The 144,179-nt window shown below is 44.1% G+C and overlaps 1 protein-coding gene across 2 annotated transcripts; it reads right to left on the bottom strand.

Annotated features, from left to right (window-relative positions):
• Window positions 1-33,854: 33,854 nt before the first annotated feature.
• Window positions 33,855-105,633, bottom strand: C2H15orf39 (chromosome 2 C15orf39 homolog). 2 transcript variants are annotated; one of them, XM_066592452.1, is made up of 4 exons: window positions 105,463-105,633; window positions 65,499-69,372; window positions 57,168-57,201; window positions 35,256-35,386 (listed from the first exon to the last, which is right to left on the bottom strand). In XM_066592452.1, the coding sequence occupies exons 2-4, from the start codon at window positions 69,313-69,315 to the stop codon at window positions 35,383-35,385; spliced, it is 3,855 nt and encodes a 1,284-aa protein (XP_066448549.1). In that variant the 5' UTR covers window positions 69,316-69,372; window positions 105,463-105,633; the 3' UTR covers window positions 35,256-35,382. The 2 variants fall into 2 exon arrangements, with proteins under 2 accessions (XP_066448548.1, XP_066448549.1); XM_066592451.1 differs by lacking the exon at window positions 57,168-57,201 and having other exon boundaries at window positions 33,855-35,386.
• Between the last annotated feature and the right edge of the window lie 38,546 nt (window positions 105,634-144,179).

The raw sequence follows: 144,179 nt of genomic DNA, 5'->3' as shown, positions 1-144,179 counted from the left end.
TGCCTGATGACAAAAAAGAGTTCATGGAGTGGTATGAACTGCAAAAGGGATGTACTCTTGATTTTAAGACAGAATTGAAGTCATATTGTAAGCAGGATGTTGAAGTATTGCGGAAAGCCTGTGAGCGTTACAGAGACCGGGTGATGGAAATGGTTAAAAAAACGGTTACACTGTATTGTACAGAAAAAGAGAAAAACCTTAGTGTGACTTATTGTGTTGACTTGTTTCAACACATCACTCTCGCATCTGTATGCATGGCTATATGCAGGTTTAAATTCTTACCTGAAGACACTATAGCTATTTTACCCTCTGATAATTACCGCAAGGCCAAAAAAAGGTACTCAATGGGCCCCTTCCGCATTCCAGGCCTATGACGTATCAGGGCCCCTTCCCTATTCCAGACCTGTGACGTATTATGAGACACACTGTGCCATGTACAGCGCTTTAATTACTCCCAGCTTTTTTATAAAGTATCTATCACATTTTGATTCTGCTTTAAACATATGACAGAACATATTCAGCTTAATGGCATTTACAAGCTCTCTCCGTGTGGCTAATTCGCGGTGACAGTGAGACCTTCTGATCTCTTGATTCAGCTACCCTGATACGTTTGTAATAAATAAAATCTAGATGCTGGTGTCACAGATCTGATTAATTGGAGGCGAAAAATTCTACCACCACACATAGGAACGATGAATGCCTGTTATGAGTTAATTACAACAAAGTTAAGTCACTAGCCAGGTGGCTAATTTACCATGACAGTAGCTGAAGTTCGGGACCTTCTGACCTGCGGCTACTCTACTGTAATTGAAATTTTTCCCACGGCTTTTATAGACTTTTTAAAAAGAAATTGTGAGAGGTACACATATCAGGATAATCAAATTCAGGATACTGAGGCCTTAGTCAGACGGGCGTTTTTTGCTGCGATTTGCGCATGCGCATGCGTCCGGCGATTTTATAAAACCATTGCTTTGCAATGGTATCGGACACATGAGCGCTTTTTATGCGCTCGTCCGATAAATTATAGAACAGAAATCGCAGATCGCACCTATCTGCGATCTGCGATTCCTGTTCTCTTCTCTATATGCGCTCAATGGGGACGGCGGCAGCAGCGCCGACCCCATTGAGAACATATAGAAGACAAATCATTCTTCTCTGCCACAGCTGTAACAGCTGTGGCAGAGAAGAACGATGTTTGCCCATTGAATTCAATGGAGCCGGCAATACAGCCGCCTCCATTGAAAGCAATGGGCTGCCGGCGAGCGCAGGATGAATTGTCAGGAAGGGCTTAAATATATAAGCCCTTCCCTGCAATTCATCCAGAAAAGTGTTAAAATAAAACATATATACATACTCACCTGCTCCCGGCAGCCGGAGTTCCATGCGGCCGTACTGCAGTGGGTGTGAAGGGGGTGTGAGTCAGACCTGTCCCCTGATTGGCTCAGCGCTGACACTCGCCCGCCGCGCAGTGCTTTTAATGGAGCAGGCTGTATTGCCGCTCCATTGAATGCAATGCGCTGGACAGCTCCGGCCCGTTTCTAATGAAACGCGGCTAGGAGCAGATTTTCGGGCGATTTTTGGGCACCGGTCACGTGATTTGCGGATGCGCATCCGTCATGCAATCCGCAAATCGCGCGAAGAAACGCCCGTCTGACTAAGGCCTGACAGTGTATTTTGTGTACATTACTGTGTGCTTGTATTATATTACATAGCTCATGGATTATTTTATCATCGCATTTTACGTTTCTTTACATCAGATTTAAAAAAAAAAAAAAAGATTTTGTTCAATGTTTTATAAAAGAGAAGTTTTGTGATACCCAATACCGCTGTCAAATCCCCAGTGTTTTTAATATGATCTGTGCGTCTTTATTTAATAGATAGATACATGAAGTATGATAGATAGATAGATAGATAGATAGATACATGAAGTATGATAGATAGATAGATAGATAGATAGATAGATAGATAGATAGATAGATAGATAGATACACGTGTTAGCTGTTAACAGTGCCCTTAATGATTCTAGCTGTGTAATAATAGACATCTTCATTCATCACTATACTGACATCCAGGCAGAGCTGGAACTAATTAGCTAATGGTTGCAGATGTGTAACTAATACAAGACATGCCCCATTCATCATTACACAGCCCACCTACTAGGGCCTTAACATTACTGGTTGGCGGGACTAAATACAATCAGCTCATCACACTATAGCCCAGTTTTGAACTATAAGGACAGAGTTCACAGTTATATCGAAGTGATAAGACTTTAATATGGAGTCAGACTATGCAATTCCGTCCATACACGCAGCTGAACGAGTGTGTTATGATGCTGAAATAGCGGATGTCATACAACGCTGGGACCTGCCGCAGCCGTGCAAGAAGAACACAGAGCGATTGCAGACTGCGCTACTCAATCACCCGAATATTATCCCATGGAACGATAAGCATGAGCTGTTATATAAAAATGTCGTAATTCATGGAACCAATTTCCCTGCGCTGGTCAGGCATACGATGCAGAGTCACACGTTCGTGAGAAGAACTACCCCGATGGGCTGGAACATTTTTATGCACGCAATAGCAGAGGCTAATGTACTGAGTGATATCGCTGCAGACGCGTGTACTCGTAAATTGGTGGAATGTTTGAAGATGGATTTTTTAATAAAAGGCCATGATGGATCTTAAATAGAGATGAGCGAGCACCAAAATGCTCGGGTCCTCGTTACTCGAGACGAAATTTTCACGATGCTCGAGGGTTCGTTTCGAGTAATGAACCCCATTGAAGTCAATGGGCGACTCGAGCATTTTTGTATATCACTGATGCTCGTTAAGGTTTCCATTTGTGAAAATCTGGGCAATTCAAGAAAGTGATGGGAACGACACAGCAACGGATAGGGCAGGCGAGGGGCTACATGTTGGGCTGCATCTCAAGTTCCCAGGTCCCACTATTAAGCCACAATAGCGGCAAGAGTGCCCCCCCTCCCAACAATTTTTACTTCTGAAAAAACCTCATTAGCAATGCATACCTTAACTAAGCACCACACTACCTCCAACAAAGCACAATCACTGCCTGCAGGACACTCCGCTGCCACTTCTCCTGGCTTACATGCTGCCCCCCCCCCCCCGCACGACCCAGTGTCCACAGTGCACACCAAAGTGTCCCTGCGCAGCCTTCAGCTGCCCTCATGCCAGACCACCCTCATGTCTATTTATAAGCACGTCTGCCATGAGGAGGAACCGCAGGCACACACTGCAGAGGGTTGGCACGGCCAGACAGCGAGCCTCTTTAAAAGGGGCGGGGCGATAGCCCATAATGCTGGTAACGTCAAGTTTAATGCAGGTGGTCTTCGGCCCACACTGCATGCCCCAGTCAGACTGGGGTTCTTTAGAAGTGGACACATGCAGTTACAACTCCGTGTGGACCGACAGCATGGGTGGGTCCCAGGAAGCCACCGGCGGTACATAAATATATCCCATTGCATTGCCCAACACAGCTGAGGTAACGTCCAATTAAATGCAGGTGGTCTTCGGCCCACACTGCATTCCCCAGTCAGACTGGGGTTCTTTAGAAGTGGACACATGCAGTTACAACTCCGTGTGGACCGACAGCATGGGTGGGTCGCAGGAAGCCACCGGCGGTACATAAATATATCCCATTGCATTGCCCATCACAGCTAAGGTAACGTCAGGTTTAATGCAGGTGGTCTTCGGCCCACACTGCATGCCCCAGTCAGACTGGGGTTCTTTAGAAATGGACACATGCAGTTACAACTCCGTGTGGACCAACAGCATGGGTGGCTCCCTGGAACCCACCGGCGGTACATAAGTATATCCCATTGCAGTGCCCAGCACAGCTGAGGTAACATCAGCTTTAATGCAGGTGGGCTAAAAATTACTAGGATTACAATGTAGGCGACGGCCCAAAAAAATTGGTGTAACAACAGTACAAATGTACTTCAGAAAAATTGCCCATGCCCAACCAAGAGGGCAGGTGAAACCCATTAATCGCTTTGGTTAATGTGGCTTAATTTGTAACTAGGCCTGTAGGCGGCCCAGTTAAAATAAAAATTGGTTCAGGTGCAAGTTTCAACGCTTTATTGAATTGAGAATTGAAACGTATAAACATTGTTTACAAAAAATTGCCCGTTCGGAGTGATTACGTGAGGTTTCAGGAGGAGGAGCAGGAGGAGGAGGATGAATATAATACACAGATTGATGAAGCTAAAAGGTCCCCGTTTTTAATGGTGATAGAGAGTGATGCTTCCATCCGAGGGTGCAGCCTACGTATTGTTTAGGTACCGCTGCTGTCCGCTGGTGGAGAAGAGAAGTCTGGGGAAATCCAGGCTTTGTTCATCTTTATGATTGTAAGCCTGTCGGCACTGTCGGTTGACAGGCGGGTACGCTTATCTGTGATGATTCCCCCAGCCGCACTAAACACCCTCTCTGACAAGACGCTAGCCGCAGGACAAGCAAGCATCTCCAGGGCATACAGCGCAAGTTCAGGCCGCGTGTCCAGCTTCGACACCCAGTAGTTGTAGGGGGCAGAGGCGTCACAGAGGACGGTCGTGCGATTGGCTACGTACTCCCTCACCATCCTTTTACAGTGCTCCCGCCGACTCAGCCTTGACTGGGGAGCGGTGACACAGTCTTGCTGGGGAGCCATAAAGCTGTCAAAGGCCTTGGACAGTGTACCCCTGCCTGTGCTGTACATGCTGCCTGATCTCCGCGCCTCCCCTGCTACCTGGCCCTCGGAACTGCGTCTTCTGCCACTAGCGCTGTCGGATGGGAATTTTACCATCAGTTTGTCCGCCAGGGTCCTGTGGTATAGCATCACTCTCGAACCCCTTTCCTCTTCGGGTATGAGAGTGGAAAGGTTCTCCTTATACCATGGGTCGAGCAGTGTGTACACCCAGTAATCCGTAGTGGTCAGAATGCGTGTAACGCGAGGGTCACGAGAAAGGCATCCTAACATGAAGTCAGCCATGTGTGCCAGGGTACCTGTACGCAACACATGGCTGTCCTCACTAGGAAGATCACTTTCAGGATCCTCCTCCTCCTCCTCCTCAGGCCATACACGCTGAAAGGATGACAGGCAAGCAGCATGGGTACCCTCAGCAGTGGCCCAAGCTGTCTCTTCCCCCTCCTCCTCATGCTCCTCCACCTCCTCCTCCTCCTCCTCCTCAACGTGCTGAGATATAGACAGGAGGGTGTTCTGACTATCCAGCGACATACTGTCTTCCCCCACCTCCGTTTCTGAGCGCAAAGCGTCTGCCTTTATGCTTTGCAGGGAACTTCTCAAGAGGCATAGCAGAGGAATGGTGACGCTAATGATTGCAGCATCGCCGCTCACCATCTGGGTAGACTCCTCAAAGTTTCCAAAGACCTGGCAGATGTCTGTCAACCAGGCCCACTCTTCTGTAAAGAATTGAGGAGGCTGACTCCCACTACGCCGCCCATGTTGGAGTTGGTATTCCACTATAGCTCTACGCTGCTCATAGAGCCTGGCCAACATGTAGAGTGTAGAGTTCCACCGTGTGGGCACGTCGCACAGCAGTCGGTGCACTGGCGGATTAAACCGATGTTGCAGGGTGCGCAGGGTGGCAGCGTCTGTGTTGGACTTGTGGAAATGTGTGCTGAGCCGGCGCACCTTTCCGAGCAGGTCTGACAAGCGTGGGTAGCTATTCAGAAAGCGCTGAACCACCAAATTAAAGACGTGGGCCAGGCACGGCACGTGCATGAGGCTGCCGAGCTGCCACCAGGTTACGGCCGTTGTCACACACGACCATGCCCGGTTGGAGGCTCAGCGGCGAAAGCCAGCGGTCGGTCTGCTCTGTCAGACCCTGCAGCAGTTCGTGGGCCGTGTGCCTCTTCTCTCCTAAGCTGAGTAGTTTCAGCATGGCCTGCTGACACTTGGCCACCGCTGTGCTGCCACGCCGCGCGACACTGACTGCTGGCGACGTGCTGCTGCTGACACATCTTGATTGCGAGACAGAGGTTGCGTAGGAGGAGGGCGGTTTAGTGGAGGAAGCATACACCGCCGCAGATACCAGCACCGAGTTGGGGCCTGCAATTCTGGGGGTGGGTAGGACGTGAGCGGTCCCAGGCTCTGACTCGGTCCCAGCCTCCACTAAATTCACCCAATGTGCCGTCAGGGAGATAAAGTGGCCCTGCCCGCCTGTGCTTGTCCACGTGTCCGTTGTTAAGTGGACCTTGGCAGTAACCGCGTTGGTGAGGGCGCGTACAATGTTGCGGGAGACGTGGTCGTGCAGGGCTGGGACGGCACATCGGGAAAAGTAGTGGCGACTGGGAATCAAATAGCGCGGGGCTGCCGCCGCCATCATGTTTTTGAAAGCCTCCGTTTCCACAAGCCTATACGGCAGCATCTCTAGGCTGATCAATTTGGCTATGTGCACGTTTAACGCTTGAGCGTGCGGGTGCATGGTGGCGTACATGCGCTTGCGCTCCAACACTTGCGCTAGCGACGGCTGGACGGTGCGCTGAGAGACATTGGTGGATGGGGCCGAGGACAGCGGAGGTGAGGGTGTGGGTGCAGGCCGGGAGACGGTCGTGTCTGTGTCCTGAGAGGGGGGTTGGATCTCAGTGGCAGGTTGGGGCACAGGGGGAGAGGCAGTGGTGCAAACCGGAGGCGGTGAACGGCCTTCATCCCACCTTGTGGGGTGCTTGGCCATCATATGCCTGCACATGCTGGTGGTGGTGGCTCCCCGGCTGATCTTGGCGCGACAAAGGTTGCACACCACTGTTCGTCAGTCGTCTGCACTCTCAGTGAAGAAAAGCCAGACCTTTGAGCACCTCGGCCTCTGCAGGGTGGCATGGCGCGAGGGGGCGCTTTGGGAAACAGTTGGTGGATTATTCGGTCTGGCCCTGCCTCTACCCCTGGCCACCGCGCTGCCTCTTCCAACCTACCCTGCTGCTTCACTTGCCTCCCCCTCTGAAGACCTGTCCTCAGTAGGCTTAGCAAACCAGGTGGGGTCAGTCACCTCATTGTCCTGCTGCTCTTCCTCCAAATCCTCTGTGCGCTCCTCCCTCGGACTTACTGCAATTACTACTACCTGAGTGATAGACAACTGTGTATCATCGTCGTCGTCCTCCTCCTCACCCACTGAAAGCTCTTGAGACAGTTGCCGGAAGTCCCCAGCCTCATCCCCGGACCCCGGGAACTTTCCAAAGGTTGGGCATCGGTCACGACAAACTCCTCCGGTGGGATAGGAACCATTGCTGCCCATTCTGGGCAGGGGCCCGAGAACAGTTCCTGGGAGTCTGCCTGCTCCTCAGAATGTGTCATTGTAATGGAGTGAGGAGGCTGGGAGGAAGGAGGAGCAGCAGCCAGAGGATTCAGAGTTGCAGCAGTGGACGGCGCAGAACTCTGGGTGGTCGATAGATTTCTGGATGCACTTTCTGCCATCCACGACAGGACCTGCTCACACTGCTCATTTTCTAATAAAGGTCTACCACGTGGACCCATTAATTGTGAGATTAATCTTGGGACGCCAGAAACGTGCCTCTCTCCTAATTCCGCAGCAGTCGGCTGCGATACACCTGGATCAGGAGCTCGGCCTGTGCCCACACCCTGACTTGGGCCTCCGCGTCCTCGCCCGCGTCCACGTCCTCTAGGCCTACCCCTACCCCTCAGCATGGTGTATTACCAGTAGTGCAGAAACAGAACGCTGTAATTAAATGTGCCGCTTATTGGCCTGTGGTTGGAGACTGACTTCGCTTACGGAACGCACAGCAGAGCCAGGAAAGAATTTTGCGCAAGCCTGTAGTGAGACGTAGGTGCGTATGACTGAGCTAGTGGAATTCACAGCGCAGAAGCAGTCAAGTGTCCAAAGGCCACTAGTAGGCCTTAAGTGTTTTGCTTCTATTTTTTTAAAGGCTGAGCTGAGACAGCAGACAGATACTGTAGGCAGCGTATATATGTATACTGTTTCCCTCTGGACGGGATGACGGCGGTGATGTAACAGGCAACGCAGAGCCAGGAAAGAATTTTGCGCAAGCCTGCTGTAACACTTAGCTGCGTATTAATTAGGACTACTACCCCAGCAGAGACGCAGTACACTCAAGACGGTCACAGGCAGCCCAAAGATAGTATTTTTCCAAAATTTGTTTGAAAAAGCCCACTGCCTATATAGACAGTATACGTCTTTCACCTTTCCCACTGTCCCTGCCTCACCACTACTGGCCCTATACTATGTAAAATTACTGCAGACTGTTTCCCTCTGGACGGGATGACGGCGGTGATGTAACGGGCAACACAGAGCCAGGAAAGAATTTTGCGCAAGCCTGCTGTAACACTTAGCTGCGTATTAATTAGGACTACTACCCCCAGCAGACACGCAGTACACTGAGGACGGTCACAGGCAGCCCAAATATTTTTTTTTTCCCAAATTTGTTTGAAAAAGCCCACTGCCTATATAGACAGTATATCTCTTTCACCTTTCCCACTGTCCCTGCCTCACCAGTACTGGCCCTATACTATGTACAATGACTGCAGACTGAGGACGCAATGCTCTGCACGGCAAATATATGAAAAAAAAAAGTGCAACACTGCTAAAAGCAGCCTCAACAGTACTGCACATGGTCAGATGTGGCCCTAAGAAGGACCGTTGGGGTTCTTGAAGCCTAAAATAACTCCTAACACTCTCCCTATAGCAGCTCCAGCATCAGCAGCACTTTCCCTGATCTATGTCAGAATGCATCTGTGGCGAGCCGCGGGAGGGGCCGATTTAAATACTCAGGTGACAGCTGATCTCGCCAGCCACTCACTGCAGGGGGGTGGTATAGGGCTTGAACGTTGCAGGGGGAAGTTGTAAAGCCTTCCCTGTCTTTCTATTGGCCAGAAAAGCGCACTAACGTCTCAACATAAGTAACTCGAACATCGCGTGGTGCTCGCCTCGAGTAACGAGCATCTCGAACACGCTAATACTCGAACGAGTATCAAGCTCGGACAAGTACGTTCGCTCATCTCTAATCTTAAACTTTAAGTCAAAGAGAGTTTTGCTCTGTTACCGCTCAGACATAATGGCCTTGATCTGTTATGCTACACCACCTGAAGTAAACTTGGGGAGCTTGCTGCCTAAAAAGCGATCAACACCCCTGTTGTATATATGTATATATCTGTAAACATTATACAGCGTTATACACATCTATGTAATAATTCTTATGCATTAATTTATGTAATAGCTCTATAATCTCTATTTTTTTAATCACACATCAATTATATATTCAGTGCGCTCAATAAAGCTTTATAAAACTTTGCATTTTGTCTACTGTGTGTTGTCTATAATACTGTCACTGTCAGGCTATACATAAAAGCTTATTAGGGGGGTGAAAATGCTTAAAAGCTTATTACAGGGGTGGAAATGCATTCTATACATTAACCCTTAGGCCTCCTCAACACAGGCGACAAAGTCATACGATTTTGTAGCGTTGCTACGATGCTACAAATCGCATGTATGAGAAAGCCCATGCTTCCCTATGGGTTCCTTCACACATGCGATGTTTTGTAGCATGCTACAAAACGACACAAAAACCTAATTGGTCCAGCGATATGCTTGCGACTTGTGAGGTTTTGTAGCCCATGTTTCCCTATGGAGCCTTTCTCTTTGCTGCATCGCATGAAAATGCGTTTTTTTTTTGCGATGCACTGCAATTTTGACAGTAGTAAATGCTACCGTCAAAGCTATAATCTAAGTCCTAACTGCAGGATAAAAAATACACATACATCACCTTAGATGCGCTGTCAGCCCAGCTACAGCTTCTCCCCAGGTCGTGGCACTGATCGTCTTTCTTCTCTTCGTAGTAAATAAACCAATCACAGCCATTCTTCAAGCACTGGCTGTGATTGGCTAAGCGGCAGCCAATCACATCCAGCGCTTCCAGCAGCCGTGAATTTTTCAATCCCAGAAGCTGAAGAAGATCAGTGCCGGGACCTGGGAAGAAGCTGTGGCGGCACCTCAGCACGGGAGAGGTGATGTATACTTTTTTTCCCTTTAGTTACAGCTTATTTTCATGGTAGGGCTTATATGTCAAGCCCCCCCCCCCCCCCCCCCCCCATAACCCGAAAATCCTCACATGTGATGCTACAAAATCGCGGTATTGCAGCGAGAAGATGCAGAGATATCGCACGGTGCAGCGATGCGATATCGCTGCTATTTTCTCGTGTTGATGCCGTGTCGTCCGTGTGAAGGAGACCTTATACTCCTTAGGCAACTTGAATGATATATATCATCAAGTCAGACTATAAATATAATAAAGCCTTGATTATCATGAGACACACTTTATTTACAAAGTGTCTCATGATATGTCACAGGCCTGGAATATGGATGGAGGCACTGATACGTCACAGCCCCTGGAATGTGGAAGGGGCACCCAGATGGCGCATCAAAGGGGGGGAAGGTCAAAGGTCATAGGAAGGGGGCGCGGCACCTGTCCCTTTCCAAAATGGGGCAGCTTGACAGGATATATGTACATATTACTACTGACACTTTATCTCTGCGGCTGAATAATGGATTTTATGTTCACCTTAAAATCATCATTTCGACAAAAAGTGCACAAGGCTCACGTTTACATGTAACGATTATCGCTCATTTTCTGTCGTTTGAACAAATTCTGAGCAATAATTGTTACGTGTAAATAGGCGTTAACAGAGAGATGTAATCTCTTAGATGGGTTTTTCTCACGAAAATATTGTTTAAATCCATTAAACATTTTTGTACTTAAAATTTAAAAAATGTTTAGATCCCCAATATATTCCAGGAATTTTAGAATAGCAATACCTGCTGTTTCTATTTTGTGTATACCTCAGTAATTGTTCCAAGGTGGCCTCAGCTACTCAGCATACAACAGCCAGCTTGGTTGTTTCTATAATCCTGGCCACAACATACAGATGGGTGTTCCCATCTGACCATGATTAATTGAGATGAAAACACCTCTTTGGCCTCTGCAGGGGTCAGTGATTAGAGGACAAAGGAAACTTTGTCAATTTCTTTACAAGTCCTTATGTGTAAATAAAGCAATACTCCCACAATCCAGCCACATATAAATGCAGAGTGCAGACATTGCAGAATATGACGAGCACACATGTGTACATACTTCTGCCTGGAGGTGAACACACATTTTTAACGTAGTTCCATATAAACAGATTCCACAAAAAGTGAGGTGTGCAAGCTTGCAAATGCACAAGTAGTCATAATGATGTAATAGAGAATGAGGGATTCAATTTGTACTTTCCAGACATTGGGGTAGATTTATGATGAAACTAACTTAAAGGAAAAATGTCTTAGTTGCCCCTAGCAACCAATCACAGCACATTTTAAGCAGAAAACAAAGTTAAAGCTGTGCTGTGATTGGTTGCTACAAGCAACTAGCACAGTTTTTCTTTTACATTTTGCAGGAAAACTGCATGCTGGGTGCTTCTCACATCACATTTGGCCGTAGATTTAGCAGTGTAATTCAGGTTATATAATAGATAGACAAATAATGTAAATATTCTGAAGAGATTGGCTCAGGATTGCCTTTGCTAGGGTCAAAAGGACATGTCTTTTTCACCAAACATTGAGTCAGCAACCAGACGTCGGTACAGCTGATACTTGGCCAGCTTTAATGCCATGGCTGAAGTTAAAAATACAACAAAACACAGCAGGAACTAAAGAAATACCTTGCTTCTCTGGCACTAGTACACAGATGAACCTTGGCTAAAGGCCCATTTACACCAGACGATGATCGCTTTAAAAAAAAACGCTCATCGGCGATCATTTTAGCAATAATCTGTGCGTGTAAATGTGCGCCCATTGTGCGCTTTTCGGGCACTGCTAGCTGATTGTTAAATTCAGTCCAACCTAAAAATCGCTGTTCAGCCTTATCAGCAGTTCTCCACGGGGAGTGCTGAGAGCATTGTTTCCTGCTGGAGAACAAAGGATCTGAGTGCAGATAATATCCCTCGTGCTATTAACTGCATTCAGTGAAGGCTTCATTTGCACACTTAGTTGCTCTTAAGTAGCTGAGTAGCTACTTAATAATTTATGCAAAATGATCGCTCAAAGCTGTCACTCAAACTGTCATTTGAGCGATGTTTGAGCAATCATCGGCCCGTATAAACCAGCCTTAACAGCTGGAGAGCTTCTCCCTGCCACCTTGCAAAACAATGGTGAGCAACTGGACTCACAGATCACATTTTACACTCATGCAAACCAGTTTTCTTTGTTCCCCAGGTAGAGCCACTACTGAACCATTAGTTGCTGCTTAAATGTCCACCCACTGTTTTATCCAATTAATCAGCCAGCAAGTCTATTCTCCCTGTTACTCCACACAGGATGTATGTTTCTTGCAGTTTTGTCTTCCTTTCTACTACCCCACCTACCTTCTTGACACAATATAATATCATATATTATATGCACACACACACACAGGGGCGTAACTATAGGGGATGCGGTTTCACCCGGGCCCAGGAGGCTTAGGGGGCCCAAAAGGCCTCTCTTCTCTATATAGGGAGCCCAGTACTATGAATAAAGCATTATAGTTGGGGGCTTTGTTACAGGTTTTGCATTGGGGCCCAGAAGCTTCAAGTTACGCCTCTGCGCATACATACACACACTGTTATACACATTCAGTATAGGGAAATTTATCATGTGCAGTGTCGGGGGTTAGTCTGCTCAAACAGACTGGTCAGTGATGTTGTCCGTTTCCAAATTGACCTAGGTAGGAGCGCTCTGGAGACAAAGCATTGACCCATACACACCATATAGGTTGAAGCAATGAACTCTGTTTATTTTCTGTATGTCTTGGTTTTTATAGACAGTCGCCCTCGCAGGATACGACTTGTGGTTAAACAGGGAAAAACTTGTGATTTCCACATATGACTTAGACTTGTGATTTCACATATGACTTAGACAAGCACATTCTTTTTAGGGACTGATAACTCTCCGTGGTTAAGCCATTTCTTGACAGACTAAGGAACATCTGCTCTGGTGACCTTCCTGATTCCACTCAGGTCAGGCGTAGAACTCAAGACAGGAAACCACAGGCTTGTTCCTCAAAATAGTCATCAGTTCTATACACATAAAATATTGCAGTAGTTCATCCTTATTTTTTCAAATGGATTGCTAAGCAACATATATTAACCCTTTTAGCCCCTATCATTCCCCCATTTTGGACATCAGGAAGACACACGCAGGGTCCAGTTCTATCGCCCGATGGCGCTGACGGCCTAGTCAGGTCCCTGGACAGTATGTCTAACCTTCATCCAGCAAGGGTCGGCCTACACAGGGGCTGAAAAGGCTTTTGCCGTACATTTGCCCACACAAGAGATTATGACTTTGATTACTATATATATACACAACAGCATGACAATTATCTGTACTATACTTTGTAGGATTCCCATGAACCATCCTCCCAGACCAGAAAACCAATTTGCAGGGTTAAGAAAACTAAACCATCCCTGGTCTTTATCCTGTTTTACGCTAGTAGCTATTTTTCCCATGGTATTGATCCTTTGGTGAATGGATTCTGAGTGATCAGAGAGGTTGAAACAACACATCCCCTCAAATTCCTCACATCCGTGGTTTACTGCGAGCAACAGGTAATCTATGGCGGCTCTATTTTGTAAAGCTGCTTTCCTGACTCCTTGTATGTCTAGTAGGAGAAGGTCCAAGGCCTGTGATGTAGCATTCAGGCCCTTTACCATATCGCATGCTAATCCATTGATTACTCTTGCGTTATATTGTGCCAACCCGGGAACACCCACAATACTGACCGCCAGTGCCGTATGTTCTGTGTAGCTAAGTAGAGTGGGTGGTCCTTCACATTTGCTATCCAGTCCTTCTACCTCCCTCTTTTGTCTTTTGGTGAGCTGTGGGCTGTTAGGTTTTTGGTACATTAGTATACTTAATCTGGCCAGTGCACACGGCCCACCAGAGATATTACCAGGGATGTATGTGTAAGTCAGGTTACCGCAGGACAGGACCCAGCCTAATGGTAATTTGACGTGCCTAAAATGGCTGGGGCTTCGGACTGTGTGGTTACAGAGCATAGGAGTCTGTACCTTTCTACATTGCTCGACTGTGCGATTACAGAGTCTCTGGGAATCACTAGTCACCCTGGTTCTCTGCGCACAACCTCCCATATGTTCTTTATTACACGTGAAGTTATAGCATACCTCAGCCGGAGCGACATTCCTGACCCGGAAACGAGTCATATTTGACCAAAGTGTATGTTCGACCGCATCACAATAGGGACAATATTCATATACATTAAGAAAGGTATTTTCCTGGACAACATTGCTCTCCTCCACATCACTATTGTTATGCACTATTGAATATATATCGCGAAGTGTCTTTATTGGGGTGGGGATAGACAGTAAGCAAGTCCGTAAAATATCTTCCCCATTCCGAAGGTTGGGCATGCACATGTGGGAGATATTCAGTACGTCTTTTGCAAGGTATTCCCACATGTTGGGGTGTCCTTCTGCCCAACCAGTCCATCTTCTTCTTCCATTGACAGTTGGTGAGGAGTTGTCCTGAAAAGAGAGTAGTCCAAGAAGACAAAGGGTAAATAATACACCTATCCAGACTATCAGTGCTGGTGTCCAGGTTGCCATCCCCCCCCACCACCCTGGGTTGGGCTTATTCTCCACCCCCCTCGTGGTGCTGAGGCGTTGGAACTTTCTTGCAGTGTGAGGCATGAATCCAAGTGGGTTTGCCTTCTAACTTGACCGAGGTGGGAGTGGTTAACAGTACCTGGTATGGTCCGTCAAAGCGAGGTTCCAGTGATTTCCTGACGTGTCTTTTTACCACCACCCAATCTCCAGGTTGCAGAGAGTGGGATCCTTCCAAACTGTCAGGGTCTGGAATAGAAGAGAAAACTCGGTCGTGTGTTATTTTTAGTTTTTGGCATAAGTCCTGCACAAAGGAAGTGACTTTATCATGACCCAGGGATAGAGCTTGTGGGTGATACAGCCCTAACCTAGGTATGGAGCCAAAGAGAATCTCATAAGGAGACAGTCCTGTTTTCCTGTTAGGTGTCGTCCGTACTGAGTAGAGGGCCAAAGGTAGGCACTCGGGCCAGGGTTTTCCTGTTTCAACCATGGCTTTTTGAATTTTTAGTTTTAGTGTACCGTTCATGCGTTCCACCTTTCCTGAACTTTGTGGATGATAGGGGGTGTGGAACGCCTGCTCTACTCCTAAGGCGGACATGACTTCCTTCATTACCTCTCCAGTGAAGTGAGTACCACAGTCGCTCTCTATGGTTTCTGGTACCCCAAATCTGCACACCAACTCTGACACAAGTTTCTTGGCAGTGGCCTGTGCCGTTGCTCTGGGAACCGGGTATGCCTCAGCCCACCCAGAATACAGATCAACGCACACTAGGACATACTCATACCTTCCTGACCTGGGCAGCTGGATGTAATCTATCTGTAGTCTCTGGAAGGGGTACAAAGGTCGCGGAGTGCACTTCCGAGGGGTCTTTACTACTTGACCGGGGTTGTGTAGTGCACAGATTTCACAAGCCTTGACATATGCCTTTGCCATCCTGTCAAATCCCGGAGCGTACCACATTTTCTCCACCAGGGCTACCATAGCATTGCGAGAGGCGTGCACCTTTCCATGAGCCAAAAGGGCCATACTAGGATAGGCAGCCGCAGGTAAACACATACGCGCACCCATCATCCAACCTTCATTTCCTTTTACTGCCCCTGCACTTGCCCAGCGCTCCTGCTCTTGCCCTGAGGGGAGTAGGTCCACCTCCTTCTGTGGTGGGACAGAGAGAGTCTGGTCCTTGGCAGGGGGCTCAGGATCCTCCTCCACTGGGCAGGACCTGGTCTGAACTCTGCACACGGGTGTCCTCCAGTCCAGCAGGGCTGCAGCCTTAGCTGCTCCGTCTGCCTTCTCATTGCCTCTGCTTTCCAAGGAGTCCCCTTGGGTGTGTGCTTTTACCTTTATTATGGCTACCTGCTTTGGGAGCATGATAGCTGACATTAAACTACTTACTGCCTCACCATTCTTTATCGGTCTGCCTTGAGCTGTTAAGAAGCTCCGCGCGCGCCAAATCGGCCCATAGTCATGCGCAACGCCAAACGCGTACCTGGAGTCCGTGTAGATATTAGCAGTGACTCCCCGGGCGAGCTTACAGGCCTCGGTCAGAGCGCACAGCTCCGCTTCCTGTGCTGACATATGTGGGGGCAAGGCGCGGCCTATCAGTACTTCATTCATTGATACTACAGCAAACCCAGTCACAAATCTGCCCATCTCATTCTGGTATCGTGATCCATCCACAAACATTTCAAGGTGGGGGTTTAGGAGAGGTTTATCAGTGACATGTGCGAACCCAGCTGTCTCCTGCTCCATGAGTGCTGCACAGTCGTGCTGGTGTTCTGCGTCAAAGGCCTCCTCCTCATCAGTCAGGGAATTCGCGAAAAGCTGGTCCCCTGTACTTACTCCCCCATTTGAATCAGTTTCACCTAATGGCAGTAAGGTGGCCGGATTCAAAGTTGTGCAACGTTGAAATGAGACATTGGATGAAGAGTGTACTGCAAGTTCCATTTTGATCTGTCTAGCAAGAGACAGGTGTCTACGGCTCACCTGTGTCAGAATTCCATGTACGTCATGGGGCATGAGGACCACAAGTGGGTAGTCTAGGACCACCTCAGAAGCTTTCTCAAGCAGTGCTTGTACGGCCAGAACTGCTCGTACACAGGAGGGTGAACCCCTGGCTACTGCATCAAGATGTGCACTGTAGTATGCTACAGGGCGCTTTTTGTCACCATGCTCTTGTGTGAGGACGGCAGTAGCATGTCCCGCCATCTCAGTCACGAACATCTGGAAGGGTTTATCATAGTCTGGCAGACCCAGTGCCGGAGCACTGGTAATCTGTATTTTCAGCTGATGGAAAGCTGATTCGGCTACCGGGGTCAAAGCAAATGGCTTAGAACTCAGGCAGTCGTACAGAGGCTGCATGGTCATGGAGGCAGAGCGAATCCACGGCCGACAATATGAAACTAACCCCAGAAATGTCCGCAACTGAGCATGGGAGGCGGGGAGTGGCATGTCCTCCACCACCTTGGTACGTTCTGGCGTGAGGTGTTTTGTACCAGGACCTAGGCAGTGACCAAGAAACACAACATGAGATTTGCAAAACTGTAATTTGTCTTTACTGGCTTTACACCCGCTGTCTGCAAGAAAACAAAGGAGGCTGAGTGAGGCCGCAACGCAGGCAGGTCTGTCCGGTGCACAGAGTAGGAGATCATCAACATACTGAAGCAGGGCCACACCCGGTGGGACCGTCCATGCATCAAGTACAAGCATCATACATCGGGTGAATTGATTTGGGCTGTTTTGTGCCCCTTGTGGTAGGACAGTCCAGCAGTACTGTTTTCCTCGGAACGTGAAGGCAAACAGGTACTGGCAATCGGGGTGTAGGGGGACTGACATGAATGCATTGGCAAGATCGACCAGAGTGTACCAACAGGTTCCGGAGGGTATGGTGGACAACAGAGTGTATGGATTGGGAACCAGAGGTGTCTCTAGGATGGTCACCTTATTAATTTCTCTTAGATCGTAAACCATCCGGTAGGTATCAGGTTCGCCTTTCTTGCCTTTCTTTTTAACCGGGAAGAGTGGCGTGTTAGCGGGTGAGACGCAAGGTTTTAAAGCATTCAAGGCACATAACTCTGTAATAGTGGAGGCTATTGCATCTTCCTGTGCCATGGCTAGGGGATACTGGTGAATCATGGGGGCTCTTTCCCCATCTTTGAGATACACCATGACTGGGGGTACGTGGAGACGCCCCAAGTCTGTCTTCCCTTTTGCCCATAGGGTCTCTGGTACTGCTGAGAGAACCTGTGTATCTTCTGGGGTCAACACATATACAGTATAGAAAGGAGGCGGAGTGACCAAGTCTGCTGCCATGAGACAGAATACCTGGTGGTCGGCCGCGGAGGTACTGACATGAGCCTCACCGGAAGGATGGAGCTGAATACAGCACCCCAGGGGTCCCATCACATCGGTTCCCATGATGCAATCCCCAGCGGGTGACACCAGGAAGCGAGTGAGGACTCGTGACCCTTGAAAGGAGACTTCTATGGGTTCGGTCTCACGCATGGGTGTTGGTTCACCGGACACTCCAACGGCTATGGCTATGGAGTCTGAGAGGGGAATACTAAGGTCATTGACTTGTGAGGTACTGACACATGATTTAGTGGCCCCTGTGTCAATTAAAAAGGGCACCTCCTTCCCCTGGATTTTTAGAGGCTGAAAAATTTGTGGCCCACGTGTGTCAGTAACTATAAGGGACACGGGGGAAGGAGTGCCAGACCTTCATTGGTAATTGGTATACCCGTTGTTTCCCTGTGGGCGGGATGATGTGGTATTGGCCGTACTTCCCTGTTGCCCCCTTTCGTCTGACAAGTTCTGTCTGGGGCGTTTAGGGGCCCGACAATTACGGGCCAAGTGTCCAGTCTTCCCGCAGTTATAACACGTATGGGTCTCCCGCCTGGGGTCTTTAAGTCGGACTGTGTCCCCCTCTATGGTGTAATGTTTAACCATAACACCCTTTGCGTGGTCTTCTGTGTCCATGAAAAATCCTACAGCTTTCGTATATAGATCACGCGGTTTGGCCTGTCGCCAATCGGGGGTACATGCTTTAACGCGGTCGGACAGGCGCTTATCTATTCCTTGCATAAAGGCTTCACAAAAAGCAGCATTACGTATGGCCTTTGGACAATCATACAAACCCAGATCTCTGCCTACTTCCTCTAAACGGCCAAAGTAACATTCAATAGACTCGCCCTTGTTCTGTCTACACTGGGTTAGGGCTGTACGTCTCTCTTGGGCTTTATCCTTAAACCAGGCCTTAACCTTGTCCACATATTGAGTACCACTAAGTAATGTCTGGGGGTCATCTGGGCGTTCTTCAAAATTGAGTAATACTATTGTAAAGGCCCAGAGGACATTTTACATTCATAAGACATTCCATGTCTGTCCAAGTGGCAGAGTAGTTTTTCTGTATGACTTCCAACTTTCTATGGAAAGCTGCTGGCTCTGTCTGGGGATCGGGCAGTTGCTGACACAGTGCCATCTGGTCTGTGGCGCTCCAGGGTCGCCATGTAGTGACTGTAGACCCGGGAGTTGGTCTATTTGTGTCTGTGGGTCTGTCATTAGAAGACGATGGTCCGCCGGTGTCCTCTTGTCTGACCGTGCCCAATGGTGGACTCGGTCTGTTTGTTTCTCTATAATGGGTAGTGGAGGTTGTAACGGGGAACAAGGGAACCGGTTGTCTACACTGGTCCCTGGGACGTGGAGTCCCACATACCGTACAGAGTTCTCTAAGACAGGCATTCTGTTGACCACAACGTGGACAATCCCAAGCCGGACCCCTATTTACTTCAGGGCCCGGGGGTCCTGATTGAGGGCTGTAGGGAGGTGTATCCATCTGGGTAGTAGGCTGTGGATACGTAGGGGCAGGGGCGGCAAATTGGGATACAGAGAATTAAAGGGATTATTTGGAGACATTGGTGGAGCGGCCGGGACGACAGGAGGGGCCAATGGAACCGTAGGGGTTTCCATGGGAACGTCTATTGGTGGCCGGGCCATAGGACAATAAACTAAAATGCCCTCGCCTCGGGACTCGGAGTCCCAGTGTTCGCCTTCTGCTGTTTTAGAGCAGTCCAGGATGGCCTTCATGCCCTTTTCCAAACCCTTATTTCTTATTTCCTTTCTATGCTTATCCTCATATTGTGACCAAAATTCATAATTAAATGTTCCCGCCTTCTTGAGGCCTATACGTTTGTAAACTTTATAGGCTTGTCTGCAAATGTCCCCCCCCTTCTCTATCTTTAATTATTTCAATAGGAGTCTGATATGTCTTAGATTGTTCAGACCCCATGTTTGACCAGTTTCAACTATTCTTCACTAAGTATGCAGGACGTATATTTCACACAGTAAGCTAAGATAATCACTGAGATTATCTGGGAACACACAGTTCCCTGTCCCGGAATAGATTTACAGAACTAAAACGTGGTCAACTTCAAACACTAGGATTCAGGGGAGACCAGACTTCGCCTCTTAGGGAACTTTTAGTAATATTATAACAGATCCAGAGTAACAATATGACTGCCAGAAATGAGACTATAATAATAACAATTATTTCAATCTCCAATACAGACAACATGACTCTCTAAGTCCCAATGAGTGAGTTCTTCCGTCTAGGACAGTTAAATGAACCTTATTCACTCTAAAATATGGGCAGGGCAGAAAATATATTGAAACAGGCAACAACTAACCTCTAGTCCGTTAGAGACACAGATCTAAAGAATCCAGACTGTATAATAGTAAGACAATCTCTTACCTTTACACCGGTGTTTTCAGTCTGGGGTCTCAGGATCCAGTGTCCACGTCAACGGGCCAGGAGTTTGTTTCAGTCTACTGGTTGCGATGTCCCGTAAAGATAAGCCCCGCCCCACGTTTGGGCGCCAAGAACTGTCGGGGGTTAGTCTGCTCAAACAGACTGGTCAGTGATGTTGTCCGTTTCCAAATTGACCTAGGTAGGAGCGCTCTGGAGACAAAGCATTGACCCATACACACCGTATAGGTTGAAGCAATGAACTCTGTTTATTTTCTGTATGTCTTGGTTTTTATAGACAGTCGCCCTCGCAGGATACGACTTGTGGTTAAACAGGGAAAAACTTGTGATTTCCACATATGACTTAGACTTGTGATTTCACATATGACTTAGACAAGCACATTCTTTTTAGGGACTGATAACTCTCTGTGGTTAAGCCATTTCTTGACAGACTAAGGAACATCTGCTCTGGTGACCTTCCTGATTCCACTCAGGTCAGGCGTAGAACTCAAGACAGGAAACCACAGGCTTGTTCCTCAAAATAGTCATCAGTTCTATACACATAAAATATTGCAGTAGTTCATCCTTATTTTTTCAAATGGATTGCAAAGCAACATATATTAACCCTTTTAGCCCCTATCATGCAGTCTTTTCAAGTTTTTTTTTTTTTTAGAGACCATATTGCTGTTATTTGCAACAAATGTATCACAGTATCTTACACTGATCATACATTACATATCTCCAGACATATTTTAAAGATATGCTTAGTCAATTTATATACAAATTCTTTCCTGGAGTGAGTTTGAACCAAATTTTGTGACTTTTAAAAATTGGCAGTTTTTAAATCTGTCTAAAACCTTCACACAATGCAAATCACGCCTCCTTTTTTTACCACTCTGAGGCCGGCTTCACACTGGCCTATCCTATCTTGCATTGCGAGAGTGAGTGAAAGCGTATTAAAATGAAACCAATCATTTTCAATGGTTTCATTGTCATTTGTGATGCCTTCACTACACACCCGCAGCACTAAGAAAAATCTGTGCTATCGCCCATTGTTTTTAATAGCGCTGATTCCATTGAAAGCATAGGGAGTACATTGCGCTCCCCTGCCACAGCTGTGGCAGACGTCCGCAATGCTATCCCATTGCTTTCAATGCGGCCAGCATTGCTGCCACTCCATTGAAAGCAATGAGTTGCAGGCATTCCCCGCAGTGATGATTTTCGGGGAAGGGCTTGAAATATAAGCCCTTCTGTGGAAATCATCCCTAGCTGTAAAAGAAAAGTTAAAAAAAAAAAAGTAACTCACCTAGATGAGCTGTCTGGCTCTTCTGTCTGTCCCCGAAAGTCATCCCCGGTCTTCTGCAGACGGGGGATTGAAAAATCATTCATTGCATGATAGCTGCCTGTAATTGTCACAGCACTCATCCAGTCACAGTCAGTGCTCAGCCATTCATTGATGAATTGAATATTTTTATGCATATTTTATTTTAGCAAAAGTAGTAACAAAAGGGAACATGCAAAACAATACATACACTTTGAGATACAAGAGCAAAAACTATTTAAGAAAATAAAGTTAAGAAGAAAAAGAAAATGGTTAAAAAAAAAAACACAACCTTTTTATATCAACAATATTTATTGTTGATATATGCCAATGAATAAGCATTCCTCATCTAAATCTGCCAATGTTCCACTCTCTATTATATATTTTATGATCCAGAGTCAGGGAAAGTTTATAAAACATATGCGTATTAATAACTAGTATGCCTTATGGCAATTTTAGAGCAGATTCCAATCTACCCATTTTGGCAATACAAACAGGAGTCGCTAAACAGAAAGTATTAAAGGGGTTGTCCCGCGCCGAAACGTTTTTTTTTTTTTTTTAACCCCCCCCCCCCCCCCCCGTTCGGCGCGAGACAACCCCGATGCAGGGGTTAAAATAACAAACCGCTCAGCGCTTACCTGAATCCCAGCGGTCCGGCGTCTTCATACTTACCTGCTGAAGATGGCCGCCGGGGTCTGCTCCCTCCGTGGACCGCAGCTCTTCTGTGCGGTCCATTGCCGATTCCAGCCTCCTGATTGGCTGGAATCGGCACGTGACGGGGCGGAGCTACACGGAGTCGGCATTCTGCACGAGCGGCTCCATTGAAGAGAGCAGAAGACCCGGACTGCGCAAGCGCGGCTAATTTGGCCATCGGAGGGCGAAAATTAGTCGGCTCCATGGGAACGAGGACACTAGCAACGGAGCAGGTAAGTATAAAACTTTTTATAACTTCTGTATGGCTCATAATTAATGCACAATGTACATTACAAAGTGCATTAATATGGCCATACAGAAGTGTATAGACCCACTTGCTGCCGCGGGACAACCCCTTAATTTAAAAAATATATATTTTTGCATACATATTTAACAATGCAAATTCTGGCAGTCGTGGAAATACTGCGTCTTCTGACTTGAATGATCAACTTAAAAAAATTGAGTTTCATAATGACTTTCATATGTATATCAGAGTGCCTTCCTTGACATACTTCCTTCAACACAGAATTGAAGTTTGGGAAGGCATAATTAATTCTAAACAGGAAATAAACATCAACATAAAAGCAGTTTTTGCGCTGGTTCCACCAAATTTTACTCTTGGCATTATGTATTCCAGCAGGTAGCTTTCTCCAGGCATTCAGCAAACCCAGATCCATTCTTCAAACTGCCAGAATAGTGAAAATTTAGAGAACAAGCTTCCATTGCTCCAGAGTCCATTGTCGACATGCTTTACATCACTCCAGCCATCACTTGGCATTGTGCACAATGAACTTATTCCCTTAGTAACGAGCCTATTTTTTGGTTTAACGACCAAGCATCGTTACATTGCAAGAGCCATAACTTGTTGACACAGCTATAGGAGGGCTTGCCTTTTTTGGGACAAGTTGTATTTTTTATTGGCATCACTATGGGGTATATATATTATATTGTATAACTTCTATTAATCCTCCAGTGTTTACGGGCTTTGTACTTACGATGTTCACCATTCAGCAGAAAAAACCTAATAACTTTCATATCTGGATCCGCACGATTACTGCAATAAGTTTGTTTAGATTTATTTGTTTTTTGCAACTTTTGCACAGTAAAGGCACATTTTTAAAGAAAAACAATTGAATCTGTATTGCCTCATTCTAAGATCGACAGCATTGTTATTTTACCGGTGACATCTGACGACATTGCATGCCTTTGCTGACTATTGAAGGCCAACTTGGACCATAGGCGTAGAGCCCTGTCATCCAATGGGCTCCACCCCAGGTCAGTCCATCTGTATACTTTTTATACTTATGTTGCATATTACTTCTTTCCTCTTTGGAGCTCTTCAAGATCTTGCTTTTTTTCGGGAAGAGTTGTATTTTTCTGTTGGTATAATTTTGAGGATTGATTTTTATTGTTTTATTTGGGAGGCAAACAAAAGAAAAATAGCAATTCTGACATTAGTTTTTTTATTTTTATGACGGTCACAATGTGCAATAAGTAAAATATTTTTATTGTCTGGGTCGGTACGAATGCAGTACTACCTATTAGGTGCTGCTTTCTTAAAATTTTCTTTACATTTTTTATACATTGAAAAGGGGTTTTCATGGAGAAAAATACATATTTTCTTAATCTTAAATCGGACTTTTTTGACTATTTTTTTTAGTTCTCGAGGAGACTTGAAGTTGCAATAGTTTGATCGCTAGGATACTACATTACTTTAGCCTCATGTCTACAACACACGCGGAATTCACCCGTGCCCGCAGCCATGGCCATTTTCTTTCCTGTCCGGATGTGGTGCGGGTTTTCTTCGTCCTGGCTAGATCTTCTTTCTTCTGAATGGCGGATGTGTGGTGGCCGGTGCACATTTTTAAAAAATCTCCTGCTTTCCCGCGGATCTGCGGCATGTCTGCAGTGTCAGCTGCAGGTGTGCCACGGATCAGACGGCTTCCATTGACTCTAATAGAAACCGCCCGTGCGGGAATCTGCAGAGAATGGAGCATGATACAATTTTTTTACCGTGCGTGCAATCCATAAATTGGGGAAAATGACATCCACAGGTATTTAATTACCTGCGGATGCCCAATGATTGTCTATGGGTCGATTGAACTGCAGATCTCATGTGTGGGTGACACACGCGGATTCCGGAATTCAATTATGCCCGTGGACATGAGACCTTACATATTGCATTCTAAGTCTAATAAGCAGTCCATTAGACTCTGCCAGAGTCGGGGCGAATAGGCAGAATTACATGGCAGACATGGAGGCTTTTATTAAGCAACAGCTGTCATGGGAACCAATTGTACGTTACAATCACACTGTGGGATGCCGCTAGGTGACAGAAGGAACCCCCTATCCCTTTCATTTGCTTAAATACTGTAGTTGCTATTGATTGTGGCATGTAAGGATCTGAGGTTTTTCAGCATCTGGCAGTTAGAGCCGGAGCCTGGCTGTCAGTAGTCAGCCAAGCCTCGCCTTAATAAGTTATATGTGCAGATTAAAAGTCCACAAGTGACATCAGTAAAAAGGTGTATTGGCTGTCACTATGGAGTTAGGCCTGTGTGCTGCTGCTTGACCATGGAAACACATTTCATGAAGCTCCAGATCAAGTTCTTCTACTGATGTCACTTTGAACTTTAAAAACACTATAGTGAGCAATGAAGTAGCAGACGAACCATTATACACTGTGTTTGTTAAAGCACACTATAACCCCCTTTTCTGAAAGTTTTTTTCAGTCTACTGCTTTATGGATGAACTGTTACTCCTAGGTGCTATGGTTTCACTCATTGCAGTCAGAAGTGTAATAGAAAGCATTGCTCCCATTGATCTCAATGGAAGGAATGCTGTCTATTACAATTCTTCCCCTGCCGAACAATGTGGACATCCAGCCCCACAGCACTGACAGCAGGCCAGAGGATCATCTGATCAGCAATGATCCCAAGCGAAACACCCCGGAGGATTAGCTATCGATGACCTATCCCGAGGATAGGTCATCAATAGTAAATGCCTGAAACATCCCCTTAAGATGTATTAAATTTAGATAGGAGGGCATGCGGTTTTTGTTGGCCTCTAACTATACTAGTTTTGTGTAGTATTTTTGAGGATTTCTCTGGGGATGGCAGGCTTCCTTACAAGATTTTACAAGGAAAGTGTTCTTTGAGCAGGAGTTAAAGGCAAATCATACCTCTACCCTGAAAAATACATTCAAAGGCGTCTATTTTGGTAATAAACATTTAAAATCATGTGCAAGATTTAATCTATAAAAAATTATTTTCGAGAAAGAATTATGTGATTGAGGGTAACTGGAACACCTATATTAACATCTCAATTTCCTGAATTGCTAGAGGGAAGGAAATACGGAAGAAGGAATTAACTGATAGTTGAGGAAGGCTGATGCAATCGCTGTTGGAAGAGGAGAGAAAAAAATAAACATTGGCCAGACCTCTAGAGAATAGAATTGTTTTACCGACCAGGCACTTAGGTTTAAGAAACAAATCTTACAGGCATCTGTTGATAAGTTTTATACCTCTTTTGAAGAAATCTCCAACTCGGGTAGATTAAGTTGTAGCGTATGGGGTCGGCAACACCTTTTCTTAAAAGAAATCTGAAGACAGCAAGTTCTGGTTTCAATAAGGGAATGATCATAATGATCCTCCTTCCATATATATGTATACTCAAAACCTTTTTAGATATAGCACACGTCACAAAGTAATAAACCAAAAGCTTGACAAAACCTCTGCATAAATGTGAAATTCGCATGTATACTTTTTTTTTTTATAGACTCACGAACTTGGCATATTCCAACACCATCTGCTTAATGCTATCTGTTAATTTTGACCAAGGACACACACTCCTTTGCTTACTTCCCCCATGCTTAGGAGATGATAACCCATGAGCATAAAATTCCTCAAACCTCAATTAATTAAGTATAGCTTCAAACCTCAGGTCACGTTACACTTAACCACTAATCTAGAGGAAGTGGGGGGTGAGAATGTACTTGTTATTTGTATAGCGCCAATTATTCTGCAGTGCTTTGTAGGCAATTTATTACCCCCCAGCAAGCTGGGTACTCATTTTACTGACCTCGTTAGGATGGAAGGCTGAGTCAACCTTGAGCCGGCTACTTTAACCATACGGGGATTGAACACACAACCTTCAGGTCGTGAGTGAGCTTAAAAGTGCATTCTGCTGCCTTAAAACTCTGCACTCAAAAGGTCACCATGAACTGAAGTCACAAGGTCTTAAAAACATCAGTATTCTTAAAGGCTACCAAATTTTTCTATCACCTCCATAGAGGAGCGTAAGCATAAACAATTTGTGTGACTTAGCTGACTTTAAGGAGAGAAGAGCATATCAGTTTCTTAAGGCGACCTTCCAGGCTTGGACAAAAAGTTGGCCGCACCACTTCTTGGACTACCTGGTACACACTGTGCATTAATGTGCATGGGAGTCTAAAGGCCCATTTAAATGCAAAGACAATCTTTCAAACGATTGAAAGAGTGACAGTTTTAGCAATCATTGTGTGTAAACTGCTAATGGGCATTAAGGTTTATTAGCAGTTTATTACCTTTATTTGCATCTAAAGGAGCCTCCAGCAGCTGTTTTCAAATCCCAGCATGTAAGTCTGGACTTAGCACTCAGCTGCATTGTCTCTGCACAGGCTGCCACGGGCTGTCAGCTGAATACAATATAATCTACTGCTCCTGTGGAGAACACAGTGTGCGGTCCCTGCTATCTCTCTCCGGCTGAACGATGGATTTTAAGCTTACCTAAAAATCATCATTCAGCCGAAGAGTGAAAGATCGAAGCGGTTACACGCAATGATTATCGCTCAAAAGCCATTGTTTGAACGATATTTGAGCAATAATTGTTGAGTGTAAAAGGGCCTTAAGTCACCACATGCTGGCCAGCACTGCTCATATGTACAGCACTGGTTAATCAAAACAGGTGTAGAGTCGTAAAATAATGATGAATATTAATACATAGTTTGCATCAGGTAATCCTGGAGGGTCACTTTAAGGAGACGCCAAAAGGTATATGTAGACACACACATATTATATATATATATATATATATGGATGATACCTATTTTTTCAATACAAACACCAGTAATAAATTTTATGGAAAATCCAGGGCAAGTAAATATAGAGGGAGAGGTAGAGATATTAGTTGGTGGCCCTCAATAAGAGCATTCGTGAAAAGAGAGCAGATGCCCAGCAGGGACAGCAATCAGTACCATTGTCTTCTTCCTTTGCCCCTCTGGCTGCATCAGCTTCAACCTCCTCCAGTTTTATTTTTTGGAGAGGATGGTGGAATTCCCCATCAGCAGAGGGTGGGAGGAAACCACCAGGAGAACTGCAGGCAATACAGGAGGAATTGCATTATAAATTTGTTATCAAGAGTGCTAACAGAAAGCGAGGTGGTGCTGCTATCTAAATGCCTCTCTTTTCTGAGAGGCAGAGAAACTTCACTAATTTACAACTGAAGAGTTAGGAGAATGAATGCTTTCCCCTTAAGATGGTCCCACAGGTGATTGACATCTTCACTGAGATGGTTACTGATCAACTGGAGAAACTTGCAAAAAGTTTCTAATAACCTGAATAAAGAATAGAGAATGTCTGTGTTCTTCGATCATAATACCCTCAGACAAGGGTGGGAATCTGGTTACCTTGGACCATGAGAAAATAAGTAAGGATGTGTTAATCTTGTAGTAATCCTGATCTTTCAACAAGTTATGAGGACATCCCACTGAGGACTATCATACTTTAAGCAGTAATAATCATTTTAAAAGACAGATAAGTCCATTTTTTTCAAGTGATCAGGTACTTCCCCCCCCCCCCCCTTTACTACTTGGTGTGCTTATTACTGTCACGGGTATGGTGCATACCATTGCTCTATTGGTTTAGCACCATGCAGCTATTGCCCAAAGTTTAGTAGTATCATCTTTACCTCGATCTGGTTCACAATAGGTTCCTGATGAGCTGTTAAAATGTCTGAAATGCGTTGAACCACGAACCATTCAACCTATGCCTACATTTTCGGGCCATATATAGGGGCACAAGAACCACGGACAACATATTAATCAAGTGGTTCCTGCCTTTGTACGTTTGTGTTTTCTGGGCTTTTACCCGTTGAGTAACTGCAATAAAATCCACTCGTTGTTCGGTGTTGGGTCTTAATGCTATTGACCAATACACAATAAGTATTTGGTCTTAACGCTATTGACCAAACACACAATAAGCCGTCTATTAGTGGCTTTTTTTCCACTCTAATCTCAGACACTGTGACTCATGCTGTCATTCTAGTATTTCAGTGTCCCTGAAGTGAGATAGGATTACAGCAGCTGCTCCATTTTTATGTTAGTTTGTCTTGTTAGCCTTCTTTATTATACTTTTTATATGTACCATTAAAAGTTATATTTTAGAATCTTACCTGTGAAGGCATATTATACGTATAAACTTTAATTCTGCTGCCGCTGTAAATCATGTCTAATACAGACATTTCATCAGGAACTCTTAAAGCAATCACACCAATCCGATTGTTGAAATACACAATGGGTTCAGAATAGAGATGAGCGAACGTACTCGTTTCTAGTAATTACTCGATCGAGTACCGCCATTTTCGAGTACTTCAGTACTCGAGTGAAAAGTACTCGGGGTGGCCGGGGGGCGCCGTGGGTGAGTGGGGGGTAGCAGCGGGGAACAGGGGGGAGCCCTCTCTCTCTCCCTCTCCCCCCCACTCCCCGCTGCAACCCCCCACTCACCCACGGCGCCACCCAAATTTTTTCGCCCGAGTACGGAAGTACTCGGAAATCGCGGTACTCGGGCGAAAAAGGGGCGTGGCCGAGCACGTTCGCTCATCTCTAGTTCAGAACATTGACAGTTGAATTATAGGGGAGAGCTGTCATCAGTTAATGCGCAGCAGGGATATCTATGCAGTACAGTCTTGGGTAACTTGCCTGACCAGCGAGTTTGTACAATGTATCAGGGTGTTAAGGACCAAGTGCTACAACCGTGGCTGCACAAAGCAGCTTGCAGCCGTTAATTCACTTAGGTCACAGAATGGCCTGTGCTACACTAGCTTGGATGAGTAGCTAGTTGAGGGTCTAAGACCTGGAGGCTAACAACCTATCCCAGCAGCTGTGACTAAGTACAGAGTACGCTGACGTTAATTTGCTCAGGTCACAGTGCCTTCAGAGGGTTGCTGTCTAATGCTACCTAAAGGCTAAATCTCCTGATGAAAGATGTATAAGTAACTGCAGCTAGAACCATATGGCCTAAATACCCCACAATCAATTCTCAATTCCCCTTAGATATTCAGAGAAAATTAAAAATTAAAAAAAGTGAGTGAGAGATAGAGCCTCCGGCCTAGGTGGTAGACTGGAGGTTGTGGGATGAGATGAGACAAGCCGAATAGCAAGAGACACGGGTCATGGTTAGCTTAGCAGTACATAAATCAGCATGATTCTTCTCGACCAAATAAGTGATGCCTTTTTTCTCGCTCTATGGGGGCAATAGGGGTGTAACAGTAAAGAGTTATATGTGGGGACGACCTCCTCAGGATGATCACCGCACTGTGAGGCAGGGGATAATAGGGTGAACTAATGTGTCTCAGTATGTGGGCCTGCTGACCTTGGATGGTAAAAATGCAAATGAAAATCCCCGGTAACTGTAATACACCCAAAATCTTGTATCTTATTAGACTGATGTTCAGCATTTATCTGTATAGTGAGCATTTTCAGTAGCAGGAGTTTTGTGTGGCAGAACTCAAACCACTGAACACCTCTGAGATGAATCTGAATGCAGTCTGGCAGCTAGACCAGCTCACGCCTGACCTTACAAATGCTCTTTCGGGTGATCACATACAACTAATCAGACATATACTGAACCGGACAGATAAGCTACTATGGGATGAAGATACGCCAAAGGTCTGTCTTTTTGGAATGTCTGGGATGACCACTATTCTGTATACTTTTTCACTAAGAACACTGTCTTAACAGCTCCCCTACTAGCTCAAGGAATAGTATGAAAGAGAGTAGGCCACTACTCCACTTTTCAAAGAAACAGGAAACAAAGCAAAAAAGGTAGGTAAATGGGATCCATCTGCCAAAACCAGCTTCAGGGGAAGAAACAAAACAAAAAAAACACAGCACAAAATCACCATTTAACCCTTACCTGCCACCGCCAGCTTTGGCAACGACATTTTAGTTCTTCAACCTTTCTTTCCAACAGCCATAACTCTTAATTTTCTGTCCATCTAGCCATATGAGAACTTTTTTGCTGGACAAAGTTGTATTATTATTATTCTAATAGCACCATTTAAGGTACCACATAATATATTGAAGAACCTTTATAATCTTTTGTAGCAAAGAATGAAAAATAAAACTGCAGTTGTGTCCTCCTTGGGTCTCATTTTTATGGTATTTACTGGTAAAAATAACATGCAGTTCGATAGTGTTTAGGCAATAAATAAATATATATAAAATTTGATGCTCCTGCTGCTGGGTTGATGCCCTCCCATGGCCCTGTTCAACTCTTCTCATGTAACATACCTTGTTCTGGTATATGCTTCTGAAACTGCTAGGTGACACTGATGGATGAGCCATTATGGAAAAGCAGGAGTAGGTGTGCAACCTGATTGGGCTGCAGCTATGGTCTTAGTAGTGGCAAGAACACCAGCAAAATTAGAGAAGAATCAGGAAGGATAAGGAGAGAGGAATTGTCTGTGGTCATCACCTGCAAAACCATTACTTATTGGGGTTGCCTTGCTGTTGTCTCTCCAGTACACTTGTTGTCACTTTCATTTGCACCAAGGCAGGTGAAGTTCCTTAAATTTTTGAGCAGCATGTATTTGAGAACTAAAGAGGTGCACATTTCCTCTGGTAAGTGTGAGGAGGTCCTTGCAATTCTTTTCTTTAGCTTGTGTAAAGGTATTGTGGCTTTATATAGTTTTTCTTGTACTTTTAAGATTAATTTACGCATAAGAATAGTTCATTTTTGCAATCAAAAGAACATGCTAGAGTTTAACCCTTTCAAGCCTCTTGATTTAATTGTACTTCTTGGCCTCTGTTAGTTCTTGCGCCCCAACATACTATTCTCTCAAAAGCAATTGTACAGGCACTACCACTGTGCCGATGTGATCACTGGCAAACAGATGTAATACACGGCTGTACCCACACCACAACTGCGAGGAGCAGAGAAAGTTGGGAAGCCTGCAGTTCAGCCTCAGTACCATAATCATGTCCGGGTGCCCTAATTGCAGATGCTGGCATTACTATGTGGGCAGCCTGGAATCAGATAAGAGTGATCATATGCAAAGAAAAATACAACACATACTTAACATGTGCATATTTTAATGTTTGGAATTGTTTTAAGTTACTGATTGTTCCCTGCACTAATGTAGCAAACATTAACTTGATATGTAATGTGTTAAATGCCATACTACAGCAAGCTTTAACTTGACATTTTCAATGCAGTGTGAGGTAAAATGTCAATTTAAAATTTGCTGCATCTTATGCAAGATGTTAAATGTCAAATTTACATTTACTATATGCACAGATTGCATGTAAACCACAGAAATCACTGCTTACAAGAGTTACACATTTCAGAGGCATGGCTGGCAAAAACTATAATTTCATATATGCGTGCAGACAAGGCTAGGTCCAATTTAATCCTTTTTTTTAGTCGATGTGCACAAGTATTTGACTATACATACCAAAGGACGGCTGTGTAAAAAAAAAAAAAAAAAAAAATCATGAAAACCATAAATTATACATATCAAAAAAATATTTTTGTTACTAAAATGTGAGAACAATTCTACAAGAACAAAAACGTATCCGTGTCACTTGTTCTTTGGTTAGGATATATGGTATTGTAAAATCAAATACAATAACACTTCAATATTAGGAATATCCAGATGCAGGGTAACCTGTGGTGAGTGAATTTAGATACGCACAATGTGAAGCAGTGCTTATGGATGAAAACTGGTGCAAATTAAAGCGGTTGTTCTTCGCAATTAGATTACAGATGCCATCTTTCTAATGCAAGTCAGAGAATGAAAGCTGTGAACTGACTGACTGCCATTGACAACTCCTTTAGTGTTACTTCCTGCTCATAAAGCATTAACCATTATTGGGGCAGCCTCTTTCCTGTAGGGTTACAATGACCGCTTGGAGATGATCAATATCATACATTAATGCTAGGAAAAATAATCCTTAATATTAGAAAGAATAAACTATCCCAATGATTGTGACATGGAGTTGAAAACTTTATAAAAGTGCCTACAATGCAAAAACTTTCATTTGTCCTAACTTGTGAATTCTATCTTAAATTTCGGCTGTTAACAGAAAAGCAGTGACCCAACATTCAGTGACTTCACCACGTTACCACAATATGCAGGGATTATCCCGTAATTCATGTGAAATCAATTCCCAGTAAATGCCTCATGGCTCTGTTTCAATAAAAACGTAACACGGGCAGCAGAGATGATGTAAAGAATTCAAAAGGATACTAGAAAGTTGTTTTTTTTAATTTTTCTACTGTCAGTACCTTGCCACACTTTTAAACTACAAACTCCGTTTAGGTCAAGTGTGAAATCATTTTAAAACATACATCCTCTTTTTTCACAGTTTAAGGCCTCCTTCACACGGGCGACAAAGTTGCGCGATTTTGTAGCATTGCTACAACTCACATGTATGTGAAGCCCATGGTTTCTTATGGGTTCCTTTACACAAGAGGTTTTGTAGCATTCTACAAAACGACACACAAACCTCGCAGGTGCGGCGATATGCCCGCGACACGCAAGGTTTTGTAGCCCATGTTTCTCTATGGAGCCTTCCTCTCTGTTGCATTGCATGAAAACGCGGTTTGCATGCGATGCAACTTTGACAGTAGCAAATGCTACAGTCAAAGCTATAATCTTAGCCCTAACTGGCAGAAAAAAAATAAATAAAATACATTACACATGCATCACCTTAGACGAGCTGTCAGCCCGGCCAAGGCTTCTCCCCAGGTCCTGGCACTGATCATCTTCTCTTTTGAACCAATCACAGCCATTCTTCGAGCACTGGCTGTGATTGGCTAAGTGTCAGCCAATCACAGCCAGCGCTTCCAGCAGCTGGGGATTTTTCAATCCCCGGCCAGAAGATGAAGATCATCAGTGCCGGGACCCGGGGAGAAGCTGCGGCGGCGCCCCAGACAGCGCGGAATAGGTGATGTATACTTTTTTTTGTCCTTTAGTTACAGCTTATTTTTGGGATAGGGCTTATATTTCAAGCCCCCCCCCCCCCCCCCCCCGAAAATCCTCGCAGGGGATGTTATAAAATCATGGTATTGCTGTGAGAAAATCGCAGCGATATCGCTGCAATTTTCTCGCAGCGATGTGGTGTTGCCCGTGTGAAGGAAACCTAAAAGTAGACTACAGGAAAAGATGATGTATTACATTATGCGTAGTGCAATGGGAGGTACATAACTTTCACAGCTCCTCAGAACCGGCATTAGTCACAGCACAGTTTATCAAGTCTTTCCTGGAGTGGGTTACATGTACAGAGAAAGTTTAGTAACATTACAAATACTTAAGTGTCACAAAATATTTTCTCTTGAGTGCATGTACAAAGCCAAACTACAGTCTACTTGCATCTTACCACAGTGCAATACATTATGGGAGCTCCAAATGGAAAGTATTAGGCCTCATGTCCATAGGCGGGTCGGATTCAGTGCAGGTAACCCTGCAGCAGAATCCTGCCCTGCCCGCGGCCAAGGACATTACTTTAGTTTTTTTTTTTTTTCCAAACTCCTGCTTTCCCGCGGGATCCGCAGCACTTCTGCAGTGTCAGCTGTGGGTGTGCCGTGGATCGGATGGCTTCCATTGACTTCAGGCATAAAACTAATCATTGGCTCGTTCAGTTTAAACAGCAGTCGTTCAGTCTATCACTTATACAGCAAATGTAAAAGACCAAACGATTTCTCATTCGAACGAGCCAACGATGTATCTGCCTGTATCAACAGAGCGCACAAGTGAACGGTGATGTCATTCGCTCATTCAAATGATAAAGTACAAAATAAAGCCAAGGATGTAGGGAGTTACTAAACATTTCATATACGTTTAAACATCATATAATGTTGTTCCAAAATGGGTATTTTTAATACAACTGGATAAACTAGAGCTATGCAAATTTTGCTACATTATCCTCTTATAGCAAAACCAGTGACATACTATAATAGACATGGAAATACTAAACACTAAAAAAGAGCATTAAGGCACATTTGTATTTTAAAAGAGAAACTTGTTCTCAATACAATATTTACTATCCCAATACACTGGAACCCAGGATACCTGTTTAAAAGACACATAAAAAGTAAACCCCTGAAACAGGCAAGGAGGTTACAGAAAATGTAAAGGAGGCACAATTTTTTTTTCAGTAGTCACATTTTCCTCACAAAATGAGAAGAAATTACAAAAAGTTTCAAATTGAAATGTTCCGCTAAATCACTATGCTCCAGGCCTGCCTGGGCTACTGTGTGACCACCAATTTATATGGACCAATTCAACCATCCAGTTGCAGCCAGCCTTTCTCATAGTCCTGCAGAAGTTCTAAGAAATAGCGAGTGCCGGGCTCACCATCGTACAACACCTCAAACTGTGTATCACGGAGCTTACGTGAGCTGCGGTGCACCCGCAGCACTCTACCGGGGAACCAGGCTTCTTGCTCACCATCATCAAACAAGTGGAGGATACGTCTTCCTACTAGATTTGGAAAACGTTTACGCCGCTTCTTTTTCTTGTAGGTAAACAATGGTCGTGCGCTGCGTGGCTTCTTACGACAAACTGGACGTTTCTGGATTTTATCCTTCTGAGGAGTCTTTGGACTTTGAGTCTTATATATATGGATGCCGGAGTGTTTACGAACTCGGCGCAGCTTTAGAATTAAGGAGCTCTTAGCTTTCCTTGGTGAGGCACTCTGCGGTTCCTTCTTTGAGCAGTCAGGTAATTTAAGCTCTTCTTTTCCTAGACTCTCTGTATTTTTATCTGTGAAATTATGTAAAGTTGGATTAATGTCTTGAAATGAAAAGAAACAAACAAAACAAAAAAAAGGTAAAAGGGTTGTCCAGCAATTTAATATACATGGAAAATGTATTATTGCATGCTGTAATAAAGGGCAATTGTGCATCTGAAGTAGGGATGACGTTTTCAGTACAATGTAAGGACCTTTCACACCTGCGTTAGCGCTTTCTCTGTTCCGTTTTTGGAGTAGGGAAACGGAATTAAAAAATGGAAACAGATCAGTTTTTTTAGCCATTAATTTCAATGGGTTTTCAAAAAATGGAAGGCTTTCTCCAGTTTGCATCCAGTATTGTTTTTTTGTTTTGTAGTTAACTGAAGAGAGCTGCAGACTACGTTCTATTAAACGCAGGTGAGAAAGGACTCCAAGAATGTTTAACATGGTTGACACTGCTACAGACTCTCCTGCCGCCACAAAAAATGCATAGACATTTCCCATACATAATATTTATAATCCTGTGCGTAGTCACAGATGACAGAAACCATGACTGTTCAGAACAGTTGTTTCTCTTACTGTATCTAGATCTACTACGGAGGTTATTCCAAGTTATAGCTCAGTCCTCTTGCGCCTGTTTAACCAGGCTACAGTCCCGCCCAGGTTGACAGCATTTCACAGGCACTGCAGCCAATAACACCTCAGCGATTGAGCAATCAGCTCCTATTGGATGCACCACCTATGATGGCCTGCAAATAGGCTGGAGCAGATGGTAACATGACGTCAGAGGGGAAACCCAGAACAGCACCGCAGAACACAGCAGGAGACGGAGAGAGGGAAGCATGTCACCAGTTATTATTTCAGTGCATGCAGAAGGCATTTTAAAAGAGGTAAAACTATAATTCAGACATCCCCTTTAAATATACTTTGTCACGATCTTTTCCCAGCCTTCACTGAGAGCACCATAAGGTAGTGCTTGTTACACCGATTACACTGATATGCCTGCTGTATGTACATGGGCAGTAGTTCAGGAGGAGTTACGGATGATGATTACACAGGTCCTGTCATACAGTTATAATAGAGGCGATCACAGCTCATCCTCCTGACTGTATACTTTTAGGCTATAGCTTATTTAAATAATTAAACTATCCCTCCTGCAGGTAAAATAGTATAACCCTAACAAATGCGGTGTTGATTGTATCATGGGATAGATGTGAAGCTCAAAGTAAAAAAATCTAACTCTGAAGATGGTGACTGACAAGGCACTGATCTGCAGGGAAGTGGCTGGAATATACACAGAGGAGATCTCCAGAGTGTGACAAGCAAACAGGTGAGGGGGGCAAGCATGGAGAAATGCGTTTTTGCTGAAGTGGCCCTTTAAGTAATCCTCTATGCATGTGCTGCTCCTGCAAGTTTCTCAACAACTCCTGCACAGATCCACACAGCAGTAAACAGAGTGATTGCCACTACCCTTTGCTGCCCTTAGAGAGGGACGCAAAAGGATAAGAGTCTCTAAGCTTCGGCACTAGAAACTAGGCAACCCCTTTAAGAACAAAAGACTAAACGTTAGAGATAAAATACAAAGCAAGACATTTCTACATTAAAAAGGAGAAGACAAAACTGGAAGTAGGTCCAAAAACACAAGAGGTGCAAATCTTTTCACTACACTTTTTCTAAATTCCATTCCATTTTGGCTTGCAAATACTGATGCAAAATACTGACCACTATACTGCCATAAGAGAGAACAGAGTCACAAAAACAATTTAAACTTAACCTGTTGCTAGACAGGAAGTTAGCAGAAGTGTAAGAAATATACATATACACACACTATAACATAGCATGCAAATTAGTATAAAAATGCACTTGTTGCGATTTGCATGCATTCAAGATAGCAAGTCCTGGTACCCGCGTCAAGCGACGGCGTGGGGAAAAAAAGAAAAAAAAAAAGAGAAGGCGTACTGCGCATGACCACCTGCGTGAGTATGACGTCATGTGCAGTACAATTTCACTGCCGTATGCAGGGTTATGCCCCGGCTCACAGCTGGAATCCGCTGTGAACCCCTGCAAGCAGATTCCACTTACGGCCATGCGAGTCCGGCCAAAGGGATTCTACAAACAAAGATTATCGACTTCTGAATTATGGTTGACTTAAAGGGGTTGTCCCGCGAAAGCAAGTGGGGGTATACACTTCTGTATGGCCATATTAATGCACTTTGTAATGTACATTGTGCATTAATTATGAGCCATACAGAAGTTATTCACTTACCTGTTCCCATGCTAGCGTCCTCGTCTCCATGGTGCTGTCTAATTTTCAGCGTCTAATCGCCGGATTAGACGCGCTTGCGCAGTCCGCATTTTCTGAATGGGGCCGCTCGTGCCGGAGAGCGGCTCCTCGTAGCTCCGCCCCGTCACGTGCCGATTCCAGCCAATCAGGAGGCTGGAATCGGCAATGGACCGCACAGAAGACCTGCGGTCCACTGAGGGTGAAGATCCCGGCGGCCATCTTCACCAGGTAAGTAAGAAGTCACCGGAGCGCGGGGATTCAGGTAAGCACTATCCGGTTTTCTTTTTTAACCCCTGCATCGGGTTTGTCTCGCGCCGAACGGGGGGGCTATTGAAAAAAAAAAAAAACGTTTCGGCGCGGGACAACCCCTTTAAGGCCCATTTACAGTGGACGATTATCACTAAAACTTCGCTCATGAGCGATCATTTTAGCGATAATCGGTGCGTGTAAATGGGTGCGGGGCACCCGCATTTTGGGCACCTTTCGCTGATCGTTAAAATCAAGCTCACTTGATTTTAGCGATCAGTTTAATCAGTCGTTCTCCATCAGTGAGTTCTGATAGCATTGTTTTCCCCGTGGAGAACAAAGGATCTGAGCGCAGCTAATAGCCTCGGGCTGAAAAGCTACTTGCATACCAATTATTTTTTATGCAAGATAATCGCTCAAAGCTGTCGCTCTAACTGTCGTTTGAGTGATCTTTGAGCGATCTGCTGGTGTAAATGGGCCTTAAACCTTACAGTGACTTCACACTTGCAATCGCGATATTGCTGCGATTTTTTTTTCCGTAAATGTCAATAGGACAAGTTTGTGCGATGCGTTTTTAACATTAGAAAGTCCTATTGACATTTGCGTAAAAAAAATGCAGCAATATCTCAATTGCAAATGTGAAGGTACCCTTACGATAAGTCATCAATAGTCGATCAATACAAGTCCACTGTCCTGGCGAAGATTCGTCACAAAATCCTGAACAAAACAGTGCAAAGTGCTGCACTTTGTCCAGGATAATGTCAGGTGGCATGATGAAACCCCGATGGACCCCAATAGAGTCAGGTTGTATCTGTTGGGCACAGTTTGTTTCAGTCATAAGACAGATCCATGCTCAGGGGGCGCTCAATTTTCCTGTTCCCATGATGGACTATGAAAACTGAATGCCACAACGCAAGTATAAACTTAGCCAATGGATCTACAGTTTGTAATTGAATATTCAGGGTACATGCCTTTCCTATAACCCATATCCCCACTTATATTAGAACTTTCAACATCAGATTAGGCAGAAGATCTGCGAGGACTGTACTTTATTGCAGAGAAATGGTTAGTTTTGCCTTTAACTTACAGAAGGTTGAGCTTCTAAATAAAAAAAAAACAAAAAAACATGCCCCTTTCAAACATTATATTGGTCACAGTTCTTAATCAACAAACCGTATGTAAAGTGACAGGTATACTTCACCCCCAACCCCCTCCCAACTCCTATCTACTAGCTCTGGAAAGATGTGCCCAGCTGGTTAACCATTGTAATCCAACAAGCAACTCCCAGCTGTAGTCTTGTAGTTTAAACTATAAGACCTCATTGCCGCACATGTGGTTGGCGCGCATGGGTGTCCAGTCTTGCGTGTCTAAAAACAATGTGTTACAAGAAACGTAGCTTTTTAAAACATGGAATAAATACAGATAGTCCCCGACTTACGAACATTCGAGTTACGAATTTCGCAAGATGCGAACAATCTGTTCTGCACAGTATGATGTAATGCTATGGCATTACATCATACTGTGCAGGGATAGGGCAGGCTTCTATCAAGCCTGATAGAAGCCTGTCCGGTCAGATCGCGGGACACTGTGCGGTTGCTAGGCAGCCGGGGGCCTTCTGAAAGGCCCTAGGGCTGTCTATGCAGAGCGCCTATCAAGCCGTGCGCTTGATGGGCACTCTGCATAGGCAGCCCTGGGACCTTTCAGGAGGTCCCCGGCCTGCATAGGCAGCCCTGGGACCTTTCAGGAGGTCCCCGGCCACCTAGCAACCACACAGCGTCCCGTGATCTCATCGTGGGACGCTGTACGGGCCCCCTGAACGTCAGGTGCAGGCTGTTTCTTACAGTGGGCACCCGGCAGCAGCAGTTCCGACGAGCCACGCCGCTCGTCAGAACTGTTAACACTTTAAATACCGCTCTCAGAGCGGTGATCAAGACCTGGGAAGGTTGAAACGCGTCCTCAGGACGGTTGTATTTTTCTTGTTATTATGGGCACATACTGAATAAATAGAAGAAAGCTTTTATCTCTATGCATCCAAGCTCCTATCATTTAAATGCACGTGTCAAGAAACCGTCTAGGATCAAGCGGTATGGATGAGAGACTGCTTTCTTCATGCTGAAAAGAGGACACAGCAAGAAATATAAGACGGGAGCTGACATAACCTGCTACATAGGTGAGATCATTACCTTTACTTGAAGAAGTTCTTTAGACTGATTTCCGCTGCTCACCCCATCACCTGCGCTAGCGACCCCTCTTCCTTCTCACCTCTTCCTATCCCTTTTCCCGGCTTTCATTACCCACCTCGCCACCATTTTCAACCTCTCCCTGATCTATGGTATTTTCCCTTCCTTAGTCAAACACTCCATCGTATCCCCTCTGCTAAAGAAACCGACCCTTGACCGAACAGATGCTGCCAATTACCGACCCATCTCAAACCTCCCCTTCATCTCCAAATTATTAGAACACCTAGTCTATTCCCATCTGACAACCCTCTCCTCGACCTCCTCCAGGTCTGGTTTCTGCCCCATAACCGCCCTCTCAAAAGTATCAAACGACCTGATGACAGCAGAATTGAAGGGTGACTGCTCCGTTAATCCTCCTTGATCTCTCTGCTGCATTTGACACTGTTGACCACAACCTTTCTTCTCACTATGCTTCGCTATTACCTAAAGAACACTGCTCTCTCCTGGTTCTCCTCCTACCTCTCTGACCGCTCTTTTAGCGTCTCCTTTGCTGGCTCTATCTGCTCTACAATTCGAGTCCCAAGGGCTCGGTCCCCTTCTCTTCTCCATCTACACACCCCCAATGGGACAAACCATCCGCAAATTCGACTTCTAATACCACCTCTATGCTGATGACATCCAGTTATACACCTCTTCCTCCAAAAAATCACCAACTGTCTGTCTGCTGTCTCAAAACACCATGTCCTCCCTTTCTCAAACTTAACCTCCCAAAAACTGACCTTTTCTTTCCACCCTAAACCAGCCGACCTCCCCCAAACATTTCCATCTCAGTATCTGGCACTACATTAACCCCTAGACAGCACGCCCGCTGCCTGGGGATCACACTGGACTCTGATCTCTCTTTTATTCCCCCCCAATCCAATCTCTGGCCCAAACACGCCATCTGCACCTCAGAAATATTGCTAAAATCTGGCAGTTCCTAACCACGGACACACTAAAGCCACTCGTTGTTCTCATCCGTTCCCGACTTAACTACTGCAACTCGCTGTTCATTGGCCTCCCCCGCACAAGACTCTCCCCTCTCCAATCCATACTAAATGCGGCAGCATGACTCCTTTTCCTATCCAGTCATTTCTCAGATTCCTCTGCACTATGCCAGTCACTGCATTGGCTGCCCATCCACTATAGAACGAAATTTAAACTCCTCAGGTTCCGAATTAAAGAGGTGTGATTGACCGGTCAAGAGAGCGCAGACACAGAGACAATGCTATGTTCAAAGCATTCTACCTTTATTACACTATATGCTCATTCTTATACAGCGAGTGGCTTTATGCCAAAAATAATTAATATGCATACATAGCAGTTTATCATTTGCCTTCCTTTCTGAAAATGTTAGTCCTTGAGATATTTCCATAACCGCATCATTAATTCATTTTTCAAGAAACATCTAAGATAAGAAACCAAAACAGGAAACTCTGTACTGGGCTGTTTGGCCGAGTTGTCGTCCTTCAGCTACATATTCAGAGTGAAATTTACCAGATGTATATCTACGGTAAAGTTGAAAATCTTAGACACACAAATGTATAAATATATTTGTAGCCAAGTCTTATAACACATAAGCAAAGCAGACATCATGGAGTTATTAGGCCTATAGCCTTCCCACTTAGTCCCCCTGCCCCTCCCCATACCTTCCACCCTGCCTATTGGATATGACCTTGATCTCTGTACCTCCTCACTGTCCCCATCCAGTTTGCTTTCTTATAACTGATTTCCACATGTAATTCCTGTACTGCCTGTGTTCCCTCGTGCCTTATCCCTCCCTTGTACCTCCTGTATCACCCCATCCCCTTGCTTCAAACTGTTTGTTCACCACCTGTAGTTTGTTGTATTGTATGTGTTCTCCCGTGCTTGAAAGCGCTGCGGCATAAAAGTTGGTGCTATACAAATAAAGATTATTATAGTGAGAGACCCCGATTTGAGCAGAGTGTCTGTTATTTGTGAAGCTACAGTAGTTTTGTTAACCTCCCTGTTGAATCGCTGCAGTACAATGCAGCAGGAATCAGCCGCACATAATACACAGTAACTAATATTACTTTCAATGGTGCCTTGAATACACGGTGCATGCACAAAACAAAAGAAAAACATGATGTGCACTATCTTGGCACGTATTACGCTTGTATACACGCCAAGATAGTGTATGGGAGTTTGTTGGTATACAGCGGTATACAATGTATTGCATACAGCTGCGTGCTCCCCACGTTTGTGCGAGAGCCTTTATGCAGACACCCTTTGCCCTCCAGGCACTAATTCACAGATTTCTCCTTAGGCCCCCTGTCCACGGCCGTTGCGAAATAATCAATGTAAGCAGCACCATACAAGAATCTTCAAATAGTCATGGGCATAGTTATATTCAAACTTCATCTTTATTGGTGAAACTCCGCGTGACGTAGGCCGCTCGTACAACGCATGGCGTCCTCTTTCCGCACATGCGTTATATTTGGCCATGGCGAGATAACGCTGCTGGTGACGCAGCCCGCGTGATGCGAGCCACAGATGCGCATTGGATATTTGATGCTCGGCAACATGAGCTATACGTCACATCCGGCGGTTGCCGATGATGTCGCTCTATACAAGCCAGCTTTATCATTAAGCTTTCTGACTCATTTAATGCTCTACACCTGATGCCTCCTTCCTTCAGCCAATACCTAGCGGGTAAGTTGGGGGTGTATCACAGGGGTTGTTCGTGATTGGTGTGTCTTCACATATGACTTGGTATGTATGTATGTCAGTGTCTCAGTGTATTTATGCTTGATAAAGTCCACTGTGTCGGACGAAACGTCGCAAGTTATGCTACCGATGGAGTTTTACCAATAAAGATGAAGTTTGGAATATAACTATACCCATGACTATTTGAAGATTCCTGCATGGTGCTGCTTACATTGATTATTTCGTGCTGGCTTTTGGAATCCTTGAAGTCTAGACCCTATGGTGATCGTGCACCTTTACAAGTCTAGTCGCTTCTCCCCACTGCTGTGGCGATTCGGTGTGCTGCTGAGACCCTTCTTTATTTGAAAACTGTCCACGGCCTTTGCGGAATATCGCCAGTGATATTCCGCCACGGGTGAGGAGGGGGGCCGCTGTCAGTTCTCTGCGGTGAGCCTATCTGACAGATAGGCTCACCGTGAAGAATTGCGGCAAATTGCGGCATGCCGCGATTTAGAGCCCGCGAGCGGAGAATCACTATGATTCTCCGCTCATGGACACAGCGGCTGCGCTTTCCCTAGCAACGCTATGGAAAACATTAACTGCGTTACCCGTGGCCGGATTATCGCCACGGGTAACGCAATGAACAATTGCCTGTGGACACGCAGCCTTATGTACAGTAAAGGGTAAAAAGCTGTCAATCAGCAGGTGGCGGGCAGAGGGAGGCTTGCATATATTGCATACAATGGACTCCTGCCACACAGCACTGGCATTGCACTGCAAACATTCAATGGTTATTTTAACAAAACTACTACATCTTCCCAAAGAGGCATTTTGTTGAAACTTTCATATATCCTAGCTTGTGAATTCTGTTCTAAATCTCTGCCTATCGACTGAAAAGCAGTGAGCAGGCATCCATAGGGTCTTCACCATGTTACTCCAATATGCAGTGATTAGCCCTTAATTCACATGAAATTAATTCCCAGTCAATGGCTCGTGGCTCCATTTCAATAAAAAAAAAAAAAAGTTCAAAAAAGTATATTACAAAGTTGTTTTTTCTTTTGTGGTTTCACTTTTCTACTACCGGTGACTTTTCACATTTTCTAACTACAAACTCCGTTTAAGAAAAAAAAGGGAAATTATGTAAAACACATATCCTCATTTTCACAGTTCAAAAAGGTAGACTACAGGAAAAAATGATTTATTACATTATACCCAGTCCAGAACCTGAATGGGAGGTGCATAACTTTCACTGCCCCCTCTGAAACTGCATTAGTCACAGCACAGTTTCAGTCTTTCCTGGAGTGTTTGTGTAATATATAAATATTTATTACACATGTACATACAAAGAAAACGTTTAGTAACTTTACAAATATTTAATAAGAGTCACAAGAGATTTTTGAGTGCAAGTACAAAGCCAAATTACGTAGTTCACTGGTATCCTACTAGAGCTCAAATGGAAAGTATCAGGGTGGCCATACACTTTAGGGTGCTTTGACAGAACGATTATGGTTGAAATGACTGAAAGTGAGCGATAATCGCCTAGTCCAAATGCACGCCAAATAAACCAAATGATAACCGTTCAGTTTAAATGGCGCTCAGTCATTTTTATTCACTTATACAACAAATGTGAAATGCGGAATAATTCTGAACGAGCCAACGATGTATCTGCCTGTCTAAACAGGCTGTATGGGGGAACGCGCTACCTCTTATGCCCTTCGCTCGTTCAACCGATAAATCGGCTCGGCTAAAAGCACCCTTGGCTAGCTACTGGCCACTACACATTTGTCTGACAGCTAGTCTTCTCAAAGTCCCCATTACATGCACACTCTGCACACAACCTCAGTAAGGAGCGGGGAGTAAGCCTCCAGCAGACATCTTTGGTGGCAGCTTATTTTCTATGAGCACAAAGAATCAGGCATCTTGAAATCCAACAGCAGGGTCTTTGTGGACACCAGTGTTTTTCGCAAAGGGAATTTTTCAGCAATCACATTACAAGGATAGCTGGAAAAGCTCTACAGGTATCCCTATGCCTCATATCCGCTCATATGTATACACAGCATCCATATGATATGGACAAGTGAATATTGGGATGAGCTGAAGTCAAGCCTGAAAGGTTTAGGCTTTAATGCTAAGTGACGTACAGTTACGTCATGAAGGTTCAGACTTTGTATGGAGGGAGATTGGCAGCCAATCCCGCTCCATACAAAACGGGTCTTGGCTGTTTCTCATAGCTGACACCCGCTGGCAATAGCTGTGATCCGTGGTGGTGCTGATGGCAACTTAACCGTTTAGATGCTACCAATTTTGACATTTAAATGCCCTGATCGGAGTTTGGTTGCCATGGCAGCTTGGGGCCTTCTGAAAGCCCCCAGAGCTGCCATTGCAGATGGCTTATCATAGACCTCTTGTTAGATCGCAGTATAATATAATACCATATTATTACATCATACTACAGGAGCAATCAAACCATCACAAGCTCATGCCGCTTATGGGAATAAAATACAATATTTTTTTATTGCTAACGTGACACCATTATTCCATTCCTATATCTTACCTATTGGATCAGACTTGTCCCAACAGATTTCTAATCTTTCTAGGCAAAAAGGATTTCATTAACAACCCTTTTGGGACCCACAATTTGTTAAGTCCATTATATTTCACTTTTACACCATACAATATTCCTCACCTCTGTTTCCTTCCTGTTGTGTGCACTTCTTACAGCTTTATCATACATGTCATATTTATTTTGTGGCATCTTTATTGTGAAAACCAATATTTGAAGCAGATTTTTTGTCTTTTTTGCTGAAATATTAAAACTTCCAATTGAGGTATATTATGATTTTATAATATATATCCATATTTTCTATTTACTCCTACTTTTATCATATGTTTTTGTCATTTTGCTGCATAGTCTTACTATACCTATGGTAATTTTTTTAAAGATTGAAATGTAATGCTTTTATGCATATTTTTTTTCTAATATAACGGCCAATCAGGAGGCTGGAATCGGCACACGTGACGGGGCGGAGCTACGCGATGATGCTTAGAAGGGGGCGGAGCCAGAACGCCGCTGCTGCCGGACCGAGCCGAAGGGAAAAGACCCTTCTGCGCAAGCGCGTCTAATCGGGAGATTAGACGCTGGAATTAGACAGATCCATGGAGACGGGGACGCCAGCGCAGGGAAGGTAAGTGAATAACTTCTGTATGGCTCATATTTAATGCACGATGTATATTACAAAGTGCATTAATATGGCCATACAGAAGTGCATAACCCCACTTGCTTTCGCGAGACAACCCCTTTAAATAAAAGACCTCACCCATCATTAATTTAAAGAAATATGTAGTCTAGAGAAGATCTGTCTGATCAATTTATCCTCCCTATCCAGGGATGCAGTAGAGAGAAAAGTCAGCAGACATCAGTAATTCTATACTAAAACAATTCTTAGCTCAGTAAGATTATATATTTCAGCAAAGCAATGAACCTCAAAATTCATGATCTATACCTGATAGATATATTATTATCATCTGACAGCAAAGGTCTATCATTTTTCATTTCACTTTTTCTCATGTGTGTGTTATGTGTGTGTAGGAGGTCTAATATTTTTTTTATATAAAATGTAATTATTGTAGGGTTGCTTGTTTAAGGAGTATTGTAGGATTTAGTATGTTTGTTTTTGACTTTGCTTCATACACCTCTTCCAATATTATAAAATGTGAACATTACTTGTCAGGAAGGAGTGAATAAATGTTAAAGATAACACTGCAGAGCTTTATCTAAAGGCAGTGGGGCAGATTTATTAAGCATGATGAACCAGTTTATTATGCATTTTAGACACTTTCTGCCTCACTAGAGCGCCCTGTCTTACTGTAGGTCAGCTGCTACTGCAGTGCTGGATTCTGGGGTCATATGAAGTTTTATGAACATAAAATTTGCTGACCCCAGTTGAAAATCTCCATTGGTTGAAATAGTGCCCGTTGCTGGACCACCATTAAATTGCGGTCCTATTACTCGTGAAACTATTGAACTGGAATTAATAAGATTAATCCTAATCATGAGAGGTGTTTTTATTTAATTTTTACCCACACTTTCCATTAAACTTTGGACACTCTATGGCTTAGTATTCATAATTAGAGATGAGCGAGCACCAAACAAAATTTTTTGTACTGCTCGAGAGTTCGTTTGGGAGCTCAATGGGAGACTCGAGCATTTTTCAATGCTCCATGGCTGCTTCCGGCACCTCCATTGAAAACAATGGTCTGCCGGTACCCCTGAATTGTTTGTCATGGAAGGAATACATATAAGCCAATAAAAAAACCCAAAAAAAACAATTTTTTATGTAAAAAAAATAAGTAAAAAAAAAAATTACCTCTCCGCCGCTGCAGTGTCCCCCGCAGGGATGCAGAACACATCTGCCATATGCAGCAGATGTGTCCTTCATCCCCGCTAGTAAAATGAATTCCCTGCTGCTGCACCTGCACATCTGTGACAGATGCAGCAAAGGAATTCTTCAATTCCTGCTGCCAGCTCCCTGCTATTGGATTTCAGGGAAGGGCTTTAAATATAAGCCCTTCCCTAAAAAAACAGTAAAAGTAGTGTAAAAACCCCAAAAAATACATACTCTCCTCCCTTCAGCTGCCGGGGCTCAGCCGCATCTTCTCTGCGCTATCCCCGACTCTGTAGTGCCGAATGAACGACAGGTGAGAGCTGCCTGTGATTGGCTGAGGCACTCAGCCAATCACAACCCGCTCTTTCAGCAGGCGGGGCTTAAAAAAAAAATTACATACTTGCCTCTCTTTTTAAATCCCCACCTGCTGATAGATCAGCACTACAGAGACGGGGATAGCGCAGAGAAGATGCGGCTGAACCCCGGCAGCTGAAGGGAAGAGAGTATGTATTATTTCTGTTTTTTACACTACTTTTACAATTTTTCTGGGAAGGGCTTATATTTAAACACTTTGTGGGGGGGGGGGTCAGTGATGTATTACACGGCATCAAAAAGGCATTCATAATGAAGATAAATTTCTTAGATAATCGTTCCAAAGACATACATTTAACTTTCAAAAATGGAGTCTGGACTTTTGGACATTCATCTCTATTCTCCTAAGACTGCTCAACTGGAGCTTTTACATTTATCTCAAGTCTACTGAGCAGCAGTTCACATAGGAATGACTAAACCTAAGGAATTTTTATCTCATTTTTCGTGGCCAAGATATGAAATTGATGTCCACGGATGGGTTCCTTTCTGGTCAAATGTGTATTAGAAACAAGACACCTCTTACTTCACCCTCTTCCTATTCCTTCTTGTCCTTGGAGCTCTGTTTCTATAGACTTATGAACATAAACACTATCTTAGTAATAGTTGATAGTCTTACTACAATATCTCACGTTATACCTGCAGAAGTACTGCCTTCCGCTAAAAGAGACTGCAAAAGATTTTCTCTTACATAACTGGCAAGGTGCTTTCTGACCATAGTGTCCCATTTATTTCTAAGTTTTTTAAGAATTTTTGTGCCTCCTTGGGGATTGACCGTGAACTTATAGTCTACCTTCTATTCCACATTCCAACAGCCAGAAGAAGCATACTAACCAAACTTTGGATGAGTATTTACAGTGTTACATAAGCTGTACCCAGGACAATTGGATTGGACTTCCTGCATACAGCAAAATTTGCTTATAACAACTCAACACTGCTGTACTTTGCAGAGTCCTTTTTTGCCAATCTCAGTTGTTGCACCAATTTCATTCCTAATTTTCCGTATCTTCATTGATTATGAACTTGTTGCAGGGTAATCAGTCTGAGCAAAAGTTAACCAAAACTCTGTGTGAAGCCTAAGATCGTTACAAGAGAGCCGCAAATAAACAGAATAAATCTTTTTCTTACAAGGGCGAATGCACACGGGTAGATTTAAATTGCGGAATCCGGAGCGAGCCATGCGGAACATCCGCAGTACAGGAAGAAGAAAACAGGTACACGTGGACGCTACTGCTGCCAGGGCCGGATTCTGCATGCGGAATCTGACCAGCCCATGTGCATACGGCCTAATTTGGACATAAAATAAGGCTCTGCACAAGGATTTTAAGCTCAGAATATCTTCGCCCAAATATGGTCAGAAATTAATTGGATCATTAAAGACCCAAATTAATCCTGTAGCCTTTCATTCAAAGCTTCCAGACTGAGTATTCACTCTGTTTCACTCCTCTTTTCTTAAGCCTTTTGCGGAAAATTCATTACCTGAACAGAGCTCATCCCACCAGATCCGCCTAGAGCTCATGAATATATTTCATTAAAAAATTGTGAATTTTTTGCAATCAAATTCAGTAACCTGATTCAGTGGCAAGGCTATAGCCCTGAAGACAACTCGTGGAAGCAGTCATTCACTTTCCACTGCTTATAGAAGAATTTTATATCTACCCAGACAAGCCTAGTCCAATACCATTTAGTAGGACGCTTCGAGAGGGGAGTAGTGTCTCAAACTGTACTCTTCTCCATTTTAACTTGCAGCTTTGTTTAGCCATGTGCCTTGTGTGTGTGTCCTGGAATTACTGACTCCACCTGCTCTGTAGCCAATCACAGTTCTGTTTTAAAACTCTCATCCTTGGAATTCCTGTACGTGAGTATTCTGGCTTGTTCAGTTCATTGAGCTCACCATTATTCTAATCTCCAATCACTGTGTAATAAACTGTGTTCTGGAATCTAATTGGAGAGGCAACTGAAGTTCAAGATGAGCAGAGAACCAAAAAGTTTACATGTTTTTACCACACTGTGAATGCCGTAAAAACAGAACTCCAAAAACAGTAGTGCAATTGGGGGTTTTCTTTGTTTCATTTCATATTACTTTAGTCCCATTTACATACAATGATTATCACTCAAAATTCATTCAGACGATGGGTTTTAAGTGATAATCTTTGCGTGTAAATGCTTCCATCTTTCACTCTTCGGCTAATGACGATTTTTAGGTGAGCTTAACATTCATTGTTTAGTCAGAGAGCGATAGCAGGCACCACACACTGTCTTCTCCATAGAAGCAGCTAATTACATCATATTTAGCTGACAGCACATGCGAAGACAATGCAGCTGAGTGCAAAGTCCAGACCACATGCTGTGATTTGCAAACAGCTGCTGTAGGATCAATTGCATGCAAATGAAGGTAATAAACTGCTAATAACATTTGTGTCCATTAGTAATTCATGCAAAATGATCACTAAAGGCCCATTTACACCAGCCGATGATCACTTAAAAAAAAATAAAAAAATTAGCTAATCGGCGATTGTTTTAGCGATAATAGGAGCATCTAAAGGTGTGCCCATCGTGCGCTTTTCGGGCAATGCTAGCTGATCGTTAAATTCGGTCCAACCTAAAAATCGGGGGGGGGGGGGGGGGGGGAGAGCTGATAGCAAAGGATCTGAGCGCAGATAATAGCCTCAAGCTATTAGCTGAGTTCAGGGAAGGCTTAATTTGCATACCTAATTGGTATTTAAGTAGCTACATAAATACCAATTAATTTTAATGCAAAATCATCTATCAAAGCTGTCACTCAAACTGTCCTTTGAGCGATCTTTGAGCGATCATCTGCCCCTGTAAACCAGCCCTAAACTGTCAATCATGAAAGATTGTCTTTGAGTGTAAATTAGATTTTTAATACATTTTATTATACATTAAACCAATGGTACCAATAAAAAGTACACCTCTTCCTGCAAAGAACTTTACATTTGGCTAGGTCAATGAGGAAGAAGAAAAGAAGAAAAACAATCTTTATTTGTATAGTGCCAACTTATTCTGCAGCACTTTCAGACACAGAGGTACAACAGTTACATGGGCTAATCAAATCATAAGAGACAATAGGGGTGGGGGTCTGCACTAGGGTGATGTACGAGGTACAGCGGAATAGGATGTACAAGGTCGTCAGAATCAGAAATTGGGTGCCGTGGGTAAGTGATAGTTCAGACATGTATTAGGAGAGGTGAGGACGTGTTCAGGAGATTTGGTATGCTTCTCTGAACAGGTGTTTTTTAAAGGAGTGTCTGAAATTCTGTGCATCGGTGATAGTCCAGATATTTTGGGGTAGTGCATTGCAGAGGACTGGTGCTGCTCTGGAGAGGTCTTGGAGGCGGGAATGAGAGGTTTGAATTAGAGGGTTACTAAGTCTGAATGTATTAGATCGAAGTGCGTGGGATGGGCGATATATATATATAGAAGTGATGTATGGTGGGGCGGTGCCATGGAGAGCTTTATGGATGAGGAATTTGAGTTGAGTTCTGTAGTGGATGGGCAGCCAGTGCAGAGGCATACGAGAAGTGCCTGGATAGGAAGAGGAGTCTAGCTGCGAGACTCTCCCCTCTCTAATCCATATTAAATGTAATAGCAGTAGTCGAGCACAGAATGGACGAGGGCGACAATGAGTGTCTTTAGCGTGTCTATGGTTATAAACAGATATTTGCAATGTTCTTGAGGTGCAGGTGGCATGTTCAGGCCAGAGATTGGATGTAGGGAGTAATGGAGAGGTCAGAGTCCAGTGTGACCCCCAATACAGCAGGCGTGCTGTCTAGGGGTTATGATGGTGTTAGATACTTAGAGGACGATATTGGGGGGAGGTCAGCTGGTGGAGGGTGGAAACATGAGGTGGTCCTTTTTTCTGATAGGTTAAGTCTGAGAAAGAATGAGAACATGGTGTTAGAGACAACGGACAGGCAGTCAGTGACGTTTGAGGAATGATGCTGAGATATCACGGGAAGAGGTGTATAGCTGGGCGTCAGCAGTGTAGAGGTGGTATTTGAGGCCAAAACTGTGGATAGTTCGTCTGAGCGGGACTGTGTAGATAGAGAAGAGAAGGGGGCCGAGGACTGGGCCCTGGGGGACTCCGAAGGCGAGGGGAAGCTAAGAGGAGGTAGAGCCAGTGAAAGAAACGCTGAATAAGCATTCAGAGAGGAAGGAGGAGAATTAGGAAAGATCAGTGCCCTTTAGGCCGACGGAGTGAAGCATGGCGAGAGGTAAAAATCATGGTGAACAGTGTTAAATGCAGTGGAGACATCGAGGTGGATTAGTAGGGAGTAGTCACCCCTCAACTTAGCCCATCATGAGATCGTTAAATACTTTTGTAAGGGCAGTTTGGGTGGAGTGAAAACAACAAAAAAAAAGTTATGGATCTTAAAATAGAAAAACGACAGGTCCTCAAGTATGGTTTGGATCTTTTTATTGTTGCCATACCAAAACACCTTTCAGATTCTTCCTTGACCAGGACAATGTCTTGTTACTGACATTTAGTAGAACCCATTCTTCCCTACATGACAATATTTACACTAGATAAGCTAACACAAAGCACAAGCAGAGCCACCTCGAAGTTGTTGGTTTCCTGAAATTTATCAATTTTTTATTCTATGAACATAAGAGAACTATGACAACAGCAGCCAATGAGTTCCATCATTGAACAAGCCACTGCACGTGGTCCCAAAATGCTTATGGCTTATCAAAGCACTATGGCACATTTTAAATGTCTGTCTTTTGTTACTTTGGATTACTCTTGAATGCAGTTCATGAACCGAAGCACCACTACTCAAATGGTAACCCAACATTCTTGCACGTCCCTGGTGGTTTTACTTTGAATATCAGATGAGGAAAGTTTTACCAAAGATTTTTCTTGACTTCAACAGTTACCCTTAATCTGCACTTTTTCTATTTTGTTTTTTTTTCTGTAAAAATGCTTAAACTGTATAGTCTACTTTTTTGTAGGATCTGCAGCACGGAAGAGAGTAGTTGGCTTTTCAATAAAATAATAATAATTTTAAAAAAAAAGATATGCTAACGCATAGTGGCCAGTGGCATACATTATAGTGGAAATCATATAGGTTTTGGATCTGTTAGTAGGTGGTCTAAGATGGCGTTCAAAAGGGATGGTTTGCATCCTTCAAACAAAAAGCTAGAGAAGTACTTGGTGAGGAATTCAGAACATTTTTGACAGGTATTAAAAACGAGATGAGGGGGGACAGAAATTTAATTTAGGAGGACGATCTCTGTTACCAGCTAGTTAGGTTGAGATGGTGCTTTTGGAACTTGAAGAACGTGGTGGTGAATTTTGACGATGGAATTAATGTAGTTGCCAAGAATAAAACAAAAAGTAATGTTCTCCACACCATTAGTATGAATGCCCATAGGTTAGAAAACAAGCTCTCTAAACTAATAGCCATTACATCCAGGAATAATTTAGACCTGGTCACACACAGTGATTAAGCACGGACCTCTGAGATTGCAGGCTGATACAGCCAATAAACAGTACGTTACAAAGGAGACCAGGAGTGGGAGTTGCGGGGGGATGTCGGGAGAGATGTAATTTTTATACAAAGCGAGCATACTTACACAAAAATTAAATAACTTGGACAATCCCTTTAATAACCCCCTCCCCCCCACGCACACTGTTTTACTTTTTCTCCATTTTCAAGATATTTGATTGCCGCCATTGAATGAGAACACAGCTTACATACAGTAGCTGCAAACTCCATTATACCTGGTCTCAGCTGAGGAATGGATACAACTGCATCCTGTCTATTCAATATTTTGTGATGAACATACATAAACTGCAGATAGTTTGCTACAATGAGTTGTAGGCTGTTTAGCTCAGAGAACCACTGTCTGGGTTGGATACAATTGTATCGCCTCCTCAGCGGTGATCCCCGCTAGGTAGGTTTGTTGCTTCCTACTGCAATCAAGAATGTTCTCATTCATTGTATCTACAAAAAATGGTAAGAAACCGAAAAGTATAAAAAAAAGTGGAACTTTTTCTTCCTTAAGGCCCAATGTCCACAGGCAAAATAGAATTAGTAAATCCGCGCAGATCTCCCACATGCGTGATCCATGCCCATAGGGAATTCTTGGATACCCGCAGGTAATTAAATACCTGTGGACGTCTTTTTTCCCTGGTGCGCAGATTGCACGCGCCGAAAACCTCCCGCAGCATGTTCCATTTTGTGCGGTTTTCTCGCACTGGCGGCTCCCGCGGCTTTCATTGAAGCCAATGGAAGCCGTCCGGTCCCGCGGCACACCCGCAGCTGTTATTGTGCTGTGCTCCGTGGACATGAGGACTTTGTTTCAGACGTTTTGATATATAAATTTGTATAGTCTCAAATTACTGGGCGCATATGACAATAGTTCAGGTTGGCATCGGCAACAGGTAGTTTTCTTATTTAAATATTCTATTTTGTAATTTTTTTTAAATTTAATTTTCGTGCCTATTTTTTTATTATTTTTTTTTAAACATCTATCTCCTTTACAATTTCATTACACCACCTAGGGGGTTATTCACAGTTTTTTTTTTATTGCTCACTTTTCCGATATAGTTGGGGCATCTATAGTTACAGGGGAAAACATCCTCCAGTAGTGACAATAGTCACTAACAGAGCTGATCTGGGGCTGCTAGGACCCTACAGCTCTGCTTTGGCAGAGGGCACCTGGCGGTCACGTGATCGCCAGGTCAAATAGTGGAAGTGACAATAATACAGTGCTATGTATCCTGCAAGAAACTTTTATTCTGTTGTCTATAGTAGACTATGGGGACTGCCATCTTGCCTAAGCTACATTTGACAGCATTTAGAGATATGCTTTACAGCAGCCTCATGGACCATTCACACAATGGACAGGAGCTGATCTATTGTCTTGTTTGGAAGACTATTCTAGGCATGTTCTGTGACCTTATTTTAACATTGTTTTTTTTAATTAGTATATTTACGCCAAAATAAAGTATGGGAATAGGTTCCTCATTTTGTTGCGGATGTTTTGATATATAATATGTATGGTTTTGGATTACAGGGCACATACGGCGACAATTTGGTTATTTTCCTTTCTTATGTATATTACATTATTCTGAAATTTTGTTTTACATATTTATGTAATTATTATTATTATTTTTTTTACTATCTATGTCCCCCATGCCGTCATTTTTTTATTTAACGTTTTTTCACTGTAGCTGGGGCATAGGAGCTCCACTTACAGGGAAAACATCCCCCTGTAGTGACAATAGTCACTGGCAAAGCTGATGAGGGTCTGCAAAGACCCTGCAGCACTGCTGTGCCAGGGGATCCCAGCAGTCACGTAACCGCCAGCTCATATAGTAGAAGAAACATTTCCACTTTCACTCTTTAGTAGATAGCACTCATTGAGTGCTAAATACTAAAGAAAGGAGGAGGCAGAAGGGATTTAAAACCACTTCTCCTTCCTCCTCCAAGTTATCAGCTGTAACTAACAGCTGACAACCTGACCTTCTTCTGATTGATTGCAGAAGCAGAGGCTTTAATCCTGTGCCGTATTTTTACTATCGGCTGGGATTAAAGCAATGGACCAAGCACTGTAAATTTACTTAATGGGGTAATTTCAGATTGTGCCCCCTTTTTCTTGTGCTTAAACATTTCTGAACATTTCTATTTCTTCAGGCTATGCAAATTAAATTATTTTAGTCTTTCCTGTTCAATTTTGTTCTTGAAACTTTCCACTATGTTTAAATCTAGTGTTTAAACAATGTCTTTTTGTAGAAGAGGTCTCCAGATGTGTTCTCGCTAGAACTCTGCACTGCAGAATCACTACCTCCCTCTTTCTACTGTTAGGGCTAATGCCCACAGTCGTCATGGACTCCGCCAGCGGAATATCGCAGAGGCGTCCATCACCCCCCCCCCCCCCCAAACACACACAAACTAACCTCCCGGATATGCTGTGCACGTCTCGCCAACGCACATTTGCAGTACAGCGCATGACGCAGCTGGTGGTAGGCAGGGACGCATATTCACACGATACTTCCGCTGACAGCAGAAGTATAGCGTGATGGCTGGCTTCCGTTGACTACAATGGAAGCCAGCTGCGCGTATTCCCGCGGCAAATAGAACGTGCCACGGTTTATTTAACGCTGTGGAATTCTGCAGCGTGAGCAGAATAGAGCCTAATAGCTGAGGCCGTGGGCATTAGCCCTTATACCTCTAGCATTGTGTTTTTAAATACAGACTGTTTAGCACATGAAAACTTTTTCATTAAAAACAGGTTGCCTGAGATTAGGCAGTTAAGTAAAAAAATATATATATTTTCCCTTGAAACATTCCCACACTAGCTCATAGGCTGCATTTGGTATTTACATTGGGCAGCAATCCCAGACATAACCTATGGACAAGAGTTGTACTGTTTCAGTGGGACACTTTGGGACCCATTTACTAAAAAGCAGACATTTTGGGGCCTATTTACTAATACTGTAAAAGTTGGACAGCACAAGCTTAAAGAGAGTACCTACACTTTTAATTCTGCTAAACACCAAGCAACTCTAACAAGTGAGCAATTCCTCCCTCAGTGTCCTGTTAGTGGCTGCTTCCAGCGATTATTCAAACAATCATCTCATGTACTTTGACTAGACAGTCTTAGGGTTTATTCACACAGGCGTATGCGTTTTTACGTTTGCCGCAACGTAAAAACGGTGAACGGGCACACAAATCTAACGTTTGTGCGCCGTTCAGATGGCACGGGCCCGGCACATATACGCCAAGGCCGCAATGCCGTTGGGCGTGGGGAGACAGTTTAGCTCTGCTAAGCTGTCTTCGCCTGGCCTGCTCACCTCTTCTCTCCTCCCCTTCGAATTTTTGCAAACTGCCGAAAGGTAGGAGAGAAGGGAAATTAAGTTTCGCAGTCGCGCTGCTAAACTCCCTCCCACCTCCCTTCTCCAGCCGCATTCAATGGCTCCCATAGGAGTCTATGCAGCGGCTACGTATTCCGGGCAGGAAGATAGTTCAAGGACTACCTTTCCTGACCGGCGTAAAAGCGACCGGCGCTATAATGGTCAGCTGGGCGGTTTTGCACTGCGTGAATATGCCTGTGGGATCTGATGCATTGGAATCCAATGCATCAGATCGTAGCGTTTATCAGCCGGCCATGAAAATGACGGCCGATTTACGCTTGTGTGAATAATCCCATAAAATGTGCCAGATTTCCCAGTAGCTCATTTGAATGCTAAATCTGCTGAATTATAAGACTATTACTTGGCATAGGTTTATTGTTTGAAAATGTCTAAAAACACAGTAAATATGGCGCAAAGGACGTATGAAAGTTTTCTGGCACAATTTGTGCTAGAAAACTGTTGCATTTTGCATTGTAAATCTGCCCAATAATTTTTTTTTTAATTTCAAACAACCTCTTTAAAAAAAAAAAGAAAGAAACTTTATAAAATGGAATGAGCCTTCCAGTCTAGTACTTGGACAGACTGACATTCGCCTTTGTATTAAGTAGACAACTGATTTTGTAAGACATTAGTGTGCCACACAAGAGAAACATGCAAATCTACACAAAGATGTGTGCGCATAGGTACACGAAACAATTGTTATAAACACACACTTCTATAACCCCCAAGTAGTGTGATTTGCAAAAATCGCATACGTACTTGAGTGTATGCAGCCCAGACTGTGTGCGGGAACCTGGAAGATATAAAGTTTAGGGACATGAGCCCAATGGGAATAGGAAAGACAGGAAAATCCCTGCAGTCAGTCACAGGGCACACAACTCCAGGCATTAGAGGTCTGTTAAATTACTTTTTTTTGTTAAATATTCCCGTTTAGTCCAAGGTGTTATGCCAAAAATGAGCGACAGCTCTGTTAGTAATTACAGATGGTGGAAAAGATTTCCTGTTCAATAGGTAAAGGCTGGAGTTGTACACCCAGATCCACTATTACTAAGCCTAGCAAAAGGTATAGCAGCGTCATGCAATGACAATCTACTTGGGAACAGCAGCAAATCTAGGAACAATATAAAGAAAGAACTTTACCTATAGATGTTGATGGTAGCAAGAGTGACAAGAAAATGAGTTCTAATGAATGAAAGTCACATAACAAATGTAATCGAGTGGCATCACTAAAGCTAAATTAAATTTAGTTTACATGCTACAATACAGTAGTGCAAACAAACGTATATGACCAAGGTTCCAATTTTTCAACAAACATCTTAAAAAGAAAATTGGTTACATTTCTAATTGCATTGAAGTAAAACAAAAACACAACACAAACAAAATACAATGTAACAACCAAGAGGCCATTACATATAGTATCAGTTAATAAAATGCAAGTCCTTAAAAGGGGTTTTCCAGCTCTGAAAGTCTGATGACTTAGGGCCCTTTTACATGGGGTGAGAATCTCACAATTCTCGTTTGCATGAGCTGGTGATTCTCACTGAGAATTGTGCCGTTCTTGCTCACTAGTTGTTTAATATTTCAATTCCCAGTCATTGTTAGAAGGCTTGTATAAAGAGTCTAACATTGACTTGCAGGAATGTTGCCTTCCAAAAGGTGGCGATGCAGACGTATTGCTTCATCTCCCTTATTTGCAGATTCCTATGTGAAACACTAAACGATCGGTGTCTAAACTGAACATAAGGTGCACGAGTCGGTGCAGTTTCTGATGCCGGCTGAAACTGCAGAACGAGCAAGAACCTCACGATTCGCGTTCGGCATTCAGTCTTTGCCCACATTTATATCATTCATTTTTGCTCATTTCAACGATTTTCTGAGTGATAATCGTTCCTTCTAAAGAGGGCTTAGGCCTCATGTCCACGGGGAAAATCAGGCCCGCCACGGATTCTTCATGCAGAATCCCGCAGTGGGTCCCTCCTTTCCCAGGGACATGAGGCTAAAAATAAGATTAAACTCACCTGTCCGGTCGCTGCGGATCTTCCCTCTTCGGCCCGGCGGATGTGCTCGGCCCGGCACATCCGCCGGGCCAAAGAAAGAAGATGATCTGGCTGCGACGGAGGGAAGATGCGCAGTGTCCGGACAAGTTAGTTTAATTCAGGTACGGGTGTTCCGTGGATCTGGACGGCTTCCATAGGCTTCAATAGAAGCCTGCGGGAACCGTCCCCGCGGGAGACCTGCACGAAAATGGAGCATGTCGCGCTTTTTTTTCCCCGCACACGCAATCTGCGCCTGAAGGGAAAATGACATCCGCAGGTATTTAACTACCTGCGGGTGTCCAATGCATCCCTATGGGGCGCGGATCCGCGTGCAGGAAAAACGCTGCGGATTTTAAATAACAATTATCCCGTGGACATGAGGCCTTAAGGACAGCTAATCAATCTTCCAGAGCTGGACAGCCCCTTTAAGTTCATTCCAGTTCTGAGAGGTTACAGACACCAAATACACGGTTTATGTGGAGTTTTATACTGTACTTTTGCAGCATTAACACTTGCAATACAAATCATCTTTCATTTACAAAGAGTAAAGGTAATTTAGTGGATCCTTACAGTAGTCTAATCGATTTAATCTTAAAATGGAACGTATTACATTGTACTCGTTGTTGCACCTAAGGGTCCTCTTAAATGAGCAGATTCTGGTTTGAACAAACGACTGACGTCACTGCTAACTCGTGTGGTCTGTTTAGACATCTAGACACATCTTTGGCTCATTCAGTCTCTTTCATTCGCTTATACAAGGAATGGGGAGGACTGATGTTTAAACCGAACGATAAGTGAACGAGGCAATGATGGTTTTTATGCCTGCAGAAAATGAACGAGAACACTATACAATTATCGTTCTTCAGTCATTGGCTTGTGAAATGATAATCATTCAGTCTAAAGACACCATGTAATGGAGCAGGAGGAGCTGAGCAGATTAAAGAGACTCTCTAGGCCTGGACAAACATAGAAAGTGACACCAGCTTCTGACTACCTGATTGACTAACGATGCGTACTAATGCACAGTGCGTAAAGGTGCTTTTACATAGAACGATCATCATTTAAAAAAAAAAAAAAAGAACAACTGTGTTTAAACTGATCGCACAAGCAAACGGACATCGTTTACTGCTACTCTGAGACACTACACCTGCTTTGATTAACCAATGCTGCCAACATGAGCAATTCAGGCAGTTAGAGCAGCATGCAGTTGCTTAGACTAGCAATACATACAATTCACAGTGTACATCATGTGGTCAGAAAAGCAGTGCAGTCATTGCTGTCTAGGACTGGAGGGTAACTTTAAATAGGGGAGATTTATGGAAAAGTTTTAAAAGAAAAAAAAAATAAAAACAAACCTGTTGGCTTTAGTAACCAATGACAGTGCAGCTTTAAAGGGGTTGTCCCGCAGCAGCAAATGGGTCTATACACTTCTGTATGGCCATATTAATGCACTTTGTAATGTACATTGTGCATTAATTATGAGCCATACAGAAGTTATAAGAAGTTTTTCACTTACCTGCTCTGTTGCTGGCGTCCTCGTTCTCATGGAGCCGACTACTTTTCGGCGTCTAATGGCCAAATTAGCCGCGCTTGCGCAGTCCGGGTCTTCTTCTTTTATCAATGGAGCCTCTCGTGCAGGATGCCGGCTTCGTGTAGCTCCGCCCCGTCAAGTGCCGATTCCAGCCAATCAGGAGGCTGGAATCGGCAATGGACCGCACAGAAGCCCTGCGGTCCACCGAGTGAGAAGATCCCCGCGGCCATCTTCATCAGGTAAGTAAGAAGTCACCGGAGCGCGGGGATTCAGGTAAGCGCTCTCCGGTGTTCTTTTTTAACCCCTGCATCGGGGTTGTCTCGCGCCGAACGGGGGGGGGGGGGGTGTTTAAAAAAAAAAACCCGTTTCGGCGTGGGACAACCCCTTTAATTTTTCAAGAGCATGATGAGAAATGAAAGCTGCGCTGTGATTGGTTGCTAGGAGCAACAATACATTTTTCTTTTTTGGCTATTTTCATAAACCTGCCATAGACCGTTATCTATGTATACGCACGTGTGAATAAAGCTATAGAAACCAAAAAGGGATTAATTTAGCTTTTGCGTATTACTGTCATTTTGAGTTTTTTATTATTGCAACCACGGTTGGATCTTGTCCTATGTATTACAAGCTAAACCTCATCTCCTTGCACTGCCTCTATATAAAAAAAAGAATGCATTCTTGTGAATAGAGGTGAACTGTTTGATCACCTCATTCTTATACATCCTCTAATAAGATTCCTTCTTTACCCAAGATGGCGCTGTGGGACTGATTGTATTGTGAAGCATGATCCATCTAATGTTCTAACCTGGAGTTTGCCTCTACCAAGATGGCGCTGGGATACCTCAACCCAAGTGAGCATCATTAAAGTTTTACCTCCCTAGCAGATGTGGACAATTCACTTTTCACTATATAGACATTAGATAGCACTGGCTGGATACGTTTGTCCTGAGGAAGCTGGGTTTGATTAAATGGGGTACTCCGATCTATTTTATAGGCCCTCATCAGGGGCACGCAGCAACATCTTTTATTTGATGATTAAGGATGGATACAGCATTGTTAAGTAGATTCCTTTATATTATCTTGTGCATTATGCCAGCAGCTACTTTTTCTTGGCTGACACTTCATACCTGACTAATGTGTTTGGACCTAGCATTTTTATAGGTTTGTCCATACCCTCTCCACTAGGACTTAGTAATCATCACTTTTATATTTGTATCTCATTTGTGTCCCTGCTTCCTGTATTTATCCATATTTCTCCATGATCCATTGGCTATGATGATTTGAAATTCAATTAGTTTCTGACTATGTATCTTGATCAGACCTTTGTCATGGAGTAGAGGAATATCAGTCGATTTATGTGATGCACACTAGAGATGAGCGAGCATACTCATTAAGGCGATTTACTCAAGAGAGCATCGCCTTTTTCGATTACCTGCTGGCTCGTCCCTGAAGATTCGGGGGCCGCAGGGGTGAGCGGGGGGTTGCGGAGGGAATCGGGAGAGAGATCTCTCTCACTCTCCACCCCGCTCCCCTCCGCCGCCCCCCACAGCACCCCCGACTCTTCAGTGACGAGCCACCAGTTACTCGAAAAAGGCGATGCTCTCTTGAGTAAATCGCCTTAACGAGTATGCTCGCTCATCTCTACTGCACACCCATTAATGTCCTATTTTAGGTTGTACGCTTTACATACACTTTTTAAATGGTTTTAATGTGTTTCCTATATAGTGATCTGCCCTCTTTTGGATTAAAGAATAAAGGGAAGTCAAGACTAGTGTGCCAATCTGTTTATGCTTGCATCTTTCCTCTTTTTGTTACATTCTCTGTATATGCACACACAAAGAAGCTAGTTGATCACTGAATTAGATCCCCCTACCGGATTCATAAATCAGAAATTTAAATCAATTACAAGTTAGTACCGAATCGCTTTTCCCACAAAACTATATGTTGTGCTCAGCTCTTCCAGCTCTATAACAGGCTACTCACAAATTGGGCATTATGTGCAATACGATAGGTGCCCTATCCTTAGAGGACCACTAAATGTAACATACAGGTAGGACTTTACAACTGAGCAGGAAACTTTAAACATAAGGTGTATATCATTGCTGTATACACAGTAAGTCTTACCAGTCTTTCACAGTTATTATATGTGATATACATTGACATGCCAGAAGTCCTGGATTAGCAGTATGTAAATTGATGAAGTTATGTTCCCTCAGGTGATGCTTGGGAATGGCCACACCTGTATAAATTGTGAGGAATTATCTTATGGGTGAGGGTGTACACTGGCCAGCATGCTCATGGCAAGGGGGCATCAATTATCAAATAAGGCACGATAGTGGGAGTCAGAGGGAACATTCAATTTCCTAAGCTGTGCAGGCACTATACATTCCTCAACTCACAGTGTCATGCGTACAGGGAAAACATTGAAGGCATTACCACCCACAGTAGACAGAACAGCAGCTGCCCGCGGGTGCTTAATGCTCACAACTGGCACCTTCTGGCGAGAATTGTCATTGTGAACAAACAAATGGCTCTGGCAGAAATCACATCCCTATTCAATGCAAGAAGCCGCAACATTTTATAGCTTCACTGGGATATGGGAGTAGAAGACTCATCAGAACACCTCCGTTAACATGACACCGCTTCACTGGGCGCTAGAGAACTGGCAACATGTGGCATGGTCCAATAATGGCACCATTTGTTTTTGGCTGATGATAGGATTTGTGCGCAATGCAGACCTCATAAAGCCATGATCCCCAGCTGCTAACAAGGCACTGTACGGGCCGGTGGGAATTCCATACTGGTGTAGGGGGGGGGGGGGGGGGGGGGGGAGTTCTCATGGCAAGGGTTGTGTCCACTGGTCAGCCTAAATAAGTCATCGATCAGGGTTTGCAACATTTCACAGCTTGGTGACCATTTGTAGCCCTTCACTGACTTTATGTACCCTCACAATGATGGGATATTCTAGCAAACTAATCCACTGCGCCATCGGGCCAAGTTGTCCTTCCCTTGGTTTGTCGAGCATTCTGGAGAGTTCCTATGAATGGTGTGGCCTGCATGTTCACACAACATATGCCGAATGAAACATTCATAGGATGTGGTGGGGAGATCCATTCACAGAGAGCCACCATGCAGCTGTGGGTGGCCATCCAGATTAAACCACTTTCAGACATCTTCTGTCCACTTGTGAAACTCTGTCCACAGAGTTGATGCACTTCGCCAGTTTAGAGGGGGTCCTACACAATATTCTTTTTCTGTTCCATGACTTTTGGCATGTCAGTGTACTAGTGTGTTATTTTACTTTAAAGACTTATTCTGTGAAGTCAAAAAAAGTAGCAATTTGTACTCAAACTGTACTCCTCTTGGCAAATTGCCAAGTTCCTCTGTTCTTGCCATGAAGGTCATGTGGACAACACATTATATTGGCATATACATAGTAGTGGTAGACTTACAGTGCAGGAACATCCCAATAATAGGGGAGTAAATACAAGACTATTTTACTGGTTTTGATCCATGTATATTTTTTAAGGAACCACAAACCTAGCATATAACACCACCATTTGTTCAATGCCATCTATTGTTAATTTGACCAGCGACACTTACTCCTACGGTTACTTTCCTCATCCTTAGGAAATGATAACCCACAAATACAAATTCTTCATATTTCCTGGAATTTCCTAATTACAACCTCAAACCGCTTGACCACTCACTTAGAAGAAAGGTCAACCTGAGCTGAAGTCACAATGTCTTGAATACATTAATATTCTGAAAGGCCACCAAATTTCTCTATCATAACATTTTCATTCCACTATAAACCCCCTTAAATTTATTGCCGAGTGACTTTAAAATCTGTTCTCAGGCTAAAGTCTCACTACTCTCCAAAACACTAAACTACTAACAGCTTCAGTTTTTAACCAATAGTCTTCTATGCAAGTTAAGAGTATGTGGACTTTGCATCAGCTACAATGTAAAAAAAGAAAAAGGTAATTGCTCACCTAAACACAGGATAGTTATCAAGACAGGGCCGCCAGGAATATCTTCTGAATGCAGAGAGATACAAGTAGAAAACTTTGCAGAACACTAATACCAGATTAACAGAATCGTATGCGCATTTGCGCTGTGCTTTTGCGAAATAGGTGCTGCATATTTGTGCAAAAAAAAAAAAAAATACACACACACACACACAATGATGCTCCTGCCCAATTACTGTAATGAGGAGTTCAATATGGACCCTTTCCCTGTGCAGGAAAATAGAACACTGCATATTTTTGATCAAAATGCACATGCAAAAATACGTGCAAGTGAACGAACCCATTGAAATAAATGGGTTCTATTCCCTGCGTACTGTGTGCAAATATGCTTGCGTGAATCTGACCTTACATGGGTGGGGGACCCCCTTTGTCATTGAACTTTCTTGGACAGATTCAAAGATGGCTGCCACCGGGATGGCCAACAGGCACCATCATAGTGCAAAAAGTGTTCTACAAAGTTTCCTATTTGTATCTCATTTCATTTAGAAGATATTCTGGGTGGCCCTGACTTTTAAATCACTCTGTATGTTAAGATGTTAGAGCCCTTTTACAAGAAACTATCATTTACAAAAAAAACAAAAAAAAAACAGTGTGGGGTTTGTGCAAAATTGAACGCTGTGGTTCAATCGTTGGTAGTGTTTACACCGAACAATTAATTTGTTTGCTTCTCGTTCATTTTATGCAGGCAGAAAATTAATCGTTTGCGTGTCTTTGTGTATACAGTGATAGTTTAGAATCACAGTGAATGTGAAGGACTATTGTAGAATACTAGCTTCTCCTCAGCCTAAAATAACTGAACATAATAGATTCCCCAAATGTTTAACATTACTATATGAAATATTAAGTACTGTCTTCTATAGATGCTAATTTCATACCTTTACGGAAGACAAAATATATCATATTTGAGAATGCAGTGATGTCCTTTAAAGAACAAATTTACCGAAGTCCTATAAACTATAGCTGCTAAAAGCAAAATCTGTCATCAATCCACTATTTAGGAAGTCCACTGGCCTATACTTTTCAGAAGAATTTTTTCAGACTTTAGGTGTGCTGCTTGAAAGGATGATGATAGAATTAAGTAAAGTTATTTAAGAAACCCCATCCCTTAACTGTAATCACATTTTTAGCAGCTAGCCTGTTGTAACAAGCCACTTCTCTAACAAGACTCTAACGTTGTTGCATTCTTCATTACAAGGGCATTTACCACCCATGTAATAATTCTGAATGAAATGTTGGTAAGAAACTTGTTTTCCTATATAGGGCCAAGCATGTTACAAATCTTCAGTGGGAAACCTCATAAAACCAAACTTTAGTAAAAAATGATCACTGCTCCTTAAAAAAAAAATTTCTGTAAAATACTGTGAACTGATCCTTTGTTAAAAAAAACAAAAAGCTGCCTCTTAATAAAATCAAGTCAGCCGGTTTGACAGAAAGCAGTATCTTATCAGGTGCTACATGCAATTGTAGACAAAAGTAAAGCAAATGTACTCACCAAGCTCCTGCTGTATAGTGAGTCTGCAGAACAGACACAGCAAGTCTGGATAAACGTCTGGAAGCTGCTTAAGGGCCAGTAATTTTAACATGCGAGAAGGGCAGTCTTTCAGCTTGGTCTCTCGGAGGAGTTTTTCTTCAGACAAAGTAGTGGGACGCAGTTCTACTTTGTGCTTCTGTAAAACCCTGTCAATAGCAGGGCCCAACAACTCTGGAAACAAACCTTCCTTTACCAGATAGATAGGGATAAAAATTGCACCTGCTCGTATGACATGAGGAAAAGGGCAATGTCGGGTAAACATAAAAGTTTCCAATTGGGACAGCAGTTTATGAAGAAGTAAACGGACCTCATCAAAAGTAAGCCATATGTCATGGTCTGGCAAGTCTGAGGACGGCTCACTTATCCTTAAACTATTCTTAGTCTTCACAGGTATCTTGCTTTTCTCTTCTTCCTTTGTTTTTATTAGCCAGTCCTCAAGCATGTTGGAAGGAGATCTAGAAACAGCATTAGTGATAGCTCTGTGCAGCGAGCGGTGGAGTTCAGAGAACTTCTTACCAGAACTATTAAGAAGAGGTTCACCAACATTTGCCAAAGACACATTTGCTTCCCCTAGGGCAGGGGAGGATTCCGGAGCACTAGGAGGTAGAGACTGCACTGTATCAGATACAGGTGGATTAGACAGATTTTGGGAAGTAGAGTCTGTACTAACTCTTTGCGTCTCTTCTTCAGATGAAGAGTACTTCTTCATTTTGTACTTCCGAAACATGAATGATTTTGAACTGTGGAAGCCATTACTTTCATTTTCTGAACCCGAGGGTGAAGATAGTGAATGGCATGATTCAAGTGTTTTTTTTGCAGCTTGTCCTGGTCCCTCTATAGGTGGTCGTTGCGAGGTGTGTAATGCTATAGTATTCGTGACGTAAACAGTAGGAGGAGATGCAAGTAAAACAGGCACAAGAGAAGTTTGAGTTTGCACGGTATTCACATAGACTGAAAATTCTGAGCGAGTGGGACGTTGTACTTTAGTACGAACAGGTAAAGTCCTTAACGTCTGACTTGTGCTTTTGGAAAGGTCTGGTTGTGACACATTTTCAGGTACCTGAGAAAAAGAATTATCCTGAGGTTGGTGGGAAAGGCTTCTGTTGGAATGCAATTTGTAACTGTGCTGAAAGTTATGAGATTTGCTCTTATAGTGTTGAGATGAACAATTCTGAAGTAGTTGCGGTAAACATTCAGTCATCTCAGATGGGGAAAAATGTTGATGCTGGCTGGGTAACCGCTCAGTATTTTGAGAATGATCAACATCCTGTTGTCTGTTCGACAAGCTTTTGGCTGCCCAAGACACACGGCTTTCTTCTAAATTGTTCTTTTGTGTTTCTTTAGCTCGAGACTGGTATTTCTCCTGACGATGCCAGGGAAAGGCCTTGGGGGTGTGAGAGATGTTTTTCTGCCTCTGGCAAAGTAAGTTTTCCTTAGACAGTCTATTCTCTTTAGCGGGGGAAGTCAGTCTGTCAGTGGATAAAGGTGGACAGCTCTCTTGACTCGATTCAAAAATGACGCTAGAGGCTTGACCCGAGTGGAAAACTCTGTCAGTATCTGAAGATACGTAGCCCTCTTGACCTTTTATTTGATTTTTAGCTTTACCCAGGCAATTTTCTGCAGCAGTAGTAAGCAAAGTATCCCTCACATGGCAAGAAGAAGTCTGCTGGGCACAAGGAAAGGAACCAGTCTGATGTATCTTTTTCAAACTAAGATCTAGAACCACAGATTCTGCACTTGCATTTTGCATGGATGTTTCTTGTGCTCGATTTTGTACATCTTTTTCCTTCTGATTCTTTACAACATTCATATTACTTAAATTCACTACTTTATTGCTATTCGAAATTCCTTCAACGTTTTCTGTCCTGTCTTCTGGAAGTGGGTGCTCTAAGAAACCAGAGGTAGATGCAAGGTTTTCAACTTCAGCTTCTTGATGTGTAGGAAAAGGATGAGGAGCATTTCCTTCTAAATAAGCACGGTATGGGGCTAAGCTAAACACATCATTTATAACAGGCATTGGTGGGGATTTTGGATTATCAATACTCTCATTGTCCCTGACAGAAGTAGGGTCAGATTTTGAATCATAAACATCTACTGATTTACTACCTGGAAGTTCACTGCTTGGACACAATGCAGTTGCAACAAGTTTTGAGCCCTCATTTCTAGGATTCATTTGATACTGGCTGCCACGTTCAGAGACAGAGGAAGATCTAGGATCAGTTGATTGTGCATATTCTAGATTTGTATGTGTTCTACTGCTATGACGTTTGGTAGTGTTTTCTACAGGTTGAACACCTGTAACTCTAGGGTGTTCAAAAGAATGGATTGAATTATGCAATGAAGATTTATCTAACGTAACTGAATGACTACTGGCACGTTGACCAGAAAAAAGTTCATGGCTGGAGACAATTGGGGTCATAACAGAACTGCTACTTGGTTGAACAAAAGAAGAATGCGTACTCTGTCTTGCATAAGGTTCTTGATGGGGAGTCCTTTCTTGCAAACTCCTGTTTCCTGGGGTCAAGTTAAACAACATTTCATTGTCCGTTCTATTAGACATTCCCCATATATCTTTATTCATATGATAGGACTGCATTAGGAAATTCTTCTCTCTTTGGGGTGAACACATGGGAATCTCTGTAATGGTCTTGCGAGTATCTGGCTTTACTTTGAATGATCCTTCACTTGCTTGCAAAGTTCCATCAAGGTGAGATGTTTGCACTCTTGGTTTTTCACTGACATAGCCTGAATGCATATGCTGTGCTTGGTTTGGATAAACTGAGCCACCCCTTGCACTGTGGGGAGATCCTGTCAATTCGATACTGCTAGAAAATGGCGATGATCTTTGGTGGATACTGTTTGTTAAATTACCATAAATATTCTTTGAGTACAATTGCCCCATATGATGATCTAGGTTACCTTGATAGGCACTAGGTTTATTGTTATGCTGTGGAGAAGGAGTGGTAAAGGCTGAACTTCTCTGTCTTCCTAAAGGTACATTACCTTCAGTATAGAAAAGCTGGCCATTTTGTTGAGTGTGGAAGGCCTCTTTAAAAGTGTTTTTTTGTGAACATTTTGAAGAAACATCTACTGCAGGACTCATATCTGCTCTGTGTCTATAAAGAGGATTTTGCTCCTGTAAGCCAAGAGACAAAGAAGATTGACTTCCAGCTACTTCAGGGTAAGAGTTAGGGGTGGAAAGATGCTTCTTTGTTCCAGAGGCATATAATGGAGAAGATGAATGAGCAAATCTTGCAGAGGAATTCCATTCCATAGTAGGTGGACATGTAGGTTGAGATGCTACACAAACACCCAGAGACTGCAAACCTCTTAAATTATATGCTGGATCCATAAAATGGCTTGGACTCCTATAAACAGGGGTGGGCATTGCAATTGTAGGGCATGCTTGTGGGTGTGACATATGGTAGCTATGTACTGGGGGATTCTGGTGAATTGAAACCGGATTATTTGAACTATCTGTCAGTTGCAAAGGATTGTGCGGTCTTTGATACTTTACTGAAGATTCCCTACTCTGCATGTGCTCACTTAGGGCATTGCCTGCATACTGCAGATATGCTGCTGTAGCGCTCCAAGGACTGGAAGATCCAAGCCCCTCAGTATCAGATGTAGAATAAGTCATAAAGTTCTGATAGGTCTGCAAATCTTGTGATGGTGCAATCTTAAAACAAGATGTGGAACGCCGCGATGCCACCTCCAATCGGGATAACTTATTGTGCATGATATGATCCACAGTGCCATAGTGTCTTTTTCCAGCCATTACAAGTGCAAGTGGATTTTGCTCCGAAAGTCCTTCTTGTGGGTTAATTCCCTTTCCCTAAAAAAAAAAATAAAGTGAAAAATGAATACAGAGTTGTAAAAGACACTCTCGAAAGATTAACGGGACAAGTAATTTACCCAAACAGAAAATTGCATGCATTTTAAAAAAAGGAGCATATTACACAACATTCATGAATGACCCAATAGCCCAACACTCATAAAACAGACAACAAGCACATACAGTCGTGCCTTGGATTAAGAGTTTAATGTGTTCCGTGACGGAGCTCTTAACCAAAAACACTCGTAAGTTAAATCAATTTCCCTATTGAAATGAATAGAAAAGCCATTAATCCGTTCCGGGTCATGAAGCTCTCCCACTGATTTCAATGGGGATGGCTTTGCTCCATTGAAAGCAATAGGACACCACCTCCACGCAGTGATTTTCGGGGAAGGGCTTTGAATATAAGCCCTTCCCTGAAAATCATCCTTCGCTATAATAAAAAAAATTAAAAAATAACATACTCACCTGTCTCCCGAGGCTTAGACGCGTCTAGCCGCCACTTGTTCTCCCTGCACTGCTCTGAAGCTTTTTAGCAGGCAGGGATTAAAAATGCAGGAAGAACAAGCGGCGGCTAGACACGCCTGAGCACCAGCTGCAGCGGACAGGTGACTTTATTTTTTTACTACAGCTAGGGAAGATTTTTCAGGGAAGGGCTTATATTTAAAGCCCTTCCTCAAAAAATCACTGCAAGGGTTGCCGGCAGGCCATTTCTTTCAATTGGGCCACCGGCAGCAGCGGTAGCCCCATTGAAAGCAAGGCTCTTAACCCAAGTTTTTGCTGTTAAAGCAAAAAAAAAATTCAGGACAGAGCCTGCTCTCAAGTCAAAAAGCTTGTAAGTTGAGACACTCTTAACCCAATGTATCACTGTATAACGATATTTGTTAGACAGGACGACTGTCCGGTATACATGTACCCACCAGCTGTCCCACGGACTACTGCATGATTATCGTTACACAGCAGAAATAGTTGTCCAAGTGGATGGAGGCAGAGTGGACTAGTGATCGTCCAGGCTCACCCAGCTTCATTCACAGTAAAGAGGAGTCGCTCAAACATTGAGCGGCTCCTGTACACACGGACCGACAGTCGCTTGGTTTTTAGTTCTACTAAAAACCAAGCAACTCCAACAAGTGAGCAATTTCACACGCAGTGACCTGTCACGGTCGCATATACATGTATCGTACAAATTTGTTATTTCCAGTGATAATCGCCCGTCCGTAAGACAGGACAAAGATTAACGGTCAGTGAATCTCTTGGGAGACCTGCGTGTCTCAATCATAAATGTATGTTTCTTCCTGTATAGATATGCTTCTCAGACTTCTAGGTTTTATTAAAGGAGATGTCCCGAGGCAGCAAGTGGGGTTATACACTTCTGTATGGCCATAATAATGCACTTTGTAATATACATTGTGCATTAATTATGAGCCATACAGAAGTTATAAAAAGTTTTTTACTTACCTGCTCCGTTGCTAGCGTCCTGGTCTCCATGGTGCCGACTAATTTTTGGCCTCCGATGGCCAAATTAGCCGCGCTTGCGCAGTCCGGGTCTTCTGCTGTTCTCTATGGGGCTCCGTGTAGCTCCGTGTAGCTCCGCCCCGTCACGTGCCGATTCCAGCCAATCAGGAGGCTGGAATCGGCAGTGGACCGCACAGAAGAGCTGCGGTCCACGAAGATAGAGGATCCCGGCGGCCATCTTCAGCGGTAAGTATTGAAGTCACCGGACCGCCGGGATTCAGGTAAGCGCTGTGCGGGTGGTTTTTTTAACCCCTGCATCGGGGTTGTCTCGCGCCGAACGGGGGGGGGGTTTAAAAAAAAAAAAACCCGTTTCGGCGCGGGACATCTCCTTTAAGCATTTTTTAATAAAAAAGATATATTTAAAAAAAAGATTAACGGTCAACAAAATTAATTGGTCTACAGAGGCTACAAAAATCAGCATCTTACATAATTCTATCTAATTAAAGAAGAAATGCATCAAAAGTATACACATAGAGTACAATGTCTGCTGGCCCTCCTACGCACAGGCAGTACGGACCTCACATGCGGGATTCCCGCAGTGGAATTCGACCTGGTGCCCAGCTGGTGACCCCTGCGTACCTGTCTGGCGTCTTCTGTGAATGCTGTGGATGTGCCCGCCGACACTCTGTTGTGCATGTGCAATAGCTGCCGGCGCTAGGGGGTGACACGTATCCCGCGAAACTTCCACAGTGCTCACCGCGGAAGTGCCACGGGATGGATGGCTTCCATTGATTTCAATGGAAGCCAGCCGTGCATAACCCGCACAAAAATTGCAGCATGCTACAATTTCTTCCCTGCGAGCGGAAAATCGCAAATCGTTTTCCGCTCGTTGAGATGAAATGGCGGTTTGTCATTGAATGCTATGGGACTGTATTGGCTGCGGACTCCGCAATGCAAATATGCCCATAAACAGGAGGCCTTAGCAATCAGAAAACAAAATTTCGAAAATAGATCAGAGTGCTGCACCAGCATAAAAGACCACATACATCATCCAATGCCGTGCCTCTCCTGTTCCCATGTGCAACGATAACATCACTGACACAAGACTGGTGCAGCCAGTAAACCGCTCACATTAGCTGGCGATTAGCTGCAGAGGTCTCATGTCCCTGTGTTGGGGGCGTCATTGATGCTGCAACAGGAAGTAGAGAATATCGAGGAACTGGCCATCGGTAGAATGGGTGGCACATGTCTTATGTTTGTGCAGCAATCTGCACTTATTACAAAATTATTTTTCTGCTCAAAAAACACCTTTAAAACATGAATAAATATGTAAAAAATATATTAAAGCCCCTTAATATAAATGTTTTTTAAATGATGTTACTAATAAATGATATTATGATCTCCATAATATGGGTAGATGTGAAGTGCATTATTTCTAGATCCTTAGATGCTCTATTTTCCTAAATAAAATAAATAAGTCGGAATAAATACCACATGGCCGGGGTAAGGGTGCAGTCACACCTGCGCTGGGGATTCCACTTTCCTGCTCCGTTTGGGAAGAAGGAAAGGGGAATCCCTGCAGCCAAAGGGTTCAGTCTCTGGATGGAACCGAACAGCGCTGGGAAGACCCCATTGACTATAATGGGGACCGGCCGCTTTCCTCACAGTTGGCTGGCTTTTGGATGAAAGAAATAGCGCTGCATGCAACGCTTTTTCTTCTGGTATTTTCAGCCGCATCTGTGACGGAACCTCCAATTAGTGGGTCCACTGCAGATGTGACGCCAGCCTGGAGTCAGTGCTCAGCTCAGCGACAGGTGCCCTGCTGGGAAACAACATTGAGGGTGTCTGTAAAGTTACCTTCTATGTGCTCCTTCATCTCCCTTTTTCAATTCTTGGGGTGTTATGGCAAGGTTCATATCATTCAGAGATTGTTAGAATTCATGTCCGTTAAATATGGTCTACTGAATTAAATGAAACCCTCCATGAACGGTAGATATCAGTGACCCAGAGACTAATAAGATAGTGGTTCATAAAAAGTGGTTAGTGCTCATTCACGCAGCATGTTTGTGCAGAATATTATGCGCATAATTTTTGCAGTGTAATACACAGTGACTAGACTCCGTTGATTGCAATGGATTTGTTCATGTCTGCTTATTTTTTTTCCAAGCGAAATGCGATCGCATGAAAATATACACAGCATGTTCTATCTTAGTGCATATTACACATCGTAAGAAACAGTTAAAATCAATATGCGTGTGTAAATACACACAAAATACGTGAGAAACCTGCCTATTGGATGCATATTAACGCATCAATGCAAGTCAAGAGACTGCTGATAGGCAGAAAAACTCAGAACAATGCATTCCTGTCCATGAATATGCTGCGTATTCACAAACCAAATTACGCATACACTCATGTGAATGCGCCCTTATTGTGTACAAATGACAGTCATTTGTTTGCTTTTACACAGTGAGGATTGTTCATTAGTTGTTTGCTGAGATATCGTTCATACAGGAGATCTCCCTGCAAATTCGTTCACAAGTCATTCAAATGCGAACAACTCTGACTTTACACCAGACAACTTTTTAATCAACCTTTGACTATATTATTGGTAAGCTAAAATAAAGGGGCTAGAAACTTATCCCTTGTAGCCCTGTCAGTCGCCATGTTTACACTGAATGACTATCATGTGAATTTGCTCTTTCAAGCAATTATTTGACCAATAGTTGTCCCGTGAAAAAAATACCTTAAGACAGAGAACAGCAAATAATCTAGGTAAATATTTCACTAGCAAGACAGACAGCATAAGCAGGATTTTTTTTCAGTCCTCCAAAGAAAAAAAACAAAAAAACACGATAGTAGACAATAAGTCTCTCTTCCACATATCGGTCAATATATACAATATATAGCCAAGTGCCTTTTTATACAAACCGCTTATTTAAAAAAAAATTGTTGGAACGTGCGAATCTGAACGATAAACACAGCCAACAATTGAACGACAAACAAGAACTCGTTCATCGTTCATTTTATGTAGGCCTAAAAATCCTCGCTAAATGTAAAGCAGGCTTAGGCTGTACTACTACTGTACTTTTACTCAAGAACGAGCATGACTGACTGAATAGATGGATGGATGTGGTGCGGGCTGGGGGGGCGTTTCAGCAGGCCCGCCCGCCTCGATTCACAGTAAGCAGGCAGATGTTCATAAGTGGACTATTTAAATGAAACAACAAGCTGTTCAGTTTCTGCATGCAGAAAATCAAACGAACAAGGAATGAACAACTTCTCGTTAGTCATTCAGTCGTTGCATGCATTTACACTGAACATATTGTTCCGATTCTCGCGGATAATAGGAATCCAAACGATAATGGTTCCATCTAAAAGTCAAAACTGTCAGCTTTGACTGCGGCATTTAAGCAGTTAACTGCCGTGATCAGAGCTAACTGCTTGTGGCTGTCAAAAGCAGCTGATGCCCGCCGGTTATGTAGCTCCGTACACCTTCACAACCGCGTGATGTATATTTACATCACGCAGGCGGGAAGCTACAATGTTTCCTAGATGACAGTTTTAAAACAATACTGGTATTCCAGCACTATGCACATACTGCCTCTGCTCCCATTAAGTTCAAAGCTTTCAGATAGCCGTTTTACTTATATGTGACTCATCTGTACTTCTCCGGCATCTTGGCACCTTAATCCACAGCACAAAGGGGCTCTCCAGGATTTTACTTTTGATGAATTATCTTCAGCATAGGCCATTAATATTTCATTGGCAGGGGTCCGCTGCTCATAATCCCCAATGATGATAAAGAAAATATCAATAATCATTAACCAATTGCTTGTATGTAATGAACTTTGACATATATCATGTATAACAGTTTTGAACATTTCGACGACGAACAGAATGGTATTTAACAAAGAGAAATGCAAAAATGAAAAAAAGCACAGAGTATGGGAGGAATTGGGCTAAGCAGCAGCACATGTGAAAAAGACTGGTATACTAATAGATCACAGACTAAACATGAGTCAATAATGTGATGCAGCAGCCAAAAAGGCAAACACAATTCTGGGATGTATTAAGAGAAGCAGAGAGTCTAGATCACGTGAGGTAATTATCCCCCTCTGTTCTTCTTTAGGGTGAACACCCACTAGCATTTTTTTTCACTGCGAAGTTCGCAGCGGGTTTTTTTCTGCAGGGGGTCTAAGGGACTTGTAATGTTAAAATCGTGATTTTGCGCGATTGGAATTTTAGCTTTACAAGTCCCATAGCCCACAGACCCCTGCAGGAAAAAAAAAAAAACGCTGCGAATTTCGCAGTTAAAAAAAAAACCACTAGTGGGTAGTCACCCTTAGGCCGGCTGCACACGAGCGTGACAGGCTCCGCCGCGGAATATTCCGCGGCGAAGCCCGTCACGGCGCCCCCCAGAGACCCCATACTTACCAGCGGACCCGGCGTTTTCACTCCCGCATGACGCTTCCCCGCCCACTGGCGCCGCGTCACATGACATGCCCACCGAATCACATGACGCGGCCGGCCGTGTCATGTGACGCGCCGGCCGCGCCATATGACGCAGCGGCGGTAGGCGGGAAAGCGTTTTCACGCTATCTTCCGCTGTGTTACAGCGGGAGATAGCGTGAACGGACGGCTTCCATTGACTGCAATGGAAGCCGTCAGCGCGTACACCTGCGGCAAATAGAGCATGCCGCGGGTGAGGACGGGAGATTTCACGGTGCGGAATTCCGCACTGTGTGCCCTGAGCTATTAGGTTCAATAGAACCTAATAGCTGCGGGCAACGCAGCGGATTTTCGCCGCGAATTACGCGGCGGAAATCCATTCGTGGGAAGGAGGCCTTAGGCCGCCTGCACACGGGCAGAAATCCCGCGGCAGGATTTCCGCCGCTCAAAGCCTGCATAGGAGTGCATTACAATACGCACTCCTATGTAGACGGCCGCGGTTTGGCCGCGCGAAATGTCGCGCGGCAAACAAACCGCGGCATGTCCTATTTTTGTGCGGGGCTCGCAGAGCCTCGCACAGATACGTCACTCACCCGGCCGCCGGCTCCGGTCTGCGCATGCGCCGGCTGCCCGGCAGCCGGCACATGAAAGAGCCGGGGCCACCGGGCGCGGGTGAGTACGCGCTCGTCTCTGCAGGCACTCAGATCGGGTCCCGCGGCGAGAATTCTCGCCGCCGGATCTGACCCGCTCGTCTGCAGGTGGCCTTAGGGTGAACACCGACAAGCATTTTTTTAATGCTGCGATATCGCTGCGTTTTTTTTAACGCAATTGTCAATGGGACTTTTTAATGTTAAGAACGCATTGCAAGGTGGTGCTTTGCAATTTTTGGGGAGATGCATTTTTAACATTAGAAAGTCCCATTAACAATTGCGTAAAAAAAAACGCAACGATATTGCAGCATTTAAAAAACGCAAGTGGGTGTTCACCCTTAGTCAGACATCATCTGCAATACCGTGTCTAGTTCTGTAGACCCAAGATTTAAAAAAAGACAAACTTGAGAAAGTTCAGGGAAGAGTTACCAAGATGGTGAGCGATCTGCAAATCATGTCCTATGAGCAACGGGTAAAGGATCTGGGAATATTTAGCTTGCAAAAAAGAAGGCTGAGAGGAGACTTAATAGCTGTCTACAAATATCTGAAGGGCTGTCACAGTGCAGAGGGATCAGCCCTATTCTCATCTGCACAAGAAAAGATTAGAAGCAATGGGATGAAACTGAAAGGGAGGAGACACAGATTAGATATTAGAAAAAAAACAACAGTGAATGTGAACAATGAGTGGAACAGGTTAGCACAGGAGTTGGCGAGTTCTTCAATGGAAGTCTTCAAACAGAGGCTGGACAGACATCTGTCTCGGATGTGTTAGTGAATCTTGCATTGAGCAGGGGGATGCACCCAATGACCCTGGAGGTCCCTTCCAACTGTACAATTCTATGGATTCTCAGTATTTTTTTAAAGTTTGTGTTATAGATAAGAATGGATCAGGAGTGCTGTGTCTCCGTAAGGAGAGCACGCACATAGTGTGTGGAGACACCTAGGGGCTGAGTGGGTCGGGGAATGGTATAGTCTCTCCCGAAGGAGAGCACCCAAAAGGGGCTTGGGGACACCTTAAAGGTAAGTAAGGAGACTTATAAGGCCATATTAGCTCCTCTGGGTAATTTATGCAAATAAGGAAGATGGAAAAATCTCTCTGTAGCGCTACCTATTGGATGGCAGAATTCCTTCAAATCAAAGTGACTTTATAATGAGTCTTAATGATTGAGACCGCTGTATGTGCATGTTTTTTGGCTTGGTTTCTATCCCCAATCATTGTTAAGACTTGTTATAAAGTCACTTTGATTTGAAGGGATGCTGCCATCCAATAGGTGGTGCTACAAAGGTATTTTTCCCATCTTCCTTATCTGCATAGATAAGAATAGAATGTTCTAGGCCAGATGGTTTTCTGATAAGGTGTGGGATAATGCAGGCATGTTTTAAAGCATATTTGATTTTTTAGATTTTTTTTTCAGAATAAGCTGCTATGTGTGTAACATAGTATGTAAGGTCAAAAAAGATATGTCCATCCAGTTCACCCTATTACCCCCAATGTTTATCAAGAGGAAGGCAAAAAAAAAGAAGAAAAGGAGGTAGAAACCAATCTTCCCCATTTAAGGGAAAAAAATTCCTTCCTGACGTGAGGAATAAAACCCTTTCTGGCCATTATATAACTTGTATCCTGTACTTGCCCTTCTGCACGCTGTATATCTGATTCACAGACCTTTCAAGAATGATGGGAGGAGCTGCCGTTGGGTTATGTGTGCCATGTTCTATAGACTGTACACAGAACTGCAGAGATTCTGGTCTGTTACATACACAGACATAATCATGTAGTCATGTACAGCAAGATTTAGTAGTGCACATTTGTATAAACAGCAGCAGATCTCACCATTAACTCTTGCAGCAGGCAGGTCTGTGTGTCTCTCCCTCCCCCTCCTCTCTGCAAAGCTCAATGGGGATGAGGACGCATCTCTCTGCTCTAGTGTCCTAGCATCCAAAGTCAATCAAGAGAGGGTGGACCACAAGGTTGGGGAAAGGGAGACCGTTCTCTAGAGCAATTTTTCAGCACAAGAAAAAAAACAAAAACAAACAACTTTAGTTATTTTTTGGTACATAAAGTATATAGCAGTTTTGCTAGTTATCACACTGGCTGTCACAAGTAGTTTGAAAAGTTAGTGCCGATTTATGTTGTATACAATTTATCGTATGTTTATTAGGTATTCTTGTATCTTGACGCCACCGGAAGCTAGAGGTTTGACAGCAGGAACGCCCCTGTCACACCCCTAGCTCCCGATTGGCTCAAGCCTTTAATGTCCTAGCAGCGTGAGGATTTAGTTAATGCTGGGATGGAGGGTTATGCTTATGGCTGGTTTCAGTATTAACGGCAACACTGAAACCAACCGTGACCGTAACCCTCCATGCCAGGCACTCCGTCACCTAGCGCTGTCCCCCAACTTTGTTTGCAGTATCCCTGCTGGCCTCCAGCCACCGCATTCACCTCCCTCCCTGACTCACTTTCAGCCCTGCAGGCCCCCGACTCCCTCAGTGTCCGCCGTCGCTGCAGAGAGGCCGATGGGGAAGTGGCTCTGCCGCCACTCCTTCACTGCCCTCCAGCCTCCGAGCCCCCCTCCCTCCGTGACTCACTGACAGGCAGCGCTGTGCTGCTGCCGCAAGTCCCCCGCTATCTCAGTGTCCGCCACCACTGCCCAGTGCAGCCAGGCCACTGGGGAAACTGCTCTGCCGCCGCTCACTTACTCACTCTCCCCCGCACAATGCTGCCAGGCCGCCGGTGAAGCCGCTCTGCCGCCACCGCTCCCTTGCTGTCCGGGTCCGCAGCTCACTGCAGGGAGTCCACCCCAGGACAACCGCTGCAAGGCACTGTTAGTGAGTGTCAGGACCTAAGGGGGGAGGGGCCGGCGTGCCAAGCAGGCTGTATCTTGTCACCACCCACACTTCCGGTGGTGACAAGATACAAGAATACCTGTTTATTAATGCAAAATTTCAGTTTTTGTGGAAAAGTCCTCGTGTGGGCACAGAGTCCTTATGACGTACAGCCAAAAATCTTAAGTCCCCATTTGGGTGCCTTCACACTTGTGATTTTGCTGCGTTTTTTTAAAAGCAAATTGTTAAGAAAATTGTAGATCAATGTATCAGTTAATTATTCTATATTGCCTTGTAGAGCATGATACTAGTATGAGTAGTGAAAGGGTTAAATATAACCCTTCTTTAGGCCTCCATGTCTTCTCAGGAAAGATGATAGTCTACTAGACCCCCCATGTATGCATATCTATAGACAGGAAGCTACACACTACAGGGGGTAAGTCTGTAAAGTATTACATGCATTCCTTTCTCCTGAATTCATAATGGTCTCATTGTATGTAATAGATACACCCTAGAAGGTGTAACTTATGTTAATCATTTTTTATCTTAACCTATCATATATTCTATCCATTTTTGGAGGTATAATCTTTACTGTGATGTCATTTAGGATATAAATACTTTGTCCACCTCAGAATAAAGTAGAAATTATTTGATACCACATAAAGTTGGTTTGATTTGAATTTCTCCTGGGCTCAGACTTCTGCACGGGATCTGGGATCGTCTTCTCTTTGATAAACACATAAATTCTCCTTACATTTTTGGTCCTTCGAGCCGGAATCACTCACTGCAGAGGGAGAGGACAGCCTGGCTGTGAAAAGGTGGGTCTGAAGTACTCTCCGATCATTAAAAGACCTCCGTCTTGCTTAGACGTAATTAGAGGCCAGCCGGGCATCCTGTCTGAAACAGTGACGTTTTTCCGAACTAGCCGGAGAATTTCGAAGCCTCCCAGATAACGTGTAGTAAGTATAACAATGGTTAAACTTCTCTTCTCTCTTCTTCTTCTTCTGTATACTTTAGTGTTAGTAGAATTTACAATGTGTATTGTAAATGAGAGGCAATCATAGACGAAGGGACAATAGCAGTAGTCTATGTGAAATGTGTAAGGTAAATGAGAAGTATAGACGAATGGGTTGCCAAAGGGGCAATAGCAGTAGTCTATGTGAGACCATAGCCATTGTGGGAAGGCTACAGGAAAGAATTAACTCCGTGCGACACGTAAAAAGTGGTTAGATGACGTCATGGGACACAGGGGTGTCCAGGAACTTTACTTCTTATCTTTCTATTACTTTCTCTTTGATATTGTGTTATAGAGTAACTAAGAATATGAAGAGGGCGGCCGCCTACTAACATATTGTAATATTTGTATTGCTGTCTTATATTGAATGTGTGAGTGATTGAGATGAGTGGATCCGATACGTGGGCATTGACCTCTAGGACACATTAAGGACCAACCTTGCTGCGCAGGTTGTTTTCGGACAAGCCCCTTATTGTGTTCGATGTTCACAGGCCCTACTCGGTGAAACTGAAAGGGGGTCTTCGTGTATAAAGCGAAGCAGCGATTCTGGTAAGGGACCTTTGCGTTTTCACTATATATTTTAGTGGCCAGAGGCTTGTTTTATGTTGTTTGTCTTGTAAATCGGCGCCAAGAACATAATTACTAACAATGGGAAATACAAATTGTAAGGCATTTTCCTGTGCATGTCTCTGTTGTTGTTGTCAACAACAGGAGGTCCTTGAAGGGGATAAGAAGTACATGCACAAGTTAGATCCTGACTATGTCAAATATTGTGACAAGTGGGAAAAGAAATATGGATTTAGAAATAAATTGTAAGTTAATAGTTGTAAAGAATTATGTGATAAAATACGGACAAAATCAACTAAAGATCAGCAGAAATACGGATTATCCGCTGCTGAAGCCTGGTTAAAAGAAGCCCAAACCCGCCATACTCAGATAAAAAATAGACCCTCGACAGTTTGATGAACAATTTAGAGGGTTAATGAGAAGTTATAAATTGAATGGGGAAGAATGTGATGCGATGGTTCAGGAAAGTCAGAGAGGTCATTGGACAGCGAGAGGACATGGAAGCAGAGGTAGAGGGAGAAGCAGAGGTCGGGTGCCGTTCAGGGACTCAATTGTGTGTTGGAATTGTGGGAAATCTGGTCATATTGCCCGAGGATGTCCAGAGAACGAATACTCTCGGACACCTTGGAAAAAATGACTAGAAGAGGTGGATGTACAACACTTGGAGGATCTCTTGGCAATTTCTACTCTGCCTGAGATAGATCTCCAGGTGAATGGGCGGATGATTACTTTCCTGGTGGACTCAGGAGCGACCAGGGCATTAATACATCCCAATATGTAGCCAATGTAAAATGTATTAATAGTCATATCCTGGTAAGAGGGGTTAATGGCCGGACCCACAGGGAATCCCTCTCTGAACCAGTTATAACAGACCTAGAGACAAATAAGCCTGTGAATGTCAGATTATATAGTCTTGAATATGTCCAGTAAAATTGTTGAGATGAGATATTATGATAGAATTAGGTATACCTTCACCAGGTACCTCAGGGCTGCTGTGAATCTCCAACAATTGTCTCCCAGGCTATGTCAGTACACTTAGCCCAGTTCCAGCCTCTTAGAGGTAGTCAGCTACTACTGTATGTTGGTAGCCAGCAGCAGACAGTGGAGAGAATTGTGGAGGGACACAGTCGCACTCTTGAGGTTTATTTATGAGCAAGGCCATAAAAGTAAACAGGTAGAAACTCCAATACGGTCAGCAAACGGTTAAATATTTGGGGTATAACCTGTCAGATGAAGGTAGGCAAGCAATTCTGGAGGTCCCAAAACTATGAGCAAATGATGTCCTCTTTGGGAATGACAATGTTACATGTGCTGCTGGGATTTGTTGTTCTATTGTGTTTCCAGCAGCACAGCACTCACAGGGTTAATGATTGAGCTGGCTGGGTGTGGTACTGTCTGCTAGCCAATCCCCTGGTCAGTCTGTATGGCCCCTCAGGCGAGCAGTCATGAATGCTTGTCTGGTGAGGTTTGCAGTGTGATCAGGTTCATGTCCGTTTGTACGTTTATATTCTGTCAGTTTTGTGTTAGCTTGCTGTGTGTCCTGCTATCTGTGTCCTGTCCTGTTGCAGCGTTCTGTGTGAATGCTGTCTGGTTCTGCTAGACTCCTGGTTAGTGTAGGGACTAGCAGTGTAACCAGGAGCTGTGAAGTGGCCTGCTAGCTTTCAACATCTTGTACAACATGTCAACTAATACCTGGTATTGACGTTCAGCTTCCAATCTGTTACTAGTGGTTGTATGTTGTATGCAGTGTATTCTGGGTCTGTCATGTGGCATGTGAATGCATCCTGTTCTGGTGTGTGGCTCCTAGGATCAGCTAGGGCCCAGATCCGAAGACCGCTGGGCTGCCCTTATTAGGGCAATGTCCCCGCTTAGGTAGGGCCACTGTCATCCTCCCTTGTAGCACAGGGTCAGTTGCCTGAAACCGGTGTGAGTCCCGTGTGACCCTGGTGATACCCGTGTGCGTCCCCTTTGGTCATGATCATGTGGGTTCCGTGCTTTGCCTGCCCACACGATCGTAACAGACAAACTTCTACAGCTCCTGGATCTCAAATTCTGCATCTCTGACAGCGCTTCTTACCAGAATCATCTATGATGACCCTCTGGCTGCAGCCGGCAGGATCCAGTGAGATGGGCCTCTGAGGAAGCCTTTGTCAGGTTAAAACAGACTCTGGTGGGCACATCAGTCTGGGGGGCTGCTGAACTAGAGCAAGCCCTTTGTGCTAACTGTTGACTCAGGAGAAGGATATATCACCTCTGTATTAACTCAGGAACACGGTGGGAAGCAGACTAGATCCAGTGGCCGAGCGCTCCCAGCCTGTGTACAAGTGGTAGTCAGACCTTCTGCCACTATAGTGCTGTCCCCCCACACACTGAGTACCGCACGCAGTTAGTTATACTCATATCTTAGTCCTTCTAGACCTCCCCCTGCAGGACACTACTACTCACAGCCACACCTGCCAACCTAGGGATGTACTACGCTCCATCCATCTACCTTACTGCCTATCTCTTCAGACGGTCCTCCATACAACTGTCTAGGAGAGATGGCACATGAGGTGTTACTCAGACCAGATCTGCAGGAGGTATCTCTTGTAGATGCTGAATACACCCTTTGTAGATGGGCTGTACATCTCCGTTAAAAAAAAAAAAAAAAAAGCTATCTTACCTAAATTGTTCTTCAGATGTGCAGCAGTTTTGAGCCATGGCCTGTGTCATGTCTCAACAGGGGGGATGGTGGCACTCATATGGACAGTGTTCACAGCCTAGGGGTTTACAAACTACTCTAAAAAAAAAATTTTTGTCTTGTATTATTTGTGCTAAACAATGCAGAAGGGAGTATAAGACCAGGAGGGGGCGCCGTCCTACACATGGGGGATGCTGGGAGAGCGCGGGGTGTAACTTCTATAGAAGGAGTGACGAGTGCCATACTGGTAGATCTGCTCCCTGACCTACTGACTGCAATCCCTGCTAGCCATCATGAACCGCTCCTGCAGTCACACAGTTTCTGCCGTCACACGGCTAAATGTCTGACCATTGTCTATGTGTATAGCATCTCTCACATCTCCACCCCGCCATACTGTGCACATCTCCACCCCGCCATACCGTGCACATCCCTACCTCGCCATACCGTGCACATCTCCATCCCTTTACCTTCTGTATCCCCCTGTCTATGTAAGCGCTGCGGGATATGTTGGCGCTATACACAAAGATTATTATAGATGTGTGTCAGATGAGGGACTTGTTGGCATTGCACACAAAGGGGTAAGGTGTGGCTAGATGCTTGCCTGGCTTGATAGTACTCCTAGTCAGGCCACGTTCCTGACTGCCATCTTAGTGCTAGTCATGGCCTGCGGCCATTTTAGTACCTGCTGTAATACCTTCGGCCGCCGCCCAGACGCCATCTTGGCTCCTTACATCCCATAGCTGTACCTTCTACCTGGCATCCCAATGCTTGCACTTGTAGTACACAACACCAGTGATTAGTGCCTTCTCTGAACTGCATAGGAATAGTCAGAAGCCTCCATCACTGTCCTCTGTGTGTTGATGATATGTTGTCTATCTTATTAAGTGTGTGCTATAAGATGGGGTCAGCTCACAAATGGTTAAATCATCTGTTACATGGGAATGCTTCTTTCACCCTCACCCCCACTTTTTAGCTTTAGAGTTCAGTGAGAAAAAGGGAGGGGGGGAGTGTGACTGACTCTAGCCATGCTCTGCTTGCTTGATATGAATAGACCTGTAATGAAGATGATCAGGAATGAAGTTTAGTATAAACCTGTGTGAACAGGGAACGTCCATTCTTGCTGTTATTTGTGTACATGTCCGTTCTGTGATTGGTTTGCAGTGATTTTGATTGTTAAATGGTGTTTTCAATGTGATAATGTCATGTAAGATATAATAATAATGAAGTTGTTGATAATGTGAGAGCTGAGTGTCCCTATTAATGGAAGGATAGCACAAGGATGCTGCAGTTATCTGTAGTAGTCCAGATACAGCTAAAGCTTTGTTTATCTTACTCCATCACCTCTCCTTGATAAGAGAAATTCCTGAGGGGGGGGGTTGTTAAGGTTGGAGGATCAAGCGACTGCAGATGATTGGAGTAGTAGTTGTGTGAATCTTAATATTATGCAGTAAATATTGTGTATAGAGAATGTTAATAATTATATGAGATAGAAAGACTTGACCCCACGATAGATAAAAGTTAATGACAAGTCCTCACGCTGTGATGAACGTAAAATGTGTGATTAAGCTTCTTAACTGTACCTACCCCCCACAGATAAGTGATCCATGTTATACATTGAGTTTGCTGTTTCCACCTGTGAGCGGGGACCAAATACCTGCTGTTGCCTCTGATCCTGGGGTTATGCTTGCTTCGCGCTACCTGGTAATGGGACCAAGGCAGACTACGGGAGACTGCCTGAGGGATGCTGTGCGGAGAGGAGAACCGTAAAGGGCACGCTGTCTCTGGGATATGGCCTGAGCTGCAGAGAGCACGCACAGATGTGTGATGGTTGTGTGGTGACCGGGCCTAGAACAGGTGCCAGGTACAGCCCCTAACGGGATTGTGCTTGGTACAACTGATAATGCCTGTGTACCTAAAGACCTCCGAGGGCAACAGCAAGGGCCGTGTCCGGAGAACTAGGAACACCTCTCCCAAAGGTTCCTCTGACCCATCGGGGTCCCAAGGGGGGTACCGGACGAGTATGGGACGAGAAATCGGATGGCTGCAGGGGGTTTGAGTCTCTTCTCGTATGGTGGGTAACAGTGAATAAAGATGTAGACTGGATTAATTACACATACTATAACCAACAGAGATTTGTTAATTATACAAGAGATGCAATCAGGGGCCTAGAGGAACAACTAGGACACACCTTACACTTATTGCATGGCAACATAGAAATGGCTCTTGATATGTTACTAGCAGAAAAAGGAGGAGTTTGTAAAATGATTGGAGGATATTGTTGTACTTTCATTCCTAATAACACAGCACCTGATGGTAGTGTTACTCGAGCACTGGAAGGGTTAAATGCATTATCAAATGAACTAGCTGATAACTCTGGCATAGACGATCCATTCACAGACTGGTTGGAAAACTTGTTCGGACACTGGTCACAAGTCATATACGGTACTCCACATTAGTCTCTATGTCAGTATTTGCCTCCATTCTAGTACTCTGCAGTTGTTGTTGTATTCCATGTATTCGAGGACTGTTACAAAACCTTATTAACACTTCCATCACCAAAACTATGTTTCAAAATATACAAGATGACGAAGAACAGGATGATTTACTGGGTCAGGTGACCACCTTTTATGACAAGTGATGGTTAAAAGTTCTATGAAGAAAGCGCCATTTTTCTTTGATGATTTTGAAGTGTGACATTTTGATTCCAGTGTGTCCTGATTGTACCGGAGGATTGCTCTAATAACTGATGGACACTTCGATAAGTAAGATTTTATATCATGATGGACAATCATTTATATATGAAGAAAGGAGCATCAATCTCATAATAAATCAAGGCCAAGCTTCTCTTGGAGGCGGGCCTAATTGTGGGTACAATTGGTGGAATGACTTTATATATATATATATATATATATATCAATGTAATGCTTTTATATGAAATAATTATATACTTAGTCTTGAAGTGTGAACCCAGGCGTCCTGGTAATAAAGCTTCGGGCCTCAGCCAGGGGGTCTGTGGTAGAGTCATTATATATGTGTATTTACTATTATACTGTGTTGATGTATTGATCTAAAGTGGGGAATGTTAAGAAAATTGTAGATCAATGTATCAGTTAATTATTCTATATTGCCTTGTAGAGCATGATACTAGTATGAGTAGTGAAAGGGTTAAATATAACCCTTCTTTAGGCCTCCATGTCTTCTCAGGAAAGATGATAGTCTACTAGACCCCCCATGTATGCATATCTATAGACAGGAAGCTACACACTACAGGGGGTAAGTCTGTAAAGTATTACATGCATTCCTTTCTCCTGAATTCATAATGGTCTCATTGTATGTAATAGATACACCCTAGAAGGTGTAACTTATGTTAAAGGAGATGTCCCGCGCCGAAACGGGTTTTTTTTTTTTTAAACCCCCCCCCCGTTCGGCGCGAGACAACCCCGATGCAGGGGTTAAAAAAACCACCCGCACAGCGCTTACCTGAATCCCGGCGGTCCGGTGACTTCAATACTTACCGCTGAAGATGGCCGCCGGGATCCTCCGTCTTCGTGGACCGCAACTCTTCTGTGCGGTCCACTGCCGATTCCAGCCTCCTGATTGGCTGGAATCGGCACGTGACGGGGCGGAGCTACACGGAGCCGCTCTCTGGCACGAGCGGCTCCATAGAAGACTGCTGAAGACCCGGACTGCGCAAGCGCGGCTAATTTGGCCATCGGAGGCCAAAAATTAGTCGGCTCCATGGGAACGAGGACGCTAGCAACGGAGCAGGTAAGTAAAAAACTTTTTATAACTTCTGTATGGCTCATAATTAATGCACAATGTACATTACAAAGTGCATTATTATGGCCATACAGAAGTGTATAGACCCACTTGCTGCCTCGGGACAACCCCTTTAATCATTTTTTATCTTAACCTATCATATATTCTATCCATTTTTGGAGGTATAATCTTTACTGTGATGTCATTTAGGATATAAATACTTTGTCCACCTCAGAATAAAGTAGAAATTATTTGATACCACATAAAGTTGGTTTGATTTGAATTTCTCCTGGGCTCAGACTTCTGCACGGGATCTGGGATCGTCTTCTCTTTGATAAACACATAAATTCTCCTTACACAAATGTCAATAGGACTTTCTAATGTTAAAAATGTATCACACAAAAATAGCAATGCACAAGTTTGCAATTTGCAAAAAAAAATAAAAATGCAGCGATATAGTGATCGCAAGTTTGAAGGCACCCTTAGAGAGGTTAATTAAATTGTCGCTCCCCTTTCTGGCTCATACTTACCTTTAATTTGTGAACTTATGGCTGACTCACATGAAAGTATGCAAAAAACATCTTTTATTCACAGAGGCAGAGAAATCCCAAAATATCTTTGCTATATACATGTTTTAATCCTAACTGTGAAGGGCATTTCTATGCAAAAAACATCACTGCATAGGGCATCAATTTTTCACTGTGCGTGACATCATATCTCATGTACGCTGTTATGCGCAGTTTGATTTTCTTTTTTTTACATTTCCTAGTCTGTCATCTTGCAATGTTGCATATAAATGCCACAAATACGCAATGTAATTGTATATAAACAGCGTTTATTACGTGCCCATAGAGAATAATAGCACTCTATTAAGCATAATGCGCAGTAAAATAGAACATGTGTATTAAATGCAATAAAAAACTGCTAGCGTTAGTGGGTCAATGAAAATCAATGTACTTTTCACTGACTCCATTCACTGTGTAATACGCAATCTATGCCAGAGATAAAACGTAGGATATTATTGGAGTAAAGCGCAATGCTAAGCATGGAAAAAATCTGGAAAAGTAGGGATATCAGTATAGCAACTACACGCAGGATAGTGCAAACCACTGTTTTCCCCATAGCCATGTAAGGATGTGATGGCTGGACCGCGAAAAAAGCTGATAGGAGGATTAATGCGTTTGAGCTGTGGTGCCGGCGAAAGCTGCTGCGTATATCCTGGACAGCGAAAGTAATAGACAGAGAAATCCTGAATTGTATAAGACCCGATATATTACTGGAGGGCAAGATGGCCAGACTCAGTCTCACAGATTTTGGCCATATAATGTGAGCAGAGTCGCTAGAAATATCTATAATGCTTGGACAGATCAGTGGCAAAAGACGACCCGGCTGCCAAAGGACATGATGGCTGATACTGGCATGGATATCACACAACTGAAAGCAGTGCAAAACCAAAAAATGTAGAGGGAGCTCGCCCTTAGGGTCGCCGAGGGTCGTGAACAACGAAACGGCTAACAACATAATTATCACATCAACCCAACCACTGCGCAACTGGCGTCTGAACGACAACCTTTAAGCCATCGAAAACTTCATAGAAATCCATAAAACAGATTAAACGGCCCCACCTATAAAATGGGAGGCCCTGAAATGTGTACTTCGAGGTATCTTTATCTCGCATGGGGCTAGGCTCAAAAAGAAGAGAGCGGTAGACTACTGGACCTGTTAACAAAGCTAGACATGGCAGAGCAATCTAACAAAACTAAAGCCACTTCAACCCTCGGGGCAGAAATTTCTGTTGCGTCCACAGATTCCATCTATCCTAGATCAAGCCTCGCTATGCACCAGAGACAAAATGAGAGGGGGATACTATGAATCCGAAATAAGTGTGGCGCATGGTTAGCCAGGGCACTCAGTCCACGGGAATCACACAATACATATTAGCGCTAAACTCCTCTAGAGGGGGGAAGATACATGCCACCGCTGACACTGTGGATTGCTTCCATGAATATTATGGGGAGCTCTATGATATTCGTAGCGGCGACCCGAGCCCTATGAGGCCTGGGGACTCAGAAATGGCATCCTACTTAGACGATTATGCCCCGGGTCCCATTTCCAGTAGAGAATTCAGGCATTGGAAGATGACATTTCAGAACATGAGATCCTAGAGGGAATTCAGAAGCTCAAAGTTGGCAAGAGCCCTGGACCAGACTGCTTCACGCCGAGATTTTATAAGACCTGCTGGGACCTCCTAGCTCCCTTACTTTGCCATTCCTTCAATGCTATTTCCAGGTCCTGCCCATTCCCGTCCCAAGCGCTTCAGGCAATTATAACAGTAATCCTAAAACCGGGTCAAGACCCACTCCAATGTGGAAACTACCGACCTATCTCCCTCTTAAATGTGGACACAAAAATTTTTGCTAGGACCAGTGTTTCCCGCTTACAACCCCTCGTGCCAGGGCTGATCCATGTCGACCAGGTTGGGTTCATCCCGGGCCGCAAGGCGCGGGACAACACTATTCGAACTCTCTCCCTGATCGGAAGGGCTCTCTCTATGCCTGAAGTGGAAAGACGACCACATTAAATACTTGGGAGTCCACATCTCCTTTAAGTTGGACAATCTGTTCAACCTTAACCACGGGCCCCTTTGCACCTCGTTGGAGAGGGACCTGGAGAGGTGGCGAACCTTTACCCTAGCATGGTTCAGCTGGATCAATAAAGATGAATGCCCTTCCTAGGTTCCTTTACCTGTTTCAGACCCTCCGGATTCAGATCCCAAAAAGTTTTTCACACGAAATAGAAAAGCACTGGTAAAATTCATGTGGAATGGAACTAGGCCCAGGTTTAGCTATAAAAACTTGACGCAAAAAAGGAAAATTAGGGGAAGTGGGGCTCCCAGACCTCGCGGGGTATCATAAAGCCGCGGTTAGCAAGTGCGTACTTGACCTAATGCTCAGGACATCCTCTAAAAGATGGGTAGAACTTGAGCAAGACTCAGACCCATTTAAAGCTCAAGTTCTGTTTTGGCTAAGGGGAGGCCTTGGGCGTTGGGGAATTGAGGTTTCCCCATTCCTTGGATCCATCCTAAAACAATGGGATGGCTTTGCAACAAGAACAGGCTTGATTTCGACACCCGGCCCCTGGACACCCCTCGTGGGCACTGGGTGTGCGAGGCCTACCTCTGAGTAGAATGGGGATCCCCGTCCCCAGAATTCGGGATGTAAAGACGACGAGCGGAATCAAATCATTGAATACATTGCTGGGTGAGGGGGGGGGGCCCACTGACCGATGCGTGGTTCCAACACTTACAGTTAAGTCACTCTATCCATGCACAGGGCCAGGCCTCAGAGATGCCGAGCCAGTCTACTCCCTTTGAGGAGATGTGCACTGGGCCCCCCGAGAGGAAAGCGGAGATCTCCGTGGTCTATAGTTTATTGGCAGCCGGGAAGACGCGAGACAGAGGGGTGAGATTTAAAGAAAGCTGGGAGAGAGAGCCGAGTCAGCAACTCGAAGACTGCGACTCGGCTAAAGCTCTAACCATGACCCACAAGATGTTCGTTTCTGGCAGGTACCATGAATTGAACTACAAAATCTTTTCCAGATGGTACAGCACCCCGACACGTCTGGCTAAGATGTATCCTGATGCAAACAACATATGTTGGAGATGCCAGAATAGCACGGGATCGATGATACACATCTGGTGGTCCTGTCCCCTGGTTTCCACCCGGTGGAATGAGATAAACACCCTATATAATGCACTCACTATGGGTGATATCTATTTCTCACCACTGGTCGCTCTTCTCTCCATTATACCAGGCCCTATAACTTCAGCTAAGAAAGGTATCCTCAGATTTTTCCTCCTAGCTGCGAGATAGGTGTTACCCCGGTTATGGAACACCAGTGACGCCTACACGCTTAATGTGGGTAAAAGCCATAGACTACATCATGTACATGGAAGTAGTAAGAGCCATGGACGATTCCAAATTCTCTACCCACTACGCCATGTGGGTGGTCTGGATAGACTTTCGCTCCTTTGCCAAATTTAATCCATGGCTAATTAATGGCATTGTACCGCCCTGAACATAACTGATATAGAACATGGTTTTTGATGGTGTCCTCTGCTGGACGGCCACCGGGCGGATATACCCCTCCCCCCCCCCCCCCTCGCTAGCTTTTATCTTAACCTGCTCTCCTCCCCCCTCTTCTCTTTTCTTTTCTACTAGGGAGATCAAAGCTGTAAATTAACAATATCTACTCGACCCACACTTCGGATGGGGAGTGGATTTTCCCGCCTCCCTGTGTCCATAAATTTTCATAAATTCTTTATATTTGTTTATAACTTGTTTACAATTCATTACGCCATCCGGCGTTCATATCCGACTTGGGATTACCCAAAGAAGAGGTTTGTTAAGAGATGGGATAACAAGGATTCCCAGGCATCTGTAGTGTGTCTTGTCATGCTGATGCCTTTTTTTGCTTCTCTTTTGTACCTGAAGGGATCCTCTGAAACGCTCTTCATTCTATTACATACCACTGATTTTATTTTATTTTATCTTACATAGTTCCGAATATTGCTGAATACTTGTATTTGTGCTGATATTTCTAATAAAAATACACTTTGAACATAAATTCAGGTAGAGGCCCATTTTTTTCACTTTCAGTTTTAATCTTCCATATCAGCTGCTTCAGACCTGATTCTATAAATGGAGGGATCCAAGTCCACAGACTCCACCTCATGCAATGGTCCATGTATGTGGTTGCAGGCATATAGTTCCTCTGAGTATTTCCCTCCACCTACCCTTGATACTCTATTGCTCATTCAGTTCCTTCCCATTTTTGCCTTTGATTGTGCTGTTCTGTGTCAAGAAAGGTTTTCGCGCCATCTTGATCTGTGAGAATAAGCCTTGCATGGCTTCTGCTTCGAGTTGTTCACTCATTCCAGTCCATTTCCTTATCTTTCCTTGCTGATAACTGAAAATCGGTATTTAGTTGCCGAACTAAGTCTTTGTTGCTCTTCTTTTATCGGCTTTTCTGAGGGTTTGCTCGGACAACCAAACGCTTCCTTTTTCCTGCTTCTTATAGGTGAGATGCTAGTTGGCCGTTTCCATAACTGTGGACTGTATATCGTGCCATAGTTCCTCTGGATGCTTTTCTGATGTGAAAAGCAGTTCGAGTTTGGGTTGCATAAACGATGTGTTTGCTATCCTGAGCCAATTTTCTTGGCAGAACTGTAGCAAGTGATCACCGGCTTTATGTCTTTCACCAAGCCCAAATCTTCCTGTGATGGTTGCTTTTGGCTGGCGACTTTGGAATTGAAGTTGCAAATAATGTAAATGAAGTCCTTCTTTGGCACTTTGTTTAGAGTTTTCTGGGCGACTGCATAAAAATCTTCAGTGGTTTCCTCATCAGCATCAGTCAATGAGGTATAGACCTGCAAGATTGAGGATGTTCACTGGCTTACCACGAATCCAGATAACAATGATAGGGTCGCTGATTGGTCTAAAACTTTCTACTGCCTTTGAGGTCTGCTTGTTTGTAATAAAGGCTATTTCATTCCTCTTGATTTACTTGTGTCCGACATAGTGCAATGTGAAGTCATCGGACTGAAAAACCTGTAATATTCTTACCGTTAATTCCTTTCCCATGAGTCCATCATGACAGCACACATGGAGGTTGCCCTGCCTGAGCTCGTTGGGACAGGAAGAAGGAGTTCTTAAGGCCACCACCTCCCACCATTCATCTCCAGGGACTTCAAATTACCACAACGGATACGTGGCCCAATCTTTTATTGTTGCTGAAAAATATCAATATGGGGTTATGTTCGCATGTACAATATACAATTAAATTTACAAGGGTGGGAAAAAGTATGTGCTATCATGATGGACTCATGGAAAAGGAATTAACGGTAAGAATAATTCAGGTTTTACCATAACGTCCATCCTGACAGCACACATTGAGGTAATACCAAATCACCAAACTTTTTTTTAGGTGGGGGTGGGGGGCAACAACTACCTAAGGGACCTTCTGCCCAAAGGCTAGCTCCCTATTAGAGTAAAGATCTAATCTATAGTATTTTGAGATGGTATGCCCACTGGACCATGTTGCAGCTCTGCAAATTTGTTCTGCCGAAGCACCTCCGCGTTCGGCCCATGAGGAGGCAAGAGCTCTAGTGGAATGTGCCCTTATCCCGTCTGGGGCTGAAAAAACCTTTTATTTGTAGATTTCTTGTACTGAAATCCTAATCCACCTAACCATAGTGTCTTTTGATGCTGCCTTGCCGTTGTTGCGACCCTGGAACTGAAGAAAAACATTTATCAGACTGCCTCAATGTCTGAGAGGCCTGCAAGTATGCAGTGACTGCCCAACGCACATCTACATTATTTAGGCAGTGCTCTTTGTTTTATAAGTTTTGACAGAACGTAGGTAAGACTATCTCCTGTTCCATATGAAAAGACTAAACAACTTTTGGAAAAAAAATTAGGGTCTGTCCTGAATACTACCCAATCTTCAAACACCTTAAGATAAGATTCTCTGCATGACACGGATTGCAATTCGCTAATCCTCCTGGCGGATGTTATTGCTGTTAAAAAGGCCAATTTAATGGATAGGTTTCTTAATGGGACTTCCTGAATTGGTTCGAAAGGAGAATCACATAGGCTTTCTAGGACTATATTAAAAAGGTACCAAATAGAGACTGACTTCCTTACAAAAAGGTCTAAGTCTATCTGCTCCCTGTAGGAATCTCTTTACCCATGTATTCTCTATGAGGTGGACATCAAAAAGGGAGCTTAGGGCCGCTACTTGAACACGCAAGTTCCTCAGGCTAAGGCCTTGATCTTATCCTTCTTGAAGGAAATCTAGAATTTTAGAATGATCCGGGTTGCTCATGTCTGGATTATCAGGTTTATATCAACTACAAAATTTTTTCCATATTCTCGAATAGATACCCAAGGTAATACTTTTATAACTCTTCAAGAGTGTGTTAATTACCTTGTGTGAAAGTCCCTGGTCTTTTAGCCTTTGTCTCTCAGTAGCCATGCTGTTCATTTTAACCACTGAATTTTTTGGTAATAAACCAGACCTTGTGACAGAAGGTCCTCCCTGAGAGGCATCGTTATCGGGGATTGTATCGCCAATGAGTTCAGCAGTGGAAGCCATGGCCTTTTCGGCCAGGCTGGTGCAATAAAGATTACTGTGGTCTGACTTTTTTGAAGAGACTGGGAAACTAGTGGTAGAGGGGGAAACTCGTATTCTAGAGTCATATCCCACTCCTGGGACAATGCATCCAGAGCTACAGGATGGCCTGTAGGATTCAGGGAGAAGAATTCTTGGCACTTCGCAGTTTCCTTTTTTGCGAGTAAGTCTATTTGTGGGTGACCCCACTGGGATGTTAGGAGATGGAACACCTCCATGTTGAGGGCCCAATCTCCAGGGTCCAGCGTTTACCTGCTTAGAAAATCCACCACGTAGGTTAAGGATACTTTTAGGTGTACTACAGACAATGAGGCTACGTTGCTTTCAGCCCAGGATAGTATTTTCTGTGACATTCGCTGTAGGTGACGATACAGTGTGCCGCCCTGGTGACGAATAAAAGATATGGTTGTTACGTTATCTGACAGAATCTTCACATGCTTCCCTTGTAGTACTCTTCTGTGTCAGATTAAAGTTTCCAAGACCGCCCTGAGCTCTCGGTAGTTGGAAGACCAAGCCCTGACAGATTCTGACCAGGAGTCCTGCAATGCTTTACCCTCTAGCTGGGCCCCATAGCCTGATTTACTGCCATCTGTATTAATACACACGGAGACAGAAACGAGAAAACTCTTTTTCTGAGTTTAGAAGCTAATGACAACCAGTTCGGGGACCTTTTTACCGAGCTCGATAATTAGAATTTTTGATCTATGCCGGACTAACTCCTATTCCAGACAGACAAAAGTTTTGGTTGTAGGGGCCTGCTATGAAACTGTGCCCACGGTACCGTAGACAAGCAGGCTATCATCTGCCCCAGGATCCTCATTGCCTCTCTTATAGAGACATAACTCTTTCTTTTGAATTTGTCTATTGACAAAATAATGTCCAACACTTTAGGTTCGGGAAGAAAAGAATAGAGTCTAGAAGGACCCCTCAGAAGATTTTTCTAGTATCAGAATATCTGCTCTAATTTGGGCTCCATGGAAGTACTATCTTCTGCTATTAAAAGGAAATTGTCCAAATAGGGAACTATATTAACGCCCCTCTCTCTCAAGAACCCAACCGGCTCAATCATGATTTTTGAAAAATCCTAGGGGCACAGGAAATGCCAAATGACAAACAAATAAACTGGAAGTGAGAAATAACACCATTCAGATGAACAGCGAATCTAAGATCCTTTTCGGAGGCTCTATAATTGGGCATATGGTAACAGGCGTCCCTCGGGTCCACCGCACACGTAACATAGGACGGCCCTATTAACAGAACCATTGACCGAATAGTCTCCATTTTAAACTTAGAATTTTTAACATAATTATTCAGGGATTTTAAATTAAAAAATAACTCTAAAGGACCTATGTGGTTAAGGGACCAAAAACAGGGATGAATAGTAACCACGACTCTGTTCCTTCACAGGGACTGGTAAAATAGCTCCTAACTGTAATAGTTTTTGAACCCCCTCCTCCAATCGTTCTTGAAGGAGGGGAGTTTGCTTTGGGGTAACCAAGTAATTTTTAAGGGGGGAGGGGCAGATGAAAATTCTGTTTTTTTACCCTGACACAAATATCCTCAGTACCCAGAAATTCCCAGGAATCTGGCTCCCTCTCTATAAGTACTGAGTCTACCCCCTACTACGCTAGTTTTATCTAGGTTCAGATTTAGGGGTAAAGCGGGAGCTTTTACCCCTGCCTCCTTTTGGGTATGACCACCTACCCATTTTCCTTTTGCTTTCCCCTCTAGGTTGGTAAGTTTCCTTGGCAGGTAGTCAGTCGAGAAAACCTTTTTCCTATCCCCTGCCTTCTCCAGGATCTTATCTAGAACCAGGCCAAATAGGTATTCACCCTGGAAGGGAATCGCACACAATCTATTTTTCGACACCGTCTCTCGACCAGGCTTTAAGCAATAACGCTCCTCTAGCGGCAAATCTTACGGACCCAGCTAAAGCGTTGGCTAAAAATGCTGTAGAGGGAAACACTTTAGAATTTCTTCTATGGACATTTTTTGTTATAAGTAAGACTCCAGTTGATCACGCCATAGGTACATTGATCTTGCTATTGATGTAGCCACTATATTGGACTCTATTATGGTAGCCACTGATTCCTATGCTCCTTTAAGGAATCCTTTAATTCTTCTATCTATTGGATCTTTAAGCTGAGAAGCATCCTCAAATGGAAGGGAAGTTTCCTGACAAGTTTTGCTACCTGCACATCTACATTTGGGAGCAAGTCCCACAGCACCGAATCATCCAGTGCTAACAGGAGTCTTTCCTTAAACTCCCTAGGAATGGATAGGCCCCTTTTTGCCCTATGCCATCCTTCTGTGATGAGCTTCTTTAGGTTTTCATTCAATGGGAACCCCTTTTTCCGTTGGGATCTGAGACCCCTAAACATTTCATCCTGTGTGGATCTGGGTTGTGCAACTTAATCACCTCCATAGTGTTGCGCACCGCTAAAAATTAATTCGTCTAGGTCTTGGTTGGAGAAATAATATTTTTTTCCTCGCCATTTTCCGTTATCGTGCTCGCTGAATATTCTGACGAATAGTCATCCTAATAGTCCACCTCAGATAATTCAGGTGAATAATTTACATAATCCTGTGCACGGGCTCTCTTAGCTTGCCTGGAGGGTCCTGGCTGGGAATCGGGGATCTGTTCAGCGCAAATCGCCTGAATCATAGCAGGTATACCTTGCAATAAACTCTGCTACTCATCCTTCACAATTTTTGCTGTACATTCTGGACAAATTAGCTTTTTTGCACTATCCTCCAGCCCTTTCGTACATAAAGCACATTTAATCCTTTTCTTATCCTCTTGTTTTTAATGCTTCCTTCTAAAAATGGGAGAAGCCATTATACCAACATACTTAATCCACCACTTTTAGATTTGTCCAAGTGGACTACTTACAATTGGCGCAATCCCCTTTTCACCATCCATGCTGTCCGTGGTGTTCTAGAGGTGTTGTGGAGCCTGAATCCCGCAGGAAAGCTCACAGGGCGCCAGGAGCCTTTAGGCGTCGGGACCTAAGCGCGAGATGCAGGAGCACCTGCCGCGGATCCCGCGGCCTCCTTGCCGCTCCTTTGAACAGGCCGGATCCTGGACTTCTCCTCGGTTAGTCAGCTCGCCTTCGGCCATCCTCCAGCATTGAGAACTCCCTCTGTGTCCCTTGGGACAGGAAGAAACACTGGAAATGGCCTTAAGAACTCTTCCTGTCCCAATGAGCTTAGGCGGGGCAACCTCCATGTGTGCTATCATCATGGATGCTATGGTAAATATCCTTTACCTGTCCAGTGCAATTCGCTAATTCCAAGAATATCAATGTTAAGTTTTGTCATTTCGCATTTCACAACTTTTAATTTCCCTTGACTCATGTCATGCACATTACATGAGTAATTGCTAGTATGTGAGCTTTGGTACAGCGCAGTCCTTTCCTTCCACCATGAGGCGCATCCGCATCTGGGCTTCCCGAGGGATTTTCCCCCAGTTGCGTGATAATTATAGGACACTGTAAAGCTTAAAAGAGTTTGGGGCTGTCAAATAAACAATATACAGTGCGAGGCAGATGGTGTTAAAAATAAACCAAATTCGTAAGAATACAAATATATATAAGAAATGTACGTTAATGCCAAGGTTTTGTTTTAGTTTCACCAATTACCGTTAGTACGTGATGTCAAGTTTGATTTTTATCTATACTCTAAAACTTGTTTAAAAATGAAGGAGAGGATTCTTGTGATAATTTCTTTACTGAAACCAAAACATCTCATTGTCTTTAAGAAAAGGTATGGCCGAAACTTTACTTTTTTATTCTTTCTACATGACTTGGTGATTTCTTCCACAGGGCTGCTTTGCCTTTATCATGTTTTATTATGCATAGTCCTGTTGTTTGTGTCTTTTGATGTTCCTTTTTGTCACATGTTTAGGCATTTTGTTTGTTAATACCCACTTCATTATCATTAATTTACATGTCACTTGTATGCAAATGATGTTTTTGGAGTCATTTCTGTTTACATAAACTCCACATTTGCTTCTAAATTTGTTAAACTAGAAGATACCAATCTGGTATTGAACTGCCTAGCCATTATCAATTAAAGGGGTTGTCTCGCGAAAGCAAGTGGGGTTATACACTTCTGTATGGCCATATTAATGCACTTTGTAATATACATCGTGCATTAAATATGAGCCACACACAAGTTATTCCCTTACCTTCCCTGCACTGGCGTCCCCGTCTCCATGGCTCCGTCTAACTTCAGCGTCTAATCGCCCCATTAGACGCGCTTGCGCAGAAGGGTCTTCTGCCTTCGGCTCGGTTCGGCAGCATCTGCGTTCTGGCTCCGCCCCTTCTACGCGTCATCGCTTGGCTCCGCCCCATGACATGTGCCGATTCCAGCCTCCTGATTGGCTGGAATCGGCACACATGACGCTGAAGTTAGACGGAGCCATGGAGACGGGGACGCCAGCGCAGGGAAGGTAAGTGAATAACTTCTGTATGGCTCATATTTAATGCACAATGTATATTACAAAGTGCATTAATATGGCCATACAGAAGTGCTGAACCCCACTTGCTTTCGCGAGACAACCCCTTTAAGGAAGTTAAAAGGTGTTTTCCCAACACCTAAAATTGCTCCACAGCTACTGTGTACACATATGTGACTGCTGCAGCCAATCACTGCCTATAGAATTCACTATGGTGGCCAGTAATTGGCTGCAGTAGTCTCAAGTCCTGGAGAGCAGCAACCAAGTACAGAGTGGTTGTCATGCAATTGTAGGTAGTGGGAATCCACCTTTAATAAGGTTATGTTACTAAATAACCCAGACTAATGTTGTATTGTATCATTCCTTATCACAGTTCACAAAGCAACAAGTCACTTTTTTACTCAATGATTTTAGGTTACATCGCTAGATATTCTTTCTGAAATGCTTATAAATGTGCACACACCATAAGCACTTCGTAGTGAATCCTAGTAAGGTTATTATATTTTGACTGGATTCTGAGAGGACGAGGAGCTCGTGATCCGCTCATATCAGTTCCAAGCTTATCGTGTAAGACATACCTAAAAAAATGTGCTTCAGAAGATAAGTTTGAGACACTATCTTGACTGTTCCATGTCTACTCCTCCCTGATGCACTGCTGAATTGGGCATATTTGACTGATGAGGCTTACATACCCCTTGAGTATCACCCAAAAGCCGCTGATTACTCTAACAATCCCATTGTCCTGAAATGCTGTTGTCAGCAGAGCCTACTTTTGTTTCTGTCTGTCCAATGGTGATCTAATACTCGCCATACAGTGTAGGAAAGGAGTTACAGCTGGCATTATTTAACCTATATGCGATTACCAACATTGTGCCTGTGTTTGTACAAAGTCATAAGGTGAGCACATTACTTTCTCTAAACTATTTTCCTAAAATAGTCATGTGATCTACACTACGAGGTGCCAAGTTATTACCTGCTTTTAAAGCGGTTGCGCAGCTACAATATAACTTTTTAACCTACAGGTGTTACAGGGCTTAAAATAACAAAACCAGTGGAACGTACCCATCCACACAGAGCTATGAGTGGATATGCCAGGAGAATGGCACCTGAAATGCCGAGGCTTCCGATTGGCTGCAGCAGCCAGGTAATAGCTATTCAAAGACGCCAGGAGGACTGCGGGGTAGGAGTGCTGGGGCTGAGGATGGGTACGTTTTGCTGGTGATGCAGGAAACAAATCACGGCATGTTCTAACTTGCTGTGTGCTCTCGCATCGAACCGCCTATTGTTTTCAATAGGGCTGACGTTAGCATTGCCTGTCCCTATTGAAAGCAATGGGGGAAACTTTGTGATCCTTTTGCGCCACAGTTGCTTCTACTGCAAAGTGATGCTGTTTTAACATGAAAATGCCTGGCATCCTCGGGGAATTAACATGATGAGGAGCACGATATGCGGGAGGGTTTTACAGCCCCAGATCATGCTTGAATGCGTGAAGTTAGAATTAAGGTACATTCACATGTCACAGATAAACCGCATAATTTTCCCGTCAAAATTTACACCATTAGCCTGGATTTTGATGCAGAGCTCTTCTTTGAGAACGTATTAACTATTACTTAGGGGCTGTTCACATCACCCATCATGTTTTAGCCACCCATCAAACTTTTAGAATGTTAGCGCACATTGCTTGACGTGTCCATAGCCTTTACTTAGGCCAGTCTCACGCGAAGGGATTTGAATTTCAAATTGCGGATTCCGCAATCGCCATACGATATGTGGATATTACAATGCATTGACTTTCGCTGGTTCGCTCACACTTGCAGGTAGGAATTGCGGATTCCACAGGTGAAAGAAAAATCGCAGCATGCTCTATTTTATAGCGGATTCTGCACAGATGAGCTCCACTGATCTCTGGATGGAATTAAATTGCTAGGAGACCAGGTTCAAATGGAATAAAGAAAGTAGGAATTTGTAGCTAGACAAGACAGAGACTGGGGAGCAACAGTGGTTTATACTACTGCCAAAAAAGGTAGTATAAAACAGCCAAGCCTAGAGAGCAGCATCCCGTTCTGAAGGCTTTCAGAATAGCTCTCACCATGACCGCACAAGAGAATGTCGCCTGGGCGATAGAAGGGTGTTCCAGGGGGTTGGGCAACTTCCTAATGCCATTCCCTGCTTGCGTTTTTTCTTCCATGCAGACCACATGCTGTCCTTAAATGTACATCCACGCGGAAAACCGCATACGTATATTATATCATTGCTTTGAAATGTATGTTAAGTTCATATGCCTGGTCAGTAGCTAATACTGGGGAAAAAATCTGAAACAAGACAGATTCCTGCAGGAATGTAGAAGTGGCTGGACCCTTCTTCCAGCAAAGAGAACTCTTTATGAGTTGTAACGGGAAGACCCAAGACCACTTGGTAAGACATGAGAATTTTATTGTCTTTTTTTAGTATGTGATAGTGGCTATAACCACATAAGTATATATTTATATTATTATTACTGCGCATGGCAGAAGCATCCCATATCCTGTATTCTTGTGCAAAAGAGTAAGGAACTTTCTCATTACCCACCTGTGTAATGTGTTTTGCTTCCCCGAGCTGCTCACATATACATAATACTTAATAATTTGGGTCCGTGAGATATACCGTAGCACACGTTTTGTGCTCTAATAGTCAGTTCAACAATAGAACAGCTGAGATTATCAATTAAGCTATGGCAATACGTCAATTTTTAGCTTTGACCAAAGATCGCTGTGTAGCCCTGCACCCTTGCCCTGTTATTGAAGACAATGAGGTCACAGTGGGAGTGGCAGATTGTCACAACCGTGATTCACAGGTTGTAAAAAAGAAACAAAATGCCTCAGTGGATTTTTTGCAACTCACACTGCGACCCCATTGACTTCAATGGCAGTGAAAGGTCGCAGGTCTGCATAGCGATCTTTGGTTGCACTGTTGCAGCCAAAAGTAGCCAGATAAGCATAGAAGTAGCCTAAAGGCTACAATTATCGCTCAAAATTCATTCAAACGACTGAAAAGCGATAACCGTTACATGTAAACGCACGCATCATGCACTTTTCACTTGAACAACGATTTTAAGGTGAACTTTAAATTCATTGTTTAGCTAGTGAGAGATAAAGTATTTATTAACAGACCACACGCTGTTATCTCCACAGGAGTCAGCAGACAATATTGTAACCAGATGGCAGCTACAACAAAAACTAAGTAGCTGTATGCAGTGCTGATCATGTGATTAATCACATGCTGGTCTCTGCAAACAGCTCCTGGAGGCCCTTTTACATGCAAATAAAGATTATAACCTGTTAATGACCATTAACACTTTATGCAAATAGATCACTAAATCTTTCAGTCGTTTGAAAGATTATCTTTGCGTGTAAATGGGCCATAAGTCATACAGAAGCCTTTTTTTGTTTGTAGAAAGGTGTAAAGGCCTCTGTACACATTAAGGAAAAGTTGTCTGAACTCACCAATTTCAGCGGAGCTGACTACTATATGTGTACTGGGACCTCCTGACAGGTGATGCTGAATTTCAACACCTGATCCTTTTGTTCTCCCTAGAGATAAGCGACTGCCAGAAGTGCCTGGCAGTGGATTACTCCCCCTCTGCCGATGGAAAGTACATAAATGCTCTGCTCAACCAAGCTTTCACATGTATTCTGGGGAGTTGTGGGGGGAAATAGCTCTTGGCCGAGCACCCTATGACCTCGTATGATTGAAAAGGGGTGAGAAGGGAGACATTTTTTACTATGCATTGCTAGTGAACTTTTTGCTTAACTAAACTGTATCTGTCTCCAGCTCTGCAGATTTTGCAGGACCATTTTTTTTTAACAGTATTCTCATCTAAAACATGCCATCACTTTATGATCAATCGGGTACTGCCTCTGTAACCCCTAACACAGGGGTCCCCAACTCCAGTCCTCAGGGACCACCAACAGGTCATGTTTTCAGGATCTCCTATGGTAAGAACACCCATGGCAATGGCTCAGGCACTGACAATAATTACATCACCTGTGCAACACTGAGGAGATCCTGAAAACATGACCTGTTGGTGGTCCCTGAGGACTGGAGTTGGGGAACACTGCCCTAACAGATCCAGGAAACAAAGGATGTAGAACTACCCCTCCCCTCAAAGCTTCCTGCACTGCCACATTACCCTTGTGAAGCAACCCTGCAGCTCAGGAGACCATGATTATATTAAATTATTGACGTTTCATTTGCATCCAATATGGGACATAGAGTATATCTGTAGTCTAAGACCTCCCCAAATATACTGACGACATCTACTAGATTTCTTAATATTCATCAATGGAATGGGAAAGAACAATACAATTTGTCATCTGAGTCTGCCTACCAGCTCCAGTGTACAGTGCAAGGGGACTAGATTGGGAAGAGGCCATAGTATGGATATTTTATCTTTTGTTAACCCATTAGAGACCACAATATGCCTTTTTACTGACCTCACGAATGGGCTTTAAATCTGCAAAAACATCTTTTTAAGGCAGTGGCTTGGCTGACTTGTGACAGCCAGAAGTGGCGAAACCTCAGATTCTAGCAGTTTAACCTCTTACCTGTCACACTCAATAGCAACTGCAGCATGTAAGAAGATTACAGGGGGCTGGGGGCTCCTCCTGTCACCTATCACCACGCCACAATGTGATTGCAAGGTACCAATGGGTTCCCATGGCAGTTGGAAGCCTGACAAATGTCTCCATGCCTGCCATGTAATCCAGCCTATTATGCCCTGTTGGGAGTCTCAAGGGGACCCTTCAGCTGATGCTGTCTGCTTCCCAATCAGTCTGGATGCGAGTACTCGGAGGATTCAATGGACAACCACACCGTATGTAGTAAACCAAGTGAATGCCTAGTTTATTAAACAAGCTCAGAGTTTATATAGGAACTCGCCCATGCAGGGTACGAAAAATAATATTTCCTTAAACAAAACAATGTTTCAGCACATTGCCGAGGTCTCCAGAACATTTTAAGAAAAACAACTTATTATTAAACAATGTGTCCTTCGACAAGTTACAAAGATATGCACCCCCATATTGTGGTTAAGCTTATCTGGGAGAAGGACCATGACTGTCTTCCCAGGCTCATCTGGGAACAAGACCATGACTGTCTTCCCAGAGCGGGGCGCAAAACATAATGATTCAGTGAAATACAACTTATTTTTCTCTATTTAGCCCTTGACTATCCTAAGAACCAGAATTAACCCCTCACAAGCCCTCATACGGCTATGTCAATGAGTTATGGCTCTTGCAATGTGACAATAAAAATTGCTTGGTCCTTAAGGTACAAAATAGGCTGGTCTCTAAGGGGTTAAGCTATGTTCATTAACTGTTCAGAGGCACAAACTGCATGTGTTACAAACAGAACTAGAGAAGGATTATAATCTGCGTAACAATGTGTGAAGTTAATCGAAAAAAAGATCTGCTATATGGTATACTGAGGATCTGAAATCACATGGATTATTTCTGCATATATATTACATGTGTGTAGCGTTTTGTTATGGGTCCTATTACACGGGACAACCTGTTGGGTGCAGATGCCTGACAGGTCGTCCCAGTGATAATTGTTCCTGTGCTTTCACACAGGAGCAATGATTGTTCAGTTAATGGAAGCAGAGCGAGTCGGAGATCTTCCAGGCCGTCCACCTCCATTCACAATAAACAGGCAGTCATTCATAAGTAAACAACTCCCTGTTTACACAGGCCGATCTATTGTTCCGCTTGCAGAAACTGAACGAGAAACAAGCGAATTGTCATTCAGTTGGAACATTCAGATTCCCGTTGGATGTGGGTATCTGAACGATTTATGGGCCCGTGTAAAAAGGCCCCAGGTCCATCCACATACATAGTACCGTACAATGATTTCAATGAGAGCCGTGCCTGCAATTACAAGTGCCGGCCACTACATGGAGATCGGCGCAGAGGTTTCTGCTTTGCCCTCTTGGTTATTGTGGCGTTGACAGGTCATCAATTGTATTTCGCTGGAAAACCCCTTTAAGGATCTATCTTTACTTCGGAGGGTACAACCTCTGGAACTCCTGACAATCAGGACAATAAAGAGTTGCAGCATTTCTTGAAGCACTGGGCCCCCTTCTTTGTAAAAAGGCAAAAAGGTTTGGCACCTCGTTAGCCAGTAACTTGTTATTGCTCTCAGACAGAACGCAATGTGTGTGAGCGGCAACAACAGTACAGCGTATTATACACACCAAACCCGCGCACGTTATACGCCATCACCACGCGTTCGTGTATAAGATCACTAAGAGAAACAAGATGATCTTGATATTTTAGCATTGCTAACAATGCAAGCTGTCAAGACTACTTACTGAAGGTCTCTTCCTTGCCTGATGAGGAAACCTAAAATAGTCTCGAAAGCTTGCTCCGTTATAAGATCAAATTCTTTTTGTTAGCCATTAACAGGCATCGTATCTACAGGGCGATTTAATTTCCTTTCATTGTATACACAGGTTCGGCAGATCGTCCCATTCAAGATCTGACACCTATGGAACTTTCACATATTTCTGCAAGCTTTCTGTATTAAAATCTGCATGCAGACTTGTGAGAGTATTGGAGATTAAGAGCGCCTTGCGGAAATATTCCACTCATGTGAAAAAAGTTTAAAACTTGTTAGTGAAAAGTAAAAAAATTCTATTACTTTTTGCTAAACCAAAAACATTTTTGGAAATGATCGAAAGAAAATCGTTTAATTGTAACTCCAATTTAGTTTGTGTTCCAATAGTTTTCGCTGCCTATTTGCATAGAAACTGATTGAAGGATATGGCACAGCTACTAAGCAATCACATATGGCACCCACTCCACATTATCTGTGGCACGAGAGGTGCACCCATGGGTCCACTATATGTAGTGCTAGAATGGGACTACAATGTATATGTCCCCCGTGCTGTGACCGTCTGATCGCCTCGCCAGTTACACCCCATACATTACAGCATCCTGCAGATTTACATACAAAGTAGCAGATTGTAGCCAGAACCAGCCGGATACAATGTAGCAGCACTCACATGCGGGGTGCGGGCTGCCAGCTCCTCTGCCCCTTCTCTCACGCTGTGTGCCGGGCGGCACCGAGTAACAGCCGTCCGGGATGGGAGTCTTCTGCAGGCTTCTGGGTGGGAGATGTCTCATGGTGCCCAGGCCAGCAGTCAGCTGCACGCCGTGTGTACATCCTGCACGTTATCCCCCGAGCGACTGAGCCTGAAGGGGAGGGCACGGCCGGGAGCTAGTGGAGGGAGGGGCGCATGTAGGGGGAGGACGACAACCGGCGGTGAGAGGAAGCCGCCTGAGGGGAGAGCGGGAAGGACGGAGGGTGCGAGGAGCGGGCGGTTGTCCCACTCCAGAGCTCCTCCGCCGGGCGGCTCAGGGTTCTGCTACGTGCCTGGAACGCGCTTTCTTTCAGGCTTTGCATGTATCCAAATCTCCCTCGGACGGGCTGCTGGCCGTCGCCTCAGCCGCCGTGCCAGCAACTAAAAATACCTGTATGGAAATGAAAGCGGTTCCAGGTGACATAATCCAGAGTTACCTCAGTTTATGTCATGCAGTTCGGTAAACCCCATTCACATCCATTGGTAATGCAGGTTTTCCTCATGTGCCATATTCTATAGTGCAGATATGAGCTATGTGTGTTATATCACTCTGCATATACAGGTGACCTGTAGTTGTATTGCGCCTCATATGTTAATGAGGTTGTGCCATTTCTAAGGCATTGTGTGCGCTATAGCTGATGGTAACCTGTATACTACAGGTTTAGGAAGGTGCACGCTTTTGTACACACAATACGGTGAGTTCGCTTTGGGCTCAATGTCAACCGAACGCACGTGAAACTAGTAAGTTCCAATGTGCACATAGTGGAGGTGAAGTCGCCCTGAAATCTCACCAGCACGTGAAGGGAGACCCACTCCTCCTGATACTGAAGCAGCATTCGGAACAGCTGGCACGTGGCATCTTGTGATCGGTAACACGGTGCCATGTGATAACCGCTTCAGGGTCTGCTCTCGGGTAATGTGCTGATTTCTCTGCGCAGCAGGAGGCAAATCCTTGAGTCATGGGTAAACGTGGTGACTTGAGGGACTTAGACCACAGGCAGATTGTTGGTGCCCGGAGCTGTGGTGCCAATATTTCTGAAATAGCCACATTTGTTGGCTGTTCTGAACCGCAGTAGACTGGTTGAACCATGAACAGACATCCGACTGAAGATCATACAGCGGCAGGCTACATGTGGTTGATCCTAGAAGAAGGTGTTGGGTGACATGTCTGGTATCTCAGTAACAAAGTGCCACAGTGGACCAACTGGCCCAGCAGTACAACAGTGAGGAAGTTGGACAGACTTCCACAAAGACCATGAAGCATGCCTTGTGTCCACTGGGGTTTAGTAGCTGCAGACCGACAAGAGTCATTGCCAACAACGCCCCGCATGGCCCAGGAATGATATCCATAAAGCTTGGATACATGGTGGACTGTCATCTGGAGTGACGAGTCCCATTTCCAGCTGAACCATACAGATGGCCGGGTCTCCATGCAGTGTAAATTGCTCTTCTATCTGTGCCCCATTGGGGTTCGATGAGTCAGTGGTGGCATCGCCATGGTCCGGGGAGCGTTTTCTGGCACCGTTGGTCATCATAGCACAATCCTTGAATGGTTAGCTAACCATTTGCAACCATATCTTCAGGAAGTTTTCCTTGACCACAATGCCGTCTATCAACAGTGCAACGCTCTGTGTCTTTGAGCTCGGATTACTAGGAAGTGGTTGGAGGAACATGGCAATGAATTTTCCACACTGCCTTGGCCCCCAAACTCACCGGACTGTAACCCCATTGAACATTTTTGAAATATGCTGTAAAGGGCTGTGAGATTTGCTCCCACTTATTTGCAAAATGTTGACAAACCAACATGGCTACTGCAGCGGGCTTGGGTCAAGTTGAGTGTAGAGGATGTTCACTACCTTGTGGAATCCTTTTCCCGAAGTCCAAAAGCCATGATCGCCCAAAAAGGTGGACCAATCTTTTATTGAGTAGATGTGATTAATGCAGTGAACATTCACTGTAACACTGGATCTTCTTGAGCCCTTTTGCCCTGGCAGTCTCCTGTTGCAGGTTAGACTTGTTTTTCAACTCTCCCAGAATGTCCAAGAGACTGCTAAAAAAAAGGGAGATCTAGAAGAGCCAGAAAATCTGGGCACCCACAAACTCGCCACATGATGCCAAGCGGCAGTAGATCATTTTCTGCAACAGTGCCTGGGAGTCGAGAAAAATGTGTGGGTTTTCGCCAATGTGAGTAGCTGAACCTTTGATTTGGGGACTGTATTGGATACAGGGTGGGTCTGGCCTGGGATCTGTAAAAAGTGCTGGGTACTAAATCTTTATTCAGGATATTGGGTTAGTCTGCATTCATTTTGAGGTGTGCTGAAGAAAAACAAAATAATCTTATAGATGTCTTTTAATGGCTAAAAAAATAAATGTTGCAGCAAACTTTTGAGACTTCAACAAGCTAGTATAAAAATACATCTGATAAAACATGCATTGATTTTATATATATATATATATATATATATATGTATATATATATGCATTTGAAAATGTAAAGAACAGGATGTGCCTGGGGTAGATCCTTAAAGAGGTTCTGTGATTAGAAAAAATAATCCTATACTTACCTATTCCTCCCCAGGAAGTCGTCTTACGGAATCTTCTCCTTGCCTTTTCTACTGGCTCCTCCAGTCCCCCTGGTCACCTCACCGCAAGCCGGCCGGCCGGATCCTCTTTTACCTTTTATGTAGCGTCCATTCACAGGCATTCTGCTTCCTGCAGGTCAGTGAATGCTACATCATTAGTGCCTAGCAAGGAATGCTGAATGCTATGCCAGGCTATTGTTGAGACTGTGCATGCTCTCTGTCTCGCTGCGAGTGTTCATATGCTATTGCCGCGAAACATTGCGCATTGCGCAGTTGTGGCAATGGCCTGGCATAGGATTCGGTATTCCCTGCGAGGCAGTACATTGACCTGCAGGAAGGAGACTGCAGAGAATGGATGCTTCATCACCTGTAGAAGAAAAATCGTCCGGCGTACGGTGAGGTGACGCGGGGGACTGTAGGAGCCAGGAGAAGATCGGTGAGGAGAAGATGCGGTAAGAAAACTGCCTGGGGAGGAGTAGGTAAGTATTGTTTTTTGTTTTTTTTTAATTTTTTTATGACCACTCCCTTAAGTAGTCCACAGGTAAGAGAGTTTTATGGTCTCCAAACTGATGCAGGTTCAGAGACCTGGTGCCCTCACTACCCCTGCAGCCATATGTACTATTTCTGATTCAAATAACTTAAATTGAAGGCATGTCTGTCCTATATAAATGAGCAGGGCATACGATAAAAAAAAAAAAATGTCTAAGGAATCTCCCCGATGTCCCTTCTCAAAAAAGAGAGAGAATTAAGACTGGGAATGAGGATGGCGATAGGGGCTAGTGTAGAGATGAGGTTATAGATGTGCAGGGAGTTAGTGGAGTCTCCCTGCCCCATCGAGCGGCCATGTCTAGATGTGTGGCTCGCACGATTGGACAGTTGGATAGGTAAGGCAAGGTAAACTGGCAGCAGGTTATTGCAGGTGATAAAAATGAAAACGATAGAGAAGGAGAGTGCTCAATACAGAAATGGTGCAAAACATAATCAAAGCAATGGGGTAGAGATGCAGTCTGTACTGTTATTGTGGTGTACGTCTCCAGTATATGATATCCTGTATGCTGCTGTTGGTTCCGCTCCATCACTTTTTTCCACAGCAGACTTTTTTTACAAAGTGTACATCAAAGGCAGGTCTAGCAGATATGCCTCATGTGTAGCATGTCTGCTTTTTTTTTATAGCTTGAGAGCAATATATTTTGTATTTTTTAACCACTTCTGGACTGCCCATAGACTATAAACATCCAGGTCCTCTCTGCAAGGACATTTTAAAAAGACCTAGCAGAGAATTCCTTAGAGCATCCCCATTGTGCAGGAGCTCTGTGACCAAAATTTGCCATGGATATTAGGTAAAATGTGTCACAAAGAAACAATCTAAGGCTGCATTCACACGAACGTATATCGGCTCGGTTTTCACGCCGAGCCGATATACGTCGTCCTCATCTGCAGGGGGGGGGGGAGGATGGAAGAGCCAGGAGCAGGAACTGAGCTCCAGCCCCCTCTCTGCCTCCTCTCCGCCCCTCTGCACTATTTGCAATGGGGCGGGGCTAATTCTCGGAACTTAGCCCCACCCCCATCCCACCTCCTTTCATTGCAAATAGTGCAGAGGGGCGGAGAGGGGGCGGGAGCTCAGTTCCTGCTCCTGGCTCTTCCATCCTCCCCCCCCCACCCCTGCAGATGAGGACGACGTATATCGGTTCGGCGTGAAAACCGATATACGTTCGTGTGAATGCAGCCTAAGGGTGACTACCCACTACAGTTTTTTTCACTGCGAAATTCGCAGCGGTTTTTTTTCTGCAGGATATACAGCGTCTCTCTCTCCAGGGGGAGGAGGCTGGAAGAGCCAGGAGCAGTGCACTGAGCTCCCGCCCCCTCTCTGCCTCCTCTTCACCCCCCCCCCCCCCCCCCCCGCCCCTCTGCACTATTTGTAACGAGAGGAGGAGGGACGAGAGTGGGGCTAAGTTCTGGAAATTAGCTCCACCCCCACCCCGCCTCTCCTCATTAAAAATAGTGCAGGGGGGTTAAGAGGGGGCGGGAGCTCAGAGCATTGCTCCCGGCTCTTCCAGCCTCCTCCCCCTGCAGAGAGAGACGCCGTATATCAGCCGGTGTGAAAACCCGGCCGATATACGGTTGTCTAAATGCGCCTTAAGAATCACTTGAATTAGTAATAGCATTCCAATGTGCTGTACATTCTGATGGGGTTTTTAAATAGTATTTAACATGTAAGAAACTGACAAATATAAAAATTATAAGAAATGCATGCACGGAACGCAAGCTTACAACTTGTTTCTGGTATTCTTTCCGCATGCATTTTATATCATTTTAATAGCAACATCATCCAGCGGCAGTAACTAGTTGTGATTTTATGACATTTTTTTACCCTTTCCAATCCACTGTCTGAACTCTGAAGACATCATGATTTAACCCCTTGAGTGGCGGGTTTCCTACCACCCTGTCGTGCCCACCAGGGCAGGTTTTTTAAAATGGTCTAATCATTGAATTTCAACTAATTTTGCAGTTGCGTCTCAAGAGCTATAACTTTTTCATTTTTCCATTGACACGGCCATATAAGGGCTTGTCTTTTGCAGGACAAGTTGTGATTTTTTTAAACAGGGGGGAGGAAAAAAAGAAATGGGGAAAAAAGGGGCCATGTCATTAAGGGGTTAAATAATGTATTAACTTCCTTCTCTGGGTCATTACGACGCATGGATACCACATGTGTGATTGTATTTTTGATTTTTTTACAAAGTAAAGGGAGACAAGTGTTTTTATTTTTTTTATAATTTTTTTTTTTTGTCCCTTTAGGGGACTTCCACAGGGACCCATCAGGACCCCTGATCACATTCCGGGGGTCTGATGGTGACAGCCCTTTACATGCTGCAATGACAGCCCTTTACATGCTGCAGTCACATAGACTGCAGCATGTAAAGGGTTAACACAGCAGAGATCGGAGGTTTTCTCTGATCTCTGCTGTAAGAGCTAGTACCTAGCTGTCCTCTGACAGCTAACAACCAGCTCTCCCTGCCACAGAGACCATCGGCTTGCTTCTGACAAGCCAATGGTCTCTATGGCAACCTGTAAACAAAGCAGGAGGTTGCCGGCATATCAGCAATATCTTCTGCTGGTTTTTCAAAGCCCTTGCTTTGTTCTCTGTGGGTCTGTGCAGGCAGAGCACACTGTCACAGCTTGTGGCATTGTGCTCTGCAGCTCCCATAGTGATACATAGCCCGGAAATCTTCCGGGCTATGTTGCTATGAGCAGTGGAGCTCGTCCCGGAAATTTTCCGGGCGTGCCACTCAAGGGGTTAAGGCTGTACAGCTCCGATGTTGGAAGACGTCCGTCGGAGTTCTCTTACTGTATATTGCCAGCCTCTCTGCTGTTGGAGCCTATCCAACGTGTCACCTCATGGAGTACTGGCTTTAGCCAGCATATAGCGCCATTGTATAACAGCAGAAAAAGAGTAAGCCCCCTAGGAAAACCAGGATACAAATTGGATTGGAAAGGGTTATTGGAACGTCTGAATTTGATTGAAAATTCCATTTCAGCTGTGAATCTGCAGGTACCAGGTTTGTCATTTTTACCATATACATTTATAAAGCTGAGCTTGTTGCACACAACTTACTTGCTCCCTGCTGTATTTAGGTGGCTATGGGTTTTTGTCTCCTATTGCCCTGCGCTCCCCATTTGTATTTTCAAATGATTGTTAATGTTGTGGATTTTTAATGTAAAGCTATTTTTACTTGCAAAAAAAGAGCAGACAGTGCAGTCTGATAACCACAATCATTTGCAGTCAAACCACATATCAACTTGATGTTTGTCTGCATCACAATCACACAATGGCCATTACTTGTGTTTACATCCTAACGGGTAATTATTGTTACATATGATTTTAAAGGCCCTTCTACACGCAACGATTATCGCTAAAACGACTGAACGAATAGATGCCTTTTTTGCTTAAAATATAATTGCTTGATATCATCTCTGTTTCCTTCATTAGCTAAAGTAAACTCAGTATTAGTTGTTTGCTCAGCTGGGCTTGTGTTTATGTGTGTTTATATGGTAGGGAGGATTTTAATTAGTGTGAAGAAATTCATTGTCTTCAGTAGCCATGAGTAAACGATGTACTCATTGTGTATCAAAAGGTAAACACGCAACCCTCCCCACCCCTCCCCTCATGTCATCCAGTCACTCAAAACACTGAACAATTCCCATTCAAATGGAATTAATTTTAAACTGCCTGACGACTAAAAAACCAGCCAGAAACGACAAGACAACAAGCAGTGCACGACTGACCGCGTTACGTGTAACAATTATCAAGCAAATTAATCGTTGTGTGTAAAAGAGCCTTTAGGGGATTGTGCCAAGAGCAAAACAAATGCTGATATATCTTACTAGGCCCCAATATGAACATCATAGAGTGGGGTCCTCTACTCAGTACACCCTTTATAACCCAGAATGGAGAGCTGCTCACTAGGGGCGGTTCTCGCACTGCAAGACCTTCCTGGTAATACAGGATGGCCCTTCATGTGAATGGCCTTCCTGTAATACTGTGTTAGGCCTCCTGTCCATGGGTGGATTCGCATTGTGAAATCTGGAGCGGAATTCCACCTCCAGATTTCGCAGCAAATCCAGCCCATAGCATGCTATGGAAAACACGATTTCCTGCCCACGAGCAGAAATCAATTACGATTTTCCGCTTGCGGGAAAGAAATCGCAGCATGCTGTGATTTGCTGCGGGCTTCGCACAGCTAGGTTCCATTGAAGTCAATGGCAGCCATTCATGCCGCGGCCATTCGGCAATTATCATTGTGGAATGGCCGCAGGAGCCGCGCCATCACTATGCCGACGGCGTCCTCTCAACTGTGCATGCGCCGGCCGGCACATTGGCAGCAGTGGAGGCCACGTCATCGCCATAGCAACAGTGCGGCGTCCCATGTACTGCACATGTGCCGCCCGACACATGGGCAGCACAGAAGAAGACGCCGGACAGGTAAGCAGGCCTAACACCGAGTCAAACTCTGGTGCAGGAATCCTACATTCGGGGTCAGACCCGCCCGTGTGCAGGCGGCCACGCAGAGGTCACCAGCCGGGCACTGGGTCAAACTCCACTGCAGGAATCCCGTATGCGGGGTCCGACTTGCCTGTGGACAGGAGGCCTTAATGTGTAGCATGTAATGTGTAGCTGGCCTTGACTTTACCCAGTAACATCAGCTGGTGGCAAAGAACAGAACCCAGAGTAATCAGTTTGCCTTGGGCTTTGCATTTTGGGAGGGGTTTTTCATTTTGGAATCTGCTGCAATTTTTTTTCAACTTTCCTTCACATACAACCATCAGCTGCACCCCACAGCTGTGTATGAATGAGGTTTGTGAAAACTCCAGTCACTAATATTGTACTGTACTTAGATATGGAACTTCGGGGCAAATTCTGCAACTAGTGCACAATGTGTGAAACCAGCTTTACTTAGAAATTTTTTTAAAGGACTGCTCTGGCGAAAACACAATATTCCATCCCTGCACCCCTCACCTGATTGCTTTGCACACTCTGGAGGTCTCCTCTGTATATTGCAGTCACTTCCATGCAGTACACCCCATGTGTCTGATGCTTATCAGGCACCATTTTGATGTTATTTTCATATCAATCTCATAATGCATCAGTAGAGCATTAAATGACGAGCTACAGCCTGTACCATCTCTGTAACAACACCATTACCTTCTGTATTCTATATTTAGGAGGATGACCGGTGATCTTCATTATAACTAGTGTCATAGTGTTCAGTGATGAGGGAACTCCCCACGGGCATGAAGGAATCCCCTGCTCTGCTGTCACAGCAGCTGCAGAGGATCTCAATGTTCACTATGTTTTCAATAGTTCCGACGCTGTTGCTACTGCCAGTCCCGTTGATAACAAAGTGAAGCCCCTGGATGAAGGAATCCCCTGCTGCAGCTTCGGGAATCCCGTATGCGGGGTCCAACCTGACAGTGTACAGCAGGCCTTACTATTACTACTGGGGCCACTCTGGGGAACCCTATTATTATAATTTTTTCGGTTGCTATTCCTTTTTTGTGAATTCTTTTTTTATTGAAATTACAGTCATAGTAGAATAATTCCAGCATTAATTGCATCATATGAGAATTGCATAAACATCTTATAGTGTAAATAAATATGTATCTTAACGTTTACAAAATTTGGGGTTTACAATAGGTAGGAAAGGGTGTGGTATTACTACTGTGGTCACCATGGGGAACACTATTACTACTGGGGCAACTTTGGGGAACACTATTACTACGAGGTAGACTATTACTACTGCGGCCACTAAGGGGAACACTATTACCTTTGCGGCCACTATGGGAAACATTATTACTACTAGGGCCACTATGGGGGCCATTGTTAATACTGCAGCTATTATGGGGGGGTCACTTTTACTGTACAGTCTTATAATTACAATCGGCCCTTTGAAGGCAAGCATAAGGCTGATGTGGCCCTTGGTGAAAATGAGTTTGACGCCACTGATCTAAAGTACGAGTATATGAGGGCAGCCAGCCAAAGTTGTTTTATTTTAGCACATCCAGTACTGAGCTTCCTCCTAGAGATCATGGATGTTTGTCAGTCTTTAATCCATTTCCCTATTGGCATAATAAGCACTCGCTGCCAAGCCGAATGTGTGCGTTCATGGTGGTGTCCGGAAACATGGCTGCCAGTTGAACAGTCATTGTTCTTGCAGCTGTCTTGTGTACGGGCATCTTTAAAGTCAATGTCTCATGATTTCAGTCTGTAGAAGATAAGTATTGTCTTTTTATTTTTTTTTAATTGTTGTCGCTCCTTTTTAGTGAATGTAAAAAACTGCTGGGAGCCGACATATTGGAGACACACATTCATCTTGTGGATTCTTTATGGCAACAGCGATGAATGGGAGTTACTTGACAAAGAAGCATCATAGACTATTAACAAATATTCACACATGGCAGGTTTTTTTTGCATAAATTTCTAGCAATCTTTTCCATGTATCTGAACGGGTTGTTTCTGCAGCATGTGCTCATTTCTGCAAACTTCATTGTAAAGGGAAGTATACAAACGGCATTTAAAGCATAAGTGCTCATTCACCAATATGCCATTTATTACGCAATAAATAGAACCCAATAGGTTCATTCACATACTCATATTTTTCACATGCTTTTTGGTTGCGTGAAAAAATATGCAGCATGTCCTATTTTTGTGCGTATTACACACTGCAATAGGCCACAGATGTGGATGGGCCAGCACAAGTTTACATACGCAGAAGGGCCCGTTGTTTAGGATGCACAAATATGCAGTGAATACTCAGTTATCTTTGTATTCACTGCATATTTGGGCATCAAAACAACGGGCCCCTCTGCGTATTTTTTTGCGTGTGTAAATTTGCAGCATATTTACATGCTCTAAAAAGCAGCAAAAGAGAAAAGATATGCAGGAAATAGCTGTTTGTTTTTTCGTCTGTAAATGCGTTGTGCATTTATGGACCGAAAACCTCTTACGGTGAATGAGCCCTAACAGCGTGAGATATGCCCGATATTGTAAAAAGTGTTATCTTGCTGTTAGTGCATGGATATGTCTGTAGATATAGATCTGTAAATCCCTCCAGCTTCCTAACTTATCAGATTTCCCATTCCTCAAGAGACACAGGACTCCCAACAGGGCACTGAGTGAAAAGTCGCTCAGTTGTCGCTAGTCGTTCCATTTCAGCTCACTGAAACGGAACGACTACAGAGCGTTTTCTCACTCAGTGTAAACAGGGATCGAGGTGAGGGAGCCAGAACAATCCTCGGCCCACTCTGTCTCCATTCACAGAACGACCATCACTCCTGTGTAAAGCACATGAGTAATAGTCACTGGTATGGCTGTCTGTTGCTGATGTGCCTGACAGTTGTACCGTGTAAAGGTACTTATAGTTCCTATCCCTTTTAATTAAATAATTAAACCCTTATCAGTGATCAACTTTCCCCTTCCCTCACCTGGATGGGTACTGGTTTGGTTCCTGCCTGTGCACAACTCCTGAGTAAATTACTGTGTCTTCAAGCGGGAATCCATGGAGCAAAAAGTGGGAGCAGGGCAGCATCCGACTGGCAGCAGAGCCGCCAGCGGCAAGGAGACCAGAAGGGCTGCTGGAGAATTCGTAAGTGGTTGCGAAGGGGCGGAGGCCCGTGAGTGGTTGCGAAGGGGCGGAGGCCCGTGAGTGGTTGCGAAGGGGCGGAGGCCCGTGAGTGGTTGCGAAGGGGCGGAGGCACATAAGGAGTGTGATCTAGTTGATTTTCGTTACTTCTGTAAGTAAATTTGTAGATCCCCACAAGAATGTGCTCCATGCTTGACAATGCCGTCCGGTTTGCTACTTGTGCAATGTATGCGGTCCCTGATTAGCCAATCGAGGGTGCATAGTGTTGTGCAAGATGCATGCACGTCATACATTTGGAAGCCCAGATCCTGGATCTAAATGAGCGACTGGTAACACTGAGATACACTGACAATATGGAAGGGAGTTTGCTGCTCACTGAGCAGGCACTCGCTGGTGTACAGGCGGGAGAGGACGGTAGTTCAAAAGAGCAGGCAGCTAGCTGGGTGACAGTTAGAAGGGGTAGAGGAAAGCGAACCAGGGAGGCTAGTCCTGAACTGGCACACCCCAACAGGTTTACAAAGTTGGCAGATGAGGGAGTAGGGCAACAAGAGCAACAAGGGGGAAGACAGTGTAGACAGTGATCTGGGACCAAATAATGAGAATGGGAGTCGAGCAGGGGGTGGGTTTAGTACAGTTAGAACTGATAGAACAGCTAATAGCTATATATACCATAAGTAGCATAATATATATATAAAGAATAACAACAATCGTATAAATTGTATGGCAACGGATGCAAGAAGTCTGATCAGTAAAGTGGGTGAGCTTGAAGTGAGAATGTCTGATGAAAATTACGATATAGTAGGAATAATAGAAACATGGCTTGATGATAAGTGCAATTGAGTGTTGAATATACAGGGTTACAATCTCTTCAGAAAAGACTGTGGGAACCAGAAAAGGGAAGGGGTATGTCTGTTTGTTAAGTCCTACTTGAGGGTGAAGTCACACAAACGTATATCGGCTCGGTTTTCACGCCAAGCCGATATACGTTGTCCTCATGTGCAGGGGGGGGGGGGGGGTGGAAGAGCCAAGTGCAGGAACTTAGCTCCCGCCCCACTCTCTGCCTCCTCTCCGCCCCTCTGCACTATTTGCAATGGGGAGAGGTGGGACGGGGGCGGGGCTAATTCTCGGAACTTAGCCCCACCCCGCCTCTTCCCATTACAAATAGTACAGAGGGGCGGAGAGGGGGCTGGGAGCTCAGTTCCTGCTCCTGGCTCTTCCACCCCCCCCCCCCCTGCACACGAGGACAACGTATATCGGCTCGGCGTAAAAACTGAGCCGATATACGTTCGTGTGACTTCACCCTAATGATGAGGCTGCGAGAAGATACATACAACAAATGGGAGAAGTTTAAAAACATCCTAATTACCACATGTGAGCAGTTCATCCCCTTTAAAAATAAAAGAACTACAAGTAGAAGGAAACCAATGTGCCTCGACAAGACTGTAAGGAGGGGGCAATAAGTGAAAAAAAGAAAGCATTATTAAAGAAATTCTTAAAACGAGAAGGCAGTGAAGAAGCGCTAAAAACATACAGGGAAAAAAATGAATTATGTAAGGAAAAGATCAAAACTGCCAAAGAGGAAGCAGAAAGACTGATTGCCAAAGAGAGCAAAAATAACCCTAAACTATTTTTCAGTCATATAAACGGTAAAAGGATTTAAAAAATAATGCAGGAGAAACCATAAAAATGATGGAGGGAACACAATTCTATTAAATAGTTTTTTCTCAACTGTATTTACGAAGGAAAAAGAAATGTCACACGAGATGGTATAATATCCTAGACGTAGAGGATGCATTGAATGCCTGTGATTGGTTCATTGAGCGCCGAAGTGATTGGCTGAACCGTGGCGCTCAATAACTAATCAGAGCCAGCACTCCCTGGATTTTTGAGCCGCCTGACCAAGAAGCGCTGGCTGAAGACTACAAACAAGTGCCATGAAACTGCCAGAGGAGAAGTGCGGTGGAGCGGACAGTGCTTGTTAGGTAATATATTGTTTTATTTCTTTTTTTTTAAATGTAACTAGGGGTTATTTTAGGGACAAACAGTAGGATTTCCTACTGTAAAAGTTGCATCGCAGCGCACGAAAACCGCGATTTCATGCGATGCAACATAAAGGAAGGCTCCATAGGGAAACATGAGCCACTAAACATAGCAAATCATGGCAATATTCAGCACGCTGCCATTTCTTTTCTTTTGCAATGTAGCATCCTTCAAAAGATCGCTAATGTGAAGGAACCCATTGGAAAGCATGGGCTTCACATACATGTGATTTGGAGCACTGTCGCATCGTGAGAAAATCACGTGATTTTGTCGCCCGTGTGAAAGCGGCCTAATAGTGACACATATTCAAGAGTTTGTTTCTAATTCGTAACATACCATGATTCAGTGTGATTCTGTTGGTCAATAAGCTTTGTTATTACATAAAGACCTCATTCACATGGGCGATGCGTTTTTATGCAGGCCGCATCGCAGCTGAAAATTGCAACAGTGAAGAATAGCCGCAATTGAGTCCTGAGATTAATTAGCGCTTTCTTGTCCATTCACGCAAGCATATCGCATGAAAAATATGCTTCAGCGCGGAATTTCATCAGTCGGCAGAATTCCTTGGAATGACTTTTAATGCTTAAATAGCTGTCTTCTTTTCCGAGCGCCGGACGAAGGTAAACTCGCTCCCCCTCCCTTTTTCTTCCAGCTCCCATTAAAGTCAGTAGGAGTCTGAAGCATTTTTCGTCAAAAGATAGGGCAAGACTTACCTTTTGATGCAGTGTGAAAAATTGGCCACTGTGAACAGTTGGCAATTTGACGTTTTAACAGTGCGATTTTTCATGCGCCAGAAAATCGCCAATGTGAATGAATACATTGCCTAACATACTATGTTACATTGGAATCCAATGCTGCACATGGTCATGATTTTCGACCGACGCTTTATCGTGGCTAAATAGCCATGCAAAATGTGAATGAGGCCAAAGTGTTGTGGATCAAGAGGAATACAAGGAGAGGGAGATATATATATATATAAGTATATAGGTAAGCCCTAGTGAGCCTGAAAAGTAGTTATAGTAGACCTATAAGGGAGAATGGGACAGTTGCCGAAATTTCTGCTACGAATCTGCCGCATGTGAACTTGCAGGTATGCTCCAGAACGAGAGAGCGTACAGACCTCCAGGCACCAGCCTCATTGAAAGCAATGAGAGAAGATCATGATTCCTTCAGCTCCACAGGAATGTGAGGCTTTCACATCCAGGGGTTTAAAGGGGTTGTCCCGCACCGAAACGGGTTTTTTTTTTTTTTAAACCCCCCCCCACCCCCCCCACCCCCGTTCGGCGCGAGACAACCCCGATGCAGGGGTTAAAAAAACAACCCGCACAGCGCTTACCTGAATCCCGGCGGTCCGGCGTCTTCATACTCACCTGCTGAAGATGGCCGCCGGGATCCTCTGTCTCCATGGACCGCAGGGCTTCTGTGCGGTCCATTGCCGATTCCAGCCTCCTGATTGGCTGGAATCGGCACGTGACGGGGCGGAGCTACACGGAGCCCCATTCAGAAAAGAAGAAAACCCGGACTGCGCAAGCGCGGCTAATTTGGCCATCGGAGGGCGAAAATTAGTCGGCACCATGGAGACGAGGACGCCAGCAACGGAGCAGGTAAGTATAAAACTTTTTATAACTTCTGTATGGCTCATAATTAATGCACAATGTACATTACAAAGTGCATTAATATGGCCATACAGAAGTGTATAGACCCACTTGCTGCCTCGGGACAACCCCTTTAACCTTGATCTCAATGGGGCCGACGGCAGCTGCCCTGTCCCCTTTAAAAAAAAAAAGGAAGAAGATCGCGATCCTCTGCTGCTGCTGTGATGGCAGGGGATTCCTTCTTGCCTGTGGGGAGTCCCCTCATCATCGAACACTGTGACAGCAGCAGCAGGGTGTATTACAGATCTGTAGCTGTAATATGCAGACTTTACCTAGGGCAGCATATTAATCTGATAAATCCTCTTTAAGGTTCTTAGAAAGGTGCTGCCTAAGGCCTCCTTCACACGGACGGATTTCCGCTGCGTAATTCGCGGTGAAATCCGCTGCGTTGCCCGCAGCTATTAAGTTCTATTGAAACTAATAGCTCAGGGCTCACGGTGCAGAATTCCACCGCGGAATTCCACACCGTGAAATCTCCCGTCCTCACCCGCGGCATGCTCTATTTGCCGCGGGTGTACGCGCGGACGGCTTCCATTGCAGTCAATGGAAGCCGTCCCTTCATGCTATCTTCCGCTGTAGCACAGTGAAAGATAGCGTGAAACCGCTTCCCCACCCACTGCGACCGCGTCATGTGACGTGGAAGGCGTGTCACATGACGCGGCGGCGGTGGGTGGGGAAGTGTCATGCAGGAGCGAGGACGCCGGATCCGCAGGTAAGTTTGGGGTCTCCTGGGGGGCGCCGTGACGGGCTCCGCCGCGGAATTCCGTGGCGGAGCCCGTCACAACCGTATGCAGCTGGCCTAAGGGTGACTACCCACTAGCGGTTTTTTTTCTGCTGCAAATTTGCTCCTATTTTTTCTTCCAACTGTCAATGGGACTTTCTAATGTTAAAAACGCAAAGTTGCGTTGCGTCGTGATGCGTTGCGTTTTTAACATTAGGAAGTCTCATTGACAATTGGAAGAAAAAATAGAAGCAAATTCGCTGCAGAAAAAAAAATGCTAGTGGGTAGTCACCCTAAGGACTCAGTCACATGCAGACGGACGTACCTGCAGACGGCCGGCTCTCTGCAGCGCTGGAGGAAAGAACATGTGACCGGCTTCATTGCCAGTCATGTGTTCTTTCCTCCGGCGCTGCAGAGAGACGGCCGTCTGCAGGTACGTCCGTCTCCTTCCTGCAGTCACACGGGCGCATCGGTGCCGGTGTACGGGTGCCAATGCGCCCGTGTGACTGAGGCCTAAGGCTGGCTTCACACTGGGCTTAAGCATATTTGCATGAGCCTGAGGGCTGCGTATTTACTGAATGAAAGATTTTTTTGTGCGCTTCTGCATATTTCACTGTATTTTTTGACCGCACAAGGCATGTTCATTTGCACGTGTCAAACAAAGACGCACCGATTGAAATGGCTAATGAGTTCCAGATGTTCTTTCTCCAGCAGAATTATGCAGTGTTTCACAAATCTCTTTGCGTATTGTGAGTGCATTTGCGCACCCCGTATTGACCTCTATGGGGACCTTCGGTGCGCAAAACCACAGAAAAATGGAGCATGTTCTATTTTTTTTTTTTTGCGCAACTGCAGACACAAAATACGGAAATGTGAATGAACCCACTGAAATCAATGGGTTCTATTCTCTGAGTATTGTGTGGCCAAATACGCTCATGTAAAGCCAGCCTAAGGCTTGGTTCACATAGTTTAAAATCAGTGTCAGAAAAATTCAATGTGGATTCACCTCATAATCCAAGGTAGAAATCCGAGGTACATTTAAAGATACATGGATTGGCCCCATTTGTTAAAACTAATCTGCCAATGGATTTTGCATCAAGAATTGATGTCTTTTTTTTTTTCTGGAAACAAAAACCCTGGAAGTGTGAACGAAATAACTATACCATCTATATAAATAAAGATTACTATTAGCTATACCATCTGGTCATATGCTCCATTTTGGTCAATGAGGTTTGAACGCTCAATGTATTTTACTGAATTTAAAGAAAATTTTGCTTATGCATACATTGGCATTTATAAATATAGAGGGTCCCTTCCGCATTTGCAGAATAAGGAACAAACTCTTGCAACAAGTTGACCACAACATCTGGCTACAGTCTGGGTTGAAAAAGGGAAATGATACTCAAGGCTAGTGCTTGCATGCCTGCTCCTGGATTGGTTATTTTAAACTCAACATGCAAAGTAGTTGGACAATTGCTCAGTCTGATGATATATATATATATATATATATATATATATATATATATATATATATATATATATCAATCTTTTTTCTATCTAATTGGAGGCCATTTTTAATGCTACACGATAGTAATGCAATCTGTATGTCAACTGTACTGTAACTTTTACTTAAAGGGGTTTTGTCATTAAAAAAAAATTTAGGCTCACCTCTTCCCCCCCTCCCCCCCCTAGTCTCTTTACCACATCTTCTCCTCGCAGTGCCCCAGAGTCACCTCACCGCATGCTGGACGTCTTGTTATGAAAGCTGGCCAGTGAAGGTAAGGTCCCTGTGCTGAAGCGTTCACTGGCGAGGAAGGAGTTATAATCTATTGCTGAGACAGCTCGCACGAGCAATCTCTGAATCTTTCTAATTTTGAGCGCACGCTGCGCTCCATGATAGCACGTAGGTTGTGACCTGAAGTCAATTGACTAACTCCTCCTCTTAGAACTCACATGGTAATGATGCCAACGTTCAATTGAGTGAGTACCTCTGATCATGTGGATATATATGTATGATCTGTAAGGTTTTTAAATGTATTGCTTGACAAAGGCATAAGACGAAACGCGTTGCACTAAAGTATTAAAATGTTAGTTCCTGTTTTAATACATCGGACTACTAAATTGTATACCCCGGATCCCATAAGCGCTAAATCTCCTTTTTCCTTCCCTAATCCCTATGTTCTATTGCAGATAAATCTGGTGACTAAAGCAGGCCACAGAAGTGTGGTAATGTAGAGGTATGACTGTGTCAACCTTGATGTGGAAAATGCCTCTTGGAAGCCTGCCATGAGAGACAACACATGTCCTGAACATATTGCTGAGCAGTCATTATTCCTCGCACCACTACTAGGGGTGACCGACTGCCGTATGCGATGGCCCGCCAGTCCATCATACAAGCAGTGGGGGCAGTGTACCGCTCCAAAGCAAAGGCAGTATTGAGGTGCTCACCCCTAGGCCTTGGATTAGTCACTGAAGACAACCCAGTTCCACTCTGTAACAATCATTTCGTCATTCACACCACTTGTTTTGTCAAAGACAATACACAAAATGGGCGCTGTGAGACCAAATCTCCTTCAGTCAAGCAACTGGAAATAGTTCTGACATACACAGAAGCCTGTAACAATGGTGTCATCTTTCTCTGGATGTTGGGCAACAAAATAGTTGGAGCTGCTCATGCTTGTCGGATGATCAGACGATCCTCTCTACTGGAGGTCTGTCGAGGGTGTCCTGAACCCAGTCACCTTTTGTGCCCTTAAACATCCATTAGTCCCAAGATCTTCTAACTGTCTGGTCAGAACGGCCCAGGTGGTAAACAATTCATCAATACGACCATCCAGCTTCTCACATTCCAATAATACGCCCCTTCTCAAACTCAAATAGGGCAAAATCTCTTTGATTGAGTCGTAGAAGTAAGTCTAGTGGTCAACAGGCTCTACCCAAGCAGAAAAAGATATATATTACACACAAATAGCCTCTGAGAGTCTTTTTATAACCCAAGGGTGAAACCATGTTTATGTTTAAACTGTTTTATTAATATTTAACAGCATAGGTATACAGCATACTGTGTTCAAAACTATAGCAACAGTTCAACATATACATAGCCAGAAGGTATACTCTCAGCGCCTCAATTCTTTAAGTGATAGCTCTTTAGCTGTGAGCTTTTTTGGCTGGAGCCCTAAGAGGAGACCCCACAGGGATCCCGCTGCCACTTGTAATAACAGCATGAATGCAAACTCAGTGTCCATTGTCCTGTGTCGTGTCAGCATGATGCTGGCTAGAATTAACACTTAGATATTCAACAGGGGCCTGTCTGTATATAAAAGTAAAAATAGAAAAGTAAGATGAGAGAGGAAAGTATCAAGAAAGAAAGAGGGGAAGGAGAGGGCGGAGATAAGGATAGAGGAATGAGGAATGACGGGAATATCTGCAAATGTCCATATTGGCTCACCTACTCCAAGAATTCCTGGAACTCTGTTGTCTCCAGGAAAAGGAACCACGCTCTGTGTGATCATCCGCCATCAGTTCCTCCATATGTCTCAGTTAGTGTAAGGCATCCCTCACACAGGCGTTTGCAGAAATGCAGCGTTTTTCAATGCTGCGTTAACTGCAGATTCAGCCCCGGTTTCAGCAGCGCTGGCATGCGTTACACCAGGGTTTTGGCTGCATTTTCAGCACAGCTGAAAACGCAGTCAAGAGTGCCGAAAAAAAATAATCAATACTAACCTGAATACTCCATGCTGCCTTCCTTGCACTTGTCAAGCTGGCAGTGTATCTTTTGCTGACAATGGCGATTGGAAATCCCCGCCTCTAGCAAGAGATTACTCTGATTGGCTGAGTCAGCTGATTTACAGCCCACATAAGCCAATCACAACCAGCACTGAATGAATGGCTGTGATTGGTGCATTCAGCGCTGGCTGTGATTGGCTGAGAGGGCTGTCACTCACACCCTACTCAGCCAATCAGAGCAATCTCTAGCTGGAGGTGGGGAATTCAATCTCTGTCTCCAGCAGAAGATGCTGTCAGCATGACAAGTGAATAAGAGCCTGCACTGCAGCGCCAGTGGACCCCGATGACACCTGCCAGGTGAGAATCACTAGGTCGTGCAGTTAGCACTGGCATTTAGCGCTTCCCAAAACGCAGCACCAAGTTGTGCCACGTTTTCAGCAGTGCTGAAACAGCTTCCCATTCATTTCAATGAGCGACGCAGGGCAGAAAACAGCCAAAGATAGCACCTGCATTGCTGTCAAAGCACATCGTTGGAAATGGTGCGTTTTGACGCTTGTGTGAGCAGCCCCGTTGAAATGAATGGGACTGTTGTACAGCATTTAGCGCAGCGCTGAAAACACAGCGTTAAACGCTGTACAAAAAGGCCTGCGTGAGGGAGGCCTTACTCTTGGACAAATTCTCGTAGAGCTTCAGGCGTGCTCTAAAAACGCACCTCTTCAGGGAGGCATACCGCATTCCCTAAACAAACCCCTCTGTACTCTGCCTGATAACATGCTCCCTGACCTACTGACTGCAATCCCTGCTAGCCATCATAAACTGCCCTTGCAGTCATACCGATTCTGCCGTCACACTGCCAAATGTCTGACCATTGTCTATGTGTATAGCATCCCTGACTCTCCACCCCACCATACTGTGCACATCTCCAGCCATTTACCTTCTGTATCACCCCATTACTTGTAGTATGTAAGCTCGTTAGAGCAGGACCCTCACCCCTATTGTTTCCATCAACTGATTACTATGTAACCGTGATTCTGTAATTTATTTTTTTTTTGTCTTTCTGTATTCCCTCTGTCTATGTAAGCGCTGCGGAATATGTTAGCACTATACAAAAAAAGATTATTATTATAATTCTACTATCGTGGGGGTGCTCCACCAATGCCTGGGGATCATCACCCTCGCTGCTGTAAGGAAGTGACACAAAAGGCTTTTTTTTATTGTCGACAAGCTCCCAGGAATGATGGAGAGCAGTGCCAGCTGTGGTGTTTGAATGACCCCATGTGTCGCCCTTTGATACATAGAAAATACATGTTTCCAGAATGTTTCCAGGCACTCCCACCAAATGTGGAGCATTGTCCCCACTGTGAAGTTACATCGCCAGCACTAGTCTGACACTGATGGATATATGCAATGGATTAGAACTGGACATCTGTACCAATTGGAGAGAATTTTATAGTTTCTTTCCTAGACAGCGCAGGCCACTAGTAGTTTGTGTGAGAACAAGTGTGCCCTATCCCAATCAGAGCCTGGTATCGGTACATCTAATTCTCTCTCCCAACCAAGGACAAAAGAGGAGGTGTCTGAGGTGGTGTTACCTAGCAGTATACTGTATATACTTGAGAGGCCATGAGGAGGAAGGGATCCCTGTAGAAATAGGTCTACAATTGCTGTGGGGGCTTCCCCCAGCTGAGAGGACTCGTTTTGGAAGTTGAGAAAGACCAACAGCTGCCTGTATTCAAACCAAGAGAGTTTCATGTTTCATGTTTAGGTGTCTGGTCTGTGAGCGGGGAATGTGATGCAGAGGGGGGGTCTATCCCTGGGGGACAGCCAAGGCAGCGTCTGGATATAAGCTCCGATAAGAGCCCCCTCTATCTCCATCCACTGTTAGGATTTTGAACAAAAGCGCCACTTGAGCAGTGTAGTGAGTATCGCTGCGAAGTAGTAAAGTTTAGGATCTGGGGGCCCCATCCCTCCATTAGTAAGCTGAGCTATCGCGAGACAGAGTGCGATAGCTCATCTTACTCCCTCTTCCCCCCCAAACGAAACTGCGGAAGACTGCCTGGACTTTCCCGGAATACTGAGCCGGGACCCTAATAGGGAGCGTCTCGAAGAGGTAGAGGAATCGGGGGACTATATCCATCTTAAGAACATTGATTCATCCAAACCATCATAGGTGTTTCCTGGTGTAAGTGTTTTCAGTGCTCGGGTTGTTTTTTCCAGCAATGGGGTGTAATTTAGTTGAAATAACTGAGACAATTCAGCAGATACGTGAACACCTAAATATTTCAGGGAAGAGGACCTCCACTTGAAGGGAAAGTGACGGGCCAGCTGCTAAACCACTCTGCTAGTAGAGATATGTTCAGAGCTTCGGTCTTGTCCATATTGACCTTAAAATTGCTAAAGTAATCGAAGCGTGCATATTCTCTCAAGCTGTGAGAGAAGTCTGAGGCTGCGAGACATACATAAGGAGGTCATCAGAATACAAGGCTGCTTTACATTGTTCCTGGCTGATGGTGATGCCACCTATTTCTGGATAGTTCCAGAGAGCTATAGCCAGATGTGGAACCACTTTTAGGGCCTCAGGTGGTAAGACCGTTCATATAAACACAACTTTAAACATTTACAAATCTGCCTGAGATATAACTGAATGCCGAGTTTTGCAACAAAACGGCAACTTCTTCTAGGGGCTTTTTTTTTCTTTTTCAAAGAGTGTATGTGATTTCAATCTCTTTATACTCTTTATAGTGTTGCAAAATACATTGATGCAATACAAGCAATAGAAAATATTTGTACTAGAACTGTAATTTTAAAAAAAAATAAACTGATTATTTAGTCTCCAAGAAAGGACTCCGGCCCACAGACGGATAGTTGCTGCGAAATCTGCGGCGGGCGTCCACACTGCGGATCCACAGCAAGTAGCGCCCATAGCATGCTATGGGAAATCGATTCTTCCTGCACACTTGCGGAAACCAATTGTGGTTTTCACAAGCAGAGGCTCTGCTGTGTGCAGGGAGCCAAAATCAGGAAATGACATACAGCTATTTATCACCATAGCATAGACAAGTAACAAATAACCCACCCACTGAAGTCCTGACACTACTTCAAAAGGGAGAAAAAACAGACAGTTGCACATGTATAAATACTGCATTAGCCCAATATGACCCTGTTGCTCTGGCATTAAAAATATATATATAATGCCATGTTCTGCAAATTACATTAATAACCAACCTACAATAATTTAATATTTTTTTAAAACTTCGATCACTAAGTCTGAGATTAAAGTAGTCCTATTACCGGAAAAGTGATAATACTCTTGACAATCTGAAATAGTTGAGTTCTAGGAATTCCAGGGTTCATTGTCATAAACTTTAACGTAAATCACATCTGTGGCATCTTTAGATAAATGCTTGTTGTGCAGTTGCTTTTTATTGTCAGTTTTTCAGTACTTATTGACAGTTATTTTAAGTTATATTACTTAGATTCACATATTAAAATCTTAATTTAAACAATTGTTAATTTTTGGAGGATAGTTTCCTTTTAAGCCTGCACTATTAGCATTTGTCTGTATAAACCCAAGAGATTTCTCGGAAAAAAAATCCCATGTGAACACATTCCTTGGCTCTTCATTTGTATACTTCTGTTCTTTTTTACACAACTCCTACTCTTTCCACTCAAGGACATCAGTTATCTGAAGTTCTCTCACACTTCCTGAGGTCTAGCATTTCTCAAATCTAAAAATTCTGGTTACCCTAAGGCCGGCTTCACACAGGCGCTAAAAACGTGCAAGATTTGTGCGTTGCGATACTCGCACAAATATGAACACGGGAATTCTTTTGAATGGGGTCATGTACATAAGTGAAGTTTTCCTGCATGGCACCGTGATACGATGCGGGAAACAAATTGCAGCATGCTCTATCATGCTGCGTGCTCTCACATTATAGCGCCCATTGTATCAACAGAGCCGGCGGCAGCATCGCACCATGTGCAAAGTGCACGCGTTGTGAGGTCTCCACAACGGGAGAAACTTTGCGAACCTCCGCTGTAGCTGTTTCCTGCATCCCCGAAGTGATGCAATGCTGTTTTCACATGAAAACGCCTCACATCATCAGGAATTTCACATGGATGGCAAGGGTGATATTGCCCTCGCCAATGTGAAGTTAGCCTAAAGCCTGTGTCACACGAGTGTATGCGTATTTGTGAACCCAGTGGCACCATGTTTATGCAAAATGAGCGTTGTGTATTCGTATGCGCAAGCGTGTTTTTAACTGTACATTTTACACGCGCAAAAAATATGCATCGATACTCCTAGCCATTGAAATGGGAAATTAGTGTAATGACTTCAAGATGTGTTCTTTTCCTGTGCAAATGCAGTAGCCAGTGAGAGAGGTCAGAGGACGTGTGAGAAAATAGAGTCATTAATGAAGGTACTAAGGTGAAAAGAAGAGAGGAGCCTGGAGATGGCGTCTTTTGTTATTATAAACTAATAGCTACCGGAATTATTTAATATCCTGTCGGATGTTATTAATTTTTTTAAGTAAGCAGCCTCTCTATAGCACTGAGATCTATCAAAGGATCCAGTACTTTAGGGCTAAGGAGGGAGTGTAAAGTGTCTGTTACGTTTATACAGGACATGCTGGATCCGTAATCCTGAGAAACTTGCGCAACTGCACACACACTAAACACCAAAAGAAAGGGAACTAGTGAACTGCAAATGGGACTCGTGAGCAGACATGACACAATAACTGACAAACACTAAAACCACTTACCTAGCATACCTGCATACATAAACAGATGAAATTGCTACAGTACCTTTGAGGCATTGGTTCATATTTTGGGCAATATACGTAAGCCCGCGAGCCTGCAACAAAGGATCCTCATAGTCTCATGGGTGCCTCCTCTAACAAGACAACAACCTCGAGAGTCCTGCCTGCGGGTGATCGTCCCAATAGGGATGACCACACACTGGAACCTATACACACCTAGCCAGCTCAAACATCCTACACCTGTGTCAGTGTCCTCATGGAAACCCATAGAAGCACAGGTCCCAGAAGCACAACCTAACAGTACCTCCCCTTTTAAAAAGGGTACTGTGGACCCTTAGGGCATGAAAAAAAATTTGCAACTCCTGAAACAGACACATGTCAAACAGGACTTATTCTACAGGCTTGACAGCATTACATGAATAGCATAAACAGGAGGGAGTAATGCACCTCTAAAGAGAACCATTGCACCTTACACAAATGGGCTCCGTCACAGTGCTCTGCAAAAAAAGTGTATAAACCCAGATTGGAATAAAGATGGAAACCTTCCCTACTAACACAATGTCGCACAGGACTTATCCATACGGGTCCAGTACAGATACATACGTGTCAAAAGCAGGAGAGGGCAAAAGGTAATGCTATTCAATCCATTACATCTCCTACATACGTGAACTCATAAACAGATGGCATTACTACGGTACAAGATATTGGTTTGTATTTTGACCAATATACTTAAGCCCGCAAGAAGGGTCCCTGTTATCTTGTGGGTCCCTACTCTAACAAGACAACAACCCCAAGAGTCCTGCCTGCAAGCAGGACAATCATCCCAACAGGGACGGACCCACGCTGGAACCTATCCACACACAACAAGCTCAAACATCTCACACCTGTGGCAGTGTGCTCCTAGAAACCCATTGAACTACAGGGCACAGGAGCACAACCTAACAATGTCAAAGAGTTGTTTTGGATTATGGATAATGAGAAGATGAGAGAAATAAAGGAGGTTTGTTTGGCTTGGAGAAGGGCAAAGTAATAAATTCTGAGCATGAATTTGTACTGGATAAAATTTGCAGATGTCTGTGATCTTCTCCACAAGCATCCAGCACATCTAGAGCACAGCTGAAGGAAAAATCTTTGAGGCGGGTGTCAGGGTTGCCACAGTGTGCGTTGGGAGGGTCGGAGTGTGCAGGTTTCTAGTTTATCCAGGGCACTTTTAGAGTTTTATGATAGTGTTTGGCAGCCAGATCAAGACAAGAGAAGTAAGAAGTTGAGGACAGCAATGAATGTAAAGAGTCCATAAATTGCTGAGTGTTCACAGCCCGTAGATCTGTATGTGTGGGATAGGTGGGAGTTCCCTTTGGCAAGAATACTTGATAGGAAAGGAAGTTATGGTCAGAAAGCAGGAGAGAGGAGTTTGAAAAGTCAGAGACACAAGAAGACCAAGTTGATTGTATTACCCTCTTTACACATGGGAGAAGCGTTGTGAACGGCCTAGGGAAAAGGTTAATGATAAAAGTTAAAGTCCCCCAAAATTAGAGTTTGAATTTCACAGGATAAGAAGTGGGGGAGCCAGGAAGCAAAGTGATTTGAGGGGTTTCTTCTTGCCTCCCATGTATCCCTCTTTGTGTCCTACCATGTGATCTTGGAGATAGATTTGCATTAATAAATTTACCATATTGCTCCATAAACTATTTGTATGATTTTTGTGCTGTTTAGATTAAAAGCTTTCAAATGTATAGATATGGATGGTAAAATGGATCTGTCATACAATGAATCATAAGTGTCCCTCTTTGATTGTCCAAAAAGTTGGGAGCTATGGTTTCATTGTGGAGCAGGAGAAATAGAAGGTTGACCAAGGTTAGAAGACATGTCTCCCGCATTTACTAGTAAGCGAATGGAGAGGGTGAGCAGATGGTTGAGAGATTTGTGGGAGCAATTTTTGTGTTCCACAGTGAAATTAGATGGTTTGAGGTGGTTAAAGAAAGTGAAGAGTGCATGTGAGCTGTGCATGGGCCAGGGAAGGAGAGAGGGGCTAATATGCATGGAATGTGGTGAACATACATTGTTAGTTCTGAAGTAAAGAGCTAAAATGAAAACTGAAGCTATAGCAATTTTGTTGAAATTAAGTCTGTATAGTATTTTACATACTGTCGAGCTGCCATGTTTAACTGCCAGGGCACTTAGACAAAATGACGCTTCAACAGAAATTACTTGTGCCAGGCCTCCATCACATATGCCACCCCAATACAACATCTACATTTATATGAGCTATATGGTTAGATCTAGGGCTAAAGGGCTAATTAAGCAATTAACACTTTGACCGACTTCACACAGGCAATAAAACCGTGCAAGATTTATTGGTTGCAAGATGCACAAATACAAACCCCGTTCTTTTAAATGGGGTCATACACATGAGCAATGTTTTCCAACATAGCACCACGATGCAATGCTACGCAGGAAACAAATCGCAGCATGTTCTACCTGCGTGCTCTCACATCGCACCACCCATTGTTTTCAATGGAACCAGAGGCAGCATCGCCTGCCCCATTGAAAGCAATGGGAGAAACTCTGCGATCCTCTGCCGCGACTGTGACAGCTACGCCGGAGGATCCCTACATCTCCGAAGTTATGCAAGGCTGTTTTGCAATGAATACACCCTGCATCCATGGGGATTTCACATGACCGTACATGCGCTGCTATTTAGCTGCTTAAAAAAAAAAAAAAAATCGCCCAACAATCGTGACTATGTGAAGCATTGGATTCCAATATATTCATTCACATGAACAATTTTTGGGCATGTAAAAAAAAACAAAAAAAAACAGGACATCGGTGAATGTTCTTGGTTGACTCTTTTATACACCACTTCAAAAGATAGGTTTTGCCTGGAAGCTCCCATAGACTTCTATGGAAATGGAAAATGGAGGGGAGGGAGTTTACCATGGGCCGGCTTCTTCACGACCAGGGCACATTCCACATGCGGAAGCCCGCAATGGAATCTGACCCTGTGCCCAGTCGGCATCCTCACGTACCTGTCTTTTCTGTACTGCAGATGATCTGCACAGCAAGCCGTCGAACATGCGCAGTACAGATTTTCCCATGCGGTCGCTAGGCAATAATGTGGAATCTGTGACCTTTCCGCAATGTCAACTGTGGAAGGGCCCCGGGTCGGACGGCTTTCATTAACTGCAATGGAAGCTGTCTATGCGGAATCCACTTAAAAATAGAACATGCTACGATTTTTCCCCTGTGAGCGGAAAATCACAATTGATTTCCGCTTGTGTGCAGGAAAAAGCGTTTTTCAATAGCATGTTATGGGTGGTATTTGCTGCAAAACCCAGAGACGAACGCCCGCACCGGGTTCTGCAATGCAACTCCGCCCGTGTGCATACCTTATGACACAGGTGTCAAACACAAGGCCCACGGGCCGAATCCAGCCCGCCACCTCATTTTCTGTGGCCCGCCGGCTGTGCAGCAAGTTCCCTCACTCCTCCGTGCTGCTGTCAGTATGCGATTTTCTATCGGCTTTTTCTGTCTAGTGCAGACAGTAATAGAGTAGTGCCAATAGCAGACAACAGCCGCGGAGGAGGGAAGAAGACTGCAGAGAACATGATCTCTGGTGCAAGGAGAGCGGCGATGAGGACGAGGAGCATCTGCAAGGTGAGAGCTTGATCAGCGCTGACCTCCTCTCACCGGCCCGCCCTCTGTTTATGGCTGCAGGCCTGGGAGACATCAGGGGCCCAAGTATGCAGGAGGGCCCCAAGAAGGACTGAGAGCAGCCAGTATACCTGCCAGTGGGACCACATTGGATGCAGGTAAGTATAAAAATGCAGGAGTGTCTTTGTGTGCATAGGTATGTATGTGTATATATATATGTGTGTGTGTGTATATATATATATATATATATATATACACAATGTATATGCACCTGTGTGTATGTGTGTGTGTGTATAATATATATATATATATATATATATATATATATGTGTGTGTGTGCATATATATGTATTATTGTGTGCGGCTGTGCATATATGTGAAGAATAGTGTGCGTCTGTGTGTAAATATGCATAACAGTGTCCGTGTGTGCGTAAATATGCATAATAGTGTGCGTAAATATGCATAATAGTGTGCGTGTGTGCGTATACATGTAGAATAGTGAGCGTCTGTGCGTATACATGTAGAATAGTGTGCCTCTGTGCGTATATATGTAGAATAGCATGCACCTGTGTGTATATGTATAGAATAGCGTGCATCTGTGTATATATGTGTAGAATAGTATGCATCTGTGTGTATGTGTATAATAGTGTGCGTCTGTGTTTACGTGTATAATAGAGTGTGTCTGTGTGTATATATGTAAAATAGTGTGTGCCTGTGCATATATATGTAGAATAGCGTGCGTCTGTGTGTATATGTGTAGAATAGTGTGCAACTGTGTATACATATATGTATACGTGTGTGTGTGTATATATATATAAAATAGTGTGCACCTGTATATATATATAATAATAGTGTGCACCTGTATATATATATATATATATATATATATATATATATATATATAATAGTGTGCTCCACTGGCCACTGTGGGGGACCTTATTACCAATTGGGCCACTATGGGGTTCACTTTTACTATACTGTCTTACAATTAGAATCGGCCCTTGAAGGCATCCATAAGGCTGATGTGGCCCTCGGTGAAAATGAGTTTGACACCCCTGCCTTACGGTATAAACACTAAACACAGGAAAAACTGACAAACTTTCAGGCCTGTGTGTATCATGAAATCTAATGAGGATCAAAGAATTGGACAGTTTATAGATGACGTTGGATCTATAAAGGAAGGGAGATACATATGTTTATATCATCAATATCCTGAACTACTGGCTGCAGCTCAGAAACTGATTTTCTGAAAGTGCCATGGTGCTGCATTCATGGTCTAGTTAATGCTGGTCATACATAGGGCGGCATAAATGTGGTGACCGATTCCCTTCAAATAGGATGCAAATGTGATATTCACTAGCAGATTGTGTAATGTTACAGTCCTTGTGATGACAAACCTTCTTACATGTAATTTGTTTCTCTGTGAAGGACACGGTCAGTGATCCATAACTACTGTATATGTTACATTAGTCAATGAAATAAATTTGATTAAACTGCTGAGGGTGATACAACCATCTGAGGATCACTTCTACTGAGATAAATCTTTGTTTTCTTATGTGATCTGATAAGGGATTTTCTTCTGAGGGCATTGTGAATGCTTTTACTGTTATTGACATATGTATTTGAATAGACTACGTCATCAAGATTTTTTTCCGTTTTTTCTTAGAATGTTCAATGTACATACTTAGATAGTGGAACCAGGTCGGTATTAATCCAATGTATGCCTACTGATCTCAATCCATATGAGCGGTGTTGCACCTTAAAGGGGTTTTCCAAGTTGTAAGACTTCGGGACAACCCCTTCCCCATGCAGTAGGATAACTAGTTATATACTCTCCCACTGTGTCCCGCGACAGTACTCGGTCCTCCGCTTCGGTCTTTGTTTATAGCTGCAGTCCTGCCTAGTTTATGGGATGTCACAAGGGCTGCAGCCAATAACAGAGCTCAATCGCAGAGCTCTGTTATTGGTTGCAGCCCCTGTGACTTCCCATGAACCAGGAGGGGCTGCAGCTGTAAACATATTAAAAAACGTGGACAGTAAGGGCACAACTCATGTAATCAATGGAGAGTATTCTAAGGAGTCATTAACCAGTTTTTTCTTTATAGGAGTTGTGCCCTTAATGTTTTTTAATATTTTTCTGCAGTCTTATTAATACACGCCGCTTCACATGGTTGGCGATAGTGGACAGGCAGCACCGCATCCTGCTTTCTACAAGGAAGATTAATTCTGCTATACAGTGACAGTAGAAGGCACTCCACCCTTTTCTCTTCTTGTTTTGGACCACTGACTTAAGCCGCCTGCTCACAAACGAGTCGGATTCTGCATGCTGGAGCCTGTAGCGGAATCCAACCCTGTGCCCGTCCGGCATTTGCGCATACCTGTCTTTTTCTCTTTTCATCTGTAATGCGGATGATCGCGTCGAGCCGCCATTGGACATGTGCAGTACAGATTTTTTTTTAATGCCAGATGCGATCGGACCGTGGGTCAGACAGCTTCCATTGACTTCAATGGAAACCGTCCGTGCAGACACCGCACACAAATTGAACATACTGTTATTTTTCCTACGCTCACACAACTGGATTTGAATTGCAGAATCTATGATTGTCACCCGCCTGGACAATCTACATTCCACACACATTGAAAGAATAGAACATTCACATATCCGCTCAGATGAGCGGATAGCGATTGCGAATTCCGCAAGTGGATTTAAAACCGCAGCATGTTGTATTTTAGTGCAGTGACATTGTGGATAGGTCACGTGTTCCCATGCTATCGCCTAGCAACGGTGCGTGAAAAACCAAGGTTTTGTTGTTTTTCATAAAATCCATACTGCGCATGACTGGCGGTGAACCATTGCAGTCTTCTGCAATACAGAAAAGACCAGGTATGTAGGGTCACCGGACGAGAACAGAGCCGGATTCCGCTGCAGGCTTCCACAAAAACCTGCAATTGAAACTTCCCTTGAGAAATAAATGCTGTGCTAGTCTGATCATAAAGAAGACTCTTTAAAGGGCTATTCCAGAAGGATGAAGTTATCACCTATGCACAAGATGGGTGATAACTAGATGATCGCTGGGGGTCAGGGAAAAGGGGTCCGATTGGTCCCCAAAATGAATGCAGCAGAGACTGCATATGTGCACCGCTTCTCCATTAATTTCAATGACGGAGCCTGAAATTGCAAAGTTGAAGCGCTCGACAATCTCCAGTGCTGTCAAAGAAATTAATAGAGCATTGGTGTGAATGCGCAATCTCCGTTCCATTTCTGTGGGGATTGACCAGAACCCTGCTCTCTGGATTGGTGGGGGTCCCATTAGTCAGACTCTCAACAATCAGTTAGTTATCCCCTATTTGATGGATAGAGGATAACTTCATCCTACTAGAATACTCCCTTGATGTGAAATCTGTTCATCCATTGTATATTGGCACAGACAGTCTGCAGAACACACAGCGCCTAGTGTAACTGTACAAACTATTGCCTCAGCAAGCTGTTTGCTGTTTCGTCAGATTGGGTTCTCCTATGGGATAGCTTCTATCCTCATTAGCACCAGGATGTTATTATCTGTTAGATAAGCTTGGCAGCAAATCACTTTTCTCTTTATTAATTGCAGACTTTTTTTCTGTTTGTCATTTTGATTATTTTTATGCTTTATTTATAGCCGTAGTATAATCGCATATAGATATACTAGGGAGGCCCTGGAGAGAAGTAGGCACACCGAACCATAGGAACCTTGTCACAGGCAACCCAAGGCAGCGTCCATGGACCTATTGCAGAAAGTGTTAAACTAGAATACCAATTCCGTTATGAGTAACAGTGATCATTTACTCAACATTGCATTGGTTTTTTTTTTCAGATACAGTCTGATATTTCCATTATTTGAAACCCATCATGTTTTGTACCATAGGTATAATGATTATTCTCAATTGTCAAACTGCATAATTACTTATCTTCAGGCCTCTTTCACACAACTGTATGCATTTTTACGTTCCCCCATATGCGCTGTAAAATCGCATGAGTGAAGAATAGCCGTGATCAAGTTCCGATCTTTATCCACATATTTTCTGCTGTTCACATATGCGGTTGCTGCGTATTAGCAAAAAAATACGCTGCTGTGCAGAAATCCCTCGATCTGCAGAAATCCTGGGAATGACTGCTAATGCTTAAACAGAGCCAGCTGTCTTCTTTTCCCAGCATTGGATGATACTAAACTCCCTCCCTTTTTTTCAGCTCCCATAGGAGTCTATGGGAGCTTCCAGCATATCTCAGCCCAAGATAGGGCAATACCTATCATTGGACACAGCATATAAAATCAGCATCCAAAAATGGTCGCTGATGTGTTATTTTTGCCGATGCTATTTTTTTACGCATTTGAATGAATGCATTGGAGTCCAACGCTTCAGATGGTTGTGATTTTTGCCTGATTTTTGGACATAGCTGAATAGCTGCATATATACCGTCGTGTGAATAAGGCCTTATGGTGAAGGCCGCTTTAGGGTGTATTCACATGGGCAAGCACAATATTGGTCCGAGAAACTCAAACCAATATCATGCTTGTAAAATTGCGATGCTCACTACGAGCGCATTGTGATCTGCGAGAAAATTGCTTTGCATGGCTGAACATGTGATTTCTAATAGGAAAAATTGCATTCGCATAAAAGTTACATGTACATGCGAGTATGACACTCTCTGCCCACCCACTATAGTTACACCCCTCGATGCTAACCTTATAAATCGATATGAAATTTTTTTGGAGGCTTTATATAGTAATCCTATTTAAGAAACACTTAGTTTAATCTCTCTCCCGCCTAAAAAGGCTACATACAGCAGGATCATAACATATAAGGGGTGCAGAAACTCAAGCTCTAGAGACCGGGACGGCCAAAAACTCCATCTGCTCCATATGAGGAATTTTTTCACTGGGCAAAAAGTCACTCCTCTGCACAGCATATGGAGACAAGGCCGACCGTACAAGTCACTGCACCCTGGTCAGATTGGCTAGAGGCTTAGATTACTAAATCTCTGCAGCTAGAATGTAATACTGCCGAATATTTTTCTATGTTTAAAACAATAGGATTGGGATTCTGTAAGAGTTCTATTTCTTTCATACATTTAATTCTAGTCTGACTTTAGTGTTGGTGAAATCTGTGTTCATCACTGTATGTGAGCAGACCTTGTGTTAAAGTATCTAAATACTAGATTGGAACAGAAGGCTATGAAAACCGTTTGTAGAGCGTTATATCCCTGGAGGTATCCGTATCTGGATCCTGCAGGCAGCCAGCCCAGGGGATGGGGTGAGCCAGCACACAGCTAATGAGACAATGATGTAAGAATGGCTTCAAATTACAGACCTAGACAGAATAGAACTCAGCAAGGTGTGTGTATATAGCGTGTATATAAATATGAACTGGATGGGACTTGGGTGACACATTAGACCCGCTGCAAGAAAAGATCCATATCTACTCCTAAACAATGTATCTGACAGTGCCGCTGTTCATAATAGATGTTAAATCTGTATATTCTGTATGTTAACCTCTTAGTGACAACAATACACCTTTTTACAGCAGTCTCTAATGGGCTTTAAATTGGCATATGCTTTTTTTTTAAGGCGAGGCTTGGCTGACAAACAGGTTCCTGCTCTAACTGCCAGGAATGGAGAAACACCAGAACCTTTCAGTTTATCCCCTTACATGCCACAATCAATAGCAATTGCAGCATGTAAACAAATGAAAGGGGGCTCCTTGGGTCACCCATCATACCCCACAGTGCGAATGCAAGATACCAATAGGTTCCCATGGCAGCCAGAAGCCTAAAAGAGACCACCATGTCTGCCATGTAACTCAGCCAATTAGACCCCGCCTCCCCCAGAGTCTAATAGGCTGTTGTCATAAAAGAATGCACTACATAAGTAATGTAGTGTACTATCCTAGCGATCCAACGATCGCATGTTCAAGTCCACTTCAGGGACTAAAATACAGCATCAAAAAGGTTTATAAGGTTTAAAGTAAATAAAATAATCCAGTTAAATAAATACACATTTTCTCCTAAAAAAAACCTGTGTTAGGCCACTTTTACACGGCCAAGAAAATCACGCACACAAATCTTGCACAAATTTGAAGCCCATTCCTTTGAAAACATTGCATGTCCTATCTTTGAGCGCTCTCTCAGAATACATCACCCATTGTTTTCAATGGGGCCAGAAAACACATTGCATGGTGTGAGATGTCTACATGAATGCGATGTGAGGTTTCCCATTGAAAATATTGGGGAACACTTGCCGATCCTGAAAGCCGTGCTGGAGGATCACAACTGTACTGAAGTGATGGGAGGCGTTTTTGACACCAAAATGCCTCGCATCTGTGGATATATTGCACGTTGGCGAGCACGATATCGGGCGGAGATTTACAGCCCAATATCACGCTCACCCGAGTGAAACTAGCCTTAAATACATGAAATACAAAAAAAAGCTTAATAAAACCAGCACATAATAGGTATTACAATTTTCCTAATTAAAATATTTTGTCTTTAATCTTGCATGGTGAACACCATAAAAAATAATTTTAAAAAAGTAATGCCACAATTGCTATTTTTCTTTTGCTCGCCTCCTCCTAAAACACATAACGAAAAGCAATCCAAAAGTCATACTTATCTCAAAATAGTGCCAATAAAAACTATAATTCTTTCCAGAAAAAACAAGGTCTTAAATGGCTCCATTGCCAGAAAAATGTCTTAGAATGCGGCGATGCAGATTTGATTACTTTTCTTTAAAATGTATTTGAATTGTGCCAAAGTAATAAAATAAATGTAAAAGATCTATATAAGGCTGGATTCAGACGAACGTATATCGGCTGGGTTTTCACGCCCAGCCGATATAGGTCGTCTCTCTCTGCAGGGGGGAAGCCTGGAAGAGCCAGGAGCAGTGCTCTGAGCTCCCGCCCCCTCTCTGCCTCCTCTCCGCCCCTCTGCACTATTTGCAATGGGGAGAGGCGGGACGGGGGTGGGGCTAATTCTCAGAACTTAGCCCCACCCCCGTCCCACCTCTTTTTATTGCAAATAGTGCAGAGGGGCGGAGAGGAGGTGGGAGCTCAGTTCCTGCTCCTGGCTCTTCCATCCTCCCCCACACCTGCAGATGAGGACACCGTATATCGGCTCTGCGTGAAAACCGAGCCAATATACAGTCGTCTGAATCCACCCTGAATTTGGTATCACAGTAATTGGGCTGATCCAGATAAGGAAATGATTATTATTTTTACTCAATTAGTGAATGGTGGAATACAAAAGTTATACAATACACTACCGTTCAAAAGTTTGGGGTCACATTGAAATGTCCTTATTTTTGAAGGAAAAGCACTGTACTTTTCAATGAAGATAACTTTAAACTAGTCCTAACTTTAAACAAATGCACTCTATACATTGCTAATGTGGTAAATGACTATTCTAGCTGCAAATGCCTGTTTTTTTGTGCAATAAGGTGAATAGAGGCCCATTTCCAGCAACTATCACTCCAGTGTTCTAATGGTACAATGTGTTTGCTCATTGGCTCAGAAGGCTAATTGATGATTAGAAAACCCTTGTGCAATCATGTTCACACATCTGAAAACAGTCTAGCTCATTACAGAAGCTACAAAACTGACCTTCCTGTGAGCAGATTGAGTTTCTGGAGCATCACATTTGTGGGGTCAATTAAACGCTCAAAATGGCCAGAAAAAGAGAACTTTCATCTGAAACTCGACAGTCTATTCTTGTTCTTAGAAATGAAGGCTATTCCATGCGAGAAATTGCTAAGAAATTGAAGATTTCCTACAACGGTGTGTACTACTCCCTTCAGAGGACAGCACAAACAGGCTCTAACCAGAGTAGAAAAAGAAGTGGGAGGCCGCGTTGCACAACTAAGCAAGAAGATAAGCACATTAGAGTCTCTAGTTTGAGAAACAGACGCCTCACAGGTACCCAACTGGCATCTTCATTAAATAGTACCCGCAAAACACCAGTGTCAACATCTACAGTAAAGAGGCGGCTGCGGGATTTTGGGCTTCAGGGCAGAGTGGCAAAGAAAAAGCCATATCTGAGACTGGCCAATAAAAGAAAAAGATTAAGATGGGCAAAAATACAAAGACATTGGACAGAGGAAGACTGGAAAAAAGTGTTGTGGACGGATGAATCCAAGTTTGAGGTGTTTGGATCACAAAGAAGAACGTTTGTGAGACGCAGAACAAATGAAAAGATGCTGGAAGAATGCCTGACGCCATCTGTTAAGCATGGTGGAGGTAATGTGATGGTCTGGGGTTGCTTTGGTGCTGGTAAGGTGGGAGATTTGTACAGGGTAAAAGGGATTCTGAATAAGGAAGGCTATCACTCCATTTTGCAACGCCATGCCATACCCAGTGGACAGCGCTTGATTGGAACCAATTTCATCCTACAACAGGACAATGACCCTAAACACACCTCCAAATTGTGCAAGAACTATTTACAGCAGAAGCAGGCAGCTGGTATTCTATCGGTAATGGAGTGGCCAGCGCAGTCACCAGATCTGAACCCCATTGAGCTGTTGTGGGAGCAGCTTGACCGTATGGTACGCCAGAAGTGCCCATCCAACCAATCCAACTTGTGGGAGATGCTTCTAGAAGCGTGGGGTGCAATTTCACAAGCTTACCTCAACAAATTGACAGCTAGAATGTCAAAGGTGTGCAATGCTGTAATTGCTGCAAAAGGAGGATTCTTTGACGAAAGCAAAGTTTGATGTAAAAACAATGTTATTTCAAATACAAATCATTATTTCTAACCTTGTCAATGTCTTGACTCTATTTTCTATTCATTTCACAACGCATGGTGGTGAATAAGTGTGACTTTTCATGGAAAACACAAAATTGTTTGGGTGACCCCAAACTTTTGAACGGTAGTGTACATTATATGTATCCCAGATTGATGTTAGTAAAATATACAATTTCCCCCCCCCCCCTCCCGCTTCTGTCCCCCCAAAGAAACAGGCCCTCAAATGGCTATGTCAAAGGTTATGGATCTGCAATGCAAGGATCACGAAAAAAACAGCGCCGATATAGTCCTGAAAAGATTGCGTGAACGGGCGACTTCAAGCTCTCTGAAGTTGCCCATTGACACGATCTGAGGCACGTGCTGCATGCTTTCAAGGCTATGGAAATCATGCAACAAAGATAGGACATGTCGAAGCCAACATGCTAGTTTGCACTCGCATGTCCTATCTTTCTTAGACGGCATGTAAAGGGTTAAAGGGGTTGTCTCGCGCCGAAACGGTTTTTTTTTTTTTCCATAGGCCCCCCGTTCGGCGCAGGACAACCCCAAAGGATGTGTTAAAAAAAAAAATTTTTATTACTTACCCGAATCCCCGCTCTGCGACGTCTTCCTTCTTCCTTCACCAAGATGGCCGCCGGGATCTTCACCCACGATGCACCGCGGGTCTTCTCCCATGGTGCACCGTGGGCTCTGTGCGGTCCATTGCCGATTCCAGCCTCCTGATTGGCTGGAATCGGCACACGTGACGGGGTGGAGCTACGAGGACCAGCTCTCCGGCACGAGCGGCCCCACTCACCAGGAAGAAGACCGCACAGCGCAAGCGCGTATAAAAAACCAAGAAGACATCAGAATTAGACGGATCCATGGAGACGTGGACGCTAGCAACGGAGCAGGTAAGTGAATAACTTCTGTATGGCTCATATTTAATGCACGATGTATATTACAAAGTGCATTAATATGGCCATACAGAAGTGTATAACCCCACTTGCTGCTGCGAGACAACCCCTTTAAATATGTTTCTTCGGTCCCTTCTGTTAGTGAAAGTCCCTGAACAGCGCCAGGTCAAAGGACGGCGCTGCAGAATAAAGCTTCCTAAAGACCGCTGTCAAAAGACGTATGAGTGGTTGTTATGGGGTTATGGCACAAAATAGGCTAGTCAGTAAGGGTTAACATTCCCCATGTTCAATGAAATAATGACATGTAAAATTTACATAGTACAAGAGTCTTTCCACAGATGATGGTGGCACAGATCATAGATCTAATATAGATAGCCCCCAAACTTGACACAACTATGAGAAGCTTTGAAGCTCCAGATAATCCGGCAAAAAAATGTTGAACATGTGCCAACATTTAAACCACCTATACAGAGACATCTACCTGGAAAAAACAAATATTTTGGTCTACATACTCAGACAGCCTGCCTGTTAACGAGCCCACTCCGAGATCATAGAATGGTAGAGTTGGAAGGGACCTCCGGGGTCATCGGGTCTACATACTCAGACAGCCTGCTTCTTAACAAGCCCACTCCAAGATCATAGAATGGTAGAGTTGGAAGGGACCTCTGAGGTCATCGGGTCCAACCCCCTGCTCAGTGGAAGATTCACTAAATCATCCCAGGTAGAGAGATATCTGTCCAGCCTCTGTTTAAAGACTTCCATTGAAGGAGGACTCACCACCTCCCGAGGTAACCTGTTCCACTCATTGATCATCCTCACTGTCATGAAGTTCTCTCTAATAGCTAATCTGTGTCTCCTCCATTTCAAATTCATCCCATTGCTCCTAGTTAGAGATGAGCGAGCACCAAAATGCTCGGGTGCTCGTTACTCGGGACGAAATTATCGCGATGCTCGAGGGTTCGTTTCGAGTAACGAACCCCATTGAAGTCAATGGGCGACCCGAGCATTTTTGTATTTCGCCGATGCTCGCTAAGGTTTTCAAGTGTGAAAATCTGGGCAATTCAAGAAAGTGATGGGAACGACACAGCAACGGATAGGGCAGGCGAGGGGCTACATGTTGGGCTGCATCTCAAGTTCACAGGTCCCACTATTAAGCCACAATACCGGCAAGAGTGGCCCCCCCCCCCAACAACTTTTACTTCTGAAAAGCCCTCATTAGCATGGCATACCTTAGCTAAGCACCACACTACCTCCAACAAAGCACAATCACTGCCTGCATGACACTCCGCTGCCACTTCACCTGGGTTACATGCTGCCCCCCCCCCGCACGACAGTGTCCACAGCGTACACCAAATTGTCCCTGCCCAGCCTTCAGCTGCCCTCATGCCACGCCACCCTCATGTCTATTTATAAGTGCGTCTGCCACAGGAAAAGCAGGCACATACTGCAGAGGGTTGGCATGGCTAGGCAGCGACCCCCCCATAAAAGGGGCGGGCCGATAGTCCACAATGCTGTACAGAAGCAATGAGAAATCCAATCCTGTGCCACCTCCATCTGGAGCTGCACACGTGGGCATAGCAATGGGGAACCTATGTGCCACACACTATTCATTCTGTCAAGGTGTCTGCATGGCCCAGTCAGACCGCGGTTTTTTATAAATAGTCACAGCCAGGTACAACTCTGCAATGGGAATTCCGTCTGCACCC

The sequence above is a fragment of the Eleutherodactylus coqui genome, chromosome 2 (genome assembly GCF_035609145.1).
Source record: "Eleutherodactylus coqui strain aEleCoq1 chromosome 2, aEleCoq1.hap1, whole genome shotgun sequence".
NCBI lineage: Eukaryota > Metazoa > Chordata > Amphibia > Anura > Eleutherodactylidae > Eleutherodactylus > Eleutherodactylus coqui.
The sequence above is the reverse complement of the archived record's forward strand: the minus strand, read 5'-3'. Positions and strand labels throughout refer to the sequence as shown.

Excerpts from the sequence above, each read along its gene's own strand:
- C2H15orf39 (XM_066592451.1), bottom strand. The coding sequence starts at position 69,315 with ATGGCTGGAAAAAGACACTATGGCACTGTGGATCATATCATGCACAAT. Across the intron at positions 35,387-65,498 it reads CACTATACAGCAGGAGCTTG|ATAAAAATACAGAGAGTCTA; the intron begins GTGAGTACATTT and ends ATAATTTCACAG.